The sequence below is a fragment of the Nelumbo lutea genome, chromosome 1, assembly GCF_056320005.1.
Source record: "Nelumbo lutea isolate HS-2025 chromosome 1, American lotus-T2T, whole genome shotgun sequence".
NCBI classification, from domain to species: Eukaryota; Viridiplantae; Streptophyta; class Magnoliopsida; order Proteales; family Nelumbonaceae; genus Nelumbo; species Nelumbo lutea.
In genome coordinates this window covers 206,077,991-206,220,860 of record NC_142684.1, presented here as the reverse complement: position 1 = coordinate 206,220,860, position 142,870 = coordinate 206,077,991, and the positions used below count along the sequence as shown (strand labels likewise).

The window sequence follows — 142,870 nt, the reverse complement described above, 5'->3', positions numbered from 1 at the left end:
AATCGGACCAGACTAATAGCCTCTTCCGTTCATGCAGGCAAGATGTTAATTCAAAAAATGGGTAATTTAGTCCTTTAAATAGAATAGAAAAGGGCAAGAGCTATCCATTCCATCCATTTTCATTTCACTGAGATCAATAGAATAGAATTAATGGCGAGGGTCCTTTTTCACACTATAGCCACCTTTTTTTTTAGTTATCTGAAAAGGGACATCTATACCTATCTACCACTGACAGCTCTCTTGGAGCTTCTCCTAGAATTTTATTTGGAGCATCTTTGCACAATTGCAAATGGTTTACAGGCTACCCAAAGAAATATGTTTGGATGCTAAAATCATTTCATTTTAGCTTTAATTAAATGGCATTTCAGCCAAAAATGCTTTCATTTTAACAGATTAAAGCGTGTCCTCAAAAACCCACAATGAAATAATTTAATTTGATTATGGAATAGCATCCAAACATAGGAAAGCTGTAGGTAGGACTCTTTTGTGTATTGACCAAAAGCACTTTTTTGTTGGGGTTGCTTTTTGCCTTTTAACTGGATGCTGAAGGAATTTTCTTTTGGAGCTTTCTATAGACATATGGCTCGAATGTTTATAGGGAAGAGGTGAAGAATAGAGGCTTCTGCATCTCCTCGATCAAGCTCAATAAGAAAGTGATAGGTTAGTTGTTTGGTTCGGTGCCTTTGGATTATTTCCTGAACTTATTGTGTTGTCTTGAATTCCAGTTTCCATGAATCCAATTATTGTTAACTGTTAAGGTGGCTTTACATAATTGTTCTTTTTCCTATTTTATATTTTTTTTTCTTAAAACTTCACCAATAGACGAAAAAAATAAAATCGGAAAGGGATTTCTTTGGTGCTGGGATCCCTACCCACAAACTCTTCTCACACTCTTACCCACAGGACATAACAGCTGCACATTGAGAATATCTCCCTTGTCATTGATGGGGAGTTGTTTCAAATACATGGCGTAGGAGATCTAGAGTGATTCTCTTTCCCTCTTTTCTCAGAGTCTGGATCTCCTGCCCACACAAACTCTGTCCACATCTACCCAAATATTATTGCAGTCATGCATGGAGAACATCTCATCTTCCTACATATTATTATGCAGGGGGAGATATTCCCAATTCATGGGGATAGTGTATTGTGGGTAAACGTGGGCAGAAGATCCAAAGTCTTTTCCTCAGCCCTCATTTTATCAATATTCCACTATAAAAACGGAAAAGAAAAGAAAAAAGAAAGAAGTTGAAGAAGTTTGATAGGAATATCATGAAATAAAGCATAATTATTAATTTTGAATATGTTTGTTATATTTTTTGACTTGGCAGTCAATCAACCTTGGTTTGCATCCCTTGTCTTTACATTTGTAGGGGAATTAAAATCTTTTTTTTTTTTAGTTTTTATTTTAATTTAGAAATCTTTAAATCTATGATTTTCCAATTTAAAATCCAAGATATTCTTCAGACATGAAAATAAATAAATATGAAATTTGAAAAAGTGAAAATATAACGAAATCTAAATTAAAAATACAAACATACTACAACCGGTTCATTTTCTTTTCTTTTATTTTAAGAGATGGGAATAATAAATAATTTTGATTCAGCTTTTGTCTTATATTGTTTGTTTAAATTGCACATGAAGTAAAAAATAAAAATAAAACTTGAAATAAAGTAAAACCCAAAACAAAAGTAAACAAGAATTTGTATTCTTATACATATTTGTACTGGTACGAATGAAATTTTACTGGAAACGAATATAATCAATTGTGACATCATATTTTGAACAATCAGTTTAAGATCGTGTTTATCTTCTAGGTAGCAAAAGAATTGATGAAAGATGCTTGTTTAAGGTGATCGATGGTAATTTCTAAATTCCTAGAAATTTGGCTCATCTTATTTATAAAGATAATTTGGATATGCCTGTTTTTTTGTCAGGTCTTTTTATGCTTGGGTTAAGGGGTAACTGGGTAAGGTTGCCAAGTCCTCTCCTATTGTTTCTTGCTTTCCTTTGGAAAATGGTTAATAAAATTTAAGGTGACCGTCCCTCTAAATGAAATAAAATTTGGGGATAAATTCAAAAAAATAAAACAAAAATAAAAATAAAAATGATTGATTTTAATGCGAGGAGCATGTGAGATTCCCATAAGAGCCAGGTGGATCGACATAATTAAAGCAAAACAAAAAACATACAAAATGGCTAAAATACAAATATACATACATATATATATATATATACCCCTTTTGTATATATTAGTGATGCAGCTTTTATCCCCATAAGAGCCAGGTGGATCGACATAATTAATAGATTAGTGAGTTAGTGGCAGAGTGCACAAGGGGCCCATTGAAACAGAATATGAATAATAATTTTTCTATTTTTGTGATTTAAATTTATACCTCCTTGAGGAATACCTAATGACCAATTTAACATCAATCCTAATAGATACATACACATACATACATACATACATAACTGAATACCTACTTAAATGGGACTTCCATGAATTCCATGTATAAAGCCGAACAGGTGAAATTTTGATTCAACAGGGCTGCAAGAGCATGTGAGATTCCCACCTTTTTAGTCACACCACAATCCACCTCAAACCAACATCCCATCTGTTCATTCTCATGAATCATTCATGGAACTAATAAAGATATATTGAACCAAAATGCAAAGCATGCATGTGGCAGCACTCTTATTGGGCGGAAACTCACCCACTTGTAAACTAATGCCCCAATGTTGGTATATAAAGAAAATGGAGTTAAAAGAAGTGACCAATTCCATTTAGAGCTGTTAATGGGCCAGGTTAACCCGATTGAACCAATTATATCCGTTCTGTTTATGAGTTTATGCCTCGATTATATATAATTGGGTCAAACCAGGTTTTGCTATTCCAAACTGATTAAGACCTGAATTGATTATATATTTAATAAAATCAAGGTTTTTAAAACTGTTCCGGAGAATAAATCGGTCAAGGGTTCGGTTTTGGGTCAAATAGTCCAACTGTTTGAACTGAATAGTTGGCTCGTTCTAACAAAAAACTAAAAGAAATTAAAAAGTATAAAACGGTCAAAACCGTTCAAGTGATTCAAACAGTTAACAGCCTGGATCAATAGTTTGTTGACTAAAATCAATAATTTTTGGGAAAAATCCAATTTTGGAGAAAAATGGAACCAGTCACCCGATCTGATCGTCCAGTCCGATTCAATTTTGAAAATCATGAATAAAATATAAAAGTCAAATTTGATAAAACAGTATAGATGATAACTTTAGCTAAAAACACACTTGTATTTATTATTATATTACAGAATCGAGTCTAATCACACCAGACCTGATGACTAGCTAGCCCGAATAGTAATCACTTGGGTTCTGGGTCTGGTTTTATAAAACCAATGTGTTATGGTTTGGGAGTGGACCGGGTCGACCCAGTTTTGGACCAATAGTTCCATTTCGACCTCTCAGAATCCCACTCGATCGATCTTCTCAGTTGCACTCTGAATCGGGAAGCTTTACTTCACCCTGAGTAGGTGACATGCAACTGACAAGGACCACCACTCAGTCCCAAAGGAAAAAGAAAAGGCGAAAAATAAAAATATGCGGAGAGGAATATTGTAAATACAAAAAATACACGTGGCGCTTTTGACACGTGGTGGACTATGACTATGATAGCCAAATGGTGTTGTCATAACTCATAAGCAGGTGGGAAGTACTGTAGTGTAGTGTAGTGATGTGGGGTACACACCACTTCACAATAGTTTCTCTCTTTCTACTACACGAGAGAGCTTTCACTTTCAAGGAAGCAGAGAGGCCACATACAATTCATAGGCTACCATTACACCATCCCCATCTCTGCCCCATTCACCACATGATCTTTTAGCTGCGAGGTGGACAATCACCTTAGTTGACCCTACACCTTTTTCTTCCTTTCCTTTGAAATTTAAAATATATAAAATAATGATTATGAATAAAAAAATTTGCAATGTATCGACCAATATATATCGTATTGATAGGGCCATGATATATTAATTAATATGAAATTTTTGGGATTTTGATCATTTCGGAAAGTAAACAGATCTTAGATTAATCCTTATGATCAAGGATCAAAGTATCGATATTGAGTATTATATAGGACAGCTCATATTAATAGTAACATTTTTGGATTTTTTACACATTTCAGAGGATAAACAGACCTTAGACCAATCCTCATAAGTCATGACCATTTAAAAAAAAAACTAAAAAAAAAATGGTCGAAATTCTTAGATATACCCCATATGACATATTGAAGTATATCAATACTTTGAACCATGATAATGACCAATGTGAAATTTCTTTGACGTTTAGATTGGTATCGGCAAATCAATCTACAAATTCTAGATACCTTGAATTGGCATCAAATGCACCCGTTTTCAGGTATAATCGGGTTGAATCCGGGTTTGATAATTGATAGAAGTGATCCCAACCTCCGGCCAGTCTAGATAAATGGATTAGAACCGTAGTTGTGTTGGTAGAAATTGACAAAACCTTTTGAGTAAATACTAGTATATTTTAATGTAATATATATTTATTGCACGAATATAATATAAATACTTAATTAGAGATAAAAGGAAATGGGGAATTAATGAATTATTAATTTCCTTTATATAAATTTCAAAATTCGTATAATTAGATGTTGGTGACAAGGTATTTAAAACCGGACACAGAGCTATTCTGGGTCCGGTTCTCAGGTCAAATGGTCCAATCATCCAATTCAAATGGATAGCCCATTCTGACAAAAAATTAAAAAAAAAATTAAGAAAACAAAAAAATGGCAAAAAATCGTAATTCAAGTTGTTTAATTACCCGAGTCAGCGGTTTACTGACCAAATTAATGCTTTTTGGCCAAAAAACGATTTTGGAGTAAAACAAACCACGGGTTCCCAATTTTTTCTGATCCGACTGTACGGTCTGGTCCGATTTTAAAGACACTGGTTGATAATGTTCCTGATAACCGGGTCAGTGTTGAACCACATTTGTGTGATCCGGAATATGTTAATTGGGGATGTGATATCGGGTACTCGGGTAACCGGGTATTCTGATAATTATCCAGTCACATTTCACATGGTTACTTGGGTTATAGTTTGTAGTTTAATGATGTTCCCAATCCCAGGCTTCACTCAGTACATTAGAAATTTAGAATGGACCCCACCCCACCTCAGAAATTGCCTCACTAAAGATCAACATGATCAGATGGCTGTCAAAGTAGACCTATCAAGTTGATTAAAATATTAGAAAAATGAATTTGTAATCCTATAATGATCTCCTTTCTAATTTATCAAACCAGAACGGTTTGCTTTTGCCATGCTGTGGCAGCTCATAATTCACCCCATGCATCACAAAATATTATTCTCTAAAGATGAAAACAAGAAATCCAGATTAGGGCTAATCATAAAAACAGAAAAAACCGAAAATTTGAATTTATTCAATGAAATCAAACTAAAAAATTCGGTTAATCGAATTGGTCGATATAAAAAATTGGCCGTTAATTGAACATATATAGGGTAAACACACAAAAATCTCCCCTGAAGTTTCTGACAATCATAAAAATCTCCCTTATCGTTTCATTTTGACAATTATCTCCCATGAATTTTTGAGAAATTCAACAAAAACCTCCCTTTTGTCATTGCCCCATGCAGAAAACATTAGATTGATGCACTGGTTTTTTTCAAATATCCATTCTACCCTTTTATAAATTATTTTACATACAAAATTATTTAAATAACCCCGTTTTAACTCAACAAAAACCTCCTTTAATGATCATCTCAATAATTTTACATACAAAATTATTGAAATATGTATTTTTTGTTGAGTTAAAATGAGATTATTTCAGTAATTTTGTATGTAAAATAATTTATAGAATGGTAGAATGGGTATTTGGAAAAAAATGATGCATCAATCTAACGTTTTCTGTGAAGGGAAGTTTTTGTTGAGTTTCTGAAAAGTTCTGAGGAGGTATTTATGATTGTTCGAAACTTCAGGGAAGGTTTTTGTATTTTACCCCATAATATAGTATTTATTATTTACAGGGAAAATTCCCGATTAGTACCCTATACTTTGGGCCTAGTGCCACTTTGGTCCCCAAACTTTAAAATGCGACAATTCAGTACCCAAACTTTTAAAACGTGATAATCCAGTACTTGTCGTTAACTAGCTATTAACCAACTATTAAGTGCCATTTGGAAAAGACACAAATGCCCTTCAAGTGCTATTTAATTTTCTTTATCAACCATCTAAACGTTGACAAAAATTTAATTATCCCAAATCCTTGCCTTTTCCATTCAAAAAAGCCGGGGTCACGTTTGAGTGGGCATTCTAGCAGCCCCAACTTTCTTGAATAGAAGAGGCAAGGATTTGAGATTGTTAATTTTTTGTCAATGTTTGGATGGTTGATAAAGAAAATTAGATGACACTTGAAGGGTATTTGTTTCTTTTTCAAATGCCACTTAACGTTAACAACTAGTTAACAACAGGTATTGGATTGTCATGTTTTAAAAGTTTAGGTACTGAATTGTTGCATTCTAAAGTTTAGGGACCAAAGTGGCACTAGGCCCAAAGTACATGGTACTAATCGGGAATTTTCCCTTATTTATAATATCTATCTATCTATCTATCTATATCTATCTATCTATCTATCTATCTATCTATCTATCTATCTATCTATCTATCTATTATATATATATATATATATATATATATATATAAAAATATATATATATATATATATATATATATTAAAATTTGTCCTGCCATGTCAGCAGCCCTCTCCTTGCTTCAAACCCCCCTTCCTAATTTTTTGTATTTTTTTAATTCCACATAATTATCCATTAAACCAATACAGAAACCACATTTGCTTAACTATTTCTAACAACCATAAATAAAGAGGAATTTGCTTTTCTAATGTTTAGCCAAGTGGCACCACTTCCCCCCACTTCCTCCTAAATTGTCTCTAACTCCTATTTATCTCCAAAATTATCTATAACTCGTATTTATCTCTTAAATTATCTCTAAATTAGTATAGAGATTCTCTCCTAAACAATCTCTAATTCCTATTTATCCTCTCCCCTACTTTTTATCTATATATATCTAAAGAAAGTTTAAATTAAAAAAATTCAGAACTATTTAAATGTTATAACGAAATTATATTCATATTATTAATAATTCAATATTTTACAAAATTCATCATGAAATTATGTAGTAACAATATAAATTATAGTTTTACAAATTATTCAATTTAAATGTAATTCAAATAATAAAAATTTAAAATTAAAAAATAAAGCATTATTTAAATATTTCAATAACTAAAAATCTTAAATAAAATTATCAAAATATCTAAATAATATAATGGAATACTTAATATTACGTAATAAAATTAAAATAAATAAAATTCAAATAATGAAAAAATTTAACTATTTTACATATTATTTAAATATTTAAATAACAAAATATTTAATATGACAAAATTTTAAATAGTTAAAATAACGAAATTATGTAATAAATTTTAAAAAAATTCTTAAAAGTAGAAAAATAAGTATAATAGAATTCATAATATTCATATTAACAAAAATTTAATATTTTACAAAATTAATAACGATTTACGTAATAATAGTACAATTATAATTTTATGGATTATTAAATTCAATAAATAATTAATATTTAAGAATTTAATAAAAATATTATTTAAATAAATAAATAATATTGTAAATAACTAATTTCACTTATATCAATTAATAATTATAGAAAATAACTTTCAAAAAAATTATATTTATTAGTAATAATTTTACAATAATAGTGTATATTCATTATATATTATATTTATTATAATTAATATTTATTGGTTTTTATAAATATGCTTTCAATAATTATTTATAAATGTATTTTTATTTTTTTTATTTAATAGAAAATTATCAATAATTATTGGATATTAAACAACTTTTATTTAACTTTTGACATTTAATTTATCATATTTATTGTATTTTTGTCATAAATTTATTTTTAGTAGTTATATATTTTTTATAATTTATAGATTAATACTTAGTAGAGATTAAACTATTATTTAAGATTACATTATTTATTGATTAATTTAGTATATTTTTCAGTATTTATTATATTTTTGTAATTATTGTCTTTTTTTTATATACTAGCGGGACCCGTGCGATGCATAGGATTTATTAAGTGAAAGCTAAATAATAAAAAAGGTCATTTGCTAAAATACCCCTTATATTTTCATAGACTTGCTAAAGTCTAACCTATAGTTAGAATTTTACTAAAAAACACTTATAATTTAAAATGGACTTGATCAATCTTCCATTAGATGACAGTGGAAAATGATAGTGTTGACCCTAACATTCATTTAAATAAATTTTATCAAAAGAAAATAAAAATAAAAATATCATTTTTGCCCTTAATAAGACATGAGCAAGCACTCTGTTGGCTATATTTTGTCAATTTTGTTTTCTGTACAAAAAAAAGTGTTAAGGATATTTTCGGCTAATTTAGTATATTTTCAGTATTTATTATATTTTTTTAATTATTGTATTTTTATTATATATCTATTATATTTTCATTATAAACTTATTTTCAATGATCGTGTACGTTTGCTATAAATTTTCAATCATTATTGGAGATTAAATTATTGTTATTTATTAAATATTAGACTATAAATTTAGTTGAAATTAGGAGTGTTCAATGATTGGTTCAGTTCAGTTGCAGGTTGTTACGCCAACCAAATCAACTTGATCAAGTCCACAGTGTGTTACTTGAAACCGATTAACTAATGGTGCATGATCTGGTTGCTCCTAAATAAACGGCAGCTCAGACGTCAATTGCTTAGTTGGCTGGTCAAACTGCAAAGAAGGAATGCTCAGAGAACACGGGGTGGTCACTCCGATGCTTAAGTTAGTATTTAGTGGGTGAGTTGTGAACTTGATAGCGAGAGAGCTAGAATGCAAATAGTCGCACGTACCTAGGTTACAGGGGTTGGTGCCCTTATATAGGTGAGATGCCATGGGTCTCATGAGATACCTCTGAGATCCTTGGCCTACGTTGTTAGGAGTCCATTCCGCACTGGGAGGTGGATATCGTGTCTATCTGATCGGGGTGGGATGATGATAAGACCTACAATCGTGTGGCATGATCCCGAAGAGCTCGGAGACAGCTGGCTGCTTCTAAAAGTTCGCTACGTGTCACCTTGGTAGGTTAGGCCATCCTGAGCTACTTAAACCTCGGTCTTGACCGAGGTGGCCAAGACACCCAAGGTGAACTAGCCTACTGAGGTGGCAGGAAATGTTGAGTCACTGCCTAGTCATCAAGTTGCATCCACATGTCCACTATTTAGTAGGTTAGGCCAAACCACCCCTCATCATTGACTATTAGCAAAAATCCACCAATTCGGGTTGTATCGATTTGGGTCTATTTTTAGTTTATTTTGTTTGTTCAAAAGATTTAAACTTAAAAAATTAACTTTAAATTTCATAAATTACAATGATATTATTAAAAAGTAAATTACAAAAATTATATCTATGATATAAAATATTTTAGACTAACAAATATGGGAGTTTTCCTACTTTCCCGTATTAAAAAATTAAATTTGAAATATAAAATATTAATATATATTTATTAAACCAATGCTGATCTAAAATACTAGACAACCGACCAACTCGGGTTGAGTTTGATCAGATTGTTTATTAAAAAGTTCAAATATAAAAACAATTATATACTCTTATGTATTTCTATTGTTTAACTTTCGCTTAACAAAGCATGGGTCCCTGTCACCATGCCTCTCCTTGCTCCATTATCCCTACCCTGCATTTTTTTTTGACTTTCTCTCTTCTCCCCTTCCCACCACTCCCATTAAACCATGTCACCCAACTACCTAAAAATATTCTTATAATCTCTCTCCTAAGGTATCTCATTTAAACCAATAAGAAAGTATCATGTTGCCCCACTCCCTAATGAATTCCTAAAATGCATTCCCTCCAATCTATATCCACTCTCCCTCATTTAAAATATTCATATTAATTAATAAATTGTTAAATACAGTTAATATTTAATCCCACCTATATTCAATGAGTATTAAATAGTATTATTACCAAAAGTTAATAAATACGATTCGTATATTACCAAAAAATAAATATTCTTATTAGTACGGTTAGTAAATTACCAAAAATTAATAAATATTGTTATTAATTAACTCATTAACAACATTTTATAGAAATTGAAAACTCTTTAACTAATTTCTATAAAATTGAGAATTATATTTAACAATTATCAAAAAGTATAAAAGTTTAGCTATTGTTATTATTATAATTAATAACCAAATACAAATGGGGGAACAAAATATTATAATGTTAAAAAATGAAATTATTAATTAATTTATATTGAAAAATAAAGATAAATCAGTGTAATTTTGTTAGTAAACTATCAAATAAAAACATATATTTAATAACAATTTAAAAAAATTCAATAAATCCCCATGGTTACACAAATGTAATAAATTTTTCAAAAATTTTCATAAAACTACGTTTTTGTAAAATAGCATTTTTGAAATTAAAAGATATAAATTATTTGAAAGTTTATTTAAAATACATTAAATAATTATTGAAAAATATTAGAATATTTTTGAAAATTTTAGGAAAATTTATGACATTTGATAGATTTTGGAAAACCATTGAAAATTATGTAATTTTCATTGCAAATTATTGAAATTTATTAAAGATCAATGACTATGGGAAATGGAGAACTATAATTTGAAGAAATAATTACACAAATTATTAAGATAAATTAGTATAATATTGAAAAAAGGAAATTACTGGTTAGCTTATATTAGAAATTATAAGATAAATTAGTATAATTCTATAAGTAAAACATTTAAAAAGAAAATAAATTATTTAATAAAAATTTGAATAAATTTTCAAAATTACACGAGCACAATAATTTTTCTAAAATTTTCATAAAATTACATTCTTGAATATTAAAGACAATTTAGTGTACTTTTAGAAATTCACCATGTGGTTGATACTCAACATATCCTTGTGATCATTTCTATCATCAAATTGAATATTGGGTCGACGGGACAATGTTTTCAAAACTGGATCAAACCAAATGGTTAGACCAAAAAAAATTGGGAACCAGACACCGTTTCACCTCAAAACCGCTTTTTGTCCAAATACCGTTTATTTGGTTAGCGAACCACTGACCTGAGCAGTCAAACTGTCAACTCGGACAACAGTTTTTTGTCTTTTTATGTTTTTCTAATTTTTATTTTTTTTGTTAGAGTGGGTCATCCGTTCGACAAATAGATCGTTCAACCCATAACAGTTCCCTATCTAGTCCAATTTTAAAAACCTTGGACGGGGAGTGGGTGCCTTGCCTTGAGCTTGGCTTGGTGTGCGGCATGGCCTGGCCCAAGGCCTAACCCATGGACCAACCCGACCCACGACACGGCACGGGGCTCATGCAGGCTTGAGCCGTGGACCATGCCGAACCGACCCCCCAAATTATCCTAGAGAAGGAAGGCATGGCCTGGGACATCTCATGGGCCAACACGACACAACTCGCACTTTGTGTAGGCCGCATGCAGGTTGTGCCGTGCCGACCCAACAAGACCCAATTTACACCTCTACTTGAACCCGCCCAATACAGGGGATGGGGCAGGGAAATTCGATGATTCTCCATCCTTGATGAGGAGTGGGGTGCCTTGCCCCTGAACTCGCCCGACATTGAGGAGTGGTTACCTTGCCTTGAACCCACATAACACTGGGGACGGGGCGGGGATAGGGTAGAGTGTCTTGACAATGGAGCAGGGAAAGGGATGGGGTGCCCTGCCTTGAACCCACCCCGTTGTCATTCCTATATAATTGTTAATTATTAGTGGAATTAATAAAAATGTTAGATTTTATAATTATTTTTATTTATTTTAAAATTAATCAAAATTTCATTTAAAAAAATAAAAAGAATAAAAATTATTAAAATTACTACAAATTATTAATTAAACTAAATTTATTAAAAAAGATTTGTTCATATTCACTTAACAAAAATTATTTTTTATAAATCAACATTAAATAAAAAATAAAATTATTAAGTCTTTTAGATTTTCCCGTGCATCGCATGGGTCCCTACTAGTAATATATTACATGTGTTTTTAATATTTTTATTATATTATATTTATTTACAATATATATTATAAATATCAAAAAGCTTATAGATCGAGCTGATAAAAAACCAAATAAGTCAAAAAGATAATTGATTGGCTTCGGTTTAATTTCAATTCACGATTTTCCAAAAATAACCCCACAATTTGATTAAGCACCCTTAATTCTTATAGTTGTTGCCATATATCTATATCTATACTACCTATAAAAGAGTGAATGCCCCTTCTTTCTGAAATTTTCATTGGAAATTTTCTACTCCTTGTCTAAGCATACAATGGGCATAAAAGAGGGCATATATGTCCTTTACTCTTAGTTCAGAAACTATCCACTTATAACTATTCAAAAACTGTCCACTTATAATTGTTCAAAAACTACACATAGATTATAAATAGTTTTGTAAATGCGGTTCTAAGGAGAGTGACCAAGTGGCACGACTCAACCCTCCTCTCTACAAGTTCTTAGTTTCACAACTTTACAACGCTATTGTGAGTTCTCGGTTTGGAAAGCGATTACCAATAAATTTCATTATGCCTTTTTACTATTTTCCAACAGCCATATGCAAATGCACGTACACATTTACTAGTTTAATAAAAAGTCCCAATGAAATAAATCTCATTATATAGGGAGTGTGGAAATGAAACCAAAATGGGGAATTCTAAACCAAAAGCCAACTGATCATTCCCTGCTCACCACAAGTACACATCAAAGGATGTTGGGTCTCACCACGCAACAGCAACACCCCACGTATGCACCAAAAGTTTTCTTGCCAGATCATCATAGCTAGGGAGGGATTATTGCATTTGTTGCGGAATTGTTGATGTTTCGCTCTCGCTCTCACTCTCGCTCTCTCTCTCAAACTCTGATGCTTCTAAGAAATCTATGATGTGGGGATAAGTCAATGATTTCTACATCCCTCACGGGACTAATCAAATCAACAAGCTATTTTAAAAGCGTGTATAGCACTCTGTTAGGAATTAAGATTCCACCCAGAAACTAAATGCAGCCGCTAGTAGTGCTGGCATCTCGTTGGGTTTCAACATGCCATAACATGATAAAAAATTAAGGAAAAAAGTTTTTATATACATTTATAATGGACTAATCTAAACTATGATGTCCTGTAAAGGAATAATTTTATCTATTAATCGACTAAGTTGCACACTTGATACACAGACATAGACATAAAGAATACCGATTGAGGATCCAAATTCTTTCTTTTTCTTTTTTCTATTTTTTTCTCACTAGAGTAATTGCTTGCCAAATGAGGATAGTGCTGTCAATGTGGGTTGGATTTGGTCTGGGCCAGGGTAGATACGGATTTGACAGGACAAGTAAATAAGAGTGTTTACGGTTCGGTTGGCCTAAATTCTAAATCAAACTAGTTTAGAATGGAAGTCGGTCAGTTCGGTTTATTGAGTTTTTTGGTTTTTATTTTTATAAAATATATTATAAATAAATATATAAATATATAATAAAAAATTAAAAATATACATAAAATATTATATTATAAATAATAAATAATGCATTATATATTATAATATATATATACTAGTGGGGACCCATGCGATGCACGAAATTTATTAAGTGAAAGTTAAATAGTAGAAAGGGTCATTTACTAAAATACCCCTTATAGTTTCATAAATTTACTAAAATCTACTCTATAGTTAGCATTTTACTAAAACACCACTTATAATTTGCAATGGATTTAATCAATTCCATTAGATGACAGTGGAAAATGATAGTATTAGTTTAAATCATTTGAACCGATTGACCAAACTAAAAAAATCAACCCTAACTTATACAACTTGAGTGGGTCAGTTTTCACAAAAGGTTAATCTGTTTCAATTGACCAACTCCCCAACCTGACTAGGTCAGTTTGGTTGGCCAAATAGCATATGACCAAACTGAACCAACTCATGAACACTCATAAATTCTGCTAAATTAATAGTCTTATCTCTGATAAATAACAATAGTTTAATCTCCAATAATTATTGAAAATTTATAGCAAAAATACACAATTGCTGAAAATATATTGATAATGAAAAAAATACAATAACTAAAAAATAAAATAAGTATTAAAAATATATTAACTTATCAATAAATAGTTCAATCTCAAATAATAGTTTAATCTCTAATAAATATTAATCAATAAGTTATAACAAAAATACAATAAATTAAATTAAAAATTTTCAATAAAAGTAGTTTAATCTCTAATAATTATTGAAAGTTTTCTATTAAATAACCAAACAAAATAAATTTATACATAATCATTGAAAATACATTTATCACAAAAAATAATAAATAATTAATGAAATATAATAAATAATAAATTTAGTATATAAAATTATATAATAAATACATATTAAGAGTTTAAAATTATTATTAATAAATATTAAGTTTATTGAAAGCCATTTTCTCGAATTATTACTTGATAGAAGTGAAATTCATTATTTACAACATTATGTAAAAATATTAAATTATTATTAATTTCAATATTATGTTATAATTATTTTTCTACTTTTTAGAATTTTTTTAAATTTATTACGTAATTTCTTTATTTAAAATATTTAAAATCTAGTTATATTAAATATTTTGTTCTTTAAAATATTTAGTTATTCAATTACTTAAATAATTTATACAATATTTAAATTTTAAATATTATTTTTATTGAAATTAATTATCCATAAAATCATAATTTATACTGTTATTACATAATTTCATTTTTAATTTTGTAATATATTAAATTATTCTTAATGTCAATTTTATGTTATAATTATTTTTCTACTTTAATTTTTTTTTTCAATTTATTACATAATTTCTTTATTTTAACTATTTAAAATCTAATCATGATAAATACTTAACTATTTAAATATTTAAATAATCTATAAAATATTTAACATTTTTTCATACTTGAATTTTATTTATTTAAAGCTATTACATATTATTAAATATTTGAAAAACATTTAAATTGGTAGTCTGGGAAAACATAATTTAAATTGTTAGTACAGAATTTCATCAATTATTTTGTAAAAATATAAAATTATTTTTTTTATTTTTTATAAATATTTTAAAGTTATTATATAATTATGTTAGAATATTTAAATAATTCTTAAATTTTTTAATCCGAAATCTTTAGATAGATATAGATAAAAAGTAGGGGAGAGGATAAATTGGAATTAGATATAATTTAGGAGAGAAATTTTCTACTAATTAGAGATAATTTTGGAGATAAATAGGAATTAGAGATAATTTAGAAGATAAACATGAATTAGAGATAATTTTGGAGAAAGTGGGGGAGGAAGTTTAAGAGAATTTTTAAGAGAAGAAATTATTTTGGTTATTAGGAAAGTTTACCTCATTGGTTGTTTAAAAATGACATGGAATTAAATATATATATATATATATATATATATATTAATATTATTTTTTTGAAAGTTATTTTAACTATTAAATATATATATATTAATTAATATTAATTTTTCTATTTTATTGCATAGTTTCGTTATTTTAACTATTTAAAATATAGTTATGTTAAATATTTCGTTATTTCAAATATTTAGTTATTTAAATATTTAAATAATATATAAAATATTTAAAATACTTGTTATTTGAATTTAAGATATTTAGTTATTGAAATATTTAAATAATTAAGTATTTTTCTATGTAATTATTTAGATATTTTTAGTATTTTATTATTTAAGATATTTAGTTATTGAAATATTGAAATAATATTCTATTTTTTAATGTTAAATTTATACTATTTGAATAGCATTTAATTTGAATAATCTAGATAATCATAATTTATATTGTTAGTACATAATTTCGTGATGAATTTTGTAAAAATTAAAAACTGTTAATAATATGAATATTATTAAATCTATTATAATTATTTTTGTGTTTTTAATAAATATTTTAAAGTTATGTGAAATATTTTGTGTTTTTAATAAATCTTATGATCTTTTATCTTAAGATTTTTTTTTAATTTATTGATAATTTTGTTATTTTAACTATTTAAAATATAGTTATGTTAAATATTTTGTTATTTAAAATATTTAGTTATTTAAATATTTAAGTAAAATATAAAATATTTAGAAATACTCATTATTTGAATTTAAGATATTTAGTGATTGAAATATTTAAATAACTAAATATTTATCTATATAATTATTTAGCTATTTTTAATATTTTATTATTTAAAATATTTCGTTATTGAAATAATATTTTATTTTTTAATGTTAAATTTCTATTATTTGAATAACATTTAATTTTATGATGAATTATGTAGAAATATAAAACTATTAATAATATGAATATTATTAAATCTATTAAAATTATTTTTTGTGTTTTTAATAATTATTTTAAAGTTTATTAGAGATAATTTGGAGAGAAATTTTATAATCTCAACTTTCTTTAGATAGATATAGATAAAAAGTGCCAAAGAAGATAAATAGGAATTGGAGATGATTTAGGTGAAAGTGGGGGAAATAGTGTAGGATAAATTTTAGGAGTGGAGATTGTTGGGAACTTGTGGGTAAGAGAGAGAGATTTTAGATAATTTTTCATGAGGAATGAGAGCATCTCATTGGTTCTTTAAAAAATGACATGGAATAAAAAATAAAAAATTCAAAAAAAGGAGAAAATTTCTTGACCGCTTTATTTTAATATATATGTATGTATGTATATTAACTAAAACTAAACCGACTGGTATAGTATATCCGAATTTTTGGTTCGGTTTGGTTTTTCGGTTTTTCTTGCTCACCCCTACAAGTAAATTCATAGAGCCAGCTTTGAACTAGAACCTATGGAATTTGTAGTGGGAACTATTGGCTTTCACTTGATGCCATCCCATTAAAATTAGGGTAAATTGCTGAAATCTCCCCTAAAGTTTGGTAATTTCAATCACCTCCCCTGAACTTTTTGACGTAATTGCATGTGGACCCCCTCAGGTAGAATCTTCTAAAAAGAGGCATGAAAATGTTTAAAATACCCATGCAATTGCTTTTGACAAAATGTTTATTTTTCAAATTTTCTATTCATATGAATCACTACCTAGGGGTGTTCACGGGTCGGGAATGGTCGGTTTATTGGGGTTTTCCCAACTGACCCGACCTGGTCGAGTTACTTGAGGTGGAAACCGAAACCGACCCACTGATAGGCCAAACCGACCTGGTCGGTTTGAGTCGGGTTGGGTCGGTTTTGGTTTTGGTCCTGTACAAAAGGACACCTAATTGAATTCTAATTGTAATTGCCTAATGGGTTGCCTATTTGGTGTAAAAGACTATAGAAAGTTAGAAACTAGGATAGATTGCCTATTCTAATTGTAATTGCCTAATGGGCCTTTTAGTTCTAGTAGAAGACTAGTTATAATTAAGTAGGAAACTACTCAAACTAGGAACTACCGAGACTAGTTCGGTTCAAGTCGGGTTGGTTTTGATTTTCACATAAGAAAACAGAAACCGACCCGATATATCGGTTTATATATTTGCCCAACCCGAAACCGACTGGTACTGATGAAAACCCAGCCGACTCGGATTGGGTCGGTTCGGGTTGGTCGGTTTGGTCAGGTTGGACATTCTTATGAACAGCCCTATCACTACCCTAACCCTTCCGATCTCTTTTATGAAATCAATTTATTTTTCAAATTTGTTCACCATATCAATCACTCAAAGGGATGCAACTTTAAATTCTCTTTGTTTTTATTGTTCATAAAGTTTGTATTGTTTTTTTTGTGTGTGTAGAAACCAGCCTCAATAGTAACAACATGGGTCTTTTGGGCATTTTCATGCATTTTTTTAGAAGTTCTATCAGATGGGGTCTACTTGCAACTATATCAGAAAGTCCAGGGGGCTTTCAGCAATTTACTCTTAAAATTAACAGCCAAACTTTTAACCTAAAATTTGATTATATAATTGTTGAGCAAAAAAAAAAAAAACTATATAATTATTTATTTGTTAAATTGACACATTTGGGCATTATAATATGACAATATTAGATATATAGTATGGGGAAAATAGGTATTAGAATGATGGTATCTTTGTAATATGTAAATATACTTATACATTATTATATATCTTAGCCAGTTCGGAATAGCTAAAACTGATTCTAGCCCAATTATAATAAGAAAACATAATATAGACCTACATCATATTATCGAGTCTATTAACCAGTTGAGTAGTGACTTGGTTGGTACATAAACTGAGTAGTCATAGAATAGATGCGGTTTTGAGCCCTGCTATCAACTCCCACCACAATTTAAAGAAGAGTTATCAAATAGTTGCTGAAAAAGTACTGTACTATGCCAAGGAAAAATTATTTATGGGCCCCTATGGGGGCACAAGGCAAGTGTTTCATACCAAAAGGAAAAGGAAAGTATGTTGGAGCCACAAACTCTTCCCTACACACAGATATTGGTAATATGTTGTGGGTAGGGATGTGGAAAGAGTTTGTGGGTCGGAGATCTAGAGTGCTCATTGACAACCTAATGAAGAATGTAATCCTTATTTATTTTTCTTTAATATTTATGCCATTTAACAAAAAGGTTGCACTAACAACTGCATGTGTGACACATTTGAAAGCATGAAATTAATTAATTCTCAAATCATTCTTGATTTTGCAATAATTTCTTTTTTCTATGAGTAGTTCAATAGCCAATAATAAAAAATGAAAACAATTTAGGAATAGAAAATTCGACTGAATTTTGTGCTTTAAAAATGTAGTAATAAATTTGATAAAGATAGAGATATTACTAATAAATGGGTGTTATGTAGTGATTTATTAGGACAACTTATTTTTACCCAAAACAAGTTGAAAGAAAAATTTGTCTATACATGTTGGTGGTGAGGATATTGTAGTAATTAAAAAAAACTCACGTAATAGTCAACACCTGCTAACTCACCATGTTTTAATAGACTAGTAACCATGCACGTGACAATTCTAGATGATGATAATATAATAATAATGTATCCAAAAAATTTTATAAATATATATTTTTTGTTTTTATTATTAATCGGATGTAAATTGCAAAATCCAAATCTGATTACTTAAACATCTCATCCAAATATGTAATAATCGGATCAAGTTGTAAAGTTTCAAGTATCATTATAGGCCTAGCGAGATTCTTATCTTTGTAATGTTTTATCTTTTTGGTGTATCTTTTTTGTTCATTTATTAAATAAATGGAATATTTAAATAGAGGGAATTGAATGAGGTGAAAAATATTAGTTCAATTTACAAATTAAACCTCATAAATATGGGCTAAATTAAAAAATGAGTATTTTAGTCAAAAGAAAGCCCTACAATATTATTCATATTTTTAATAGCAGTGTAAATATAGAATTATAGAAGTGTTCAATTTTTTTGTAATTGTTGTGTTTCTGTGTAAAAATAATTCTGATATGTCACATTTACTATTTTGTTTAATATGATAATTATATAATATTATATATGTGCATGGATGTTTTTTTTTTTTGCAAAATTTATGTATTTTTATATTTTATTAATTTTTATTATTTATTGATGACATTAAATGTTAACAATTTTGACCCAAAAGTCGAACTATTGATCTTTGCCAAATAGTAAAATAATTTCATTTTTGGTCAGTTCTAAATTATGTATTTCATTTTCATTATCAATAAAAATAATTATCGTTTATTACATTTATTTTTTAATTTGGTTAACAAAAATATCATAAATGTGTTTATTTTTTCTACATTTTTGTAATTTTCTATATTTATTTCTATTTTAAAAATTTTATTAGATAACTATGACTCCATAGGTTAATCAATTTGATTCGGATTAAATGAGGTGGAAAGTAATAATTGAAGTTACATTTTCAACCCTTACAATTATAGATGGACTAAATAGATAAATATGGGCATTTTAGTTGCCATTAAACTTGGCATTAAAGTTGTAATAAAATAACTTTTATACCCTTTCTAAAACAAAGAAATAGAGAGTAATTTTCATCCAAAAATGTTTGGGATAAGTTGCATTAACCAAAACCAATTTGGTTGAGCATCCCCGTTACTAGGGGTGCTCACGGTTCAGTTAACCAAATCGTAGGCTAATTTTTGAAATCAAACCGGGCTTACGTTTTTGGATAATTGGTAACTGAAAACTGAACCAAAGCCAATCGGTTAACCGGTTGACCGGTTCGATTAACTGTTGGTTCAGTTCATCGGTTTTTCAGTTTTTTATAATTTACAATATTTATTATAAAAAAATATAGATATATAATAAAATACTAGAAATATATATAATATTATATTTTAAATAATAAATAATATATTATATATTATAAATAAATAAATATATATATATAAATGCATATTTATTAATTTATAATGTATAAAAAATAAAAAATGTATATAATATATATAAAATATATAAATATATGTATACCGATCAGTACGGTTAATCACCGGTTTTCTATTTTGGTTAACCGAAACCGAATCGGTACCTTTGGTATTTTTGGTTAAATTTTTTACTTTCTCCTTTTGTTTGAGTGAGTAAGATAAATTAAGAATTAGATTGAAATGACTTCATATCTATCTTCTTGAGCTGTAGCAACATGAATGAATGAATGGGCTTCAATTTTGGATTCGGTACTCTTCCGTTTGGATTGATCCATCCAACAATTTCAATGGTGACATCATTTAATATTACGCCTCCTCGATGCTTGTCAAAAGTTCCCAATGACACCGCAAAATTAAGAAAAGGGGAGCATCTAAGGCAAGGGGTGTCATGAATGGCGATTGTCCCACTTGTTATTAGGATTTGGTGAGATTACAAGTGTACTATAGTTAAGTAATTAATTATAAGTGCTCAGGCCAGTATTTGGTATACATGGGGTTCTACGCCAGATGTGGGTCTCATGTAAATCGGATTTGATCCTCACAAGATCGTGTATAGCCATTTGTAGCCATGGATTAAGAATATCTCTCCATAAATAAAAACGTATAAACACGGCTTTATGAGGATTGAGTCTGAGTTCGGCCTAGTGTGGATAAAATACTGACATGTTCACTCATGATTGGTCACTTAGTCAAGTTTTTATATGTGTATTGAGCATCTCCACCCCACAATGTCACACAGCACATCCCTGCCGTATATTGTCATATATTGAGACATAGAACTGATAATGTCATCATCGGGAGGTGTTTCCAATACATGATGGGGATGTACTGTGGGACCTTGTGAGGTGGAGATGTGAACTCGGTTTTAACTCCCATCTGCCACAAACAAGACAATATAAAATGGGCCACTAAACCCACGGAGTCAATGGTCTAGCCTATTTATTGGATGCACCGGCGCAACTAATGTGTTTACTTCTGATTGGATTATGTAGTCCCTCATGCACATCTTATTTGCAGAAGATATGTGAGGCAATCAATATATCTGAGGCACAGTTGCTAGGTCTTCGACTGGTCACGTTTGGTACAATTGGATTGGGATGCTATGGAAATCAGATTTGATGCTCATAAAATTCCATTGATAGCGTTTTCATAGCCGTTTTCAGTCTTGCATTGGGAATATTTCTTAATGAATAAAAAGATACAAGAATAGAGATGTTCTCGACGCACGACTGAAAAGGGTTGTGAGAACGGTGTAAACACAATTTTGCGAGGACTGGATCCACTCTCGATGCTATGGTGTAATGTAGTCTGACTCATCCGGTCTGATCGGCATGTTGACCTGTAGAAGGAGGTGGGAGTGGGATTTTCCTGATCAGTACCCTGTGAATTCAAATCAACAAAAGCACCCTCACTCCCCTGAGAGATATCTATCACTCGCTGTCCAATGAAACACAGAAAAGAAAAAACACTTCAAAATGAACCACGCCACAGAACTGTGGCTGGATAGGGCCGGGCACAAAAATGTAGTGTCACAGCTTGGGCTGGGCTACTTGTTAGGTAGCCCTATTCCATCCATCCTTCCATGTCTTAGTTGTACAACCTATTATTATTTTTGTTATGTTTGGACTGAAAAATTTCGGTCTCAGATGTCAATCTGTTTGATCCATCACACACGCACACATGATCCATTCATTTATCAATGTATCTCCCTTGTGGGGTCTTCTATTGGTACAACTCAAATCCAGAGAAACTTCCACCTGTTGGCTCAAATAATTGGAATAGGGCTGTTGAATGCTTCTCTCAACTCTTCATAATTGAGTTAGACAAAAAAAGTTAATGACCCAAAGGTTTTCTGGGTTGAATATATACTTGCGATTGTGTGATTTCAGTAACAGATTGTGCTGATGTCAAAGACTCAGAGCTTAATATTAGGTAATGATATCAAACCAAAGTTGCACAAGCAAAAGTTAGGCAGCACACAGATTTTTCTGGTTGGATTTTGGTCAGCTAGAAAAGGGGATGGATTGGGTTTGTAACGAAGATGAACTTTAGTCTGACTCTATCCTGCTATCCATAACATGAATATTGGGCGTGGCAGGTGGTGGTATTGGAGATAAAAGAAAACTAAAAGGAAAAGAACAAAGAGCAAACAATGATAGAGAATAAAAAAAGACAGAATCACAAGCACTACTTAATATTGAAATTGAAATCTCATAGGCCATTGGCCATTGCCTCAAATCCACCCCTCCCCTTCTCTTGTGGGTACTCAACCTTGTTCACGAATGTTAAATGTTATTAATTTTATTTGCACAGACAGGTACATCAATTATGGGTTTCTGGGTTTCTTAACCACAGTAAATTGTCAAGTCCTGGTCAATCTTTTGAAGTAGAGGACATTAGCTCCCCCCAAAAAAGATCTTAACAGAGGAAAAAATTGTCATTTAGTAATTGAGCAACTCTGTGTCATGCTACTGTTTCTACAGTGAGATTGGTCTCCCCTTTTACACGACAGAGACTACACAGGGGCATTGCCCAAATTTCTAGAGAATTCGTACTCAAGAGTCAAGAAGAAGAGCATGAGGGGAGAGATCAGGGGCTGTTCCTTGAAAATGACTAAATGACTTTTATGGTCAACATAAGCGCATTTTTGCCCAATTAGGAGACATTTATGAAAATCATGGGGGCACCCTGATGACCAAGCAAAGTATTTATTTGGTCAAGGTCGCCAAAAATCAACCCAATCACTTTCACCTCCAAGCCAAAACCAAAAGAAAGAAGCGAGAAAAGAATGAATCTTAACTTTGTACTCCCTCACAGATTTTCATATTTGATTCCTCTTTTTTTTTTCCCTCTTTTGAGAACAAGCAAATAAATTTCAACTGTTAAATTTTATATGCCTTGTTGGAGCAAAAAATTTTGTGAAATTTTATAACTTGGAAAATGAAAACAGCCCAAAAGGATTTAATTCTCATGGAAAACCATGATATATATAAAGAAATGAAAATGATAATATCAACTTCACGCGGTACTTCTGGACATGTGGCCGAATATGACAGCCGGCCAAATGGACTTGTTAAGGGGAAGGAAGGAAAGGAGAAGTTGAGTACAGAAAAGGTTTGGATGCAAGAGGCTTCAAGGAAGGAGGCTATATAAATATAAATATAAATATGAATATAAATATTTTTCTTGAAACCCCACTATTTGCACTGGACCACCCGCCACATGATCTTCTAGGTGAAGTTTCACCTCAATTGGGCCCTTCTCTCTCTCTGTTGCATTCATAGATGACCTAAATATGCTATGACACAGTTGATAATGTAATGCTGGGCCCTTTTCTCACATCAGATTGGAATCTACTTGATACTAGACCCTACTTTTGTAACATATGCTATAATACTTCCATCGCCACCCTAAAGTCTAAAGATGTTGGAGCAGAATAGAATAGAGTAGAATACCACCAATTCTCTAAACCTGCAACCAAGAAACCACTGGATTGAAATCTCAGTCTCTGCACCTGTTTGACAGAGACTGTATCAATGTAGACCCTTTAAAAATCCATTAGGTTGAAATAATTTACATACTTGCAGTTCCTGAATGTGGAGACTTGTGTGGTATTCTATCAAGTATCAACCTATCCAAATAAAAAAAAAAAACTTTCTAATCCAATTGTATGAATTCCACCAGGTGTACTTTATTAATACTAAAATAATGAAGTTAAAAAAGAATATCTATCAGGTTCGACTATGATATGAGAAAGGTATGATATCTGAAAGACTTCTAATCAATCAATTAGAATAAAAAACCTGATAGCCAATTAGGTATTATTTATCAAAATTCATGGGTAAGTTTTGATTGGTCAAAACTCTTTCCCTACCATATCTTTCCCACATCATAGATTTTTCTATATCTATATATTATTAATTTATTATTAAGAAATACTACTATATGTCTCCACTACTCTGAAACCAGGCTTTTTTAGTCCTTTTCCTTACTAGAGGTATGGCACTATAGGGATATAGGTCTTCTAGAAATTAAAAATAAACCACATGTGACTTTTTCCTTGCCTTTTCTTTTTTCTTATAGTTTAAAAGTAGTGAATCTTTACCCTGATTATGATTATTGTTAGTCAAACTTAATTAATCAAGAGAAAATGGATACAATAATAATTAGGGTTTAAAACAGTTTGGTTAAAAAAATATAAAACTTAACAAATTCAGAAAGAAAAAGAGAAAAAGGAGAATACTTCAGAAGATTAATACCGTTTCTGCAATGAAACGGTGTGCTAATTACTCTTGCTGCCATTCGTCCCATGGATGGAAACCCAGCATTGAATGGTTTGTCTTGACCACATGATTCTCTAAAGAAGACCCTAACTGATCCAATCGGTTCACCTCTTTCTCCATGGACAAAGCATATCAAGAAGGCAATTACCCAATGTTATGTCTCACCTATATGGGGTCTTAGGAGGGGAAAAATCATATCATCAGGTGGCTAAAAATCAAGTGATATCGCTAATCATTTGGGAATGGCATCTCTGGGTGAGTCATTTGATGACATTTTCTGACCTCCGTACATCAGGTTTATAGTTGTTGAAAGCAGGACTCATTAGTATTGGTCCTATCCCACGTGAGAGACGAGTCTGGGTTTCCTATTCACGAAACTCTATCCACATTTACCCACATAACATGGCGATAACACATGAAAACATCTAATCCTCTTATATATTATTATGCACGGAGAAATGTTCCCATGCATTAGAGATAATATTTTGTGGGTAGGCATGAATAGAGTTCTTGTGAGAGAAATCCCAAATCCTAAGAGAGTGCCTCACTGAAGATCAACACCATCAGATGACTGCTATCTAAATTATTTGGACGGTGAAAAAGATTGTCATGGAGTCCAAATATAAACGGTTATACGGGCTATCTCTTAGGTGGGACCCACCTTAGGTTAGCTACCAATTCTCTACAATGAGGAGAGAGCACTATATAGCAGTTGTAACACTGCTAGTGCGGTTCAAACATAATCTAATTTGGCTGTATATACACAGAAAATTATAAGAGGAAAAAGGGGCAATAATCTGGTTGAAGGAAAAATGAAAGGGATGTTCTCTCCTCAAATAATTCAACCTTCTGTCTCTGTCTTCATATCTTCAGAATTCTGTTTCCTAAAGATTAAAAGGTAGCTATTACAGGATGGTGACTGCGAATAGGGTAGGCAGATGAAGTGGGCGACTGTAAACGATTTGAAAAGAAATTTAAATTTTTTATACCATTTGAAAGCACAAGTTTGTAATCTAAAACGGATTTATCAAGTTGATTAAATTAAAATATGAGAAATAATACAGTTCTTTTTTTCCTTTTTTTTTTTGCTACTCACAAGTAATTCAGTTCTTGGAATCTTAAAATGGTCTCCTTTGCAAATTGGGATTCTCAGAAGAACGAACTTAGGTTTTTATGTCCCCCCATAGGTTTCTTTCATTATTATTAATAAAATTTTTAGGTGGCCGCCCCTTCACCAGGAGTAAAGTTTGGGGTTTAAAGAAAAAGGTAATCTTCCCTACATCCAATTGGAATATATTGAAACTTAATGGTTGAGATCACATTTCGACATTAATATTTGGCCTTAAGGCAATCATAATTGGGTTGGGCCCCAATGAATTTTGTGTGAAGATCTTCCATGTGCTTGCAAATTTTTGCAAGTACATGTTTATGCATGAGGACGATGCACAAGAGGACCTAGAATTTTGATAAATCTATCTCCAAAAAAAGTTGAGCATGATTGATATGGGGACAGACACAGAAGTTTCTTAAATCAAGGAGGTTTGAGTTTGACTCGATTCTATGATTCAGTTGTTTTGCAGTCACCTTTGATGAAGCAAGTTTGGTTTGCCATTTATATTCCACTAATCTGATTGTTAGCTTTGCTACCACTTACCAGACGAGCAAAATGTAAGCCTACCATGGGGTCTTTGCATGACTTTCTTTCTGAGGAAGTGTCATGAAGAACACGGTATTCACCACGCCTGAGTTTTGCTTCGACCTTCTCTTTTGATCCAGCAACTCATCAGATGATTGACATAAAAATCCAAGTAATCTGATTTTGAATGTGGTGTAAAAGTAAAAGTACGCCAATGGAGTTTGTACACCAATCGGTTTAAAAGTTATGAACCATTGTAAACTGGAAAGTGTGATTATCAATGTAAATATTTACATCGTTTTTATCAAAATTGTATTTACATCGATTATTGATATAAAACTTGACACAAGTGAAATTTTACATCGATTTTTGATGTTTAACTACTCTTTCCAAACACCAATAAATATGGATTGGAATATGTTTAATTACTCCGATCCGTATTTAAACCACAAACAAATGCAGCCTTAGGATTTCACACATGGTTTTATGGCTTATCTGTGCAAGTAACTACATGGTTTCAGCCTTCAGATGGCATTGGATTATAATATGCAATACAGCCTGGATGTCCCTCTATCTCTTTGAACTCATCCATGAAATTTCACATTCCTTGTCAGTGTCCCACCAATTCAGCTGTTTGATTGTTATTAAAAAATTGTTTTCATGAGCCATGGGGTTTATTTTGAGGGAAAGAAACAACTATTCTTTGCGTGCCTTCAGAGAAAGAAATGTCATAACTTCTTTTGTAATCTTCATGAATTCACTAACTTGAATTCTTGGTCCATGAAAGACGCTTGTGCTGCTTATTAGGAAACCTGAGCATTCATGCATTGGACCCTCTCCACTAAGATTGAAAGGAAATGACAGCAAAATTACAACGGTGAAAACCTCATTGCGAATGCTTTTGGGGTCCTGACAAGAACCACAGACATACTTTGTGGAAATAGATAGGCTTGGGGTACACACTAATTTACTGTATGATGGAACAAGTTAAACCCAGAAAGCCGAGCAGATAGAAATAATATTACTTTATTCAGGTAATCTTTTATATGTGGTCCTTGTTATGCTCGGTTTGGCCTGTTATGACCGAGCTGTTAAATCTTAAATCAGCTCAACAGATGACACCAAAACCAACCTGGCAAAATCCAGCTTTAGAAGCAAAGTTAATTTGGGTGGTATGCATCAGGTATTCAGGTTGAGGGTCAACCAAGGCCCAACTCTAAGATGCAAATCTCAGGTTTGGAACTGGCCCAACCCAAGGTCAAACCAAATTTTATTTATTCAGGTCCAATTCGAACTTAAACCAACTCAGAAGAGTTGAAAATATGTACACATTTTTATTGACAAATGTACACATGCATATTTATACATGTATATAATTAAAAAAGATATTTTCATAAAAATAAAATACATATATGTGTTTGTCTGAGTGGACTCAGGCTACTCAACGCCTCAACACACAAGCCCAGTTAGTAAAAAAAAGCTTAGGATCTTTTTGTTTTTGGTTTGCAAGAATAGGGGAATCAGAATCCTATTCCCATCATATGGCATTCCCGGCTACCATTCCCTCCCCCTCCGGAATGAGAACCCAATCCAGCCAATTCTGATTCCAATTCCTATTCTAGCCTGAGCCAAACAAGCAGGAATAGACCATTCCGATTCTAACTCCAAAGGATTTCTATTCCAATTTTGAGTCCGGCTGCAAATCAAACAGACCCTTAAGTTAGGACGGATTGGGCTCATTCCATCCAAGTTGCAACCCTAAACACAAGCAAGGATGCAACCACCCTAAGAGTGCATAAGACGTATCATACACAATACTAATAATATGCATACACGTTCATCAAAATTATAAGAAAACGTTTACAAACCGCAACATATCCCTCAGACAATAGATACCCAAGTTAAGGCAGAGCAATAATTTAACTAAAAAATTGTGACGAACCATCTACAAATACAGGTTAAACCATAATAGGTACATTCATGATGGATGGATTTCATACCTAGACAAATCTCTCAGCCATATCAAAAGGAATTATTTTCAAATGATGAAGCTCTTCAACAACATCGCTACGCAAGAACCGCCACAGGATACTAGGTTAGCTCTCTATTCTGATGCTGGGGATAACAGTTAGGGATTGAGGTCATTGTATCTTGATAGTGATCTTCTTTGCAACTTTTGGAGCCATCTTTTAATCCCTAGTTGTCTAATACAAATATCAAAATTAAGGACAGTCTACGTAAAGAACTTCTCACCCATCTAACTTCAACTAGAGAGAGAGAGACGTATAAATACATACCTTGCAACCTGGCCATTGCATGTGCATGATGTCTAGGTTTCTCAAGTTTCCATGAATAAATACTTTTGGCTCCTTCAGCTGTGCCCATGACAAAGCAGTCAATTAACTCCTGCTACTTACTTCTAGGAGAGAAAGATCGATCTTTACCAGTAAAAAGGGTGGGAATCCCATATGAAGATGAGCCCTTGAGAACCCGCTTACAGCAAATAAACACTTGAACCCAGGAACATTGGGATGCTCACTGTAACAGAAAGAAATAAATACCCCATGCATGAGATGACTCCCATTTCATATTAAGTGATTGACTGCTAGTATCACTATGGATAAATGTACAAATATGAATAAGTTTATGTATATATTTTCTTGTTTTATGTAATAGAAGAAAACTGGCAAGAAATATTATAAAACTTGGATATAATAAAGTTTTCTAATATAATTGCAGTTGCACTACTCTGATCCCAGTAGTGTCCAAAACCTGGCTGATAATGATTGGTGCCTAACGGTTAATAATACAGTCCTCTAGTATCATCACGAGACAGAAGCACTTTGTTTTCAAATGATAAGTTTCTATGGAGCATAAACCTCAAAATAAATAATAAACAATAAACAGCCAACAATGGCCATACAAAAGAAATGGAAATGTCTTCGGTCCCGGGAGACAGGTTGCATAGTGCAGTATGGAGCCTTCAAAACTTGCACCACATATCAGTAGGTTCACAAGATTGGCACCAACCACTAAACCAGTCCACTTAATAGGCTGTCTACAGAAGAAATTAAATCAGCATGACCAGATGAATATTAATCATCTCATCAGCAAATCAGTGTATTTCTTGATTATAAGAGGACCTTATTCCACCACATATACAAATATGAAGGATCTGATCCCCCGACCATGGAACGCATTGCCTATAATATGGGCCCACAAATTGCACTGCATCCTGTGTCCCAAACCCAAGCTTTGCCTTCATATTTGTACGTGAAGTCTTGACAGATGAATATATTTCATATGAAGTATGCAGAAAAACATATATGCTTATCTCGAAGACACTTTCTACCACCCCTCCCCCCCCCCCCCCCAAAAAAAAAAAAAGGAAACAAACAGATGCAAAAAAAAAAAAAGAAAGGCCAAGGATCCGGTGAATCACTATTATAAGCAAGAAACGTCATTGGGAACTACTCACTTCAAAAGATATGTGAAATTCCTGTTCCCAAGTTCTTCAATGGCAATCCCTTCTTCTTTGGAGTACCTGATTTTGTAAAAGAAGACATCATACAAATTACTAGATAATGTGATGAGTAGACACAGTTTTAGCACATAAACGATCAAATCAGGGTGACGTGGTTTTCACAATGAGCAAAATTTATTTTTATCCCCAGTATAATATAAATATGAAATATTGAATCTCTTAATTATAAGTTTTAAATAATTTCATATATTATTTGTGCGTATATATAATTATATAATATATATTATAAAAATTATCTGGAACTAGATCAGCAGATTTTAATAAGATTGCATTGGAATCAAATCTGCATCTGATCCAATTATTAAACAGATGAAAGTTCTAAAATCCAATTTGATTAAGTAAATGGATCACCCAAATCTGAAATTGTCAGATTCAGATTGGCTGTCGGATAGAGTTCCAGACTTTTAGACTCAACTGAAAGCCCTAAATATTATAGATTTGTGTATTGGAGAATAAGTTGCTAATAATGGCAAAATCTGAAGCTGGCAAGCATGAGAATGTGGGTTCAAGTCTGAGAGTGGCCACTTTTCTGCCAAAAAATAAAAAAAAAAGAAAAGAAAAAAAATGCTGAAGGTAAGGACCGTATCCAGCCTACCCCTTCCAAGACTCCCAATAGCTGGCACCAACACTGGGTAATGGCCTCAGACTGAGTTCCCAATAGGGGATGCTATAGTGTAGTTTATGCCTGTAAGTAGAACTGAACGATCATGATTCATGCAGTAGACCTTGAAAATGTCGGCTTTCATGGTAACAGGTATTTTGGTGCATAGAAGACAATCAACGACACCCATAAAAGAAATGACTTGTTGCAAGTTGAAGAGGTAGAAGGTGATGAGGGCGGATTTGGCCCTCCAATGACATTATGACACCTGGCACCTCATGCCAACTAAGTGCAGCCTCTTGACAACTAGACAGCTCGAGCTCGCCACTTACAGGCAACTCGCCACAGGCAATTCGCCACAGGCAGCTCACCCTCATAGCCTGGCAACTTTGACAACTCGGCACTACACAGGCAGCTCGCCTCCTAGTTGGACCGACCACTGCATGACAACCCCGAGGATCTCACCACCGTACCCCGCATTTTATGGGATTGTGACTTGTAACGGCTATATTAGCTCACCCACTCCCCGAGTCAGGTGGAAATGGGCAACCTTACCGGTTGGTGGCTTTATCCCCACCTAACATGAAAGCAGGTCCCGTCACAACGGGAATCTAGGAACTGCTCCACCAAACCCACGAGGACTCCAATATATAAAGGCCTCACTCCCCATGGGCGAGAAAGGAGAGGTAATCCCTGCTCTCTAGCTCTCTCATTCTCTTATATCATTTTCAACTCTACTAAGTGCTGACTTAGCCATCGGAGTGACCTCGCCGGGTAAACACCCCCGGGTTCTCTGATTCAGTTCTCGCAGGTCCCTCAGTTCCCGCCGTCTACAAAGAGGAGCATATCATCTCCTCTAGGAAGCAGTCGGATTGCACTACACTAGGGAGCTCCACTTTAGCCCATGAGTCACAGGCCACTTGGGAGTAGACCAATTGACGAGGTACTTAGACAAAAAAACTGATATGTGACCAGAAACCATTACATCAGAAGGGTTAGGGGTAGACCAAAAAGGACATGAGTAGAAGTATATAGAAATGATTTAAGTTCCAATAATTTAACAGTGGATATGGCATTAAACAGAACATAATGGAAAAACAAGATTCACGTGATAGTGGGACAAAAAACATGACTCTTGATAGAGCATGATAGTGGGACAATTTTGTGTAGACAACCCCAAATGGTCGGAACTAGTAGAAGTTCAGGACTGTTATCAGTCTTGAACCCTAATTAATTTCAGGTTCGAAAATAAGAAGAAAGGTAAAGAGAAAAGAGAAGGAAGAGGGAGGAGAAGCAGTAGAACACAAGAGTTGAAAAGGAGGAGCTGAAGCTTAATGTTCTGCCGCCGCCACTTTAATTAATATTTATAGGTTATGCTCATTACATGGAAAGGACAGATCTACCCTTAGTCTTTACATAACAAATAGAGCAAAAATAAGACTGAAATAAATAACTGAAACAACTAAATGACCAATAGCTAACCCTAGGAAGACTAAAACACCTTCCACCCAAAGAACACAGTGGGACTGAAGCCGTGGGGCCCACATCAGTGTTCTCTACACTCCCCCTCAAGTTGGGAATAAATGTTTATCATTCCCAACTTGGATAGATCCACCTCTAGCTTCTTCCGTGGTACAGCTTTGGTGAGGATATTTGCCAGCTACATGTTGGAGGTGATGTATGGGAGACACACTTCTTGTGATGAGACCCTCTCTCGTACAAAGTGTCGATCAACTTCGATATGTTTAGTTCTGTAATGCTGCACCGGGTTGTGTGCTATATTAATAGCTGCTTGATTATCACAATACAACATCGGGGGCTTCTCATACTCAATACCCAACTCCTCAAGTAGTGATCTCAGCCAAAGAATTTCAGCCACTCCGTTAGCCATTGACCTTTACTCAGCTTCAGCACTAGATCGGGAGACAACACTCTATTTCTTACTCCTCCAAGAGACCAGGTTACCTCCCACAAGAGCACAATATCCAGAGGTAGACCTTCTGTCGTCAACACTCCCAGCCCAATCGGCATCCGTATAGACTTCCACCTTCATGTGGTCATTGTTCTTGAACAGTATACCTCTACCCGGGCATCTCTTCCAGTATGCTAGTATTCTTTCTGCTGCTAGAAGGTGCGTGGTTCTAGGAGAATGCATGTACTGACTGACAACACTAACTGCATAGCTGATATCTGGCCGAGTGATGCATAGATATAGGAGCTTTCCCACTAACCGCTGGAACATAACTTTGTCTTCAAGCAGCTCCCCACTCTCTACACTAATCCTGTGGTTCTGTTCAATGGGTGTATCTACAGGTTTGACACCCAGCTTTCCAGTTTCAGCCAACAGATCTAGAACATATTTTCTCTGAGAGACAAAGATCCCCTGTTTAGATCTAGCAACCTCAATACCCAAAAAGTACCGTAGTGTACCCAGATCTTTCACCTCAAACTCTTGATGAAGGAGCTGTTTGAGGGACTCAATCTCATGGCTGCCATTTCCTGTCACCACAATATCATCAACATATACTGCAAGTAGTGTCAGTGAGGACTCCACCCTCTTGATGAATAGTGTATGATCTGACTGGGCCTGTACATAACCGAACTTCCCAAGAACTAGTCTGAATCTGTCAAACCAAGCTCTAAGTGACTGCTTCAAACCATATAATGCCTTATTGAGCCGGCATACCTTCTTACTTGCCTCTGTATCATAGAATCCAGGAGGCAACTACATGTAAACCTCTTCCTGCAAGTCCCCATTCAGGAAGGCATTTTTAACATCCATTTGGTACAAAGGCCAAGTGTAGCTTGCTGCAAGAAATAATAGAACCTGAATGGTGGTCATCTTGGCTACCGAGGCAAATGTCTCCAAGTAATCTATACCATAAGTCTGAGTGAACCATTTTGCAACTAGCCGAGCTTTGTACCTCTCAATGGAACCATCCGCATTGTGCTTCACAGTAAATACCCATCTGCATCCAACTGGTTTCTTTCCTTTGGGCAGGTCAACTAGCTCCCAGGTATTATTTCTCAACAGGGCATCCATTTCAAATTGCATTGCACCTCTCCACTCCGGGACTGATAGGGCTTCTTGCACTGTTCTTGGAATAGGGACATTAGCAACAGAAGTGAGATAGAACCTGTAGGAGGGAGATAGGCGATCATAGGACAAAAACTGGGAGATGCAGTGGGCTGTAGATGTAGTGCAATGCCGTTTTCCTTTACGGATGGCAATGGGAAGGTCAAGGTCATCTGCAGGGGGTGAGGTAGCAACAATAGGAGTCTCTGTGGGCCCTAGGACTGTAATATCTGGACTTGGAGCCGCAGAAGAGGTTGGAGCTGGCCAGGACTGCTGATGACCAGGATCAACCTGCCTGCATCGCCTATGATAGACTCTCAACTCCCGATCCCCCTGACCACCTTCGCTACTGCAACCCTCATCACCCACTGGAATAGGTAAGGGAACAACCCCAAAAGTATTCACCCTGTCCTCACTGCACTCCCCCTGAAGAAAATGACCAACCTTGCCCTCACTGCACTCCCCCTGAAGAAAATGACCCAAATCTCCACACTCACTACTCTCCCCCTGAGGAGAGACCCGAGAATAGTAGGGTGTCTCCTCAAAGAAAGTGACATCCATTGATACAAATCTCTTCCCTGAGACAGGATCATAGCAGCAATAACTCTTTTGAGTTTGTGCATAACCAAGAAAGATGCATTTGGAGGCCTTGGTTTCGAACTTGGAGTAATGGAGACCGAGAAGCTGAACAAAACAGGTACAACCAAATGTTTTGAGGGGAGCAGTGAACAACTCCTCATTTGGGTATAGAAGGGAAAAAGGAGATGACATATCAAGAACCCGAGAAGGAACCCGATTAATAAGATATACCGCCGTGAGGATAGCATCACCTCAGAAGCGAATAGGGACATTGGAGGTAAACATAATGCTTCTAGCCACCTCCAAGATGTGCCTATTCTTCCTTTCTGCAACCCCATTCTGTTGAGGTGTATAAGGGCAAGTGCTCTGGTGAGTAACCCCATGGGTAAGAAGGTAAGATGCCAATGGCTTAGCAAAGTATTCCTTTGCATTATCAGATCTAAGAACTCTGATCTTGGCATCAAACTGGGTTAGGATCATTTGGTGAAAGTTTTGGGTCAAGGTGGGAACCTCATTTCATAGATGCATAAGATAAACCCAAGAAAATCAGATATGGCCATCAACAAATGACAGAAAATATCTGTACCCACCCATGGAAGGAATGTGATATGGCCCCCAAACATCCGTATGCACAAGATCAAAAGGACGATTGCTCCTTTTATTGCTCAACGAATAAGAGTGTCTACAATGTTTAGCAAACTCACAGCTTTCACATTGCAACTGGGACAACTCAACAGACTCAAACAAATTAGGAAACAGACTCCTTAAGGACCGAAAAGACAAATGACCCGATCGATTGTGCCAAAGTATAACCGAACTCACTCTAGAAAACAAGTGACTTCTTATCCCCTGGCTCTTTCCGACGAGAACTCTCCCCGAGCAGATAGATCCCATTCGTCTCACGGCCAGTCTCAATCACCTTCTTCGTCTTCAGGTCCGGAAAAACACACCGGTCAGGGAAGAAGGTTACTGAGCAGTTCATGTGTTTGGTAATACTACTGACTGAAAGGAGGTTATATCAAGTTTAGGGACATGTAAGACAGAAGACAAGGAGATGGTATCCGATAGCTTGATGTCACCCTTGCCAGAAATGGGGATAAGAGAGCCATCAACAATAGATACTTTATCCCTACCAGAAGATAAATGATAAGTGGTAAACAATGAAGGCAAGCTAGTCATATGGTCGGATGCACCTGAATCTATTACCCAACAGGGTTTAGTGGTACCTGGAGCTGAGGCATGGCAGGCTGAGGCTCGAGTACCTGAATTTGCGGAAGCAAATGTGGCAGGGGCTAATGGTGACTGTGGTAACTGAGTTGAGTTCCCAACTTCCCCATCCAACTGTATAAGAGCAGCCCGAACTATGGCTAAGGTCTCTAAGAATGTGCCTCTCGTGCCAGACGAGGATGCTGAATTAGTATGCACTGCCACATGAATGTTACCCTTCTTGCTTCTTAACTTTTCCGGGACCAAATAAGGGTGTAGCTTCCAACATGTTTCTTTTGTGTGTTTGGGTTTCTTACAATGCCCACATACCACATAACTACTGTTCCCAATACTGCCTTCTGCCTGATTCTTAAACTCCATTTCGGTCAAGAACCAAAAGTCTCAAAATTAGGGCTACTACAGTCAAAACCAGCACTTGGACTATCAACCACAATCACAAAATCAGTATAGAACCAATCTGTACTCACAGTAGATGTACATGAAACAGGTGTAAAACTGATATGAAATCAGTAACCACACAGAACAGCAACAGTCCAAACTGTTTTCACCCCCTTAGAAGAGTTCGAAACCCCAAAAGAAAATTGAAAAACTGTTTGAAGAACAATCTGATATGCTGAAGCCGAATTGGGGTTTTAATCAGTTCTAAAAGCAAATTCTCAGCTGTACACTCCAGACAGTACCGTACGGATAAGGCTTGTAGTAGGGTTAATATGAAACCCTAAAACTGATCAATGTTGAGGAGAGAACTATTAGGGTTTGCCGCAATATTAGATCACAAGGTTCAGTCCAGTACTAGGGTTTGCTGTAGGATTAAGACAAAACCATAGAGAATAGAAAGATAAACCCTAGAGTGGTTTGGCCGCCCTTGCTAGATAGGTCCAACCTATCTTCTCTGATAATACTTATCTCAGAAAATAAAAAACTTACAATAGGATGTTGTTCGCTGCCTTCTAAGGTTACCCGAACCCTAGCCTTCTCTGATTCTTCCTGATCACCAACTCACTGCAACTGTGGCAATTCTTCAAACAAATGCTAATCCTCTGGAGATCTCTAAGAACCAGTCAATGAACTCTACTTTCTCAGCTTCCAGCCTTAGATGGTTCTCATGGGATCGGCTGGACTAGACTCACATGAGAAACCCTAGCTTTGATACCAAGTAGAAGTTCAGGACTGTTATCAGTCTTGAACCCTAATTGATTTCAGGTTCAAAAATAAGAAGAAAGGTAAAGAGAAAAGAGGAGGAAGAGGGAGGAGAAGCAGTAGAACACAAGAGTTGAAAAGGAGCAGAAGCTTAATGTTCTGCCGCCGCCACTTTAATTAATATTTATAGGTTATGCTTATTACATGGAAAGGACAGATCTGCCCTTAGTCTTTACATAACAAATAGAGCAAAAATAAGACTGAAATAAATAACTGAAACAACTAAATGACCAATAGCTAACCCTAGGAAGACTAGAACACCTTCCATCCTACAAACACAGTGGGACCGTAGCTGTGGGGCCCACATCAGTGTTCTCTACAGAACTAAAACTGAGTTAAGTGTAGCTTGTAAAATAAAGATAGATCCTAAGCAAGGTTTAAAATTTTACAATTTATCAGCTGATACGAGTTGATGAATATCATTCAGGCAAGGACCCGATATGGAAAACACATAGAATTCCATAGTTGGCCCAATACAAACCAATACACTGTGTATATCGATCGATACATTGGGAATTTTGGATTATATTGAAACTTTAATTTGGTTCTCATTTAATAACTCCTATACGGGGTGTATCATATCAGTATCGGTCATAAGAGATACGGGAAACGCTACGAATAGATATGTATCCTCTGAATCGGACTGTATCGGAGCAATACGCATCACTGCGCATGCGCACAGACTTGAACACGTCTGTATGCCACTAAGGCAACCATTAGCCCTTGTTAAAAAGTGAAGCAAAATAATTCTTTATTAATGCCTACATGTAATCCTAACAAATAACATATATTTATGTTCAACAATTCTAAGTAAAGATTAAATAATATTATTTAAATTTAATATTTTATAAACTAATGGAGTAAATAATTTCTCAAATCCGCATTCATATCAAAAAGAGGTTTTTAATCTCAAAAAATTTATACTAATAAAAATATTAATAATAGAATAATAATTTTAGTACTTAAAATTTATAAATTTGAATGTGAAATGTATCTTAAAAGTTTTATATTATTAATTAATATTTTAATTTGCATTAAATAAAAATATATTTATTATTTAAAAAAATGACAATTTATTTCAAAAAATTATAAAAATAATAATATAATAAGTTTAGTAATTAAAAATTACGAATTTGCATACAATATGTATCTTAGAAATTTTAGTATCTCTGAGAGAGTTTAATTTAAGATTATATGTTTATATAAATTATTAATTGATATTTTAATTACATTTTATAATAACATTTTTATTGTTTACCAAACATTTGAGAATTAGTTTTTAGTTGATTATTTAGTTAATGTTAAAATGAAAAAAATATAAAAATAAAAGCAATCGATATAATAATTACATATAATAGTTGCATGTGTTTTGTGACATGAACTTCAATTGAAAATAAATAATGGCTTTGTACATGTATTAATTTATGAAAATTTATATAATATATTTTAGGACTCTAGATTTGATACATTATCAATAAAAATTGCATGATTTCTATGCATCCCGCTATATTAATTGTAATATATTTATTCACAAATACCATTAGAATATACATTTTCTATGCATTTATACATTTATTTTGACTATTTTAGCCTTAAATGTAATGTTATTAATATATTTATGGAATTTATATGCATTTCCTGATGTATCCAAGCGTCTCCATGTTTTTTCATCCGTATCCATGCGTTTCCAAGCATATCCGTATCCAAGTGGTCCGATACGATACCTGATACTGAAACTTTAATCCTTGGTACTCCTATATTTAATGTTAATTTAAATTGAAATTTCAATTTCAAATGTTAACTCCTACATTTAAGTGAACGTTAATTAGGGGTGCAAGTCGAGCGGATTGGGCCGGGTTTATGGTCAACCCGGGCCTGGCCCTAAAATTTGGGCTTAAGGCGCGAGCCTGAGGTCAAGCTCGATTTTCCCAACCTAAGCCCGACTCACACTATAATATGATAAACTTGGGTTGGGCTCATGTTGGTCAATACTGAAATTATACATATATATGTATATTTATGCAAATATTTATGCAAAATATGTATGTGTAAATATGTATGTAAATTTTACATATATACATATATATGAATGTGTATAGTTTGATCAGGCTCGCTCAGGCTGGGCTCAGGCTACATAAGGGCTAGGCCTGAGCCTAGCCTGCAAAATAAAAAAGCCCAACTTCTTGGGCCCAAGCCCAACCAAAGGACCAAAAATCCAAGCCCAGCCCATGTAAAATTTTGGGCTGGACCTGCCCAAGTTGCACCCCTAACGTTAATCACTTCTATCATACATTTAAGACAGCATTAAACATGCCATTAAACACACCCTTTAGGCCTTAGTTATAAAACTACAAATAGGTAATAAGAAGGTTTCAACCCTAATCAATTGTTTGTTATAATCACAAGTTCACCACTATACCATATTTTAATTGTTTGTTATAATTGTATTCATTTCTATCCTTAAGCAAACTTTCTCTTCTTTATGGCCATTTGTCAATTAACGATAAAATTGAATATTAAAAACTACATACTAAAAACTATTTATAAAAATTATATTAATTTTATGAAAATTAATACAAATTTTAGTTCTTTCGTCATTTTTCAATGGTCACCAATTGTGTTTCAATATTTAACACATACAAAGATTTGAAGTATGGTTTTTTATGTTTAAATAACTTATCATATGAAGATTGCACTTATAACTATTAATATATTTTATAGGATTTATTTGGGCTTTCTAGTGTATCCATGTGCACCTTGATTTTTCATCTATATCCATGCATATCAAAACCGTATCCCAATACATCTCTTAAAATTGTCTTACTGAAACATTTTGCATTCCTATCTGAAATATCTTAGGATCCAGCCCCAGCAAATACCAAGAATGCAATCAAAGCTTTTACTGAGAGAATCTAATCCAAATCAAGTGGGTTCCACTTGAGTTAATAACCAACTAATTGGGACTTCTGAGATGGGCATAATTTTGTAGACATTAGGTTAAGTCAACAACCTACTAGGCTTAGGCATGCTAGTGCAATTAGTAGGCCCATGGAATAAAAGCTAGATTCACATTGATTTGTAAAAAAACAATTCTGGCTTAAATTTGTAGGCATTAGCTCGAGTCAACAACTTATTAGACTTAGGCTTTCTACAGCAACTTTGTAATCCCATGGCCCTAAGCCATGGGCACATTGATTTCTTTGAAAGAAAAATCTTAGTCCATCATGTGAGCTATACATCTAGGCTAGCATAAACCTTACGGGTTTGGCTTTCATGCAAACCACCCCACATCATCACTATTTGATAAAAGAAAAAAGAAAATAACTTGTCCTTGAGATATAAAGAGCTTAGAAGATGAAAATTGGTTTGCCACTAGGGGTAGGATAATCCACAATGCTAGAAGTTTCACAAAGTATTCTAGAAACTTAGGTTATAAGACAGATATGTTCTACAAAACTAGGAAAAGTTCTTTAAAATAATCCACTCCTAAAGGAAAATGGCACATCCAATATATTGTTTCTCTGAGTTTTCAGTTTTTTTTCAAATTTAGAACATTTTCATCAATCTTCTTAATTCTATTGGTACATCCAGTGATTTAAAAGGTGTGCCTTGTTGTAATGTGTAGAGGCCTGCGGCCTAGTACAGGTTTTTTTTGTCTTTTCTCATTGTATTAGTTATGAGCTGTCGCCCTAAGTATAAATACTAACTTAGGCGCCGCCAGCTACAGTACTTTGAATAGATTTCTCTCTTCTCTCTTCTCTCCTCTCTGGTCTCTTCTAGTTCTACTGAACTACATGGTATCAGAGCTCTGATCTGGGCACAACCTTCTCAGATCTGGTTTTCTTTTCTTTTCTAAAAAAAGCTATTCTGATTGAAGACTCCATCGTGTGCTTCTTCTGGACACAACTTTCAGCCCTCTTTTTTTTTTCTTTCTTTTCTCTTGGTTGCTGTACCAAGAAGGGTGTGGTGGCAGCTGAATGCAGTAAAAGATATATCTAGATCTGTGGTGGCAACCGAAAGCAGTAAGGTGTTTTTCTGGGTTTGTGGTGGCAGCCAAATGCATTCAAACTTGTCTTTTCTGAGGGTTTTCTATGTGCTGTGGGTTGTGGAAGCCAGGTATGTACTGTTACATTCATAAGTAAATTTTGACCACTGTGGATGTCATGGTTCTGAGGTCGTAGGGACTGGTTGTCTCCTCCTCTTGCAAACCGAAGTGTTTCAGCTAAGAGTTATTGACCTACAGTGCTGTTAAACCTGTGTTTTTGGAGCCTACTTATTTTTCCGAAGAGAAAACCCTCTATATCAGATTGGTTTTTTGAAAAAACAGCAGTAATATTTCTGTGGAAATGGTTACTGAGGATTCTGCAACCTCTGGCATTACTTCACAGCAAGGACACCTAAATGGGGGAATGGACGGCATGAATTTCTCTGCATATTACCCCCTTTGATGGCCTGAACTATCTGGAATGGTCCAAAGGCATCAAACTTTATATCACAGCTAGGGGGAAGGCTGGTTATACAAGTGGAAAAATAAAAGAACCAAATTCTGGTACTGCTGAACATGATCGATGGGATCAAGAGAACAGCATGGTTATGTCATGACTGTTAGGCTCCATGTTGCCTCATGTAAAGAAAAATTTCATATGGGCTTACACAGCTTGTGAAATTTGGAAACAAGCCAAGGCAACCTATTCTGAACAGAGTCATTTTGCCAAGATTTACCAGCTTTAAGTAGAATCATCTACTTGTAAGAAAGGGGACCGTGGCCAATCTACATATTATTCAGCCCTTACAATGGTCTGGAAGGAACTGGACTATTATCAGACTATTGACTGGAAGAATGATGAAGATGCACAGGCCTACAAAAAACTTGTCTCCCAGCAGCAGGTTTTTGCTTTCTTGCATGGGCTGAATTTGGCTTATGAGCCTCTCTGGGTGCAGATTTTGGGAAGTAGAGAACTTCCTTCAGTTCAAAAAGTATATGCCCTAGTCCAATTTGAAGAGAGCAGAAAAAATCTAATGAATGTTTCTGAGGGGGAGCAGGTTGTTGCCCTAGCTACAAGAGGGGGGGGGGGGGTAACACAAGAATGAAAAAGGGAGAACCAAGGAAAGGTGAAGATAAGGATAAATTGTGGTGTACTCACTACCAGAAGCTTAGACACACTCAAGAAACCTATTGAGAGTTAGTGGGTAAGCTCAAGTGGGCAACCAAAAATCAAGACACTTCAAAGGAGCCTCCTCAGAAGAAATTTAGTTCTGCAAATCTGGCCACACAAGACTATCAGCAAAATAATCAAACTACTGTGTTTCCTCAAGAGCATCCTAGTGGTTCTGATCCCAAGGAAGACATCATCAACTCCTTCAGAGATCATTTGGAATTGTATGGTAGGACACTCAAGTAGTTGGATAGGTCGGTTCCTACCCCTTCTACCTCATTCGCTTCTACATCAGGTAAAGGTGCTTCTGCATTTCATGTGTGTACCTCTGCTCCCGAGTCACCTTGGGTCATTGAAAAAGGGGCATCAACCATGACTGCATTTCATCTGTATCCCTTCCTGATGGCCTTGTCTTATCCCATACCCTTCATGTTCCTAAACGTCTTATTAATTTGTTATATATAAACAATATTACTCAGTCTTTAAATTGTCGTATAACCTTTTTTCTTCATTCTTGTGTTTTCCAGGATTTAACCTCGGGGAGGATGATTGGTAAAGGATATATGGTTGATGGCCTCTACATCTTGGAGAATAAAGCCAGCCCTGCGGCATCAGCCTCTGTGAATCTTATGAGTCAGTCTATGAGTCAATCTACAAACAGTCAATTGTGGTTATGGCATAACCACCTTGGTCATTTGTCCTTTGAGTCTTTGAAAGTTATGTTTCTTGAATTGTTCAAGTCAGTGTCTATTACTAGTTTACATTGTGAAACGTGTCGGTTGAATAAGCATTGTAGAACAACTTTTTCATCTATTAGCGTAGGGGTATTTCTGTCTTTATACCTTGATTAATGTTGCTGATCTGTAATGTTGTGTTGGAACATGTACTTTTTAGTTATGTTTTAATAATAATATAAATACTTACTGGCCGACTGGGAGAAGTCAAGTTGACTTTCATTTCGAACAAGAATTCTCTCTCTCTCTCTCTCTCTCTCTCTCTCTCTCTTTATCACCTTTTCTTTTTCTACATAACTGAACTCAGTTAGGCCGAACTCTAAGGCAAACCTGAATTCTATCATGGTATCAGAGCAAGGTTAAATCTGCCTAAATTTCTGCTTGCCTAGGGTTCATTCTCTACGCATCCTATCTAGGGTTTTCCTCTTTTTTTTTTTTTTTTTTTCTGTGTTCGATTGGAGATAAGGTAAAGGGCTGAAAATGAGTGATCGCCCTCTTCCTTTGGAGGTCTCTATGCCTCCAGTCAGGTCGTATGTGGTCGGTTGCTGTGATTTCTGAGGTCGCCCTCTCCTAGTAGAGGAAGAATAGAGGGCCGAACTGTGTGGGCTGTGGCTGTTGTGTGTGGACTGCTTTCCTACTTATATGGGTGTTACTTCAGCAATAAGGTAAGAGATTTCAGTGCATGATATATGTTATGGATTAAATAGGAGGTGTGTTTTAGACCATATGCTAGGGTTTCGGCCAGTAAGTGCTAGGGTTTATGCTGGTTTCTTTGTGCATTTTGAAGGAAGAGATATGATCATATAGTGGTGAGATTTCAGGTAGTTGTAGGAGTAGGGTTTGTGGTGTGAGCACACTTTTCATCAACAAGTGCTGAAATCAGTGTGACAGGTGTGGTCTAGGGTTTGTGGTGTAAAGAGCACACATTCCAGCAACAATTAGTGCTGCATTCAGTGTGACAGGTGTGACCTAGTGGTGTGTAGTGTGCAGATCTCAGTGATAATAGAATTCAGCAAGTATGCAGAATCGGTGATAACATAATGGGAGACAATAATGATTATAAACCTAGTGTGATGGTGCCTACAGACTACCTGAATGTTCAAATGACCTCCATTAAGTTAAATGGAGAGAATTATGTGCTTTGGGCTAAATCCGTTGAAGTCTTTCTGAAGGCAAAGAAGAAGGTAAAACACATCAGAGAGGAGAAACCCTCCTCTGACTCTCACGAGTATGAGGACTGGGAGCAAGAGGATGCTCAAATCGTCACATGGTTGTGGAACAATATGAAACCTAGGATTAGTGTGAACTTCATGTTCCTTGATACTGCTAAAGATGTGTGGGACCATGCGAAGAATTGTATTTGGGGCAGGACAATACAACTAGAGTTTATCAGCTTTATCAAGAGTACTTTAACCTGCAACAAGGCAATCAGAGTCTTGAGGAGTACTATGCCAACATGAGGAACATACGTAATGAGTTGAATGTCTATCATCCTTTCACTTCCGATGTCAAGATTCAGCAACAACAGAGAGAGCAGCTTGATGTGACTAGATTTTTGGTGGGACTAAAGTCTGAATATGAACCAATACGGGCTCAGATATTAGGGGGATCAGCTCTTTCGTCCCTAGAAGAGGTATTTGCTCGACTCTGGAGGATTTCTATCGGATCTACTAAGAACTCTAATATCTCAGATAGATCTGCCTTTGCTGCATCGAGAGGCCGTGGTGTTAGAAGTGGAGCTCGGGGAGCTCAGTCTGGCCGTGGTGGTGGTAGTGGTTCTGCATATGGCCGAAGTGGCAATGGTGGGTCTACTCATAATCGTGGTGGTGGTCGTACTGGGAGCAGAGATTCAGGGGGAGCCCGTGGTAGAGGACGTAGCTCAGGCCCGAGGAAGTGCACTCATTGTGGTATGGATGGACATGCCATCAGCTATTGTTATGATCTACATGGTCCACCCTCAACCTGGGCCAATCGTGCCGCGACCGGTGACTCGAGTTCCAGCTTTAGACAGGAGAACCATTCATCTGACCAGATGCCTCCTACATCCACAGATGGTCCCATGAAGGAGATGGTGAGTGTTCCCCGTGATGAATATGAGAGGTTTATCCAATCACAGCAGAACACGACGATTTTTGCTCACTCAGGTATGACTTGTCTGGCATCTACACCCAATCTTTGGATCATTGACTCTGGAGCCTCCAATCACATGACTGGAACTCTAGGTGTGTTTTCCTCATCTCATTGCTCAACATCACAAACTGACTCTGGAGCCTCCGATCACATGGTGGAGGGCATGAAGCAGGTGGACTGTATTATCTTGACGATGGTGGTGGTAGAACTTTAACAGCTCTCCAGTCATCTCTTTCTCCTCTCTAATGGCACTGCCGATTTGGTCATCCGTCACTAAAAGTCTTGAAGTCCTTGGTTCCGTCCTTGAGTCAGCTTTCTGTTTTGGAATGTGAGTCGTGTCAGTTTGGGAAACACCATCGCATTCCCTTTAGTTCTAGGGTTGATAACCGTGTGTCGAGTCCTTTTTCTTTAGTTCATTCAAATGTTTGGAGTCCTTATAAAGTGATGTCATATAATGGATACAGATATTGTCATTTTTGTGGATGATTTTTCAAGGATGATGTGGCTCTATTTAATGAAAGAAAGTGAATTGTTTACCATTTTTCAAAAATTTTATGCCAAGATTCGTAACCAATTTGGTACCCACATCAAAGTTTCTCGTTTTGATAATGGCCGCGAATATTTATTCTCATCATTTCAGGAATACCTAGACCAACACGGCATTATACATCAGACCTCATCTCATGTACCTACACCCCACAACAAAACGGGGTGGCTGAGAGAAAGAATCGCCATCTCCTTGAAACAGCAAGATCCCTAATGCATCACATGCATGTTCCCAAACCTTTTTGGAGTGATGCAGTGCTTACCTCTTGTTTCTGATGAATCGGATGCCCACGTTCATCCTTGATGGTCATTCTCCGTTTCAGGTCTTGTTTCCCACTTTGTCTCCGTTCCCTCTTACGACGAGAGTTTTTGGGTGTCTGCTTCGTCCATAATCTGGGTCCTGGGAACGACAAGTTCGATGCCCGTTCTCTCAAGTGCATCTTCCTTGGCTATTCTCGGACCCAGAAAGGGTATAGGTGTTACCATCCTGGGTCTCGACGGTCCTTCGTGTGTGCTGATGTCAGTTTCTTTGAGTCTACTCCGTTCTTTTTGGGGTCTGGTGATGCTTCTTCCTCCTCATCACCTCCTCCTCTTCCACTTCCCGTTGTCGATCCTCCTCCCTTTGTTCCAATCGTGACCAAATCCTTGCCTCAGGTGTCACCACCTATTGAACGCCCACCTATCCGTCATGTGTATACACATCGCCCACGTGCACCAGCTACTACTCCTACGGCTACATCTCCGTCGACGGATCCGGCACCAGACCCGCACTTAGCATCTGAAATTGACTTACCCATTGCTTTGCGGAAAGGTAAACGTACTTGCACCCTTCATCCCATTTCTAATTATGTTTCTCTTACTCACTTTCCGCTTCCCATCACTAGTTTGTTACCTTGTTATCATCAGTTATTGTTCCTAAGGATGTCCAGGAAGCCCTTGCCTCTCCAGGGTGGTGCCGTGCCATGGAAGAAGAACTCTCGGCCCTTCATCATAATCATACTTGGGACCTCACTGCTCTTCCTCCTGGGAAGCAAGTTGTTGGTTGTAAATGGGTTTATACAGCTAAGTATCTGCCTGATGGTAGTGTTGAACGCCTGAAAGCGCGATTAGTTGCAAAAGGGTACTCCCAAACCTATGGTATTGACTACACAGAGACTCTCACCGGTTGCTAAGATAGGGTCAGTTCGTGTTGTGATCTCTCTTGCAGCCATGTATGAGTGGCCACTATATCAACTTGATATCAAGAATGCCTTGTTGCATGGTGACTTACTCGAGGAGGTCTACATGGAGCAACCTCTAGGGTTTGTTGCTCAGGGGAGGATGGTAAGGTGTGCAGAATAAGGAAGGCTATATATGGGCTTAAACAATCTCCTCGAGCATGGTTTGGTAGGTTCAGTGAGATGGTAAAGAGGTTTGGTATGAAACAGTGCAAAGTTGACCATTCTGTATTTAATCATGACTCTCCGGGAGGAAAAATACTGTTGGTGGTGTATGTAGATGATATTGTTATTACTGGGAATGATAACATTGGTATTGACAGGTTGAAGACTTATCTGTAGGATCACTTTCAGACAAAGGATCTAGGTAAACTGAAATACTTCTTGGGGATAGATGTAGCGAGATCCAAGTATGGGATTAACCTGTGCCAGAGAAAGTATGTGCTTGATTTGTTGGAAGAAACAAGCCTGTTGGGTGCCAAACCAACTGAAACACCCATGGACACAAATACCAAGCTAAGCAGTGATATGGGTGAAGTGTTTGAAGACCCTGGCAGATACCGACAACTTGTGGGCAAACTGAACTACCTAACCATTACCAGAGCAGACATCTCATTTGCAGTTAGTGTGGTAAGACAGTTCATGCAAAAACCTTTGATTCCTCATTGGAATGCGGTTCTGAGAATTGTGAAGTATCTAAAAGGGGCTCCGGGTCGCGGTCTGATATACAAGAGTGGGGGAAAACTTGAAATAAAAGGGTATTCTGATGCTGATTGGGCCGGTTCTATGTCTGATAGGCGGTCTACTACAGGCTATTGCACGTTTCTGGGAGGCAACCTGGTGACATGGAAAAGTAAGAAGCAGACGACTGTGGCAAGAAGCAGTGCAAAAGCAGAATATAGGGCTATGGCGCACACCGCTTGTGAATTAGTGTGGCTAAGGAACCTTCTACAGGAAGTAGGGTACAACATTAACACTCCAATGAAGCTCTATTGTGATAATCAGGCAGCAGTTCATATCTCCTCTAATCCAGTGTTTCATGAAAGAACCAAGCACATTGAGGTTGACTGTCACTTTGTGAGGGAGAAGGTGCTGAATGGAGAGCTAGACACTGCACATGTTAATACAGGAAATCAGTGGGCTAATTTATTTACAAAAGGCTTGAGTCGGGGAAGAGTGGACTACATATGTAACAAGCTGGGAGTATATGTATATACTCACCAGCTTGAGGGGGAATGTTAGCGTAGGGGTATTTCTATCTTTATACCTTGATTAATGTTGCTGATCTGTAATGTTGTGTTGGAACATGTGCTCTTAAGTAAGGGCACATAGGTCTTTTCAGTTATGTTTTAATAATAATATAAATACTTACTGGCCGACTGGGAGAAGTCAATTTGACTCTTTCAGTTCGAACAAGAATTCTCTCTTCTCTCTCTCTTTATCACCTTTTCTTCTTCTACATAACTGAACTCAGTCAGGCCAAACTCTAAGGCAGACCTGAATTCTATCATCATCAAATAATAAAAGATCTACTTCGCCTTTCCATGTTGTCTTTTCTGATGTTTGGGGCCCTGTAAACATACCTACTGAGGGTGGGTACACGTACTTTATCAGCTTTGTTGGTAGATGTTATTGTATGTATTGTACACAGATTTAGTGCCCATAGGGGTATTTTTGTAATTTCTATACCACTTGTGTTGTACGGCCAGTATAGTATAAATACAAATGCTTCACTCACATGAAGCAAGTTCTTTTGAGGCATTAAATTTGCCGGCCTCTTCTCTCTTCTTCCTTCTTCCTTCTTTTCCTCTTCTTTCTCTTGCTCAACATGGTATTAGAGCGGAACCGTCCAGGCCTGGAAAACAACCAGCTGAGGTCACTATATTCCTGATGTTCGAAGGCAAGGAAGAGAAATTATTCTCCAGTGCTGCGGTTAGTCACCAATGCCGAGTAGAATCAGCTTGACTGTTCAACTTCCTAGCACAGAAAAGGGTTCTGCTACGAAGTTTTTTTTCATCCTCCAGCCCAGGTGCTGGTATCTGTAGTTGCTCCGCTGAGAAGACTGTAGAAAACTATCACCTGATGTACGAAGAAGGGTTCTAGCTTGCAAAGATGATGGTGTCCAAGAGTGTAATGCATATCCACTGTTCGAGTGACCTGGTACTCAACTAAAGTTTTTTTATTGTTCTCTTCTTGCTCTCTTCAATGGACTGTTAATGCCCTAAAATCTTAGTAGGGTGATTGTTCGACTACAATTTTTTTTCTCTTCTCTTGTGTGTTACTGCTATTCAGCTACTCTAAGTAACTATTGATGCCCTAAACACTCAGTGACTATTCGGCTGCCCTGAAATTGGTATCAACCGATTAGGTGTGTGGTGAACTACCACTTTGTATTTCTGTTCCTACTGAGAAGTTGCATGAAAGTTGTAAAACTATAGGTCATTCAGACCTGGTTACACTGCAAGTGCAGTGTTCGTATGTTGTTCTGTGGACTCCTACAAACTGTAGGTCATACAAACTAGTACTGCAGCTACAGTGTTTGTGCTTGGTTCTCTGTGAAACCGAAAATCAGCAAGTGCCTAGTTGTGGACTGTAGCAGCTCTGTAAGGCAGTGTGCCTTGGGTTTTGTGTACTCCTAAACCTGGAATCATGAATAGTGAAGATTCAGCCACATCCGGAATCTCCACAATGCTGAATGGAATGAGTGGGGGCAGTGACCTATCCTTCCCTATGGTTGTTGTTCCTCTTGATGGGTTAAATTACCTAGAGTGGTCAAGAGGGATCAAGTTATACATAACTGCAAGGGGAAAAATAGGCTATATAAATGGAAGAATCAAAGAACCACCTTCTGGAAATGCTGAACATGATAGATGGGATCAGGAGAATAGTATGGTTATGTCGTGGCTCTTGATCTCCATGCAACCACAAATAAGCAGCATCATCTACTTGTCAACAGGGGGAGAGAAGTTTATCAGTTTATTACTCTGACTTGACCTCTGTTTGGAAGGAGTTGGACCATTACCAGAATATTGATAGGAAGTGTGATGATGATGCCAAATTGTATAAGAAACTCGTCTCACAACAAAGAGTGTTTGTCTTTTTGCATGGTCTCAATCCTATCTATGAATCCATCAGAGTACAAATTCTCAGTTCTAGGGATCTTCCATCAATTTAGGAGGTCTATGCTCTTGTCCAGTCTAAAGAGAGCATGAGAAACTTGATGAACAACACCGGAGAGGATGCAATTGTGTTGGCGGCAGAAGGGGGTGCCTCTACTAGTGGTGGATCTTCTTCCAGGAGAGGGATCTCCAGAAGAAAACAGAAGATAAGGAGAAATTGTAGTGCACTAACTGTCAGAAGCCCTAACACACCAAGGATACTTGTTGGGATTTTCATGGGAAACCAAAATGGTCTCAAGATTTACCTAAGAAGCAAGGCTCAGATGTAATTAAAAGGCCCAGGCAACAAGGTACCAAGAAACACTACATGGCCAACATGGTTACTCGGGAGAACCAACCCTTCACTTCTACTGTGACTCAAACACCACATGGACAACATAGCTAATCTGGATCTGACCCAAGGGAGGATATTGTAAACTCCTTCCATGACCATCTGGAGCTTTATGGTAGAACAATTTGCTAGATGGATGCTCCTCCCACAACCTCATTTGCATCCACGTCAGGTAATCCTACCACAGCTTTCCATGTTGCTTCTCACAACCTTGACTCTCCATGGATCATTGATTCTGGAGCATCAAAACACATGACTGGTATGTCCTCTTACTTTCAAACTTATCACCCTCTTTTAGGAAGAGATAAAGTGAGACTAGCTGATGGATCACACTTCCATAGCTGGTCAGGGAACTCTCTCTCTTCCTCTCGGCCTTACACTTTCTGATGTTCTTCATGTTCCAAAATTTCCTATGAATTTGTTATCAGTCAATAGTGTTACAAATTCCTTAAACTATTCTGTGACTTTTTTCCCTTCCTATTGTGTGATTCAGGATCTGGCCGGTGGGAGGACGATTGGTAGGGGACGTATGGTTGATGGACTCTATATGCTGGAGAATACGGCTGGTCTTCATGTTACAGAGTCTATGAGTCAGTTCAGAAAGAGTAAAATGTATTTGTGGCATTGTCGCTTAGGTCATTTGTCTTTTGAGTCATTGAAAGTTGTTTTTCCAAAACTGTGTAAGTCATTGTCGGTTTTTGATTTCTCTTGTCAAACGTGTCAGTTAAGCAAGCATTGTAGAACTCATTTCCTTCAAAAAAATAGTAAATCAGAGTTTCCTTTTCACATTGTGCATTCTGATGTGTGTGGGCCCTATTACTTTACCTTCTGAGAGTGGCTACAAGTATTTCATTACTTTCATTGACGATTATTCCAGATACACTTGGGTATACCCAATGCGAACCTGTGAGGAAGTACTAAAAATTATTCAAGATTTTCAGCGGATGATCTTCACCCAATTTCAGACGGAGATACAAATATTTTAGTCAGACAATGCAAAAGAGTTTTTTCATAGTAACCTCACGGAGTTCTTTGCTTCACATGGCTCACTTCATTGGAGCTCTTGTGCCCGCACGCCACAACAAAATGGTGTGGCTGAACAGAAGAACCGACACCTTCTTGAAGTGGCACAGGGTTTACTACTTCATATGAATGTTCCCAAACGATTTTGGCTTGAGGTTGTTCTTTGTTCTACATTCCTCATTAACCGAATGCCCTCTCGTTGGTTAGAGTGCAAAGCCCCACATCAGCTTCTCTTCCCTAAGGCCCCTCTTCTTTCTATCTCTCCTCGTGTTTTTGGTTGTCGGTGCTTTGTCCAAAACCTATCTCCCACCCGGGGGAAATTGGACTCTCGTGCTATCCCGTGCATATTTCTTGGCTACTCATTCTCTCAGAAAGGGTATCATTGCTTTGATCCTGTTTCTCAGAGATTCTATGTCTCCATGGATGTTACCTTCTTTGAAGATGAGCCCTTCTTTCCTGTTTCTCCTCAGGGGGAGTGTAGGCATGAGGAGAAACTGGTTCAACTTCCTCCTCTTCCTAATCCTTCTCCTTCTCCCCCTTCTCTTCCTGATCCTCCACCTTTCCGTGTTTTTTCTCGTCGTCGTAAAGGCCAACCAAGTTCAAGAACTGTGGAGAATCCTGAAGCTGTACCTCAAGTGCCATCAAACTACTCGGGGGAAGATGATACTCACTCAGGTAACTTGACTCCCAATGATGGTCCTGACCTTCTTGTCGCTAATGATCTTGACTTTCCTATTGCCCACAAGAAAGGTGTTAGGTTTTGCACCACTAAACACCCCATTTCCAACTTTGTTTCCTATGAGAACATGTCACCATCATTTCGTGCCTTCCTTACCTCCATCGACGGTATCCCTATTCCAAGAATGTGGCAGAAGCTCTCTCAATACCAGAATGGACAAATGCCATGAAGGAAGAAATTGATGCTCTTCATAAGAATGGCACGTGGGAACTTGTTGATCTCCCTAAGGGAAAGGATCCAGTTGGATGTAAATGGGTGTTCACTGTTAAGCATGGGGCTGATGGAACCGTGGAGAGGTATAAAGCTCGTTTAGTGGCAAAGGGGTTTACTCAAGTATATGGAATTGATTATGCAGAAACCTTTGCCCCTGTTGCCAAAATGAACTCTATTAGAGTACTTTTCTCTCTTGCTGCTAACCCAATACTACATGATAGAACAAAGCACATTGAAGTTGAGAAGCACTTTATCAAAGAGAAAGTCATCAAAGGCGAAGTATGCACTCCATATATCAGCTCTGAAGACCAACTAGCAGACATCTTTACAAAAGGGCTAAACCATTCCAGACATCAAGATCTCTGTGACAAGTTGGGCATGATTGATATCTATGCTCCAACTTGTGTTGTACGACCAGTATAGTATAAATACAAATACTTCACTCGTATGAAGCAAGTTCTTTTGAGGCATTAAGTCCGCCAGCCTCTTCTCTCTTCTTCCTTCTTCTCTTCCTCTTCTTTCTCTTGCTCAACAAGCTTTATTGATGACTATTCGAGACACACTTGGCTATATCCTATGCATTAGAGAGAAGAGGTACCCAAGTTTGTGCAAAATTTCCATCACATTGTTTTCACTCAATTTCATGTTGAAGTCCAAATTTTCCAATCGGATAATGCGAAGGAGTATTTCCATCATGCCTTAGCCGAATTTTCCTCCTCACATGGATCTCTTCATAGAAGCTCATGTGCCAAAACACCACAACAGAATGGAGTTGATGAAAGGAAGAACCGCCATCTCCTCGAAGTTGCATGTAGTATGATGCTTCACATGCATGTTCCGAAACGATTTTGGGTTGATGCTGTGATGGCTGCAACTTATGTTATTAATCACATGCCATCACGCCTCCTACAATACAAGGGCCCACATCAACTTCTTTTCCCTCAATCCCCTTTATTTTCCATTCCTCTATGGGTGTTTGGGTGTAAGTGCTTTATTCATAATTTATCTCCTAACCGGGGTAAATTGGATCCTAAATCTGTTCCGTGTGTTTTCTTGGGTTATCCCTCTTCCCAGAAGGGTTACAAATGCATTAATCCGGTCACACATAAGTACTTTGTATCGATGGATGTATCCTTTTCTGAGTCTGAACCCTTCTTTCAAGCCTCCTCAGGGGGAGAATAGTGTAAAGGAGGAGAGGCAAGCTCCAGTTCCTCAAATCCCTCTTCCCTTTATTCCTGACTCCTCTCCATTCCGTGTCTTCTTGAGGTGTCGTAAGGGACTGTTGAATTCAAAGGCTGTGGAGCAACTTGAGACTATACATCCAGCACCTTTTGACTTCTTGAAGGAAAATCCAAGTACCCTTGTTCCCTTTGATATTACTGAACCTATTGCTATTGATGATCCTACTAATGAGCTTGATGTCCCAATTGCTCACAGAAAAGGGGTTCGATCACTACTAAGCATCCTATTGCTCAGTTCTTATTCTATGAAAACGTTGCTCCCAAAAGTATTGCAGAAGCCTTATCTATACCTAAATGGACAAAGGCAATGAAGGAAGAAATTAATGCTCTTCACAAAAACAACACCTGGGAGTTGGTGAATCTTCCTGAAGGCAAGGTGCTAGTGGGATGCAAGTGGGTATTCACAGTAAAGCATAGAGAAGATGGGTTTGTTGAGGTATAAAGCCAGGTTAGTTGTAGAAGGGTATACTCAGGTATATGGGGTTGATTATGCAAAGACTTTTGCCCTGGTTGCTATAATGAACACTATCCGAATTATATTATCCTTGGCTGTTAACTTTGATTGGGAGCTCCACCAACTAGACATAAAAAATGCTTTCTTAAATGGGAATCTAGACAAAGAAGTTTACATGATTCAACCTCTTATGTTTGTAGCAAAAGGGTGTGAAGGGAAAGTTTGCAAACTAAAAAAATCTTTATACGGTTTGAAGCAATCCCCAAGGGCCTAGTTCAATAGATTTCACTTGGCTCTACAGCAAATTGGGTTCAAGCAGTGCCAATCTAAACATACTTTATTTGTTAAAACAAACCAAAAGAATGTTGTGGTATTAATTGTCTACGTTAATGACATTGTGATTACGAGGAGTTGGGACTCTGAGATTAAAAAGGTCAAAGAATCCCTTGCTATGCAGTTTGAGGTGAAAGATCTGAAACAGCTATGCTATTTCCTTGGTATTGAGGTTGCCCGCTCTAAGAAGGGCATCTTCATTTCCCAAAGGAAGTATGTCCTAGATCTTTTGTAGGTCACAGGAAGTTAGGAGCAAAGCCTGTAGATTCTCCTATTAAAGATTGGTGATTGTATTGGAGAACCAGTGATAGATGTTAAGAAATTTCAGAGGTTGGTAGGAAGACTTCTCTACCTATCAATGACTCAGCCAGATATAGCTTATGCTGTTGGTGTTCTTAGTCAGTTTATACATGCACTAACATCCTCCCATCTAGAGGCAGCTGAGAGGGTACTCAGATATCTAAAGAAGTATCCAGGAACTGGGTTACTTTTCAAGAAACATGATCATACGAAAGTGGAAGTCTACACAAATGTAGATTGGGCTGGAGCAGTTGATGATAGGAAATCAACTAGTTGATATTGTACCTTTGTGGGTGGAAACTTGGTCACTTGGAGAAGAAAAAAGCAAAGTGTAGTGGCCAGATCTAGTGTTGAGGCCAAGTATAGGGCCATGGTACACAGAGTTGCTGAAGTACTATGGGTGAAGAATTTGATTGGAGAGTTAGGCCTCTCGGTTGATGGCCCAATGTCTCTCTATTGTGACAAGGTAACCATTAATATTGCAACCAATCCAGTTCTTCATGATAGGACCAAGCATATGGAAATCGACAAGCACTTCATAAGGGAGAAACTTGAAAAGGGGAAAGTTTGTACTCCTTACATTAGATCCAAGGAACAACTAGCTGATGTCCTTACAAAGGGTCTTCACTATTTGCAACATAATGAACTGTGTGACAAGTTGGGCATGATTGATATATATGCTCCAACTTGAGGTGGAGTGTTGTAATGTGTAGTGTAGAGGCTTGTGGCCTAGTAAAGGTTTTTTTCTGTCTTTTCTCATTGTATTAGTTATGAGTTGTCGCCCCAAGTATAAATACTAACTCAGGCACCGCCAACTATAGTAATTTGAACATATTTCTCTTTTCTCTCTTCTCTCTCTCTCTTCTAGTTCTATCGAACTACATGTCTGATGCACAGGTGAGGCACATTTTATGGGTTTGCACCTCACCTGGGCCCAGGCCCACCCTTTAAAAAGGCATGCCCCTAGTGTGCCTTTCGCCTCAGCTAATGCATGCACCTGATTTAACTTTTGCACTTTCTGTGTTTCTTAAGCATGGTGATTTGGTAGGAGGCTTCACCCCCAGACCCCAACTGAGCCCCTTGGGGCCAGCCCACAAGCCCATGTTAGGATATTAAATTCTTAACCCCTACATAAAAGCTGGTTTTATAATTTTAATTATGTTTCTTTATCTCTTAAAATTGTTTATATTAAGAAGAATGAATGAACAATAATAGCAAAAAAAGACTTGTTTGGATTTGTTTGGGCTAATTTTGAACTTATAATTAAAATTATAAAACCATTTTTTATGTATGGGTTAAGAATTTAAGATCCTAACATGGACTTGTTTGGGGTTGCCTCAAGGGGCTCAGTACAAAGCGGTCCATAGAATTACAGGAATGCGATTAGGAAAGAAATAAAGAAACTGTAAATTTCATGTGCTTGTATTGTTAAATGCTTGAATATGTTTTATATGTTATGTTTATGTATTTTATTCGAGGCAAGGATCAAAATTTCGATACAATATGCCCCGTATCGGGCATATCGTATTATATCTTTTGGTTCCCCGAGAACCCAATTTTTTAATAATATATAAGGCCTATTTATAGTTCAGTCCTGGTGAATTGTGATAAATTCCCCCCTTGACACTGTTCCAAATTGTATGAATGCATTAGGATTTCTGAGGGGGACTGAAGTCACTGAACAATAAAACCCTATATATAAATATCTTTAAAACTGAAATCAAAAAAAAACGAAAAGAAATAGGGGGGGTATCGTTCAAAGTACCGATACACCTCTGCTGATACAGAGGTGTATCAATACTTTGAACCATGATTTGAGGTAATAGATTTTTTAAAACATTTAGTTTTAAATTTAAGTATGCATTTTTTAATTAATATTATTCTCAATACTATTTTTTTTAATTTTGCACAGTTTTTTTTTTCTTTTTTGCATATTTGTACATTTTTTTGAAACATTGCGTGTATCTTCACTATGTTCATCAGCACTGGCATCTTGATCTAGAGCCTCAATTACAATTTGAAATTTAGTTTCTCCACCCTACTTCATTATGCCGTCTTTTGGAAAATCAACCATAGGCCAACCCAAGAACTAGGAAACACTCCTGCACAATTCCAGACCATTCATGCAGTACATTACAACATTAAAAGTTTTGGATTGCTCAATAAGAGGTTGAACCACCCTGCTTTTTTGTACAACCACAATCTCTTCAATGCATGGGAGATTTTCAGTTGTATTATCCCTACCATTAGATTTTTGAACAATGGCTGCAAGTGCTTGAGAAAATGTCTTCTCCTTCAAATCCAATTTATTTACACAATCATTCAAATTATTTAGCTTTTCAGCATGTCATTGAAGAATATGATCTTTTTGATTATTAGTGAACCTATAGGCATATATGTTTGATGGTTAGCAATGATCCTTGGCCCAAGAATTGGTCACTTTTTTAGAACACAATGACACCATAAGATTTGAAACCAAAAATGATACTGAAACAGAAAATAAATGGATAAAAATCTTCCCTAGAAATTAAATATGAGGATTTTTTAACATCTGAGAGAAAACAAGGGAATCAGATTTCATGTTAATTCCACAAAATATACTTCTTAAATTTGGAATACACCATTGATCCAGCAGGAAGAAATAAGATTCACTAAAAATTGATGGCCTCAAGCATTGATCATTGAATTTTGATTAATATTGTCAAGAAATAAATGCTTTAATGAAAACCATCAGAAATATGACCATTATGAATGGGCTTGAACAAAAAAAGTGCAAAGGGCATAGATGAGTGGCCAGACGCAAAATAAGAAACCAGAGAAGTACAAAAAAAGTGCAAAGGGATAGCATGAATATTGTTCCTCAATTCTACTCTATCTTGCCTCTGTAGAAAAATAGCTAAAGAATTTCCCCATAACATGAACTCAGGTTATGTTTCACCTTCAACTTGCAGAAACCACTCCTAAATGATGCATTCATTTATCTTTACATCACACGGCTGAAACATCACCGTCTGCCTTATCTTTTCTTGTCACCCATTGTCCTGGCTGACAGACCCATTTGAAATATCATTCCTCCTAGCTTTAACATTTCAATATCCCCCACTTCATTTATCTTATATATGTGCTGTCTGGATTGAAAAAAAAAAAAAAAAAAAACAAATTTCTCTGCAAAACATGGTCATTGTTAAAGCAGTCCTATTCAGATTTCCATTCGGTTTTTAGCAATATTCCCTGCTCCCATAACAATCAAGAAGATCAATTCATCTACCCAACTCTAATTTATGGGAAACATCCCATTCTGAAGCTATGGGCCATGGAAAGGGAAAATGGTATATAAGTAACCTTATGAGGATACAAGTAGAATGTAATGTAGTTAAGTTCCTTCACGCCCACCTCATCTCATGTAATTGTTCCTTCACAACCACTATTGTCCCATCTCAGAATTATGCTCATGCTTGCCCGTTCAAATTGGATTCCCTTCTAAGACTGAAAGCACCACCCTCCCAACTATGGGCCCTCAATTGTAGACAATAAATACATCATGCATCCTCTTTGGTTCTCTTCCAATTGCTGTCTGCATAACAACCTGTTTTGATATAAAAACTGTAAAAGAAAAGAAAGAGAAGAAAAGGTTTCAGCTGAGAAAGAATGAGAAAAGAGATAGAAGAGAATGGAAGAAGCTCAGAATTAGGTCCGACCACCCCTTTACTTAGATTATATACTCATAAATAAAAGAGAGTACAAAGACAAGTATTCCCTTAGTAAGCCGGCAACTTGTGAGAATTTAAAAACGCTCTTAACTTAAAACAAAAACTAATGGGCCTAAGGCCCAATAACTCCCTAACTATGCAATGTAAATAAAAAACATGTTATATCAGCCCAAAACTCAACACTCCCCCTCAAGTTGGGAATAAATGTCACACATTCCCAACTTGCGTGGATCATACTCCAGCTTGTTTCTTGCAACTCCTTTTATAAGAACATCAGCAAGCTACAAGTCAGATGCAACATATGGCAAGAAAACTTCTCCGGATGTCACCCTTTCCCTTATAAAGTGTCTAAGTGTCTATCCACTTCTATATGCTTCATCCTATCATGCTGAATTGGGTTGTGGGCAATGTTAATTGCCACCAGATTGTCACAATATAGCATCATAGATTCTTCAGCCTCAACTCCAATCTCCCCTAACAAGGAGTGGATCCAGAGGAGCTCTGAAATACCATGTGCCATGGCTCTGTATTCAGCTTTTGCACTTGACCTTGCCACGATTGTCTATTTCTTACTCTTCCAATAAACTAAATTACCTCCAACAAGAGTACAAACTCCTAATGTAGATCTCCTATTATCTAGGCACCCTGCCCAATCAACATCTGTGTAAGCCTCTAACTTCAACTGTCCATGATCAGCAAGCAATATGCCTCTACTTGGGTGTCCCTTCAAATAGGAAAGTATCCTGTAAATAACCTCCCAATGCTGAACTCATGGAGCATGCATGCATTGACTCACCACACTCATTGCATAAGAGATGTTTGGTCGTATCATACAAAAGTATAGCAACCACCACACTAACCTTTGATATCTTGCAACAACCTTCACTAGTTCACCCTCTGAAGAATTTATCTTGTGGTTCTGACCAATCGGTGTATCAACTGCCCTTGCCCCAAGCTTTCTTGTCTCTTGTGGTAGATCTAAAACATACTTCCTCAGTGAGATGAAGATCACATGCTTGAACCTTGCCACTTCAGTGCCCAGAAAGTACTTCTGCTCCCCAAGGTCCATAATCTCAAACTCTTTGTGCATATTCTTCTTCAAGGTATCAATCTCACTCAAATCATTTCCTATAACTACAATGTCATCCACATACACTATCAAAACTGACACCAGTGACCCCCTCCTCTTCACAAAAAGAGTATGATCAGATTGAGTTTGAGTATAGCTAAATACAACAAATGCACTTCTAACTTGTCAAACCAAACTCTGGGTGATTGCTTTAAACCATATAGGGACTTCTTCAACCTGCATAACTTTCCTTTTTTCACATTATTGTAAAAGCCAGCTAGAAGGTCCATATACACCTCCTCCTACAAGTCCCCATTGAGAAAGACATTCTTCACATCAAGTTGGAAGAGTGGCCAAGAGTATGTAGCTGCTAGTGATAGAAGAATCCAAATTGAACTCAACTTTGCCACTAGTGCAAAAGTTTCTAAGTAATCTATGCCATAAGTTTGAGTATACCCTTTTGCAACCAGCCTCACCTTGTACCTTTCTATACTCCCATCAGCCTTGTACTTTACTGTATAAACCCATCTGCATCCAACAGTCTCCTCACCATAAAGCAAATTCACAATCTCTCATGTTTGATTTTTATTCAATGCTTTCATTTTCTCCTACATATCTGTCTTCCACTCAGGTTTGGAGAGAGCCTCACTAACACTTGGGTATAGACACTGAGTCAAGGGTACCTTGTACCTTTCTATACTCCCATCAGCCTTGTACTTTACCATATAAACCCATCTGCATCCAACAGTCTCCTCGCCATAAAGCAAATTCACAACCTCTCATGTTTGATTTTTAATCAATGCTTTCATTTTCTCCTGCATAGTTGTCTTCCACTCAGGTTTGGAGAGAGCCTCACTAACACTTGGGTATAGACACAAAGTTAAGGTAGGAAAGGAAGGCCCAGTAGGAAGGGGATAATCCACTGTAGGAAAGATAGTGTGAACTGCAATGAGTAGTACACTTCCTCTTCCCTTTTTTGAGGGAAATAGAGAAATCAAGGTCATTTGCAATGGTGTTAGGAGCAAGGGTAGTAGTACCAAATAGGAACTAAACTATCAAGGGGAACAAGAGGCATACCTGGGTCTGTGTCAGTCAAACCTGGAATCTCTGATGAGCCAATAGGTAGTGACATGGGTTCCTCTACTATGGAATCAACCTCCCTGTGCTGTCGTGTAAAACACTGAGAGACAAGACGCAATGGAGGTGGCAAAGTGGGTGAGATGGTAGGTCAGACACTAGAGTAGACAAAGGAGCTGTATCAGGAAATGGTATAGATTGCTCACTTCCTTCTCCAAAACACTCCCCCTGAAAAAAAAGGTGTAAACTCAAAAAAGGTGACATCTATAGTAAAATACCAGCTACCGGAGACTGGATCATAACAACATTACCCCTTCTGATTACTTGCATACCCAAGGAGGACACACTTCTTCGCCTTAGGATCTAGCTTTGAGCGATGAGGACCAAGAACATGGACAAGGCATACACATCCAAACACACTTAGAGGAATATGGATTATCTCCCCCTCAGGAAAAAGAAGGCTGAACAGAGTGCTATATCCAAGAACACGAGAAGGCACCCGATTAATCGAGAACACTGCTGTAAGAATTGTGTCACCCCAAAAATGAATTGCAACTGTAAAGCTCAACATAATGCTTCTTGTTACTTCTACAATATGTTTGTTCTTCCTTTCTGCTACACCATTTTGTTGTGGAGTGTATGTACAATTGCTCTGATGGATAACTCCATGCTCCAATAGGCATGATGCCAGGTCTTTTTCAAAGTATTCCCTGACATTGTCAAATCTAAACACTTTCACTCATACCCCAAACCGTGTTAGCACCATCTGATGGAATTATTGAACCAAAGATGGTACCTCATAACGAGACCTCATCAAATATATCCAAGAGTACAGAGAATAATCATTCACAAACAAGAGAAAATACCAATAGCCACCCATAGAGTACGAGACCTCACTCATACTTACTTTAAAGGAATGTCTACAATGCTTTCCAAGTTGATAGCCCTCATACACCAAACTAGATAAATTGATAGACTCAAACAATTTGGGAAACAAAAAATGCAAAGAAACAAAAGACAAATATCCTAACCGATTATGCCAAAGCATAATCTGACCCACCGACTCTGACTTAATACTCCTGCTAGCACGATTGATGATTGAGAAGCGCATCAAGAAGATATCCATTCACCTCACAACCACTCCCAATCATCATCTTTGATTCCAGATCCTACAAAACACAATGACCAAGGAAAAAAATCACAGAACAATTCAAATTCTTTGTCAAGCTACTAACAAATAAAAGATCAATACTCAGTCTAGGAGCATGAAGGACAAAAGGTAGGGTAATAGTATCAGCTATCCTGACAGACCCTTTCCCAAAAATGGGAATATGTGATCCATTAGCGTGAAAACCCTATCTCTACTAGAGCAGAGGTGGTATGTGGTGAAAATGGTGGAAATGTTGGTCATATGTTCTAAGGCTCTTGAGTTTATAATCCAGGGAGGTCCCCCTTACCTGTAGTGGATACATAATTTGCAATGGCATGTGAACAACCTGTGTGCACAAATGAGGTAGAATGACTACCTCTTGATCAACCTGCACCTTGTTGTCCCCACCTAATAATGAGTTGGAACTGGCTGTATTTTTTCGATTTAGGAACTACCCATATCTCTCCAATTCGGCCCTCACTACAGCTACTACAACAAATTCTAGAGAGGTTGTAGTAGGTGGCCCTGATAAATCACTAGTCACTGCCATATTCTAGAGAGGTGTGGGTAAAGCTTCCAACAAGTATCTCCGGTATGTTTGAGTTTCTTACAGTAGTTACATATCAGATCCCTTTTGTCCACCTTATCGATTCGTTTCCATCTTTGTCCCCACTCGGCTTAGGCTTCACTATGCTAACCATAGCTGATTGCTCAAGGTCTAGGTTCCTCATCATCAAATTCCTCCTACTCTCGTCTCCAAACACAAAGGCATATGCCTGAAAGAGAGTTACACTGTCTCAAGAAAGAATATGTTGTTGTGCAATATCATACGCAGGGTTAAGTCCAACTAAAAACTTAAAAACCCTATTCTTTTCTGCCAGCTTCTGATTAGTTGTTGCATCTTTGTTACTTTCCCAAACCATAGTCTCCAAATGATTTATCTCCTACCATAAGGTTTTGAGGGCTGAAAAATAAATAGCAATATTTTCTCCTTGCCTAGTAGCAATCACCTAGTTTCTCAACTGATAAGCTCTATCAACATTCTCATTCTATGAATAGGTTTTTGCTACTCCATCCCAAATCTCCTTAGTTGTGTTAGCCCATAAAAAGTTCGTACTTATATGGGGCAACATGGAATTACACAGCCAAGTCATCACCATGTAGTTCTCCTATACCCATCGGGAATGATTAGTTTCAAGTTTCTTTTCCTCACCGGTGATATATCCCAAATTCCCACGAGCACCAATGGCCATCTTTTAAGATTGTGACCATTCTAAGCAGTTTGTACCATCAAACTTAACTGTAGTGATGGTTCCGGCCTCGAAGAGGTCTCCAACACCTCCTCTCCCAAATCCCATTTCTCCTGTAAATTTGTTTTCAACTCCACAACCCTCCATAACTCCCAGAATAGATTAGGAAATCAATTTGAGATGAAAAGAAAAGTATTTATGTCCTTTAGAAACCTCAAACACCCTCCTGGAACCCTAGAAGCCCCTCCCTCCAAAGATTCCTTTTTCCGTGAGAGCGGGGAAGAGAGAAGAGGTTGCCACTCCCTCTAGAGACCTCCAAAAAGGCTGGGACTTGAACCACCCCCATCAAAGAACCCTAGACAACTAGAGCGCCACCTCCTAGGTCAAAATTGAAGAGTCCTACTAAAATAGGACTCTTCCCCTTTCTCTAGTTCTTCCTGATTTTGGTGTAAAACCCTAGACCAGCTACAAGGGATTGCAATTCCACCAAAAAATCCAAAAGCTAGGCTTACCTAAAGTCTTTGATCAGCCCTTTACCTTATCATGCAATCGACCGATCTAGGGCTGCATGATGGAGCAACTCAAGAAATCTTTAACCTTGCTCTGATACCAAGTGGAAATGTTTGGACAACCTGTTTTGATATAAAAATTGTAAAAGAAAGAAGAAAAGAAAGAGAAGAAAACGTTTCAGCTAAGGAGAGAGAAGAGAGAAGAGAATGGGAGAAGCACAGAATTAGGTCTGGCCACCCCTTTCATTAGATTATATACTCATAAATAAAAGAGAGTACAAAGACAAGTATGCCTAAGGCCCAATAACTCCCTAACTATGCTACGTAAATAAAAAACATGTTATATTATCCAAAAACTCAACAACTAAGTTCAACCCTGTCACCAAAATTGCCAATGCCTAGGAAGTAGAAATTGAAGGAGATTTGAGAACAATCATTGTGTGGCTAAAAGATGAACAGAAGGTAACTTGGAGCTATAGACATGTCATCAGAGAGCTACAAAGATTAATAGAAGACCTGCATGCATAAGTGAGGGATCAATTGCATTATGGCCAAACTGGCTAGGGATTGATGTTTTCTCTTCATTTGGAGGTCAGCTGAGGCTAGCCTCCCTATTTGGCTTCTAATGCTTTGATATACTCACATTTTACTTCTGATTAATCAAATTCAGTGGTGTCATTCATGAAAAAAGGAAAAAAAAAGTTATGATGCTGCAGTCCCAATTTGAAAATTTTGCAGTTCAGAATTAACCTTTATGCATTAATTTTTAGCATGTCAGCCACAAAGGTGCTAGGTGCCCAAAACATTTGATATTGCATTGAACTGATATCAGGTATGAACTTGGAGAAAGTGGTAACTTCCAGACCAGGCAAGAATTAAAAAGATGAAAAGACTTCAATAGAATCTATCCACCATCATATGTATCAACAAAATTCCACTCTACTGATCAAAAGAGGGAAAAGTAGGGAACAAGAGGAAAATAATAGTAAGCTGTAAGCATTGGATATATAAGTGGTTGAAAACTTGTTAAGAGGATGCGGGATTTCATATTTTCCAAAGAAAAATTGCATTGACAAGTGAAGCTAGAACCAAAACAATAGAAGAAGCATACCTCCATGATAAATTATTTTCACAAAACCGCGAGATCCCATTCATTGCTGAAAAGGAATCAATGTGAACCCACTGGTCTTTACTAGTGTTAGTGTGGTGACCTATTTAAACAAACATCAATCAGTTATCAACACCAAACTAAATCCATGAGTTGATGAAAACTTGCCATGATAACACCTAGTAAATAGTAATAATAACAATGTACCAATTATAGTTGCAATATAAGATTCCCCAACCATAATTTATAACCCACCACACCTGTCTTGACAAAACATAGGTATGCATCGGATTATCTGAGAAAAGCCAAATGCTAACATATGAATACAGCCCAAGAAAAAGGATTCTGGAAGCTTTGTTAAGTTTGTAATGATGGGATTGTTCGAATGTCATGTTCATATGGAATGCTTCATTAATCCCCCTTTTTTTTTTATTAGTAAAAAAAGTCAATTTACATAAAACTAGAAAAGAAGCCTGCTAAACAAACAGCTGGATAAGAAACCCGAAAAAAAAGTCAATACCCAATATCGTTTCCAGTTATCTGGGGTCTTAGGAGGGTAGACTGGGGACCGAGGACAGTCCAAACCTTTGGCATTTTTTAGCACCAAGTGGCTGCCTTCAGAGTCAAATCCACCCTTTCATGCATGCCAGCCTGAGATTTTACCTTCAAACCAAGTAATGGTCCCTGGATAGCAGACAAGACAAGTCATACCTCCATGGAGCCAATGTTACATATTTTAAAATTCTATTCCTGGTCCCAGTTCTCCCCACAATAACATGTCCCTTGTAGCCATAGCTTTTGCCAGAGGACTGGAAAACATGAGAACAAGGGTTCAAGTCTCAGGGCAGCCATTTTGTGCAAAAAAAAGCCAAAGCCTAGGACCATATCCAGTCTACTGTTCCCAAGACCGCAAATAGCAAGGACCAACATTGGGTAACAGTCCTTTCATATTCAAGATCATGTCCTTGTCGTATCTTGTAACATAGATTGCATGTTTACATACATACATACACACACATACATACATATACATATAGATAGATAGATAGACAGACAGGCAGACAGATTATATATATATATACAGAGAGAGAGAGAGTACCCATTTTATGCAAAGCTTTAAGAGCATATCCAGCAGGATAATTCTCATATGATGCCATGAACATAATGATGGAGAATCCTAGACTAAAAAAAAAAGCAAACTTGAGCATGTTGGATCTACACAAAGATTATATTAGAATTTAGAAACTGAGAATAATAATGCCATTCACCCAACCTGACCAGAAGGGATCCAAGCATAACTAAATAAAGCCACTTCCAGAGACTCTTCTTCCTATTGTTGTAGCTGAAAGGTTGAGATGATAGATTAAGAGGTGTAAAATCAATTAAACAACCAAGTGCAGATATCTCAATACATGTTGTATAGAAGAATAGCAGAGTAACATTAAACCCAATTAAGTTTTGTCAGCCCTGGTAAAATGCAGTGAGTAAAAATGGAAGAAGATTCTCTAAAGTAGTATTTGGATGGGTGCGAAATGAAGGGGGAGGGTGTGGCTTTTCCAGGATGAACCCTATTCAGATGGGTTAGAAAATTAATAAAATCCCTTGTTCTCTAGTTAAGAGGAATGAATTCCAGGTATCTCCCCTACTGGGGTAGATTCATTTAGATTTAGCCATTTCTTGGGGTGAGCTAGTTGTTTTAAAATCAGCCCATCCACCACAGGAAGGCGATTTTTGTATTTTTGTTTTGTATTTTTCATCTTCATAAAAACACTGTTGCTGATTAGTTACTGACCCCCCTCCTTTCTTTCTCTCCTTAACTGCCAACTCTTCCATCCTTACCTGTGATAATAAAGCTAGTGATACTTCACTTTTAAGCTCATCCCTGCTTGTAAGAGATTCAAGTTTATGATCCCCCCCTGAATAGTAGATCTCTGTTGATGATCCTGCATATCTATTGACTCCAACATGTGAAAATATTCTTTTTCTCTAGTGTTTCTCTAATGTTTACCAAGGTCCCCCCGCTGCACAAAAGATAGCCCCTCAGTCTTCTTCAAGAACAAAATTAGAATAGCCTGCATCCGAAGGAGGGCCTCTGTTTCTGGTGTACATCAATGTGGCACCAAAATCCTACCTCTACCAGTTCCCCTCACAAATCTTGTGAAAGAAAATTAAAATTTTATGCCTGCAACTTTTTTGATAGATAACAATCAGAAGTTAATTGATTTAATAAAGAGTATGATGTTCAATGTGGATTCCAATTAGGCTGGCCTTGCCACCTGTCCCTTTCAATTCTTTAAAGACAATACAGTCTTTGGCCTCTGAACCTTTTATTACTTAGAGCCCAATCAAAGTAAGGTTTTTTATGAGTGCAAGACCAAAATGAAGCTCCAACCCCATTTATGATGTGTGTCATTACCATCGCATGGAAGTCAGGCCTCTCCTATTCTGTTGTCTTACAAACATATTCCCCACCCCTTAACTAGATTATAGTTCCTAGTGTTTAGTGGAACTGTAAAAAGAGTATATCCTTGTACCGATAAATAATGTTGAGAACTATCAAAATGAGAACAAGGTAGACATTATACTACATACATTCTGCTAGCTGCAATTGCTGCTGCCAAGTTGAAGATAGGAATTGAAGAAATAATGAATCGCAGTTCCTGTTGATCAGAGATAACAATAAATAATGTCTGAATAAACAATTATGCCCATTACATTTCAGGGATAACAATCATAGTTTTCAAGGCGTATAGGCGATTCTGGGCGACACTGGAGCACCTAGTTGTCTAGTTACCTAGGCGTTTATAATATAAAGAACTAACTTTTGGTTAGTTCCTTAGTTTTGTATACCATTCAGCATGTATATTAATTGAAAAAATAGCAATCTACTTTATTAAGAACATTAAATTCTTCTAAAAATGTGGCAAATCATCACATATAAAAGATAAAAATCTTGTACATATATTAATTTCATTATTTTCAAAAATAAATAAGTATTTCATAGAGCAATTTCATATCAATTAGCAGCTAAAGAAAGTAACTTTATATGATAAAAATTCAAGAAGGAAAATAAAATAGAAAAAGAAAACAAGGATGGAAGTCATAGTTTTCAAGGTGCCAAGGCGAGGCTAGGCGATAGGGGGGCGCCTTATCGCCTAGTCGCCTAGGTGGTGCCTAGGCGATGGATATTTTTAAGTGAAACCATATATCCTAGGGTAGTTCCCTAGGTTCCATAACCATCTTTCCTTAATAAATATTCATAATTTCCATAAGAGAAGTATAAATTTCATGTTTAAGTCTAGAAAATCAACATTTTATGAGAAGAAAAAGAACAAGGGAAAGAAATTTCAAAAAATATAGGGGCTGAACCCCTACTTTTGTTATAGGAAAGAAGAAAAGAAAAGGTGGAAATTTCGATACGATACGCCCTGTATTGGGTGTATTGTTTTGTATCTTTGGGATCCCGATACCTGTTTGCAGGTGTTTTCGGGGACCCATTTTTAGAAACAATATAGAGATTTAATAATAAAATTGAAAAACAAAGAAATAAAAAAAATAGGGGGAGTATCGTTATAAGTACTGATACACCTTTGCCAATACACAGAGGTGTATTGATACTTTGAACCATGGGTTCAATACAGCAGTTAGCAATGTTTGCGTTGATTAAACCCTAACAAAATAAGAAAATAATAAAAAGAAATTAGTATATAAAAACATAAAATGAATGTTCTAGCTTAATAATGTCTTTTATAATTATAATGTCAAAAAATAAAAAATATAAAAGTATTTTATAACCCAATGCACAAAACTGCTTGGCGACTAGGCAAGGCGAGCCTCTAAGGGCGCATTGTCGCCTAGGCACCCGCCTAGGCGTCGCCTTGACAACTATAATGGAAGTTCTTTCTTTCTTAATTGTTCTCTCTCCTCAAAACCCTTTGATCTTTTAAATTTCAATAATAAAACATTAAAAACAAAGTATAAATGATATATGTAGCATATAATAAAATGTATTAAAACGCACATTAATAAGATACAACAATATAAATGGCATTATATAAGGCATCCGCCTTGTCATTTTTTACGTCTAGGCAGGCGCCGTGACAACTGTAGTTATAATAATCACCTTGTGTGGAAGCTTTGAGTAAAGTAAAACAAATGAGAAAACTGGAATAATGTACACAAGGATCCTCCTGTCAAGAAACATGCCAATCTGCAATAGGAGAAAACAATGTCATGTAACATATAGGTTTCCTTTCATTCAATTGGTAATAACCATGGTTTAAACAAGTACAACAATATATTCCTATTAAAGCCCTTGGATGACAAATTTAGACTCCATAACAAGGAAATAACTTTCAAAGCAATGTAATCTTCATTTGATATGCTATTCACTTTTGTTTTACGATTACTCTCTGTAATCTACATTTGATATGCTATGTGTCACTTTATCTTGTTGTAGTATGGTTCTTTGCACATAAAACTAGAGATATGGTCAAACTTGATGGATATGCATTAATCTTTAACAAATCCATACCAAATCTAATATTGAAACATATCCACTTTTGCATAGATATCTTAGACACCACTTGAGTCAACCTTCCCACTATTTCCAGGTAATGTCCGGGCCTCATTTTACTGGAATTACCCATGTGAAACATAACACAACATGGTACTTAACTCTAGGTGTAAATCATTAACCGATTGTCAAAAAAAAAAAAAACAGATAGCAATTAGAAGTTGAAACTTCAAACATATGCAATATCCAATCAATAATTCCCCTTGTAACAGCATAAAATGTGGATTTTCAATGAAGAATTATGTCTTATATTGTATTTATTTTTGTTACAAGTTTATTTCCTGCATTATTTTGTTTTACATAATTCCTCATTTGAACAAAAATTAAGGGAATACACCTAAATATTAAATACTAAAAAATATCAATCTCATTCATCAAAGAAAATAATATCTTTCTTGAATGATTGGATAAAAATGTACTGCACAACATAGTATGTGCCCATATATCCATACTGATTGGCAGAAAAATCTTCAAGGCTGGATACCTCAAATAACTTGTAAAATGACTCAAATACCATTGTCTAGGAACACAAAAGTATATAAGAAATTAAGAAAAAAAAACAAATCCCAGATTTAACCACTTGACTTCGCATCAATAGCAGAAAAAGGAAAGAACCAAAGAGAAATAAATTAGTTTTTCAATTCCTACATAAATTACAGATTTTATTGATGATTAGTATATTGCTATCTTTTGACTTTTTAAATTTATTTTCTAGGTATTCTAAGTAGTATTTGTAAGTCTTCTAGAAATTTGTTGTTATTAGTAAAAATCAAAATTATTATTTATGATAACTTTTCAGACCTAATAATTGTGATCATTTTTTGAGTCAAAAAAATGGTTCCCACATTAGTCTTTTCTCATGCTACTTTTTATAAATAGGCCAAGGATCAAGTGCACATTTTTTTCATGATTTAGTACATTAATGATTCAGTATAATTATGTGGAGATGTGCTAGAGGAGCCCTGCTATGGACAATCTAGGAAGAAAGGAATGCCAAAATCTTCCAAGACAAGGAGAGGAGCAGCCAAGATTTGAAGGATTGTGTGTTGAATAGGACAATCTTTTTTTTTTTTTTTGATAAATGAATAGGGCAATCCATTGACTGAAGACTTTAGAACTTTTCATCATTTTTCCTTTTTAGAATTTAGACTTGTGGAGAAACAAGTCAGCAGTAGCAAGGTGCTCTTTTAGGAAGACCGAGGCAGTTACAAGATGGATTCCACCGCCTCACAGCTCAATGAAGCTGAATTTGGATGAGAGCAGTCAGGGCAATCTAAGGTGCTCTAGAATGGGGGGGGGGGGTTCTTGACAAATGAGGTTGGAGAGATTGTACTTCTCTATTCAGGTCCCTTGGGATTTGGGGATTCAATCAGAGCAGAACTATTAGCAGCCCTACAAGGAGTGCAATTTGCAAATCAACTGGGTGTTGGGCAGATTATTATTGAAGGGGATTCCAAGGTGGTGGTGGGATGGTTAAAGAACCTTGAGGATACTATATGGTGCTACAGGAATGAAGTAAAAAAATTTAAGTGGCTGACAAGGAATATGTCTGTTGCTACACAATGGGTGGGGAGATCAGCAAATGCTTTGGCTGATGGTTTAGCTAAGCAAGGGGTAAATAAGGAAGTCTTATTTTCAACTCAGCTGTAATGCTTGTTTTTTCCCTTTAGTTTCCTTGCAATCAGTTGAGAAAGGCCGCAGCTTGCACCTCTCCACGGGTTGTTGTATGAGCTCAAATTCTCCATTATCTTTTGAAGAGAAAAAAATCAGACCACTTCATTGGACCCCACAAAAAATGTAAAATATAAAAAATGCCCATGTCCAAAATACAGATATACATAGAAGATCTCATTCTGTGTTTCTTTTTCTTTCCCGTCCCTTATTTTTCCTTTCCTCTAGTAGACGTTCAAGACTGCTATCAGCCTTGAACCCTAATAGATTTCAGGTTCGAAAATAGAAGAAAAAGTATAGAGAAGAGAGGAGAAACAGAAGAGAGCAGTAGAACACAAGGGTTGAAAGGAGGGACAGAATCTTAATGTTCTGCCGCCGCCACTTCTATTTAGTATTTATAGGTTATGCTAATTACATGGAAAGGATAGATCTGCCCTTAGTATTTACATAATAAAAACTGAAATAAATAACAACTAAAATAACAGATTGACCACCAGCTAACCCTAGGATGACTAGAACACATTCTACCTTATGAACACAGTGGGACCATAGCTGTGGGGCCCACATCAGTGTTCTCTACACTCCCCCTCAAGTTGGGAATAAATGTTTATCATTCCCAACTTGGATGTGATGTACGGGAGACACACTTCTTGTGATGAGACCCTCTCTCGTACAAAATGTCGATCAACTTCTATATGTTTAGTTTTGTCATGCTGCACCGGATTGTGTGCTATATTAATAGCCGCTTGATTATCACAATACAACATCAGCGCCTTTTCATACTCAATACCCAACTCCTCAAGTGTTGATGACAGAAGGTCTACCTCGGGATATTGTGCCCTTGTGGGAGGTAACCTTGTCTCTTGGAGGAGTAAAAAACAAAGTGTTGTCTCCCGATCTAGTGCTGAAGTTGAATACAAGTCAATGGCTAATGGGGCAAAGGTCTCCAAGTAATCTACACCATAAGTCTGGGTGAACCCTTTTGCAACTAGCCGAGCTTTATACCTCTCAATGGAGCCATCCGCATTGTGCTTCACAGTAAATACCCATCTGCATCCAACTGGTTTCTTTCCTTTGGGCAGATCAACTAACTCCCAGGTGTTATTTTTCAACAGGGCATCCATTTCAACTTGCATTGCATCTTTCCACTCCGGGACGGATAGGGCTTCTTGCACTGTTCTTGGAAAAGGGACATTGGCAACGGAAGTATGATAGGACCTGTAGGTGGGAGATAGGCAACCATAGGATAAAAACTGGGAAATACAGTGAGTCGTAGATGTGGTACTATGTCGTTTCCCCTTACGGACGACAATGGGAAGGTCAAGGTCATCTGTAGGAGGTGAAGTGGCAACAGTGGAAGAAGTCTCTATGAGCCTTGGGACTGTAATACCTGGACTTGGAGCCGCAAAAGAGATTGGAGCTGGCCTGTCCTGCTGATGACCGGGATCAACCTGCCTGCATCGCCTGTGATAGACCCTCAACTCCCGATTCCTCTGACCACCCTCACTATTGTAGCCCTCATCACCCAATGGAATAGGTAAGGGAACAGCCCCAAAAGTATTAACCCTACCCTCACTACGCTCCCCCTGAAGAAAAGAACCCAAATCCCCACTCGCACTGCTCTCCCCCTGAGGAGAAACCCGAGAATAATAGGGTGTCGCCTCAAAGAAAGTGACATCCATGGAGACAAATCTCTTCCCCGAGACAGGATCATAGCAGCAATAACCCTTTTGAGTTTGTGCATAACCAAGAAAAATGTGATTTGAGGCCTTTGGTTCGAACTTGGAGTGATGGGGTCTGAGAAGCTGAACAAAACAGGTACAACCAAATGTTTTAAGGGGAACAGTAAACAACTCCTCATTTGGGTATAGAAGGGAAAAAGGAGATTTCATATCAAGAACCCGGGAAGGAACCAGATTAATAAGATATACCGCCGTGAGGATAGCATCACCCCAGAAGCGAATAGGGACATTGGAGGTAAACATAATACTTTTAGCCACCTCCAAGATGTGCCTATTCTTCCTTTCTACAACTCCATTCTGTTGAGGTGTATGAGAGCAAGTGCTCTGGTGGATAACCCCATGATTAAGAAGGTAAGATGACAATGGCTTATCAAAGTATTCATTTGCATTATCAGATCTAAGAACTTTGATCCTGGCATCAAATTAGGTCAGGACCATTTGGTGAAAGTTTTGGGTTAGGGCGGGAACCTCATCTCGTGAACGCATAAGATAAACCCAAGAAAACCAAGTATGGTCATCAACAAATAACAAAAAATATCTGTACACACAAATAGAAGGGATCTGATATGGCCCCCAAACATCAATATGCACAATATCAAAAGAACTATTACTCCTTTTATTACTCAATGAATAAGATTTTCTACAATGTTTAGCAAACTCACAACTTTCACATTTCAACTGGGACAACTCAACAGACTCAAACAAAGTAGAAAACTGACTCTTTAAGGACCGAAAAGACAAATGACCCAATCGGTTATGCCAAAGCATAACCGGACTCAGACTTTGAGAAACAAGTGACTTCTTATCCACTGACTCTTCCCGACGAGAACTCTTTCCGAGCAGATAGATGCCATTCGTCTCACGGCCAGTCCCAATCACCGTCTTCGTCTCCAGGTCCTAAAAAATACATCGGTCAAGGAAGAAAGTTACTGAGCAGTTCATATGTTTGGTAATACTACTGACTGAAAGAAGGTTAGTATCAAGCTTAGGAACATGTAAGACAGAAGACAAGGAGATAGTATCCGATAGCTTGATGTCACCCTTGCCAGAAATGGGGACAAGAGAGCCATCAGCAATAGATACTTTATCCCTACCAGAAGATAAATGATAAGTGGTAAACAATGAAGGCAAGCTAGTCATATGGTCGGATGCACCTGAATCTATTACCCAACAGGGTTCAATAGTACCTGGAGCTGAGGCATGGTAGGTTGAGGCTCGAGTACCTGAATGTGCGAAAGTAGATGTGGCAGGGGCTGATGGTGACTGCGGTGGCTGAGCTGAGTTCCCAACTTCCTTTTCCAATTGTATTAGAGCAGCCCGAACTACAGCTAAGGTCTCTATGGGGGTGCCTCTAGTGCCAGACGAGGATGTTGAATCAGCATTCACGGCCACATGAGCATTACCCTTTTCGCTTCTCAACTTTGTCGGGACCAAATGAGGATGTAGCTTCCAACATGTTTCTTTTGTGTGTTTGGGTTTCTTACAATGCTCACATACCACATCCCTTTTATCTTCCTTCTTCCTGTCCCTTTATGAATCACCCCCTGATTTGGGTTTAACAACTACAAGGGCCGGTGTAAGAGGCTGAGGTTGCATCATGACTTTCCTCCTGGTCTCTTCACCATGCACTAAGGAGTATGCCTGGGAGAGGGTCACACTATCTCTGGTCAAAATCCATTGCCACACAATATCATACTCTGAATTCAAACCTGCCAGAAACTCAAACACCCTGTTTGTCTCGACTTGCTTTCTATGGGTCTGTGCATCTTTGGGACTCTCCCACTCAAGAGTCTCTAAGTGATCAATCTCATGCCACAGGGACTTCAAGGTAGAGAAGTAGACCGAAACCGGTTTCTCTCCTTGCTTAAGAGTATTCACTTCACATTTCAATTCATATGCTCTAGCAACATTAAGGGGTTGGGAATAAGTTTCTTTCATAACATCCCATATCTCCTTGGCTGTCTTTGCCCACAAGCAATTTCGGTTGATATGAGGCTGCATAGAATTACACAGCGATGTCATAACCAAGTAGTTTTCTTGGACCCACTTGGTATACATGGGGTCTCCCTTGGAGGGTTCTTTCACATCTCCCAAGAGATACCCTAATTTACCCCTTCCCCCAATAGCCATCATGGCTGATTGGGCCCATTCCAAATAGTTTGATCCATCAAATCTTACAGTTGTAATCTGAAAACCACCATAACTGTTGTTCCCAAAACTGCCTTCTGCCTGATTTTTAAACTCCATTTCGGTCAAGAACCAGTAGTCTCAAAAATTAGGGTTACTACAGTCAAAAACAACACTTGGACTATCAATCACAATCAAAAATCAGTATAGAACCAATCTGTATTCACGGTATATGTGCATGAAATAGGTATAAGTCTGATCTGAAACCAATTAGCAAACACAACAGCAACAGTCCATATAGTTTTCACCCCTTAAAAGAGTTCGAAACCTCAAAAAAAATTGAAAAACAGCTTGGAGAATAATCTAATATGCTGAAGTAGAATTAGGGTTTTAATCAGTCCTTAAAAAAATTCTCAACCGCACATTCCAGGAAATACCGTACAGATAATACTTGTAGTAGGGTTAATATAAAACCCTAAAACTGATCAATGCTGAGGAGAACTTAAGAAGAGTATCATAGGTAGATCACAAGGCTCGGCCCAAAATTAGGGTTTGCCGCAGGGTTAAGACAAAACCCTAGAGAATAGAAAGAGGAAAACCCTAGAGTGGTTCGGCCGCCCTTTCTAGATAGGTCCAACCTATCTTCTCTGATAGTACTTCTCTTAGAAAATAAAATAACTTACAAGAGAATGTTGTCCGCTGCCTTCCAAGGTTACCCGAACCCTAGCCTTCTTTGATTCTTCCTGATCACCAACACTCTGCAACCGTGGCAAGTTTTCAACAGCTGCTAAACCCTCTGGCGACCTCCAAGAATCAGTCAACGAACTCTACTTTCTCAGCTTCCAGCCCTAGATGGTTCTCATGTGGTCGGCTGGACTAGACTCACATGAGAAACCCTAGCTCTGATACCAAGTAGACGTTCAAGACTGCTATCAGCCTTGAACCCTAATAGATTTCAGATTCAAAAATAGAAGAAAAAGTATAGAGAAGAGAGGAGAAAGAGAAGAGAGAGCAGTAGAACACAAGGGTTGAAAGGAGGGACAGAATCTTAATGTTCTACTGCCGCCACTTCTATTTAGTATTTATAGGTTATGCTAATTACATGGAAAGGACAGATCTGCCCTTAGTATTTACATAATATAAACTAAAATAAATAACAACTGAAATAACAAATTGACCACTAGCTAACCCTAGGATGACTAGAACACGTTCTACCCTACAAACACAATGGGACCATAGCTGTGGGGCCCACATCAGTGTTCTCTACACCTCTCATTACCTTTCTTTCCTTTCTTTTATTTCTTTCTTTTTTACATAAGGTGTAAGCCTCTATCACACCTCATGCAAAAGGCGTTTTATGCCTCAAAGGCTGGCAACATCTCTAGCATATGCCTCAAGGAATTTGGAGATGTGTTTGGGCATACGCCTCCCACACCTATTAAAACAATGGCTATGGTAGGTGTAGAACTAGAAAAAAAAAAAAAAAAAGAATTCTTTATTCAGCTCTTAGTAGGAAAAAAAATACAATTCAATAGACACAAAGTAGAAACTTCCAACTATTTGTATTCAATCTTTAAACCAAAAAAAAATAAAAAGAAACTTCCCTTTCAAACTAGGACACAAAACTCTCTAGTTCTACTAAATATAAGAAACCAAAAGTTACTAAAAATGGTACATTGTCTTTTACCATAAAAAGTAATGATGATAACTGCTATAAATAGCAATGACAGGTAGAGGTGTAAAGTGGGTTGTGTCAATATGACCCACACCAACACACATTTTATTCCAATTTTATTGTATTTTTTCAATTCCATTTTATTATTTCATATATAAACAATTATATACATCAAAATTCATATGGAATAAAATTTTATGATTTTTTTCAATTTGCTGTTGGTCTTGTTAATTTATTTGAATTTTTCATTATCTTTTCAATTTTTCTTAAAAATCATGTCGAGCTCAGCACAGCACGGGCCTACTAGGGCTCAGGCCACACTAGGCTCCCCTCGAGGGAAATTCATGCCAAGCAGGCATGGCCTAACAAGGCCCCGCGTGCCATCACGACATAGCCCGCTACAGCCCACATTACACCTCTAGTGACATGAATTCCAATAAATGCTGGTCAAATTGTTGACTAGGACTTTGAACATGAATTTCTGAACCCAAAAATCAGCCAACTTAAAATTTTAGTTAGGGCATTTCCACATGTTGGATTGAACTAATATTCTACAGTATTAGAGTACTACAAGTGTACTTTAATGCCACCAAATTTCAGCCAAATCAAACAAGGTTTGACCGGTTAAACAGTCACTTCAATTTCATTCTTTGCTTCCGTATTAGCATCACAATCACTGTAAATGGCAAGAACAAATCTAGACACTTGACCCAATAAATCCCATTGATTGTTATATTCTCTATTATTTCCTCTGCTAGTATCTCCTTCTCATTAAATAATTCTGTGTTTCTTTCTTCCCAAATACACCAAAGAATAGCAGCTCTTGTGTATCTGAGAAGGACTTTACCCCTCTTCTTAGGGGGTAAAAAGAAGGATTCAAGAAACAAACTCTTCATGTCGAAGGGAGGATTCCATCTCTACCTACAGCAATTGTTCTCCCTTTTAATATCAGAATCTTGCCATCTTCAAATTGAATTTAACAGCAAAGAAGGTATAAAAAACCTTACTGATCAAAAAAGGGAGGATTGCACCTTCCAAAAACAGAGAAACGAAAAAAAATCCAAATAATAAATGTAAATTTACAGAACATCAGTAATGGAATGTGTTCTCACCACCTGATCTACAGAGAAGACAAACATGGGTGATGGAAACCAGAAAGGTTTTCTCCTTTGATGGTTCTCAGATGTATTAATTTTGTTATGAAACACCTCCTGAGAAAAGCTCTTATTTTGGGTGGAACTAGACATCTACAAATGGCTTTCACAGGGAAAGAAATGGCAGGGCTAACGATCTTTTCCAACAGTAGAAAAGATCAAAAGAAAGAAGCACAAGAAAAGGAACCAAATGCAGATGGGAACCAATGTCCAAAGGAACAAGAAGAGAGACAATGTCCAAAGATTCACAATCCCTATCCCTCCGCAAAGACCCAAATTCCAATTCAGACCACAGTCACAGCACAGTAAGACACCAAACACTCTTTGTTAAAGGAAAGAGAAAAAAATAGTAGGAAATTTATCCTTGAATGTTTGACCCAAATCCCAATCTTTGTTCTAGCAGAACAGAATAGATTGGGGATACCCATAAAAGTAATGGTTCTTAATATTGAGGTTCATAAACTATGGGAACCATGACTTTTGAAGTGATGAAAAAATAAATGCAGAAAAACAATTATTGTGTGATCAAATAAAAAATATCAAAATACAAACTAAAGCAACAATAAATGCACTTTGGTATTTCTACAATTACAAACTCAGCTTCTTAACTGTATGTGTTACAATATGATCTGGTCAAAGTCATTGTTTGTTCAAACCTATTACTCGATGTACTTTTACTCACTGTACTTCATCATCATGAACAGCAGCAGCAGAAGCAGCAACTATATGGGGTCAGCTGCATGAATCCTGTTTCACCATTGCATTCTGTTGAGTGCTATATTCATCATCAAATTAAGGGTGCTTAAATCATTTCCTACTAATTCCATTCAAGTCATTTTTGGTCTGCTGCTCCCAACTCTTCTAGCTTCTTCAACTTGCAACAGATAGCTTCTTATAATGGATGTTATAGATGGTCTTCAACTTGCAACAGATAGCTTCCTTCATATGACTTCATGTCTGAACCTATCCTTTCTATTTTTTATCACTTATCTAAGCATAAACATTTCCACCATATTTATTTTTTGGACATGCTGTTTCTCAACAACCCAACACTCTGATGCATACAACATAGTTGTCCCTAGAAGTGTTTATTAGAATTTTTCCTTTTAGCCAAAGTGGTTTGCACCTATCACATAAGACTCCAGATGCACCCCTCAATTTTGCCCATCCTGCTCTAATTCTATGAGAGACATCCTCCTCAATCTCCCCTTTATTATGAAACAAGGCAATGGACTAATGGAAGAGGCCAGATTGAATTATTTCTTGGCCTTGAATCCTAAGTGTATCCTGGTTTGCACTCCTATTATTATTAAATTTACATTGCATACATTTGGTTTTAGTCCTGCTTATTTTAAAACCTCTTGTTTCTAATGTACTTGTCCCTAAACCTAATTTTACATTTAATCCTTCATTAATTTCATCAATAAATAATGTCATCAATAAACATCATGTACCACGAGACCTCCTCTTGAGTATGTTTAGTCAACTCACTCACTGTACTTGATAAATAAACAAAACCATGGCCTAATACACTTTACAAAAATATTCTATTTAACTGGATAAACTAATGGGTATGTACAATATGCTTACTTGCTCAGCATTCCTTATACAGCTCCCTATTTACAATGGGACCTCCTCTTGCTCAGCAATCCTATGTACGAAAAATTCTATTTTGGCTAAGGTATTACATGCCCAAGTACATTATTGTTGATTAATTTTCTAAGTGCTTGTTAACTAATTCTTCCCCTTTTTGGAAGTTTCACGCTTTTATTTTATTTTTCCTGAAGTAGATAGCTATTTTCTCTTTTGGGTTCACATAGTTGTACTTATAAATGGACCTTAAATAATACTAGCATTTCAGTGGCTACCCCAGTTGTTCAGGACACAAAATGGAACAACTGACCAGGGCTCATGAGTTACTAATTTATGAAGTTATCATCCCACACCAGTAATCTCTATTTGGGGCAGCAACAAGAAAGATGAATTCAACAAAAGCCACAAGCTCATCTTCATTGATTGGAGTTGGAAAACTGTGCTAGAAGCAAAAGATGTGTCAAGAAAAGCCACTTGGATAACAATAATTGTAGCTACATCACATTCCTAAGCTCACCAAAAGGAGAGGATATGCTGCAAGAAGAGAGCGAGGAAGAGCTGATGTGAAGTACCAATGAAATGCATATGTCTGAGGAACCCATGTTAAAGACACAAATAAAATCATTTTATCAAATAAAAAAAAAAAACTAAACTTGAAGGAAATTATCTTAGTCCTGACATATGCAGATAAATTTTCTGAAAATTGTAATTGTATCACAAATGTCATACAAGTGCTTGAATTGAATCAACACATGAGTCTTATCATAATATAAAATTTCTGTTCTTCAGAAATCTGCCCAAAAAATAAAAAATGTGTACAAGTGATTTTATCCCACTGTTAATCCATATCTACCATTTATATGCTAAACGGGATAAATCTCGCCACTTGTAAACTAGAAGCATAAGATGATGCAATCAAGTTCCCTTGAAAAAATCTAAATAAATAAAGGAATGTCAAAGTAGAGAACTAAGCCCCAATCAAGTTGGTTTATATCTGCACGAAGCATATAAACTGTAAGAATCGTGAATTGAATTGTAAGATTCAAACAGTAATCAATTTTTTTTTCAGAAAAAGGATTCAGACATAAGATTTGAAGGTGAACCATTGAGATTCACCATTTGAATTTTGAATTCAAATGTACTATACTGCATTTCAAATGTCAACTATACTAAATTCATAGTAATGAAGAAAATGGACAGTGACCATGTTATGAATTAATTATTGCAAATAGCTATATAAGTTTATCAAATCCATTCATGTAATGTATCTGTCATTCTCTTCTTTCAAGAAAGAAATCGCTACAATCAAGTTTGCATACCATGCTCCTGACAAAGATCATGAAGAATACATTGGGTGAAATCAGGAGTAGAGGCAGAAATCAGAGAACAAGGGGGCAGTTTTGGGCTTCGAATTCTCAGCAGGCTGATTGGGGCAGGAGGATGGCGGATTGCAGTTCGGAGTTGAGTGAAGAACTCAAAGGTTTCACCAATTGTATAGGGTGTATAGGTGATTTTTTTCCCTGCATGGAGATTGGGGGTTTATTGTGCATATTTATTGGGGCCGTTTTTTTCTTTGAGCCACAAAGCTGCCCTTGCAGCACTATACCCCCATACCCTGCTTCACATAAAGATTAGCTTGTAAAAACAAGGAACTATAACCTATCTTTTAAACATGTTATGTCTAACCAGCCAAGAAAACATTTTTCCCAAAACCTTTTGAAACATTGAGTCCACTGGACTGCTCTTATTTTTAAATATCCTTGTATTTCTTTCCTGGCAAATGCACCAAAAAGCTACAGCCAGAAGCCTGGAACAGGCCAGCTTCCCGTTTTTTTACTTAAACCATCTACCTCCAACCCTTTACTGTCAGAGTCAGTTCGAAAGTCAGAAAAGAAAGAGAGAGATAGACAGAGAGAGAACAGCCGAATGGTGGATGTGACACCTTGTGTCAGTCGGCACCCTAAAAATATATTTATATTAAGTTGTAAAAGGACAGATCTGCCCTTAATGTACAGGAGAGAGATAATACAAAGAATAGGTATACAGTAAAGAAAAGTAAAAGTACAAAAGTAGCCCTATGGCTAGATTTCACTGTCTCTACACTCCCTCTCAAACTGATGCCTAGGAATAAGCATCAGTTTGTCCATGAGAAATAGATGCCAAGCCCGTGTCATTGCTTTAGTCAACAAGTCTGCTAGTTGGAGCCCCGAAGAGACATGAGGAAGAGATATGGTACCCTCAAGAAGGAGATCGCAAATGAAGTGGCAATCAACTTCTATGTGTTTAGTGCGCTCATGGAAGATGGGGTTGGATGCAAATTTTATTGCACTGATATTGTCTACATAAAGAGGAACAGACAATGATGGATCATTTAGTATTTCAAATAGAAGAGCCCGAAACCATATGATCTCACTACGCACGAAAGACATAGCCTTGTATTCAGCTTCAGTGGAAGATTTGGACATAGTAGCTTGTTTCTTGCACTTCCATGAGACAAGGGAGTAGCCAGTGGTGGACCATCGAGTGTCAGGGCATTGAGCCCAATCAACATCCGCATAAGCCATAAGATAAATGGGAGATGATGAGGAGAAGAATATCCCATGTGACAGTGTGCCTCGCACATATCTTATAATCCGATGAACTACAAATAAATGTAGTTGTCTCAAAGAAGACACAAACTGACTTACTATCTGAACTGCATAAGATATGTCTGGCATAGATTAAACTGCCCACTAGCTGACGATAAAGGGTAGGATCTTCACGGGGAGACCCATCATCTTTGCTGAGTTTCAGGTTCAGTTCTAGTGGAGTGTCCACAATCTTAGATTCACTAAGATTTGCCAGTTTAACCAGGTCAGCCGCATACTTCTGTTGATTAACAAAGTAGCCTCGAGAATTTCTACTCACTTCAAGGCCCAAAAATTATGTCAAAGGCCCCAAGTCCTTCATCTTTAAGGATTCATTGAGTAATAGTTGTAGCCTAGAAACTCCTTCTGTGTCATCCCCTATAATGAGTGTATCATCAACATAGAGGAGTAACATTGTTACTACCTACTTCCTCCTTAAGATGAATAAGGAATAATCGGAAGGACTCTGGGTAAAGCTAGCATCAGTGATGACAGATTTGAACTTTTCAAACCATGCCCTAGGGGCTTGCTTCAAGCCATAAAGTGACTTCTTCAGACGACAAACAAGTTGTGGATCTATACAGTATCCTGGAGGGGGCTTCATATAGACCGTCTCTTTTAACTCCCCAAGTCCCCATGAAGAAAAGCATTATTGACATCCATTTGATGGATTGTCCATTGTTTGGCTACAGATATGGCCATTAGAAGACGTATAGTAGTCATTTAAGCTACAGGAGCAAAAGTCTCCTCATAGTCTATCCTGTATTCTTGTTTATATCCCTGTGTAACAAGTCTAACTTATTATCTGTCTAGGCTCCCATCAGATTTCAGTTTCACAGAATAGACCCATTGACTTCCTATGAGAGAGGCTTCAGGTGGAGCTTGAACCAGGTCCCAGGTGTCATTCTCAAGAAGGGTTCAAATCTCAGAACCCATGGCATCTTTCCAATGTGGTTCTGCTACGGCCTACTAGTAAGATCTGGGAATGTTTGTGGTAGACAAGGAGCTATGTTCTGGTGAATAACCATAACGGTTAGGTGGTTGAGAGATTCTAGTAACACGGCGTAAAGTGGGTTCAAGAGGAAGGTCAAGTACACTTACTGAGGGAGTTGGAGTGACTGGATCAGCAACTGAAGGCGGAGCAGAGGGGGGGATGGAGACTGAAGAAGGTCGCTACTTCCTGAAGTATGTCTGAAATTGCTGCGGAGGTGACAATGGAATATTTGAAGTGCCTGTAGAATCAAAACTGTGCAACAAGGAAATAGAAGGAGCTGGAAATTTCACAATATGTTCAAAAGAGAACACACTTTCAAGAAAGACTACATTACGAGAGATTCAAAGGCAACAAACCAAGGGATCATAGCAAAGGAACCCCTTATGTTCAGAGTTGTATCCCATGAAGGCACACAAAGTTGCTTGTGTAGTTAACTTTGTGCATTCATGGGGTGGAACGTGGACAAAACAAGCACAACCAAAAACCCTGAGCAATGATATGTCTGGGGGTTTGTGAAAAAGAGATTGAAAAGGAGAGGAATTATTCAAAACAGATGACGGAAGACGATTTATGAGATGCACATCAATGTTGGCCGCCTCAACCAAAAACCAAGAGAGTACATGGGAATCCTATAAAAGGGTTCTGACTACACTCAAGATGTGCTCGTTCTTCCTTTCTGCTACCCTGTTTTGTTGTGGGGTGCCTGGATAGGATTTTTGGGGTTGAATTCCATGTTGTTTCATGTAATTCTGGAAATCCCCATCAATATACTCTCCCCCTGAATCCGATCTTAGCACACAGATTCGAGCATCAAATTGGGTAATTACATAGGTGTGAAAGTGTTTAAAAACAGTGTCCAGTGAAGGGATGAGATATCCATCGTATGGACGCCTGAATCTTACGGAATAAAATGGGCGAATTTCAAAAATTTCTCTCCATCCTACTGGGAATCGTATTCCCTATTTTAGAAAAATCATATTTTTCAATGATCAATCTTGAACTAAGAACTGAACTAAATATGAACAAAAGCAGTAGGAGAGGGATATACCTGATACAGAGAAATAATATCTCCCAATGAAGGCGTTCAAGCCCAAGGAAAGATCCAAAGACTGCTCCCACTGAAGATGGCGTAGTGCAGGATGGAGCAGAATCAGCAGTGTTCTTCCCAAGAACCTAATCCTTCGCAAGAATTAGCTGGACGGCACGTAAGCACAGCTTCCTATCAGTCCCTTCACAAGGAACTGATATCAAGATCCAATCTTGATTTCTCCCACTGAACTGGAGATCGAACTAGCAGGTGAGGCGGCAGTAGGAAGGAGGCGGCAAGAAAGAATTTCGCAGGGTTGCTTAATTCTTCCTTCTGTGATTTTTGCTCTGAAGAGGATGTGAATGTATATCTTCTAAAGGTTGTCGCCCCCTCCTCCTTTTATAACTTTAAAGGGATCAACTCCTAATCCCATTAGGAGTTGCTGATCCAAATCATATTTGGATCAGAATTCCCTTTAAGTGATACCCTTATCTTATCTGCAGATTAGATCAGCCTTCTCCTAATCTCATTAAGAGGTTTCTAGATCTGAATCACATTTAGATTTGGATTCTCTGAGTGGATAGGGTTAAGACCCTATCCTATCTGCTAATCCAATCTCAGAATTCGCCCCTTATTTAACTGATCAAATCAGCCCAGTTCGAAATGGGCTTTAGGCCCATTAAGGTTATGTGCTCACTTAGCCTTCCAAACTGCTGCCCAATTGGGCTTCCTTGTATGGCGTGGGACCCAAACATTGATCTACGCATCAGCCACATGGGTTCAGCCCAGCCTTTGTTACAAGACCTAACCGAATACACTATTATGGACAGTGCACCCTGTGAAACCCATTACATGGGCTCTATGGGCCCAACACTTACCCTAAGTGGTCCTTGGGCCAAGCCACCTTGTAACACACAGGGACTGTGGGCAGATGCAAGATTAGCCCATCAAGTATTATCCTCAATGGTCTTACACTTAACCTCTCAGCCCATAATGATCAAACACTACCCGACAAGAGAGGACATCTCCCTCGGCTGCAAGGAACAGTGTTGCACTCTCTACTCACATGGATGTCGGGAATTAAAACATTTTGCAAACGTTTGGAAACTATAATATATATATTTTTATATCTCATATAAAATATATTTTGCAAAACAATTCTCAACGATTGAAATTTGCTACCGGCAGTCTTGGTTTCCATCAGAGAGAGTGCATCCCCGATCATTACCTTTGTCCGACAAAGGGGCTGATCCTGTCACTATGATCACCCACTTAGATGAATTCTCAGACTGTCCCAGCATACCTAGGTTTTGACCCCCTCTAAGGATCTCACTGATTGGCATATCAAAGACAGCCCAATCCGATACCTAGTGTAGTATCATAATCGAGTTTAGGGGTCAGGTGCAACTTTCCAGTTTTGCCCATCAATCTCCAAGGTCCAGGGCAATACTAGAAATCTGGTCCAGTTCAAAGATTCAATTAATTTTACACTGCATGTGCCTTGGGTCTCACCCTGGCGGCTGAGAAAGGCCACCTCAACATTTGGCAACATACTAGTGTCAGCCTTGGCAGGATAGATCTCCCCAGACTTATCCAACAGCTGTGAACATTCTAAACTAACACGAGTCTCATAAGTGTCCAGTTTAAGGGTATTACACAGAAACACACCACAAGAACATGAATCAAATATGTACTTTATTCATTTACAATAAATTCGTAATGTACATCATTCTGATTGGAGATAAGGGCATACAACTGTCTAACATACACTTCAAATTTCTTTCAAAGAAAATAAGCCCAAGTAAAATGAGTGCAGTCATCAATGAAGATTACAAAATACTTATATCCCAATTGTAAAACAATTGAAGACGACCAGACATCACTATGTATTAAATGAAAGAGAACGGTTGCATGCTCAAAATAAGAAGGAAAGGGTAAAATATGACTCTTACATAAACCACAAGTAATGCAATCTTTATTCACATTCTTAAAAGAAACAGTAAAAACAGGTAAACCACCAGAAGCAAATAATTGATCAAGTTTCTTAGAAAAAAGATGGCCAAGGCGTCTAGGCCACAAATGCCAATCACTATTACAATTAAAAGATCCAGAACTAGAAGTAGTAGAAAGCAAACAAGAAGTAGAAGCGGAATTAGTTTTTTTCTTCTCAAAAGGTTTGTCCCTTGTAAAGATTGTATATAAGTAGGTAGTTCATACAAAAAATGCTATTTGTGGGAACAAGAAACCAAATAATGTTAACAGGGACTGATTTCTCATCCAATCTGGCCAAGGCATTATAACAAGATTTCATAGTGAAATTTCCTGTACTCTCCCCTACCATATTCTTCAATCAAAGCTTCCAACTTCCACTTGAGTGTTGTACAACAAATTAATTTAATTTCTTCTTGGGGGGGGGGGGGGGGGATCAAATCACATTACCATCATGTAACTGCATGCAATCCACTACTCTAGCTTCATTATCCACTGCCAATTCATATAGAGGAAAAGCTTCAAACAGGGGCCTTTCTCCGCATCAAGCATCCTCCAAAATATCACACACATCCTGTTGTCAATCTTATACTTCACACTCCCTTTGCAAAATAATTATATGCTTTTTCCATTCATTTCCAAACTGAGCATCCAAACTCCTATCTCCATATTTAGTTTGTATCACCCTTCACACTCCACAGCCCTCCCTGATTCTCCCCAAATCTCCAAAACCCTTTCCCTAACAAAGAAACATTTACATTCTTCACCCTCCTTACCCCTAATCCCTCTTGAGGTTTAGGCATGCTTACTTTTATTCCAACTAACTAAATGAAAGTTCTTTTCTTCTTTCCACCTTCTCCACCAAAAAAGAAAAAAGAACCCTCATTTTCTTATCAATGATGGCTGCCATATCCTTCAGGATTAGATACAATGATAGAAGATACATGGGGAACAAGGACAACACACTTTTCACTAGATAGCTTGTCTCCATAAGAAAAGTATTTGTCTTTCCATGAGGCCAGTCTCCTATAAATTCTTGTTGCACATTAGGCTAACTCCAGTACCTCACTCATGACAACAAGCTCACTCTTATGCAGATTCACTTTTGAGCAAAAGCCAACTTCAAACCATATCAGCACCGCCATATCATATTGCAGCTGCTCCTAAGAAAGCATCACAGAAAAGAAGGGTGCCATCCACATATTGAGGCAATGATACCTCCACCCAGACCTTTTCACCATTGTTCTTAAAGCTTCCATTACGGGGAAAGTGGGACCCTTTGTCTTAAACCTCTTGAACTTTTGAAACTCCAACAAGATGTTCCATTCACCAAAGTCAAAAATAGAAGGGTTAGTAATGCAAACCTTCATCCAATTACTCCACTTAGAGCCAAAATTCATCCATTTAATGCATAATCTAAAAATATTCCAGTTGACATGATCATAGGCCTTCTCCAAGTCCACAACTTACATGATAAATCAGCCCTTCAACTTCTCAACCTAGAAACAACCAGTTCATTTGCTACTAACACCCCATCCACCATTAGCCTTTGAAAAAAGCACCTTGGCTCTCCAAAATGATACTTCCAAAAACAGGTTTCAGCCCCTTTGCTAGAACCTTGGCAATGATTTTATATAAACTCCCAATCATGTTGATTGGTCAGTAATCATTTAGCTCTTCTGCTTCTTTTTCCTTTGGAATTAGAGTGATGAAGGTTGACTTAAAACTCCTTACAAGTTACAAAGGCTGCTAAAGCATGAAATTCATCTAACACCTTCATGGTATCCACCTTTAGGAAGTCCCAACAATTTTTATAAAACACCATGATGAATCCATCCGACCCCAGTGTCTCAACCACTTTCATTTCCTTTATTGCTTCTCTTGATTCCTCTTCCTTGAACTCCCTCTCCAACTCCTTGGCTTGCTTCTCTGAGATGCAATCAAAATCTATCAAATCAACCTTGGGCTTATATTTTCACTCTTCCTTGTATAAATTTCCATAACACTCCACTATGCAACTTTTAATATTACTCTCTTCATCTCTTCTTCCACCATTTCTCCATTCACACCACCAGCCTCTTAATAGGATTTTCCCTCCTAACAGATGCTATTGTATGAAAACATATGATATTAGTGCCCCCTCTTTTAACACATTTTTATTTTTATCACAAAAAAAAAAATCAGAGTACATACATCAAAAAGCAGCACCGTGAAAATTTGAAGCATACCAATTGATGCAAGCAACCTGGTAATATACACTAAATGGTACAAATTCTAGAAGCAGTAATTGAACCTACTAAACTCAAAAGAAGGGCATGAAATTTTATCCATGGAGTCTCCCTCTCCATTTATATCACAATTAAAAGAAGGGCATTAAAAGAGCAATTAGGAAGCGGAATCCAGAAGTAGTGTTACTTCAAGAGTCCAAGAGGACTGAATTAGACATTAGATGGGCAAGAAGTGTTTGGAAGGCTAGGGAAATTAAGTTGGCAATTACGCCCTCATTGGGGTCCTCTGGAGGCTTAGTAACTCTGTGGAATAGTGAAGTGGAAGTGGGCTTGAAAGAACTTATAGGTAAATTCTCAATCTCTATGAAATTTAGACAAGTGGAGGATGGGTTTGAGTGGGTATTGACAATCTGTATGGCCCCAATGGTTACAGGGAAAGGAAAGAAATGTAGGAGGAATTGGGGGACATTAGAGGCTTGTGGGAGGATCCTTGGTGTAATGTAATGAAATTCAGAGGAAACCAACAATTCTAGGCAAGGGTTACTACGAGTATGAGGAAATTCAATCAGTTTGTGGATATTTTTTAGTTTAAGGAACTTCCACTTTTTCATGGTAAATTTACTTGGTCTAATTTCCAATCGAACCCGATCTCTTCTAAACTGGATAGGCTTCTCTTTACATTAGACCAGGAAGAGCATTGGGGAGGATTGAACTCTAGAACCCTTCCATGTTCCAAGAGTTACTTCTGATCATTGGCCCATTGTGATTTGTAAAGAAGTACTGAGAAGGTTAAAGGTTGGTGGGGTGGAAAGAATTTGATCCTGGAGTGAATTGGAAAGGAATGAGGTCCACAAGAAACTTCAATACCTGAAAACTAAAATAAAAGATTGGAATGAACTGGAATTTAGTAGGTTGAAGAAAGGAAGCAAGTTTTTGTTGACCAAATTGAAGAGCTAGACCTTAAGTAAGAAAGAGGAATTCTTGGGGAGAGTGAAAAGGAACTTAGGTGGACTTTGAGGAAACAATTGGATTGTATAAGGAGGAGATGAGTTGAAGGCAGAAATTGAGGCATAAGTGGTTAAAAGGAGATAGAAATACAAAATTCTCCCATGTGATAGAAAACAAGGAAGAACAAGGAAAAATTACATCTCCAAATTAGTGGTTGAGAGTTCGATTATCACTCAAGAAGATGAGATAGTTGGGACCTTTGTGGATCATTTTAAATCTTTATTTAGAAGGCCCCTGAACGGTATGGTGTGGGTAGATGGATTGGAGTGGCAAGGTTGGAGAGTGGGCTTAGGGATTAGTTGAAGAGAAAATTTGAGTTGGAAGAACTGAAAGTAGTAGTGTTTTTGACAGACAGATCAAAAGCACCTAGGCTAGATGGTTTTACAATGGCTTTCTACCAAGACTATTGGGACATAGTGAAGGAGGATCTTTTGTTAGTTTTTGATAAGTTCTAATGTTCTATAGGAGAGGAGTTATTAGTCCAAGTTTGAATTCCATATTCATAGCTTTGGCCCCTAAGAAATCTGATGCCTCCTGTTCGAAAGACTTTAGGCCAATCAGCTTGGTGAATAGCCTTCAAGGTTATGGCCAAGGTGTTGTCCCTGCGGATTAGGCAAGTCTTCCCCACTATAATAGCACCTAACCAAGGGGACTTTGTGCAAGGCAGATAGATGGTTGACCAAATATTAATAGCAAATGAATGTTTGGAGGATCTAAAAAATTAGGGAAGAAAGAGGTGGTGTGCAAGTTCAATCTTGACAAAGCATGACTTGGTGGACTGGTCTTTTTTATTCGAAGTAATGTATAACTTTGAGTTTGAAAAAAGATGGTGTAAGTGGGTGATGGGATGTATCAGGACATGTCATTATTCCATTATGGTAAATGGGGTAGTGGTGGATTTTTTCCCAACTTTGACGGGTATTAGACAAGAAGGTCCTCTCTCTCTTTTTTTGTTCACCTTAGTAGGAGATGTCTTGGGAAGGTTGATTCCTACAGCAGATTCAAGGGACTTAATTAGAGTCTGGAGAATTGGTAGGGGAAAGTATCAATACTGCATTGCTGGGGAAGTGGTTTTGGAGATTTGGGGAAATTCAAGGAGGGCTGTGGAAAAGGGTGGTGCAGGCCAAGTCTGGAGATAGAAATTTTGGTTGGGTTCCAGGAGCTTCAAATAAGTCCTATGGTTGCTCAGTTTGGAAAGGTATTGAAAAGACTTATCCTTGTTTGCAAAAGGTGTGAAATTCAAGGTAGGACATGGGGAGAGGGTCAAATTTTGGAAGGATCTTTGGTGTGGGGCGAGGCCTTTGTTCGAGAGGGTCCTTGCCATGTTTGAAGTTGCAGTAAACAAAGAAGCTAAAGTTGCTGAAAGCTTGCAAATCCAAGAAGGTAGCTTGGTTTGGACCCCACAATTCAGGAGGAATCTAAACGATTGGGAGGTGGATGAGTGGATGGATCTACTGCAATTCCTTTAACAGTACACAGTTGCAGTCAGCAAGAGCTGACAGTTGAATATGGAAGTGGGAGAGGTCTGGAAAATTCACAATTAAATATTTTTGCAAGGCTTTGGACAGTACAGAAGGACATTAAGTCCCAACCCACATCTGGTGTAAAAATGTGCCTTCAAAAATTTCTTTTTTGACTGGACAGCATACCACAACAGGGTACTTCTTACAAGGGATAACCTCTCTTGGAAAGGTGTTGTACTGAATTCAACTATGTCCTATGTGAAGGACAACTGGAAACTGTGAACCACCTTTTACTGCACTGCAATTTCTCTTCAGAGATCTGGAACAGAATCTCACACTTGACCCCAGCAGTGGTATTTTGGTGCCTGTGGCAAGAAAGAAACGCTCAGGTCTTCAAAAGCAAGACAAGCTCTGCTGATTCCATTTTTCAGAAAATTGTGGGGAAGATGTTTTCTTGGTTGTCTGGTCACAGGCTGTTTAGGGGTGTGGGTTTTAAATCCTTTTTTGTACATGATAAGCTTTTTGTAAAGCAGGGTGGGGATTAAGTTTAGAGGGAACAGTTTTTTCTTGTTTCCTAAGTACATCATCATGCTGTACATTTTTTGTTCATATTTAATACAATGATATTTTACCTTTTCTTCAAAAATTATTCACTTACAATTGGCAAATGATACGATAATCTTTTGTGAAGGATGTGATCGGAAGTGGACTAGAAACTATAAACTTTCCATACAACTGTTTAAATAGATGTCTAATTTGAAGGTGAACTTTAAGAAAAGATGTATTGCAGGAATAAATCTGGAGGGGGAGAAGTTAGAATGTACAGCTATTCTAGGTTGTGTGGTGTCTGATTGGCCTCTAAGTTATTTGGAACTACCTCTAAGAGATAACCCTAGGAAAGAAAGCTTCTGGAATTCGATTGTTAAAAGATTTGAAAAAAGGCTTGTAGCTTGGAAAAGAAATTACCTCTCACTAGGAGGAAAATCACTCTAATCAGATCCATCCTAGCTAATTTGCATGTTTATAATTTGTCGCTATTTAAAATTCTAGAACGGGTAGCAAGGAAGCTGGAGAAATTAATGAACTTTCTTTGGGAGCCAGGGGAGGAAGAAAAGGATCATAGGGTTAGATGAAAAATAGTGTGCACAAGCAAGAAGCTTGGAGGTCTTGGTACTAGGAAAGTTCAGAAGAGAAATATGGCTCTTTTACGTAAGTAGTTGTGGAGATTGTCTATGGAGAAAGAAAACTATTGGTTAAGGTAGTGGTTAGTATTCATGGGCTTGTCGCAAATGGATGAAATACTGGAACTCTAGCTAGGCCTTCTAGAGCTTCCCCATGGAAAGTCATTCAAGCTATGCTCTCCTTGTTCTTGCCTTGGATCACGTATGTCTTGCATTCAGATAGCCGTATTATGTTTTGGGAAGAGGTTTGGTGTGGGGAATCCCCACTAAGGAATCAATTTCCTTCTTTGTATGCTATCTCTAACCATAAAAACCAGCCTATTTCTATGTTTTTGGTACCTTCAAACACGAGCACTGATTTTGGTTGGAATTTGGGATTCAGAAGGATTATTAGGGACACTGAGTTAAATAGTACTATAACATTATTGGGCATCCTTGATTGGGTTTTCTTGGATCCTACTAAGGTTGATAATAGGACTTGCACCCCTACTCCCTCCGGTTTGTTCACCTGTGCATCCTTTTCCAAAGTTCTGACCCAACCTAACACTAGAGGAGTATCCTTTCCTACAAAAGAGGTTTGGGGTAAACCTATTCCACCAAGGGTTGGGAGTTTTTATTGGGAAGCACTCCTGAAAGGAAACAACACATGTGATTTTCTTCAAAGAAAGAGACCTAAAAGTTGCTTATCCCCCCTCATTGGTGCATTCATTGTAAGGCTGATGGTGAGAATTGCTACCACTTATTAATCTCCTGTCACTTTGTTAAAGGTATTTGGGTTTGCTTTCTATTTTTGTTTGGGTGCAGGTGGACTCCGCCGCCGAATGTGCAAAGCTTGTTGCCTCTACTTTCTTCAATTGGCCAAAGAAGAGGGGAAAATTAATGTAGAGACATGTAAGGGAAGCCATTAGCTGGACTGTTTGAGAAGAAAGGAACTTAAGAATCTTTACAGAAAAGGAGAGGAGTATAGAACTGATGCTGGAGATTATTTTCTCCAGGGTGGTACACTGGTTCAAGTCTTTGGAACCTTTTAAAGACTTCTCCTTGGATATACTGCTAAGAAATTGGAAAGGTGTTGCCAATTCATCTCCGGCTAGGGAGGTCTCTCTTTTGTCTTGGACTCCTCCCAGTGGTTCCTTCAAGCTGAACTTCGACGGAAGCAATGCTGGCAATCCAGCAATGTGAAAGGGAGAATATTAGCCGTCTAGTTAGGTCCAATAGAAGTACGTGACTCTCTTAGGGATGAGATTTTGGTGGCCTTGGAAGGTGTACAAAGAGACAAGGACTTGAACATTAGAAAACTGATAATACAAGGAGATTCCAAATTGGTAGTGAGTTGGTTGAAGGGGGACAATAGTGGACCATGGGCTTACAGTAATGAAAAGAACAAATTCAGGTGGTTAGCTCAGGACATTGATGTGAAAGTGGCTTGGGTCAAAAGAAGCACTAATTCCTTTGCTGATGGGTTACCTAAACAAGGGGTCAATAGTGTATCTTTGTTTTGGCCTCATTTGTAATTTTCTGAGTGCTTTCTGTTCGGGAAATTTAACAAAGGTTACCTCTCCCTTTGTATCTTTCTTCTCTTTTTCATGAAATCTACCTGTAATTGACCAAAAAAAAAGGTCATGAAACTTTATCCCTGAAAGGAAAAAATATTCATATCACAACTAAAATCACCACATATAAATTCCTCCAAAAATCTACTAAAACTCAAAAGAAACATGTGAAACAAATGGAGAATCAGATAAAACAAACTCTAGTGGTCGCGTAACTCAAATTCCAAAATTAATCCCAAAATCTGAATTTCATAATGTTAAAAACTAACCAAAAGCACTGAAAAAATTTTACCACAAAACCCAACTAAAATTAAAGAAAACCAGTAGACCACCAATGAACATCATAAATTTGGGCAACATACCCTGGAGAAATCAATTAACCAAAAACACAAAATAATGCTCTACTGCTTTTCCAATTGACCTGAGAATTAAAACATAACTAGTAGATCCATAGAACCACTATTTATATCACATCTAAGCTGATTTAACATTGGTTATGAGACACAAATTCCAAAATATTTAATTCAGATATTTGCTTATTAGAAAAAAACTATTGAGAACTCAGTTAACCACCTTCATCTTTCAATTATGCTTCTTTGACTTGAGAATAATCTTCTGGAATGAATTTCAATCACTCACATCAGAGTACAAAAAACAATGATTTGTGTCCTCAAACTAGCATGCTGATATCCACAAAATGGTTCTATTTCACAAACTCGTCAAAAACACCAGGATGATACCTACATATCTTCATGGTTCTATTTTACAAATTCATTAAAAACACACAGAGCACAAGATCAATAAACATGATTTCTGTACTTGCCCCATCCATATAATTATCGCATGATGATTCCTCTGACAAAATTCCAAAAGTTCATGTATACATTTGAACAGTAGCACTTTTCCCGTCCAAAAAGGATACACCCCACTCAGAACTCCGGTTCATTACAGAATTAAACCAGAACACTTCAAATTCTGGCCATACTAATCTCTGCCACATAACTGTATCAACCATTACTGTAAGACCTGTAACAAGGATGATATCAGTTGATTTTAGTATAACAAGTAACATTCTAACCTTTTTTTCCAATAAGCAACATCTTAACCCTGTTTACTGTTCAAGCATAACTCAAATGTAAATTAGAAGTCCTCATTATTAAATTGATAACATTTCACCACTAACCTATGCAAAATAGAGCAGTAGAAATGCAACACTTCAATGCTTCCCAGACTGTAATCTTCCTTGTCTGCCACAGATGAACTTAAAGATTTAAATATGGAAATTTACCTTAATCAAGCAGAAAATATATATATATATATATGAAGATTGACAAATTTGTTTATTCCAAACAATTGGAAATAAATCCAAAATATCATTATTTGATGTGTAATCACTTTACTTATCAAAAGGAAAACCATGTTGACGACAGAGTAATATAGATTGTGTAAGGGGTGCAAATGGATCAGATCATGATCCGATCTGAATCCGAATTTGATTCTATTTTTGTCAGATTCAGATAACCCTCTGTTGGATTTTCGGGTTGAATTGGATTGGATAATCAGGTCTGATTAAAAACGGACCGGATTTGGATCAGCCCCCTATCCAATCCAATATTTATAATGCACTTTTTGTAAATTTTTTATAAAAAGACATGTATATACTAATATGATGAAAATAGATGAAAAAATACTTGTATTTTTGTTTTTCTTTATATAAACTTACTTGCTTTTCTTTTAATACTTTATTAAATTTTTCATAATTCGAATCAGATTGGATCAGATTCAGATATCCGACATCCTTAACGGATCCAGATTCAAATCACCATTGTGAGTATACCTGTTCATGGGCCGGGAAGCCCGACGGGCTGGCCCGGCCCAGCCAGATATAAGTCGGGTTTAGTCATAATTTTAGGCCCACGGGCTCGGGCCTAAAGCACTAGGACTGACTTTTTTCGGGCCGGGCCCGGGCTTTCTCAAAAATGTTTGGCACGATCCCAAGCCCGACTTGATACTATATATTATATAATAAAAAAATATTTTATTTAATAAAAATACACATACAATATTTTTTCTTTGTTTTTCTTCTCTTTTTTTCCAATTAATAGTGAAATGTTTATTATTTTTGAGTTTTGAAGGTTTTTAATATAAATACAACACTTTTTATTGAATAAAAAAAGAAAAAAATTCTCTTTTCAGATTTCTGGCTGGGCTTGGGCTCAAGATCTAGGCCCGATGGTCAAGCCAGGCTCGGGCTCAGGCCTGAGTGTATTCTGTTGATACATATACAAAGCCTGGCCCGGCCCATGAACAGGTCTAATTATGAGATCCGATCGGATAATGGGTATGTGTTACCGAATCAGATTCAGATATACCATTTATTATCTACTGTCCCTTCTTCAGTATGCAAGACTAGGATGGCACCACACGATACACCTACAAGAATGTTCAAACACTACCAAATTTATCAAGGCATCACCAAGGCAACAAGGAGCTTTTAGTGGGGCACTAGGCCAAAATCCATGAATTAGGGACGGAACCAGGATTTTTCCCTTGGGGGCAAAAGCTAATAAATATGGACTAGGGGACCAAAAGTTAATAAACATAGATGGGGGCCAAAATATAAATGGGACATAAATGGGGATTTTCAAGGCATGGGAGGAGGGGAGGGGATGACTCCCCTCCACCACCCCCAGGCTCTGCAACTCCACTTCTACCTATTAGGTGCTTACCTAGGAAATAAAAATTCTAAGGCAGGCTCCTAATTATAAGATTGTTACTATGCTTGCATCTTATTATTGTGGTTTGGAACCCTATCATATGTTATATATCATTCATGTTTCATTTCATGGTTGTATTGTTGAAACATAAAAGGTTTAAAGGGTTTTTTAGAGAAAAAAGGATAATAAAGAAGATCCCCTTTGTTTCTTCTTTTTTCTTTGTCTAATTACTCTCCCAGACATATACAAACATACAATAAATACTCTCTGACATATACAAATAATAGGGACCCCATCCCCTAATATTTTTTAACATGTAATTACTCTATTAAATATTTATTGAGTATAATAATCCATTCAAATTATTGGATTAATGGGTCTAACATCCTATTTTCTTTTGAATATGATGATTTACAATATTTTGATATGAAATTTGTTGCTATTTAGTAAAATCGCTAATTTTCAATTTATAAGCTTGCTGATTGAAATAAAAAACTGAGAAATTAACCTAAGAGGTTAAGATCCAGGTTTTTTATTTGTCCAATTCTAATGCCCAAGTTCTTGCCTAGGCAACTACACACTCTATTGTCACCTAGAATAACTTGTACACCTTGACAAGTATGGATATTGGTCCATATAAGATAAAAACATTACAGCATTTAGGGTGCACTTTGTTCAAGCATGCAAGTGATTCAGTTCTTAGAGTCTGTTATATACAGTGGGAAAGACATGATGGGTGGATGCATCCTCTGCCTCTTTCTAAAACAACATTTACAAAAGAAGTGCAGATGGTATCAAGCAAGTTACGTACCAGCAAAAGCTCTAGCCCTACGGGGCCAAGAAGTAGCAGCATATCACATCTAATGATTATGGTAGCAAAAACCTAGCATTTGGGAAAAAGAAGACTCATGAATAGCTTTTTTTTTTATCAGCAAAGGAGAATTTTGTTTGAAATTAGAGTTAAAAACGTTTTACAACTTTGTGCATGAATAGCTTCAAGGAATGAAAAGGGAAAAAGAAGAATTTTACATATTCATTATTTATCATCTATCCCCTACATAATTACATAGGGGGAATGAGGAACACCAAACACTATCTGAAACATTGATTGCCATATCAAAAGAAAATACCACTAATGGAATATCTTAATCAAAAGAATTAGAAACTTCAAAATGTTTTTCCATGGATCTCCTAAATTTTCTAAAACATAGATCTTTATATATATATATAATTTATCATAATATTCAAATATTTGAAATAGTTCTTCTAAATAAGTTTTTATGCTTACTATAAAAAAAAAAAAACTTCTAAATAAGTTAGAAATCATGAATCTAGTCAAGTGAATCCCCATGGACCCAAATTGGCATCTATCATCCAATGGAAATCCTTGAATCCCCTTCAATGATGATACTCACAAATCCCAACAAAGATTAGGGGTGCTCACGGTTAACCGAACCGTGGGCTAATTTTTGAAACCGAACCGGGGTTACTGGTTTTCCAAAAACCGGTAACCGAAACAGAACTGAAGCCAATCGGTTAACCGGTTCGGTTCATCAGTTTTTCAGTTTTTTATTATTTACAATATTTATTATAGAAAAATATATAAATATATAATAAAATACTAGAAATACATATAATATTATATTTTAAATAATAAAAAAATATATTATGTAGTATAAATATATATTTATATATAAGCAAATTTATTCATTTATAATGTATAGAAAATAAAAAAAATATATATATAAATTTATGTATACCAGTCGGTTCAGTTAACCGCCGGTTTTCTATTTTGGTTACCAAAACTGAACCAATACCTTCGGTTTTTTAAAATACTGAACCAAAACCGAACCAACCGGTTTGGTTAACCAAATTTTCAGTACGGTTTCAGTCAGTTCTTTTTTTTTTTTTTTGCTCACCCCTAACAAAGATGATACAAAGCCTCAAAATCACCAACTATCCTTGAACCCACATTGTAAAGAAAGAAAAGATTGAAGAAAATCATCCTATTGTATTAAAATGGTCCAGAAAACCATGAATAACAATTAGTCTTGTCATCCACTATAGTTCCTATATTTTATGGCAACTAAGAAGCATGTGTTTTGACTAACCATATGTAATAGATATGTATAAAAAAAGATGGGCATACAGATTATTGTTCTGTTATGTTTATGTATTTGCAAGTCGCAACTAAAACGCATGCAACTTAATTAATCATAATTAGAAAGGCATACAGAAAAAGAGAAACAACAACCTTTATGGCTAAAATAACTGAATTGAATGACAATGTTTTTTCTTTTAGTGGATCAAATAATTAAATAATAAAATATCCAAGGATACAATAATAAACCCATCTTCAGCTCCAGACATTAAAGAGCTTGTAACCTCCTGAATGACTAATTCACTAAATGACAAAGCAATGTCATTCAGTTCAGACAGTTAAGCTGTTATCTTATGAGCCCTGAGTTTCCCTCTGATGGCAGATAAATCAACTTCCATGACACCACTGTTTCTACCCTTTCAATGACCAGGTCGTAGATAGAGCTAGCATAGCATCTGGGCCCCAACCAGATATTTGATAGGGAAATAATAGACTGAATTCTGACTCAGGACATCATAAAGAGTTGTGGATTTCAATTTCCAAGCAGGTAAGCCCTATGCTTATCTTGAGAAGAAAACGTTATGCATTTGTTCTACAGGTGCAGCTTCATTTCCCCAATATGGTTCTACTTTTTCAAGCTGTTTACAGTGGAACAGTGGTCAATCTCAGACCAGTCTGAAATCATTGGACCTTGGCCAAAGAGTTCAGGGTGGTTCTAAGGTCAAGCTGATGTGGAGCTGCATTCCATTTGTGGTGTGTTGGGAAGTTTGGAAGGAAAGAAATAGAAGAATCTTTGAGAATAGGAAGAAAAGTTGGAAAGAGGTGGTGGCTCGGATCAGTTCATCAGTCATTGGTTGGGTGTTAACTCTGCCAGATTTTCAAGGATTAAAGAAAGAAGATTTGGGGGCAGACTTCTGGAGCTCTTTGAATGCTTAACTTTCTGGGTTTCTGATGTGTTTTGCATTTAAGTCTGTTTTGTTGCTTTTTTCTGGTTGTTACCGGGGTGACCTCTTGACACCTTTTGAGCTGTAAACTCTTTTTAGTAATAATTTTTTTCTTTATTTATCTTCAAAAAAAATAATAGACTGAACAGCCTGGCATATCAACCATTCAGTAATGTTACCCACCTGACCAATTGGGAAAATGGAATTTTCCTGATAGTAGTAACATGCAGTCCAGACACAACTTCAAACCATCTAATTATTCCCATTAGGTGGTGTAGTTAAGAACTGAAGGTTGAAGCATCCAATTAGAAAATGATATCATCAGATAGTGAGTTGGTTCTACTCAACCCTTCTCTTTCCCCAAAATCCACTGCTTTTTGTGTGAATCTAGCTTAGGCATCCATCACACAAATGAAGAGGGGAGATATTGAGCCTCTCTACCCGAGGCCAATGTGGCCTTTAAGAAACCAATAGACACACTGTAAGGCCAGAACTGTAATGATGGTCTTAGCTCTGGGGGAAAGAGTTGGGAAAGGTAACTTTAAGGATTGGGAAAAGGAATTATATCAGAGCTCTACAGGAATAATCGGAGCACAGATATGTCTAGCTATAGATGGATACATCTCTCCTTTATCACATCAGGGACCATCCTATTTATAGGAAAAAGAGAGAGTTGGTTTTGCATATGCATTTATCAAGAATTCCAAAATGATCACTGGTCAATTATGGGTCGAATCCTTTAGCATTAATATGGTGACATATGTCAGGCTGTGATTCATGAAGCAGATTCACTTTTACTCCATGCTCGCAAACTCCTACCACGCGTCAATTCTAAGGGGACATGCTCTGTCGTATTTAACAGCTTTTGCAGTTCTTTGTTCCCTATGTTTTGTCTTTAGCAAGTACAATTCGCGAACCCACTTTTTGTACTTAGCATTTAGTTTGCCTGTTCCCTATGTTTTGTCTTTAACAAGTGCGTCCTCAAACTCGCTTTTTTGGGTACTTTCTGTGGCGATTGTCTTTAGTCGATGCTTTATTCCCTTTTGAAAGGTCCGTCGAACTGGTTGGTCTTGTAGCAGTCATCAGTCCACGATGCTACTTAAGTCGATCCCCTTACACACCATTAAACAGGATGGAGAAATGAGGGGTTGTTATAAACCTTAATCCAATTCATCTATTTCAGGCCAAAATTCATTCTTACAAGCACAAGTCCATAAAATTCCAATTCACATGGTCATAGACTTTTTCCTAATCAACTTTACAACTAATCCCTATGGGCCAGTGCTTGGTGTAATGGTAAAAATCCCAGGCTTACAAGTGTGAGAACACAGAATTGATTTTGAGAGCAGCTACTTTGTGGGGAAAAATTGCAAAAGGTTACGTATAATTTCCTGTCTATGGCTACATGCCTCCCAAGACCCCAAATAGCTAAGACAAACATTGGGTAATGGCCTTTCTTTTAATTTTACAATCTCTCACCCGCCCTCTTTGATCTTGAATCTATAAGTTTGTTTGCAACAAGAAACCCATCCAATGTATGTCTTCCTAGCACAAGCGCTCCTTGTAAATCTTATATAAGTTAAGGGAGAATCTTCTTCATTCTTTTAGCTAACACCTTTGCCATAATTTTACAAAAGCTACCAAATAGATCTGAAATTTTTAAAACTTACTACTTTTTTTGTACCATGGTGGAAAAAGTGGAATTCATCTATAACAAAATACAAAATGAAACATTAAAAAAACATTTTTTTTGCTTTTCAATCGTCCCTCCAAAAGGGAACTGGTGAAAGGAATAGGGGAGATGGAGATCGAAGGCTTCTCACTGGCCAGAAAATGGAGAACAGTGATTACAGCAGAGAGAAAAGAGTTCCTGTTGGAAGAAATTGTCTACCAGAAGAAGTTTGTGATAAAGATAAGGGAAGGAAGAAGAGGAACGAGCAGTGCATGTAAGTTGGTGCAGGGCCTGGAATAGAACCTTTAGACAGTCAAGGAGGGAATACATTGCTGAGAGAAGGAGAAACTCCAATGGATGGTTCATTTCTTTGGAAGAAAGATTTGAAAAAAAAAAAAAAAAGAAAAAAAAAAAACAAAGGATTATAGTACCTGAAGGCAACAAGCTGCAAGGCTGGACCATGGTTGCAAACGAGCTACACCAGACACTGGTTGAGAGAGAGACTGAGGTAGCAAGGGTACCAGAAAAAATGGTAGCAGTACTGGGAAAGGAGGAAATGACAGAAAGAAGGAAAAGAACTAGAAAGGTTGGGCTTGGAAGAAAATGATGAAAATCCAGACTCAGTGGTGGTGTCCCTTACAGTACCAGAACCAAGGATCTCACTGGAGTGGAAGAAAGGAATTTGGAAGTGGAGATTAATCCTGTCAGCAAAAAAAGAGGTAAATGACTGGAAAGGATTACTAGAGGAGGTAGCGTCCAAACTTGGGATTCTTCAAACTGTTATATTAATCCCTTTTAACGACCAAAAAGCTGTAATGGATGTGGGGGGGAGGGAGATGATGGACTTCACCACTGTAGAAACGAAAGTGGGTACCATAACAATAGAGCACTGGTGCCCATCGGCTAATACATAACAACTGGTGACGGGAGTTTCAAGTTGAAGCTACTGGGTTTGCCTTTCCACTTATGGAAAAAATCCATCCTTCAAAAAAATAGCGACAGCCATGGATGGTGCTCTCTTATTGTTCAAGACGATAGACTTGCAAGCAGTGAACATGAAGATTGCCGGTGTGAAACTTGAAGCAGTACCAAGAACTCTCAACCTCTGTGCTGATGGCTACTGGTACAAAATCTGGATCGTCTCAGAAGTGGAAGCGTTGTTCTGGTGCGGAAGGTCGAAGCTTGAAGATGATGGTGACGTGGCTAGGTGGGTAACACTTGGCGAAGAACAGGACCTGAAAGATGGACACGTGATCAGACACGAGAAGGAAAACATACTTGGGAAGGAAGACTTGCCATCTTTGGAAGTTGAATGGACAGAACTCATCAGTCGCATATTTAAAGAAAAAAAATCGAATTTGTTTAAATTGAAAGTTATAGACGGTCCATCTTTCACTGAAGTAGTCAAAAGGACAACCCAGTTGGACCAAGGTATGGGCCCACCTAGTGGATTGAAAAATAACTGCAGTTCTCGCTCCAACCCAACTGGTCTCCTAGTGGGTCAAACAAGGTCCAACCTAAAGGATGGCCCACATGTTTCAGTCGACTCATGTGACACTTTAAAAGGTCACTTGAGTCGGGCCCCTTTGGTTGCGACAGGAGACCGTAGTGGAGATCTATCTTCTTCTCCACAAAAACTGCAACAGTTTGAACCCCCAAACTGCCTTACAGAAGCTCGTTGAAAATAAATATGCAGTGGGTTCCAGTCTCCAAATCCAAAGTAGGGGACCAGGGTAAATCAGGAGAAGATTGTCCAAACCCCAAGTATTCCAGAGGTTGGAGAGAGGAGCTCGAAGAGGAAGACATTGGTTGGATTAACTGCGACTCTTCAAATGATGACTACAAACCAGGCTCAGAGACAGAGAGCGACAGTTTTGGGGAAGATACGAAGGAGAAAGAGAAAATGGAGGATTTGCTTAGGGCAGCAGCCGAGCTATTTGTTGGGGAACAGGAAGATGTAACCTCTGTTCTAAGACCTTCTAACGGTGGTGAAATGCTGAGAGAAGAAAAGTACATTTTGGAGGGTAACGGGGAAAATCATGCAATGGAAAGAGGATCACCAAGTCAGAAATTGAGCAATGGGAAGGGAACATGTAAGATGATAGCAGTCACTTATCAAACTTCAGATAAAGGTATCACAGGTGGGGATAAACGACAGAGCGATGGAAGTAACTGTGGGTGTGAATCAGGCTCAGGAAGGTCCTTGCCAAACTCTATTCTGGGAGTGAATTGTGAAACCCAGACTCTTGCCGAACCTAACTCAAATTCAGTGTCAGGTATGTCTGTGCTTTCGAGATTTGTTACTAATTCTAGCTCTGGCCTTGATGTTTGTATTCCAGGTCCCAGATCTGCTTCCATGCCAATTGCCCATGATGTAGTTGGGACACAAGAGGAAGAGCAGAGAGGGGAGAAAATATGGAACAATATAGTGGAAGAGCTTAATGAATTGACAAGGGAAGCCTTAGAGAAGGAGAAGGAAAATGAGAGTAAGGACAGTGGGAATAAAGTAGCCGGAGATGAGATGGAATATAGAAAGAGTGAGGGGACTGGATAGAAGGAACGAGAGAAGATTGAAAAAGAAGAAACAAACGAAGATTCGTTGGCTGAATTTGTGGGAAAACTGGGTTGTAAAATAAAAAATCCTAATGAGCTGAAAGCATACCTGAAGAAGAGAAAAGGAGAAGGGAAGGTGAAAAAAAAGAAAGATGAGTGAAGCTGAAAGGTTGAAGCTGGATTTGGAAGGGCATAAAAAATTCAATGAAAGAAAGGGAAGGGGAAGGAATGGAGGTAGATAGGAAAAAAATATATTAGGGGCAGATTAAGAAGGCAGATTGTGAGCTGGAATGTGAGAGGTTTGGGAATGAAAGAAAAGAGATATTAATAAAGGAGCTATTAAGAAAGGAAAACCTAGATATACTCCTAATTCAGGAGTCTACTTTCATGACATTTGATAGTAGGTGGGCCAGAAGTGTGTGGAGAGCAAATGGTATTAGTTGGGCAATGAGCCCCTCTTGGGGACCTTCTGGAGGAATAGTGACATCGTGGAAGAATGAAGTTGTGGAAGGAGTTGAAGAAAGTTGGAAGATTTTCAGTTTCTGTCAAATTCAAACAGGTGGTTGATGGTTTTGAATGGGCCTTAACTAACGTATATGTTCCCAATGGGTACAGGCAGAGGAATGAGTTATGGGAAGAACTAGGAGATATTAGAGGGTTATGGGAAGGTCCTTGGTATCTAGGAGGGGATTTTAATGTAATTAGATTCACTGAGGAGTGTAACAATGTGAGGCAAAGAAATACTACAAGTATGAGGAAATTCAATGAGTTTATCCATATGTTTGAGCTCAAAGAACTGAATCTTTCGCATAACTGTTTCACATGGTCCAATCTCCAAGCTGAAGCAATTTGTTCAGAATTTGACAGATTTCTCTTCACTACTGATTGGAAGAACATTGGGGAGGCATGATGTCAAGGAAATTGCCTAGAGTCACCTCTGATCACTGGCCAGTTTTGATAAGTAAGCTCGAGCCTAGGAATAGAGGACCTACCCCATTCAGATTTGAGAATATGTGGCAGTCCCATCCAGGTTTTAAGGAGAAAGTAAAGGAGTGGTAGGTAGGAGGGTAAGGTGGGAAGGTATGAAATTTCAATGGAAGCTGAAAGAATTGAGAAGCAAAATCAAAGAATGGAATATTCTTCATTTTGGGAGGCTAGAGGAAAGAAAACAACAGTTGGTTAATCAGATTGAGGAGTTAGATGCAAAAGAAAAACTAGGTTCATTTGGGGAAAGGGACAAAGAGCTTAGATGGGAGCTGAGGAATATTTTGGAAGATGTCCTCTTTAAAGAAGAAATTAGCTGGGGGCAAAAGTCCAGACACAAGTGGGTAAAGGAAGGTGATAGGAACACAAAATTCTTTCATGATATAGCCAATGGTAGGAGAAAGAAGAACCTTATCTCCAAGATAGTGATTAATGGTGTAACCTTAACCCAGAAGAATGAGATTGAAGGGGCTTTTGTGGACCATTTCAAGTCCATCTAAAGAAGGCCTATGTCTAACAGATTACAGATAGAAGGTTTGGAGTGGCCTAGGCTTCCAGAAGAATCAAGGGTGTGGTTGGAGAGAAGTTTTGAATTAGAAGAAATATGGGTAGAAGTGGTGCAGTTGGGTAAAAGGATGTATTAGGACATGCCACTATTCCATTTTGATGAATGGTAAGGTGGTAGATCACTTTCCGGCTACTAGGGGCATTAGGCAAGGAGACCCCCTCTCTCCTTTCCTTTTTACCCTAATTGCTAAAGTCCTAAAGAAGCCCATTGAGAGGGCAGATTCTAGAAACTTGGTGAAAGGCTGGAGAGTAGGGAGGGATAGGGTCCCAGAACACATCTACAATTTACTGACAACACAATTCTTTTCTGTGGTGGGGATGAGGTAAGTTGGGTTAGTAATTTAAAGCAAGTGATCAATGTGTTCAAACAGGTGACTAATCTCAAAGTGAATTTAGATAAGAGTTGTGTGATTGGCATTAATTTGAATGAAAGTGAGGTGGAGGATAGAACACGAATTTTGGGTTGCGAGATTGCCCAATGGCCATTGATCTGGGGCTGCCACTAAGGGATAACCCAAGCAAAAAGTGTTTCTGGAATCCGATGATTGATAGGTTCAATAAGAGGTTAGCATCTTGGAAGAAAAATTACCTTTCCATGAGAGGCAGGCTAACTTTGATTAAGTCAACATTGGCCAACCAGCCTATTTACTTTCTGTCAGTGTTTAAAATGATTGAGGGAGTATGTGGGATTTTCGAAAAGTTAATGAGAAATTTCTTATGGGAACCAGGAGAGGAGAAAAGGGACCATAGAGTAAGGTGGGATATAGTTACCAAAACCAAAAGTGATGGTGGGCTTGCTTTAGGTAATTTGCAGAAAAAGAATGAAGCTTTGTTGGGGAAATGGCTTTGGAGATAGTAGTCGATCAAAACTACAATCAGTCTTGAATTCGAAAAAAAAAAGGAGAAATTTCAAAAGAGAAGAAGAAGAGAGGGAGAAAAGAAGAAGCACACGAAGGGATTTTGAAAAGAGAGAGAGGGTTGATCTATTGATCTGTCGACCAACTCTTAATATTTATATATGTTGACTAATTGTAAAAGGGCTGAATTGCCCTTATTGCTTACATGGCAAATAAACTAATAATAAAGCTGAAATAACAAGTTGTAACAACAAACTGAAATAACTACCAATAACTACCAATTAACACCGACATAACTAACAAAAAATATGCTATACTGCCATACGAACATAGTGGGGACCACAGCAGTGGGGTCCACATCAGTGTTCTCTACACTCCCCCTCAAGTTGGGAATAGATATTTGTCATTCCCAACTTGCATAGGTCTACCTCTAACTTCTTCCTTGGAACAGCCTTGGTGAGAAGATCTACAAGCTGCATGCTGGAGGTGATATACGGGAGACACACTTCTTGAGACAAAACCCTTTCTCTGACAAAATGTCGGTCGACTTCGATATGCTTAGTTCTGTCATATTATACCGGATTATGAGCTATATTAATAGCAACCTGATTATCACAATACAACATTAAGGGCTTCTCATAAGCAATACCCAACTCCTCAAATAATGACTTCAACCATAGGATTTCAGCCACACCATTAGCCATAGATCTATATTCAGCTTCAGCACTAGAATGAGAAACAACACTTTGTTTCTTACTCCTCCAAGAGACAAGGTTACCTCCTACAAAGGCACAATATCCAGAGGTAGACCTTCTGTCATCAACACTCCCAGCCCAATCAGCATCTGTATAAACCTCTATCTTCTTGTGATCATTATTCTTGAATAATATACCTCTACCTGGACATCTCTTCAAGTATGCTAATATTCTCATAAGCAATACCCAACTCTGCATGTAGACTTCTTCCTGTAAGTCTCCATTGAGGAAGGCATTTTTAACATCCATTTGGAACAAGGGCCAAGAATAACTGGCTGCAAGGGATAGAAAAACTCGAATAGTGGTCATCTTTGCTACTAGAGCAAAAGTCTCCAAATAGTCCATACCATAAGTCTGAGTAAATCCCTTTGCAACTAACCGGGCTTTATACCTTTTAATGGAACCATTAGCATTATGTTTCACAGTAAATACCCATCTACATCCAACCAGTTTTTTTCCTTTAGGCTGGTCAACTAGCTCCCAAGTATTATTCCTCAGAAGGGCATCCATTTCAACCTTCATTGCATCTTTCCACTCAGGAACTGACAAGGCTTCCTGCACTATTCTAGGAATAGGAATATCAGCAATGGATGTGAGAAAGGACCTATAAGAGGGGGACAGACGATCATAAGACAAAACTGGGAAATGCAATGAGATGTGGATGTGGTGCAATGCCGTTTGCCTTTACGGACTACAATGGGGAGGTCAAGGTCATCCAAAGAAGGTAAAGTAGGAACAGTGGAAGGTATCTCGAGGGGACCTGGATCTGATAAAGGGGTTGTGGTACTAGGATCTGGATCCGCAGAAGGAATCGGGGCTGGCCTGAACTGCTGATGACCGAAATCAACTTGCCTCCACCGCCTATGATAGATTCTCAAATCCTAACACCTCTGACAACCCTCCCCATTACATCCCTCATCACTCAATGGAACTGGTAAAAGAACTGATGAGTTAACCCCACTCTCACTACTCTCCCCCTGAGGAGAAACCCTAGGGTAATAGGGTACCTCCTCAAAGAAAGTAACATCCATCGAGACAAATCTCCTCCCAGAAGTAGGTTCATAGTAGCAATAACCCTTTTGAGTTTGTGCATAACTGAGAAAAATGCATTTGGAGGCCTTAGGATCAAATTAGGAACGATGAGGTCCAAGAATCTAAACAAAGCAAGTGCAACCAAAGGTTTTAAGGGAAACAGTAAACAATTCTTTATCGGAGTATAGAAGGGTTAAGGGAGGCTTCATGTCAAGAACCCGTGAAGGAACTCGATTAATGAGATACACTGCTATAAGAATAGCATCACCCCAGAAACGGATAGGCACATTGGAGTTAAACATAACGCTTCTAGCTACCTCCAATATGTGCCTATTCTTCCTCTTAGCAACACCATTTTGTTGTGGTGTATAAGGACAAGTACTCTGGTGAATAATCCCATGATCAAGCAAATAAGAGGCTAATGGCTTGGTAAAGTATTCTTTCGCATTATCAGATCTGGAGATTTTGATTTTGACCCCAAATTAGGTTAAAATCATCTGATGAAAGATTTGGGTCAGAGCAAGAACCTCATCTCGAGAACGCATAAGGTAAACCCAAGAAAAATGGGTATAGTCATCAACAAACAACAAGAAATATCCGTATCCCCCCATATAAGGGATGTGATACGGGCCCCAAACATCGGTGTGCACAACATCAAAAGAATTATTACTTCTTTTATTACTTAAGGAATAAGATGTTCTACAATGCTTTGCAAACTCACAACTCTCACATCACAAATTTGACATCTAAACAGACTCGAACAAATTTGGAAACAAACTCTTCAAAGACCGAAAGGATAAATGACCCAACCGATTATGCCAAAGCATAACCTGACTAACATACTGAGAAAAAAAAGATTTCCTATCTTCACGATCTTCCCAATGAGAATTCTCTCCAAGCATATAGATCCCATTCATCTCACGGCCATTCCCAATCACCTTCCTTGTCTCCAAGTCCTGAAAAATACATCGGTCAAGGAAAAAAGTTACTGAACAATTCTGATGTTTTGTAATACTACTAACTGAAAGCAAGTTAGTATCAAGCTTAGGAACATGCAGAACTGAAGATAAGAAAATGGTATTAGACAACTTGATGTCTCCCTTGCCAGAAGAGGGAACAAGGGAACCATCAGCAATGGACACTTTATCTCTACTAGAAGATAAGTGATAGGTAGTGAACAGTGATGGCAAGCTAGTCATATGGTCAGATGCACCTGAGTCTATTACCCAACAATGTTCAGTGTTACCTAGAGCGGAAGCATGGTAAGCTGAGACCCAAGTACTAGAATGAGCAAAGGCTGATGTGGGAGGAGCTGATGATGGCTAAGATGATTGAGCTGAATTCCCAACTTCCTTTTCCAACTGAGTTAGGGCAGCCCGGACAGCAACTAAGGTGTCTAGAGGCATGCCTTTTGTGCCCGATGAGGATGCAGAATCGGTATTAACAGCCATATGAGCATTACCCCTTTTGTTCCTCAGTTTTGCTGGAACTAGATGAGGGTGCAACTTCAAACATGTGTCTTTAGTATGCTTAGGTTTCTTGCAATGTTCACACACTAGATCCCACTTATCTTCCTTCTTTATATCCCTCTCCGTATCACCCCTAGACTTAGGTTTAACTGTTGTCAAGGCTGGTGGGAAGGGCTGATGCTGCATCATAACCTTTCTCCTAGTCTCTTCACTATGCACCAAGGAGTAAGCTTGAGATAAGGTCACACTGTCCCTTGTTAGTATTTGTTGTCTCACAATATCATAGTCAGGATTCAGACCAGCTAGGAATTCAAAAACCCTATTAGTTTCAAATTGCTTTCTATGAGTCTTTGCATCCTTCTGACTTTCCCACTCAAGTGTTTCTAGGTGGTCAATTTCATGCCACAAAGATTTCAAAGTAGAGAAGTAAAACAAGACCGGTTTCTCTCCTTGCTTAAGGTTATTAACCTCACACTTCAATTCATAGGCCCTAGCAACATTAAGGGGTTGGGAGTAAGTCTCTTTCATGACATCCCAGATTTCCATGGCTATCTTTGCTCACAAATGGTTCTGAATGATATGTGGCTGCATAGAGTTGCACAACGATGTCATAACCAAATAGTTCTCCTGAACCCATTTGGTATACGTTTGGTCCTCCTTAGTTGGTTCTTTCACATCTCCCAACAAGTAGCTGAGTTTTCCTCTACCCCCAATGGCCATCATGGCCGATTGAGCCCATTCTAAGTAGTTGGATCCATCAAACTTCACTGTTGTAATCTGAAAGGCATTCTCAGACATGTTACCAGAATTGCTAGTCCCAAAAACACCTTCCCCATGATTCTTGAACTCCATTCTTGGTCAAGAATTAACAATAAAAAAAAAACTTTTGAAGTTACTGTAATAGAAAACAGCACCCAAACAATTGATAACAGCCGGCTTAGGTCTTCCAAAGAATAAAGAAGGAGTCTTGTCATCACTTACTGGTTTCTTGCCCATTTGTTTCAGAGATCTGGTGTTGGTTTTTCTCCCTTTTTGGTGGACCCCCCCCCATCAAATGTACAAAGCCTATTCCATTCTACTTCTGTTAGGGAGCTGAAGAAGAGAGGGAAAATTATGTGGAGATGTGTAAGAGCAGCTATATGTTGGACAATCTGGGAGGAAAGGAATCAAAGGACCTTTCATGGGAAAGAAAGAAATAAGGGTGTCATCATTGAATTAATCTCTATAAGGGTGGTCCATTGGGCTAAGACTTTGCAGCTCTTTGAAAACTATTCAGAAGAAGACATCATTAGGAGGTGGAAAGAAGTGGCTTGGTCAGCTCCAAGGAAGATTTCAGCTAACCCAGTTTGGCCTCCTCCAGCTTCGGGGTTCACTAAACTAAATTTTGATGGTAGTAGCAAAGGAAATCCAAGCCCGTAGGGTATAGGGGGTTTTCAGGGATGGAGAAGGTCGAATTATTGCTTTGTATTCTGGTTCTATTGGATGGGAGGATTCTCTTACAGCTGAAATGTTAGCTGTTTTGGAAGAGTTAAAAAGAGCCCAAGAGTTAAATATCAGAAAACTGATGGTGGAAGGTGATTCTAAGTTGGCTATCAATTGGCCGATTAAGGATGATTCTAGTTTGTGGAAATTTCTAAAAGAGAAAAAGAAAGTTAGATAGCTCATTCAAAACCTGGAAGTCAAGTTTCAATGGACAATGAGGAATGCTAATTCCTGGGAAGATTCATTGACCAAACAAAGGGTGGGAAGAGTCAATTTTTTCTGGGCATTATTGTAAACTGAATTGTACTTATTGGGAGGGTTAAGAATTTTTACCCCTCCTCTTGTACCTTTCTCTACTAATACCTATTAATAAAAGTGTTGTTATTTATCAAAAATAACATTAAAAAAATATTGGATTAAAATTATAAGCAATATCATCATCATCATCCATGCCTTATCCCAACAATATGGGTTGGTTACATGAATCCCAGTTCGCCAATCCATTCTATTTAAATCCATATCCATTGTAAAATTATTAGTGCTTAAATAATTTCTTAATACTGCTACCCATGTCCTTTTTCTTCTACCCTTAGCTCTTTTATCCCCTTCCACTTGTAACAAATCACTTCTAACTGAAGTTGTTGGCAGTCTTCTACTCGCATAGTCAAACCACCTTAATCTGCTCTCTCATTTTATCACTTATTGGAGCTACGCCTAGGTTTCTACAGATGGTTTCATTCCTAATCTTATCCTCTCCAGTATTTTCACTCATCCATCTTAGCATTTGTATCTCTGCCACACATTTTCTAAATATTTTGTTTCTTGACTGCCCAACACTTAGCTCCAAACAACATAGCTGGCCTTACAACTGCTTTATAGAATTTTTCTTTTAATATAAGCAGTATTCTCCTATCACACAAAAGTCCAGATGCACACCTCCATTTTGCCCAACCTGCTCTAATTCTTTAGGTACCATCCTCATCAACCTCTTCCTTGTTATGAACTATTGAACCAAGGTCCGGAAATGGTCACATTGAGTTATATCTTGGTCTCCAATCCTAAGTGTATCCTGATTTATACTCCTATAATTACTAAATTATAAAGAATATATACACATAAAAAATAAGTAAATATATAAATTGGCTAAGGAATAAATCATATCTCAAAATGCATAAAGAAATAACAAATAAAATTAGTTTGTTATTAAAAAAAAAAAAAACTTTTAGAGGCAAAGACTTGATGCCTATGCCTCGCCTTCACCTTTCAACTTTTAAAACCATGCTACTAATCCTACCAAAGAACAAATCAAACAATTTTAACATGAACCCCAACAAATAGAAAAACATAAAACCCACCATAGACTAACAATCTAACAGTAAAATGATCATAACTCCCTCAAAACATGTCAGATTTACAAGGTCTTGGTCTGTCCATTAACTTGATTACCTATCTAATAACACCAAAACTATGCCAAATAGACAAGTTTTCAGTTCAAAAAGTAGGCAGAAAGAAAATTGATAATGATAGCATTTTCATATTTTCAAAACCAAAATGCTCTAATACGAATCCATAAACTACCATTAATCTTTAAGAAAATTAGACCTATCTTTAAGATACCAACAGTAGAGAAGATGGAGGAGTAGTTCTGTAATTTTACCTTTTCTTTATTGTAAACTAGTAGGCGTGTACATTAGAGTACAGCACCGTACCTTTATTTCCTTTGTAAGGACAATCTTGTCCATTCACTTGTTTAATATGAATTCTTTCTTTCTGGGATGGTTCGATCATACTGATCAATCCTAACAGATCTAAGCTCTCTCTCTCTCTCTCTCTCTCTCTCTCTCTCTCTCTCTCAGAGATTAATATGGTATCAGAGCGGGTTGTTCTCTGATTCATCTACTTTTTCTTTTGGATTATTTGAGGTTTCCTCTCTCTCTCTCTCTCACAAATTAATATGGTATCAGAGCGGGTTGTTCTCTGATTCATCTCCTTTTTCTTTTGGATTGTTTGAGGTCTCTTCTCTTCTACGATTGGTTCTAGACTGTTTTGATCAACCCAACAACCAGTCTTCTATATTGTGTTCAACCAGCAAGAGAAATCTAATTGGATCTCTCTTCAAAGGCCCCTGTTTGTGGTAAAACTTGAAAGGAAGTATTGCCTGGCCCTGTTCTGCATATTCTAAAAGTTTCATCATCCACCAAATCTATCCATGCTTCGTGTCTTTGGTTGTGTTTGCTTTGTCCACCTTCCTCCTCCCGAATGCACAAACCACCAAATTGAGATTGAGGGAGACTCTAAATTGTTGATCGAGTGGCTGCAATCTGGTAAGTTGGGAGCCTGGATTTATAGACAGCCCATAAGGGAAATCCACAATACAACAAGGGAGATCGGTGCATGCTTCAAATGGACAAGGAGATCAGCTAATGGTTTAGCTGACACGTTGGCTAAACAAGGGACTGTGAGGGAGAGTAAGTTCTGGGAAGTTTTGTAAGAAAGATATCTGGGGCTCAACACCTACTTAGGGGTTGACAGTTGTACTTAAATCTGGAAAGTTATTTTAAAGTTATTTAATGAAGTTACCGTTTCCAATCAAAAAAAAAAAGTGCACAAAGCTAACAGCTCAATCAGCTATGTGTGCATTCATGGGATATAGTGTGGAGCACAAGGGATTTCTTTGTTATGATCCCAAAGTTTGTAGGTTGTGCATATCTCATAATGTCATTTTTCTTGAGAACCTTTCCTTCTTTGAACATATTAGTAAATTCCTTGCACCATCCTTTCCTATTCTGCATCAATTTGGATCTACAGGTGATCCTCCTCCTATGTCTCAGCAACTTCAGGTTTATTTCAAGAAGCATCCAGCTTACTCATTTCCTATGCTTCCTCTACCTCCAGCACCAGTGACTAGTCATTCTTCTCCACCCATCACTACTGTAAGTTCCACTTCTCATCTTGTTGATATGCCTTCACCCATTCCTTTGCGTCGTTCATCTCATATTTCTCGCCCACCTAACCGCAATGGCTTCTTTTCCAATCATAGCTCTTTTTCTGTTGTAACATTCCTAAGTATTACAACTAGGCTGTAGCAGTTGAACATTGGAAGGATGCCATGGGCTCAGAGGTTCAGGCCTTATTGGAGAATGATACTTGGGACCTTCTCTCTCCTCCCCCAAATGCCTCCATCATTGGTAGCCGATGGGTTTACTCAGTGAAACTCAAATTAGGTGGTACTCTAGACAGATATAAAGCCCGCTTAGTTGCTCAAGGCTACAAGCAAGAATATGGGATGACTATGATAAAACTTTTGCTCCTGTGGCTAAAATGACAACTATTCCCCTACTTTTGGCCATCACTGCTCTTAGACAATGAACAGTTCATTAAATGGATGTCAAGAATTCCTTCCTCCATGGGCATTTACAAGAAACAATCTATATGAAACCACCTCCTAGATACTATGATAATCCTCTTTTGGTGTGTAAACTAAAGAAATCATTATACGATCTTAAACTAGCTCCACGAACTTGGTTTGACTGCTTCCATACATTGGTGTTGGAGGCTGGTTTTCAGCAAAGTGCTTCCGATTAATCTCTTTTTACCCTCAAGCAAACACAAGGGTTGACTCTCCTCTTGGTCTATGTTGATGATATCCTTATCACCGCAGATGATGTGGATGGTATTAATAAATTGAAGCTCTTTCTCAGCAACTCCAAAATGAAAGATCTTGGACCGGTCACCTATTTTTTTGGCCTTGAGATTCAGCGATGTCCTCAAGGGTATTTTGTCAACCAATAGAAATATGCCTCTGATTTAGTTGCACTAGCTCACTTGATTGATTCCAAACAAGTGGATATAGCTCTGCAGCTTAACCGTAAGCTGAGTAAGGATGAGGTGAGTTTCTTCCTAATGCTACTTTATATCAACAGCTTGTAGGTAGTCTTATCTACCTGACTATGACTAGACTAAATATTTCTTCTACTGTCCAGCTCGTGAGTCAATTTGTATTTGCTCCACGTCAGCCCCATTTTTCTGCAGTCATCTAGATCATTCGTTATGTCAAAGGCATGATGTCTCATGGCTTATTTTTCTCATCTTCTTCATCAACTCAGCACCAAGCTTATGTAGATGTTGATTGGGCAGGCTGCCCTGTCACTCATCGTTCGACTACTGGTTGGTGTATATTCCTTTGTGATTCTCTAGTTTCTTGGAAATGCAAGAAACAACAAACAGTTTCCAAGTCATCCACTAAAGTAGTGTATAGAGCAATGTCCTCTGTTTGTAGTGAAATAGTTTTGGCTTAAGGCTCTACTTCATGATACAAACACCGATCACTCATCTGCCATCCCTCTGTTTGCTGACAACATGAGTGCTATCAAGATTGCATCCAACCCGGTATTTCATGAGCGTGCTAAACATATTGAGGTGGATTGTCACTTCATTCGTGACTTTCTTCTTGCAGGTCACATCTCTCTCCCACGTGTCTCTTCGGGCTTGCAGCTTGCAAATCTCTTCACCAAAGCTATGACCAAAGCCCGGAATAATTTTCTTATGGACAAACTGATGGTGCTTGTTCCCCAACATTAGTTTGAGGGGGAGTGTAGAGAAGCAGGAGGGGTAGTTTTGTAATTTTACCTTTTCTTTATTGTAAACTAGTAGGCATGTACAATAGTATACAGCACTATACCTTTATTTCCTTTGTAAGGACAATCTTGTCCATTCACTTGTTTAATATAAATTCTTTCTTTCTAGGTTGGTTCGATCATACTAATCAACCCTAACAAATCTGAACTCTTGGCTTTCTCTTTGTCTTCTCTCTCTGCCTCACAAATAAACACCAACAAACTAAAAAATAACTTTGAAAAAAAAAAAAAACTCGAAACTATCAAACTCTACCTTTTTCTCAAAAAAAAAAAAAAAGGAAAATAAAACTATCAAACTCTAAATCAACTATAAATTATAAAATTGCAACTGGTTCGAGGAGGACTCTTGGCTTCTTCTTCCATGAATTATATACTTGCTTTTATGATAGCATAACATAAGCAGTTCTTAAAGCACATCCATATCCATGCAACAATAATTGTTCTAGTATAACAATCAGGACAAATAATGAACAACTTATTATCAACAAAAAAAGGTACCACAGACAGAACCTCAATTTTCAAAAGTTTGAGAATCAATACCAGATACTTCAAAGTAGCAGGAAAGTTCCCCCTCAACCAAAAGCCATAAGCCAAGTTGACTGCATATGAATGTGAAAGTTTAAGTCTCTGTTGTGGAAAGACTACAGATTTTTGAAGTAGACATTATCAACAAAAAATGACTTTATTTAAAGAAGTTAAAGATTCCCATCTAAAACTAAAACATATAGCTAGATTTCTCTTTTTTAGGGGAAGTTACCACCAATTATCAACACAAAATGACTTGCAACTGCCTCATTTTTATCTTTTTATTAATAAAAGCAACAAACACCATGAATTAATAACGACAGGAGGAAAGCTAAGGAGTTGAACATCAAGAAACTCATAATTGAAGGGGATTCAGAGGTGGTGATAGGGTGGCTGACTAAAGATCAAAATGGTTTATGGAAGTACAATAACGAGAGGAGGAAATTCAAGTGGCTGGTGCGGGAGATGGAAGTTAAGACATGTTGGGTTAAAAGATCGGCTAATTCCCAAGCTGACGGTTTAGCTAAACAAGGGGCAGAAAGGGATTCACTGTTTTGGGCTAAGCTATAACTTTAGTGTCCTATTTTCTTTTTTCCTTTCATGAGGCTCTTTGTGGCTCTTGGAAGATAAGTGTGTTTGTCTTCCTCTTGTAAATTCTTTACTGATGATTTAATGAAAGTGTTATTGATCAAAAAAAAAAAAGCAACAAACACCATTATTTCTTGCAGGATTATAACAAAGATGGTAATGATTTTCAAAACAATAGGAACTAATCTAATAACCAAAGCCAAAATGGCTAAAAGCAAGGGTTAGGCTTGTAAAAAAATCCTAATCCAAGTATCCAACACCACTCTAACAATGTTCCGAATATTGTATATATACCATAAATCATAGAGAAAGTTGAATTGAATTGAATCATAAACCAATTGTAAGATTATTTATGTTTTTTACAAACTTGTCGGAAGGGCACTGAACAGAACGTAATGGCGAAATAGGATTCATGTTTCTGTATCATCATCTATGCATTACGCATTGTCTCAACTATAGGGTTGCCTACATGAGTCCTATTTCACCATTCATTAATCAAAAAATCCTATTTCACCATTCCATTCTGTTAAGCATCATATCCACTGTCAAATTATGAATCCTTAAATCATTTCTTACTACCTCAATCCATTTCTTCTTGTGGTCTGCCCCTAGCTCCTCTAGCCCCTTCCACTTGTGACAGATCACTTCTTACAGGTGTTGTAGATGGTCTTCTATGCATATGACCAAACTATCTTAGTCTACTTTCCCTCACTTTATCACCTATTTGAGCCAGTCCTAGGTTCTTTCAAATGAGTTCATTTCTGACCTTATTCTTTATAGTTTTTTCATTCACCCATCTCAATACTCACATTTCTATCACAAAAATTTTTTGGACTTATTTCTTTACTACACAATGCTCTGCTCCAAGCAACATTCTTGGGTCTTATTTTAGTCCATACCTACCAATATATGTGCCAAAAACAAGAGACTTTGCCACTTGCACACGAGAAGCCTAAGATGATATAATCAAGTTTAACTCGAATATAAAATAATCAACATACAATGGCTCTTAAATCAAAATATGATGGAAATGAACTCTATCATTTCTAAATATGTGCCAAAAACAAGAGACTTTGCCACTTGCACACGAGAAGCCTAAGATGATATAATCAAGTTTAACTCGAATATAAAATAATCAACATACAATGGCTCTTAAACCAAAATATGATGGAAATGAACTCTATCATTTCTAAAATGTCACAAATAAAAGAACAAATTTCTGAATGCCCTGTGCAACTACACAAGCTTTATATCTATCAACACACAATGACTTCACATTTACTAGGCAATAGTACAAAATGGATTCCAAATTTCTGAAAACCAAAATAGTACTTTTATAAGAAAAACAGCAGTAAAATGGAATGTATAGTTATGCTGCAAGAAGTGATCACCTAAGCCCAATGCTAATATGTTTGGAAGAGGGCGTGTGCAATAGAACAGCATGTGGAACTGAAAAGCTGTCAAAATTACAAAGAAGGCTTCAACTTGGCCACCAAATTTCCATCTAACCTGCTCAGACATAAGAGTAGTTCCAGATCAGTGCATTGGTGTATATTTTATAATTCAATATTCAAAATACCTCATCTCACACAACGATCTTTGAATTATCATGGAAGTGAGTAAATGGACAAATAAATGTCAAATAATTGCTTTTCAATTCTTTTAAACCAACGTTTGACTAATTATAAAAAAGTAATGAAGTAATACAAGCTCTCACTCTCAAAATCAGGTGCAGAGGCAAAACCTTACTAGCACAAGCCATCAATGGCTAGCAAAGGGGGGAAAACTACTATTCCAACAGGTCAGGCCCCAAAGCTACTGCTTTTCAGTTATAGGAGTTTAATATATGAATTGTTATGTATGCTAAAGAAGAGCCATTACCCAATATCAGTACCAGCTATCTGGGGTATTGAGAGAGTGGACTGTATATGGACCTAACCTTCAGCATTTTTAGTACCAAGTAGCAGCTCTAAGACTTGAACCTGCTTTCTCACTTGTCTTGTCAGTCCAAGATCTTACCATTACTGCAAGCAATGGCCCCTAATCTATATTATAATTGTAAAAGGATAGACGCCATGTGCCACATCAACAGATCCTCTCTACTCTCCCTGACCCCCACCCCACATATTTTCTACTAATTTTGAATTAAAAAGAAAAAACCAATATGATTTCTAACAATGAATGTGATATCTTCGAAGTGTTGTAGTTCATTGGAATGCCAGAAGGCATTTCTCTTCTACTTTGCAAAACAACTTGCCAGCAGTGGTGATAACAGTGGCTTACGGCCTATTGAAACCTCCTTGAAGTATGTTTTTTTGGAATGAGTTGAGTGCAATAAGGAGTAAATGGGAAAGGTCGTGGGCTATATAGGCAGTGATTTCAATGCTATAGTAAGGCTTGAGGATAAGAAGGGCTGTAGCAGATTAGACAGAGGCATGAGAATATTCTTAAAGTTCATTCAAAGGTGGGAACTACAAAATCTCCCACTCAATGGAGTGAAGTGCACTTGGTCTAATAATGAGGTCCCCATCTGGTTTCATTGTTTGGAAGAATGGGAGGATCTTTTTTCTAATACTTCTCAGGAAGCACCGAAGCATTGCTAAGGGTAGTTTTTGATCATGTTCCGGTGTAGTTGGATACAGAGGGTCTGTCGAAGATGTCACATCCTTACCAATTAGACCACTGTTTACTAGGCTTAGATGGGTTTGATGCAAATATCAAAAAACGATAGTCCAAAGCATCGTTTGAAGGGGCAGTAATCCATATCATGAGCAAAAATTACAATGGTTAAAGAGCAAGACCAAGAACTGGCAGCAGGATAGATCCTTAAATGATCAGAAAAGAAGGGCTGAACGTTTAAGAATCATTGCTAACATCGACCCTGGGGAGGAAAGTGGGAAGCCAAGGGAAGAGCAGAGGAAAGAAAGGATAATGGAAATAGAAAAAAAGAAGAGTATGACTCTTTGACCAACCAGGAAGAAAGGGGGGACAACAACACTCTAGGGCTTTATGGTTGAAATCATGTGACAATAATACAGCTTTCTTTCACATAATTGCCAACACAAGGAGGGTGAACTCCATTAAGAAGCTGCAAATTAAAGGAAATTTGCTGGAATAGGAAAAGGGGATAGAGAAGGCAATTGTGAACTTCTATAAGCAGCTGTATAGTGAGCCTTGCAATCAAAGACCGAGGCTGGATGGATTACACTTTAAGATGCTTACTGAGTTTCAGGTGTCAATTTCAGTCAAAAAGGTGAGGAAACAAGAAAAAGGCACAAACTGGAGGGGTTTGTTCTGTGTGTCAGACACCAAGAAATAATAGCAGGACAGTTCTGTTTCAGTATCTACCTTGCACATCACTTCTTCACTTTCCCCTACCAATTTAATAGTTCATTTGCAGTGTCGATCTTATTGATATTTTAAGAAGAAATTGCATAAAATAAAGGAAAATTGAATCTCTTCATGACCAATTATTTTCTCTCAAGTGATTATTACAGTAGTATGCTGTGAGCCTGCGACTACAACATATTTTCATCCAAGCCTTGTCCCAACCATATGAATTTGGCTATATGAATCCTGCTACGCCATTCTGTTCCGTTCAGTACCATATCCGTTGTTAAATTATAAGCCTCTAAATCATTTCTTGCTACTTCAACCTATGTCCATTTTGGCCTGCTCCTAGCTCTTCTAGCCCCTCAACTTGTAACAGATGACTTCTGCTTACTGGTGCTGCAGATGATTTCCTTTCTCTAATAAAATAATTTTTTTATTGTAAAAAGACTAGTAGCAATCTCACTAGGTGGGTAACCTTTCGGGATGGAACGAGAGCAGAGAAACTTCCGGCCGGTGGGGAAGTGGAGGTTGGAGCTGGGCACTGAAGCTAAACACTTCCTGTTCGAACAGGGAGGGACAAGAGGCAAGGCTTATCTGAAAATCAGGGAAGGTAGTAGGGCTACGTTACTATTACCAGAGGAGGCTTGCTACTGGCTGAAAGGCTTTGTTGATGGAACAGTAAACACTATCAAGGAAGAAGGGTGGAAAAATGCAGTGGTGTGTTGTGGGAAAAGGTTTGAAACGGTTCTGAGAAGGAATGGGAGAGGATGGTTTATCATGGTAACAGAATACTTTGGTACTAACAAGAAACAAATATTATGCATACCGGAAGGACTGAGGGGTCAAGGATGGACTTCTTTCGCCAATAATATACAGGCCTTTCTCTTGGAAATTGAAAGGAAGGCGGTAGAAAGATTGGATAACAAAACGGTTGAAGATGCTCCAACAAGCTGTGGCATCCCGTAGCAGAGCAAGAAGCAAAGCCCCTGCTGTCAAGAGACTATGATAGCAAGTTCATTTAGAATCTGAAAGTTAGCACTTGAAGAAGGGAGAGGCAAATAGGAACACAGAATGGTGTTAATGGCTGATAGGGCTGTAAGGGATTGGACGAAAGTTTGAGATGCAGTTGCTGAAAGACTGGGCTTAGAAGGTGATACAGTAGTTCTGCCTTTTGATGAGAAGAAAGCCATCCTCAATACAGGTGATGAAAAACTGAGTTTCAATACAGTCCAAGTAGACGGAGGACTGATACAAATACAAAACTGGGTTCCGTTATGCAACGAAGTTGTGCTAAAGGACTGCAGCTTCTGGATCAAACTCCTCGGACTACCTCTTAATCTCTGGAATGAACAGACCTTGGGAAGAATCGTTAGACGCCCTAAGGGGTGTCCTTCTGGAGCTGAACTTGAGAAGTTTGCGTGCAGCGGAGATCAGAGTTGCAGGGCTGAAGCCTGAGAACTTGCCTCGTGCTCTCGAAATTCTTTCAGAGGGAGCCTGGTATAAGGTTTGGCTGGCAACGGAAGTTGAGGTGTCTCTTTGGGAGAGACGACAAGAGGTAGGGGATGATGGTGTGGCAGTTGGCTGGAGCACACGTGGCACCCAAGGATTAGAGAAGCAACCTGCTGCGCGTGACAGAGTAAATGGAGAAATGAACAGTCGCAGGGTTTTTCCACCTCTCGAAGCCTTCCTTTAAAAGCAATTAATTCAATTTTTTTTAAATTAAATTCAAGAGCTTTAGGTGGCCATTCCTACGCTAATGTGGCCAAAAGAGTTTGCAACTCGGCGCGTCTTAACAGGGCCACCACTTCCGAACCAGGTGTTAGAATGGCCGAACCAATTTTTGGTCCACTCACCACCGTTAGTGGGCCACGTGACGACTTAAGTCATCACGTGGGGCGGGACAAGCTAAAAACGTTTGTAGACGGAAATGTCCGTCTATCTTCTTCCAGAAAAGACGAGGCTGATCAATTTGATTCTCATGGCTATCAGAAAACGCGAACAGGTGGAGGAAAGCGTCCCCTGAGCTGGAACATTCATCCGGACTGTGGCGAGCAGATTTCCAGTGTTGATGATCGCCGAAACCCGCATTACTGTAGGGGTAAATTAGAAGAGAGAGAGGAGGAAGACAAAGGATGGATAAGTTGCAGCACGGAGAGTGATGAAGAGGGGAGTTCAGAAGACTGCAAGTTTGGATGGCTCCGCAGGAGGTCCCCAGGCAGGACAGATCAGAGAGGAGTTAAATCTAGAGCAGCTCTTTCTTGAAAATCCGATGGGCGTACAGAAGACAGATTTGGAGACTCCAGTAAACTTGAACAGGGTACACCAAAGCTCAATTTCGGACAAACCTTTACCAAGCTTTAGCCCCTTGCAAATAGCCGTTAAGGTGTTTGATCACGCTAACCCAGATCTGAACAAGGGTACATCGGTGGACAACCGGGTAAAGAAAAAGGCATTTGTGTAAACCATGTGACGGGGAATATTTCCTTCCAACCCGAGGAGACAGAAAGCTCCAATTGTTCTTTTCCTACAACCCTCAGTTGAAACCAGATAACTCTGGCAACCCTGTCAATTCAGTTTTTGCTACTGATGAGTGTTCTGTGTCCATTGTTCCAGATTCCTTTTCCAACCTGGAGTCAAAGGCCCATGGACAGGAAGCCACAATGAGATTACAAGGGGAGGAGGGGGAGACACTAGTGGGAATACATGGCAGGGATAAAAGGATCTGGGGGATAATTGAGAGGATAATGGGTGAAGTGGAGAGGAATGAACTGCAAAGGGAGGGTATAAATGGGACAGAAAGAGTGCCTAGTGGAGTGAAAGAGAAAAGGAATGAGGAGAAGGTTAGTTGTGGAGAAGTTGGAAAGCTAGACAAAAAGGAGATTTGTAGGGAAGATTCAGTGGCAGAATTTGTGGGAAAGTTGGGGTGTAAACTGAAGAACCCAAATGATTTAAAAGCATTTCTACAAAAAAAGGAGGATAGAAAGGTCAAGAAAAGAAAATTGAACGAGGTTGAGAGATTAAAAAGAGATATGAGGGGGATAAGAAGTTTGGGGTCAGAGGGAACAGAAGGGAAGGGCCCAAGTAGATTTTGGTGATAGGATTGGAGGAGTTGATAGGTGATCATTCTGTTTCTTTGAAGTTCAGGCAAGTGGAAGATGGTTTCGAATGGGTACTAACAAATGTTTATGGCCCCAATGACTATAGGCAGAGAAAGAAACTATGGGAAGAGTTGAGTGATATTAGGGGCCTTTGGGAAGGACCGTGGTGTCTAGGAGGGGATTTTAATGTAGTGAGATTCATAGAGGAAACCAACAACCCTAGACAGAGAGTGACAACAAGTATGAGGAGCTTCAATCAGTTTGTGGATACGTTTGAGCTCAAAGAACTTCAAATGCTTAACAATACCTTCACCTGGTCCAACCTCCAATCAAGCCCAATTTGCTCTAAGCTGGACAGGTTTCTCTTTTCAATGGATTGGGAGGAACATTGCTCTAGGGTGCTTTCGAGGCTTACCTCAGACCACTGGCCTATAGTAATGTGTAAGGAGGAATTGGGAGGCGATGGTCCTGCCCCGTTCAGGTTTGAAAACATGTGGTTGATCCACCCAGGATTCATTGAGAAAGTCAAGGAATGGTGGCAGCATTATAATCCGCTAGTAAAGTGGGAAGGAATGAGGTTCCATAAAAACCTTCAGTTCTTAAAATCCCAAATAAAGGAGTGGAACAGGTTGGAGTTTGGGAGAGTAGAGGAAAGGAAACAGGTGTTGGTAGAGCAGATAGAATAGTTGGATATGAAGGAAGGAAGGGGTTTTGTTGGAGAAAGAAGACAGAGAAAGGAGATGGAGCTTAAGGAAGCAATTGGAGGATCTTTTGATTAAGGAAGAAATAAGTTGGAGGCAGAAATCTAGGTGCAAGTGGTTGAAGGAGGGGGATAGAAACACCAGGTTCTTTCACTCAGTGGCAAATGGTAGAAGAAAGAAGAATTTCATTTCAAAATTGGAAGTTGAAGGAACAATCATTTCCACCTGGTAGAAATAGCAGAAGCCTTCGTTAGCCATTTCAAATCTATTTTCAGAAGACCTTTAAATGAAAGGATCTGGTTGGAGGGTTTGGATTGGCCGACTCTAAGTCCAGAAAACAGAGAGTAGTTAGAAAGGAGATTTGAATTGGAGGAGATAAAGGAAGCAATATTTTCAATGGATTGAACAAAAGCTCCAGGTCTGGACAGATTCACAATGGCTTTTTATCAAGATTGTTGGGGTATTGTGGAGAAAGATATTGGGTCAGTGTTTGAGGAGTTCCACAGGAGGGGAATAATCAACCCGGGCTTGAACTCCACTTTCATTGCTCTGGTTCCTAAGAAGAAAGAGGCATCACAACCAAGGGACTTCAAACCTATTAGTTTAGTAAACAGTTTGTACAAGATAATCGCAAAAGTGTTGTCTCTAAGATTAAAGAAGGTTCTTCCTTCCATAATTGCACCTAACCAAGGTGCTTTTGTGATGGGAAGACAAATCACCGATCAAATCTTGATTGCTAATGAGAGTCTAGAGAGCTTTAGGAAATCCAAGAAGGGAGTGATGTGTAAACTGGACTTGGAGAAGGCTTATGACATGGTTGATTGGTCTTTTTGATTGGAGGTGTTGAAAAGTTTTGGCTTTGGAGACAGTTGGTGTAAGTGGATTTGGGGTTGTATTAGAAGCTGCCACTACTCTATCTTGGTGAATGGAACTGTGGTGGATTTCTTCCCCGCCTCAAAAGGAATAAGACAAGGTGATCCACTATCCCCTTTCCTCTTCACTCTGATTGTTGTTGTACTTGGGAGATTGATTCAGAGAGCAGATTCAAGGAATTTAATAAAAGGATGGAGAGTAGGAAGGGAGGAGATACGTCTTACTCATCTGCAGTTCGCAGATGACACAATCCTTTTTCGCGAAGGTGGGGACATTGAGTGGATCTGGAACCTAAAATTGGCAATACAACTCTTTGAGCGGGTATCTAATCTCAAGGTGAATTTGGATAAGAGTAGTTTGGCGGGTGTGAATTTGGAGGAGAGGGAGCTTAGAGAGCATGCAGATGTGTTAGGGTGTGCAACCTCGGATTGGCCGATGGCTTACCTAGGCCTCCCCCTGGGTGATAACCCTAAGAAGGTAAGCTTTTGGAACCCGGTAGTGGAGAGATTTGGGAAAAGGCTTGCTTCTTTGAGGAAAAATTATCTTTCCTTGGGGGGTAGAATCACTTTGATTAGATCAACCCTAGCTAATCTTCCTATGTATTTCCTATCAGTGTTTAAGATCCCCACAAAGGTCTCTAACACTTTGGAAAAGCTTATGAGGGATTTCTTGTGGAAGCCTGGAGAGGAGAAGCGGGACCATAGGGTGAGTTGAGAGGTGGTAACTAGAGGTAAAAAGCTAGGAGGTCTAGGGATTGGGAATGTTAGGAAGAGGAACAGGGCTTTGTTGGGGAAATGGTTATGGAGATTTCCGTTGGAAAGAGACAAGTTGTGGACAAAGATTTTGGCTAGCATACATGGGTTGGAAAACAATGGTTGGGAACCTGGAATCTTGGCAATGACTACAACCGCCTCTCCTTGGTCAGCCATACACAATCTGCTTCCAGTTTTTCCCCTTGTATCAAGTATGGTCTTAACTCCAATAATAAAATAAAATTTTGGGAACAACTTTGGGTCGAGGACTCACCTCCGATGGGCCAATTTCCCTCTTTGTATGCTCTTTCTGATTTGAAAAATGAACCCATTTCTTCCTTCTTAAGCCCTTAGACTCTCCTTCAGGGTTTGGGTGGAACCTAGGTCTAAGAAGGGCAATTAGGGATGCAGACTTGGACCACCTTTTGTCTTTGTTAGCTATCCTTGAAAATGTTTTCTTGGATCCCAATAAGGAGGACACCAGAGTTTGGGTTCCCTCCTTTTCAAGTGTTTTCTCTTGTACCTCATTTTTTTGAGATTTTAACTCAGCCTTCTGATCCCATTGGGTTGTCTTTCCCGGTTAAAGAAATTTGGAGTAGACCCATTCCTCCTCGGGTTGGTAGTTTTTGCTGGGAAACTTTTCTGGAAAGAATTAACACAAATGACCTACTTCAAAAGAAGAGACCCAACTCTTGTCTACTTCCTAATAGATGTACTCTCTGTAAAGTTGATGGAAACTGGTTACCACCTTATGATTACTTGTTCGGTTGCTAAATCAGTTTGGGAGTGGGTCTTTTCCCTTTTTGGGTGTGTTTGGATACCCCTTGGGAGTGTCCAAAGCTTGTTCTCTCCCTCCTTTTTCAGATGGCCAAAGAAGAGAGGGAAGACTATGTGGAGAAGCATCAGGGCTGCAGTGTGTTGGACTCTGTGGGAAGAAAGAAACTCACGAATATTTTCAGACAAGGAAAGAACCATCGGAAACTTATTAGATTTAATTCTATTAAGGGTGGCACATTGGTTGAAAACTATGGAACTATTCTCAGATTATTCTGTGGCTGATTTTGTGAGAAATTTGAAGGAGATAGCTTCCTCTACCCTCTGTAAGAGGAGTTGTGGTCCTTTGTGCTTCCCTCCTCTTTCTGGATTCATAAAACTGAATTTTGATGGCAGTTGTTTAAGGAACCCAGGGCCTTCTGGGATTGGGGGAGTATTCATGAATGAGGTGGGGGCTATTATTGCAACGTTTTCAGGCCCAATTGGGGAAGGAGACTCTCTTAGGGCTGAGATCCTCACAGCCCTAGAAGGCATCAAAAGAGCAAGGGAGCTGAACATCAGATGTTTGGTCCTTGAAGATGACTCGGAGGTGATGATTAGGTGGCTAAAAGGGGGAGACGGTAGCTTATGGAATTATGACAATGAGAAGAATAAATTTATATTACTGAGTAGGGATATGGTGGTTAATTACAATTGGGTGAAGAGGACTGCTAATTCCTTTGCTGATGGGTTAGCAAAGCAAGGGGTGAATAGGGATTCGATTTTTTGGGCTAATTTTTTATTTTTTCCTTGTACTCTTTGATGGGGAGTTAAGTCTTTTTACCTCCCTTTGTACCTAAGCTTCACATAGTTTCATATCTTTAATAAAGTTTATTGTTATTGATCAAAAAAAAAAAAAAAGACTAGTAGCGATCATAATTTTTTTTTTAAAAAGGCCTGTACAAAATATAGGTGTTAAGCTAATAGCTAAAACATGGCTATCAAGATGATTTCTAAGTAATAAATCAATTTCTTGGGACCACCTTGCCCCTCACCTTGGTGTTTGCATATAGGAAGTGTAATGCTTTTATGTAAAAGATAATCAAGAAAGAACAAGTTTCAACTTAGAGAACCATATAATGGGTTTTTCCTGTTATTTGGTTTCTTTTAAATCCTTTATGATCAATCCTCTCTATCTTTATAACTGTTACCAGAATAAGAGTCTGCCTCTACATTTTGTTCCCTTTTACAATTAACACTCTTTCATATTCTCTATATCTTTGTTGCATTCAAAATAATGCCCTCATCCCTTTGACTAACACAAATTTTCCTTCATATGTTTGTTTTTTCCTATTCTTCGACGCACGCACACACACACACATATATATATCGTCCTGGTATCTCCCTCTCACATTAACAAAATAAAGATCCATCCCTTAGTTTTTCATAGGCTATGAAATTTTGTTTTAGTGTTTGGTTCTTTCATGTCAATTCACTTTCAATGTCTTCCACTTGTTACACCACCTAGAGTAAAAAAGATAATTCATAAAATAATAGAGAAAACTAAAATCAACCGATTTTTTTATATAATAAAATTCATCGCCTAGGCAAGAAGGTGCTCCTTTGTTTCCCAGCCTCGACTTGGTACCTTAAAAACTATGACCTCAAACATAAGCTCCAGGATAAACTTTTGAAACTATGTATTTTGTAGTTGTTTGTTGCATCCCCCCGCCCCGGTATAATAAAATAAAAATAAAAGTTTATTGATAAAGAAAAACACTGGTAAATACACAGGTCTAGCTAACACAAAAACATAAGCCCTATAAAAGAAAAAACAAATTACTAAGACAAATCTTCCAGATTTTCTTCCCACTCCCCCAGAATAAAAATCTTCTGGGCAACCTTGACATTGGTGGAGACTGACCATTAAGAGCATTTCATCTGATAAAACCAAAACTTCTAATAAGGGTGAAATCCTCTCTCGTTTTAAATAAATTCCTGAGTAAGCAATCAAAAAGATTAACATGTGAACACAGGAAAAAAAATTAAAACCATACCTGATTGCGTAAAAAGTGCAATGTTGACAAGACAATGCAGCCTAACACCAAACGAACTGGACAAAAGCAGTAGAATCTAAAACATGAGTTTGAAGAAATTCATAAAACCAAATATATATGCATATAAACACGGAATAAAATATGGTCAACAAAATGAAGCATATAAAGGTGACAACTGGATGAGTTGGTAGGGTCCTTGGATGGTTCTGGAAGAGAGACAGATACGTCGGGTTGAATCCCACCTTCAATAGGGTCAAAGAGTTATGGGTATGGGGTGTAGAGAGAGATAATGAGTGCTGAATTGTAATTTTTTTCATTCTTGCTGTACCATTCTTTTTCTATTCCTTTTACTTTGTACATTACTTTCTTTTTTTTTATCAGCATCAAAATAAAATTTTATTACTTAGAGAAAGAGGAAAGTACAAATCAAAGGCAGCCTCGGCTACCTCCAAGAAAATACAAAGACAATTTAATATTCAGTCTTACAACTGAGCCCAAAAACACAGTGCCCTATTTACCCCTTGCTTTGCTAGTTGGTCAGCTAGACCATTTGCCAACCTAGGAGTCCATTGAATTATCAGCTGGCATGTCCCTTGAGAACCCCCTGAATTATTTGATTTTGTTTCTAAAAAACCAAGGAATCTTCTCATTCTGTTTCAACCAACTTATTACTGTATTAGAGTTACCTTCAACTATTAGCTTTCTCACCCCCATCTCCATAGTTTTCTGCATTCAGTTCTGCTGTTACAGAATCACACAATCCAATGGGGCCTGAGTACATGCCCACAATCACTCCACTTTCATTTCTTAAAACCCCTCCAATTCCAGACAGACCCGGATCCCCAAAGCTGCTTCCGTCAAAGTTTAATTTCAGGGATCCTAACTCTGGGGGATCCCAAACCTTTAGTGCCTTCCTCTTGGCTGAAGTTGAGGCTGCAATTGTTCTCCAGTTCCTTTTTTTCTGATAAATGAGTGATATTTTATTCAAAAAAGAACAATATGATAATACAATACAGACTGCCCAAGGAGAGGCACGAGCCGGTACCTCTCCTAAACAACAACATTGTATTACATCAGACTAGGAAACAGAAATTTACAGAGCTGCCCAGAATAAATGTTCCTTTGATGCCCCTTGCTTAGCTAACCCATCCGCTATGGTATTAGCTATTCTACCCACCCACTGAGAATTAACAGTCATGTTCCTTGAAAACCAATTAACTTTCCTCAGAAGGTCCCTGTAGCACCAAACAACTGAATCTGGATTTTTCAACCAACCCACAACAAATTTGGAATCTCCTTCAATCAGCAGATTATGAACTCCTAACTGGTCTGCAATCTGAATACCTTGTACCGCCACTAGAAGCTAGCTCTAATAGAATCTCCTATACCCACGGAGCCTGAGAATAAGGCTAAAATATTGCTGTCTTTATCTCTCAGCACCCCTCCTATCCCTGAGGGACCTGGGTTGCCTTGGCTGCTACCATCAAAATTCAACTTTGTCCAACCTTCAGAAGGAGGCACCCACATAGCTGGTACCCTGTCCTTCCTGGTATTACTACTAGCCACAACTATCCAATTCCTCCAAATGTCATCAAAAGAGAATGTGTGAAAGGAGTCCAAAGATCTCAGCCAGTGGATTGCCCTAGTCAAAATACAATCCTTTACAGTCTGAATATTTCTCTCCTCTTGGAAAAGCCTCGCATTTCTTTCTTCCAAATTGTCCACAAAGCAACAGCTCTAATGCACCTCCACATTGTTTTACCAGTTTTTGTGGGCCACAAAGAAGGAAGGGTCAAAGAGCTGATCTACGGCTGTAGTCAAATTCCACCTGCACCCAAACAAGGCAAAGATCCAACCCCAAATAGCAGTAGGAAAAAAAAAAAAAAAAACAGGTTAAAAGTAAGTGGGAGCAATCACCACCATTATCCCTGCAAAGTACACACCAATTAGGAAACAAACACATGGAAGGCCTTCTCTTCTGCAAGTAGTCTACAGTGTTGATTTTCCTATAGAACACCTCCCAACAGAAAATAATAATTTTAGGAGGTGAAGGTCTAGACCAGATCTCCTTAGTTGGAAAACCCAACTATCTTGGGAAAGAGCTAAGGGACTTAAAGAAAGAGGCACACGTGAAGTAACCTTTTGGATGAGGGGACCATAGTCTCACATCAAATCTGAGGGGGTCCAGAAAAACGCTTTTAAGTAGTGACAAAAGGTCTGAAACACAAGAGAGTCATGATCCCTCAAGCCCCTACGAAACCCAAAGTCCCAATTCAGAGAGGATGGAGAAACAGGTGGAGGAAAGTTAGAGATTGCTTTATCCTTGTAGAGAGAAAGGGAATAGAGAGAAGGGAAAATGTCCTTAAGAGCAGAATTGCCCACCCAGATGTCTTCCCAAAACAAAACAGAAGTACCAGAGCTGACATCATACCTGATAAAATTGAGGAATTGAGGGAGGATGCTCAGAATTGCTTTCCAAGGAGTTGCCAACGTGGCTCGACGCGATACCCCAGCATCCCATCCATTTTCCAAACTGCCATGTATACTATCTATCATCTCATGCCACAGCCTCTCCCGTTCTATGGGCCACCTCCACAGCCATTTTCCTAAGAGAGCTTTATTCTTTAAAACTAAATTCCCTAGACCCAACCCACCCTCCTCCTTCCTCCTACAAACTATTCCCCAATTTATTATTTGATCCTTTTTTTTCCTCCCTTGGCTCCCAAAGAAAATTTCTCATTAATCTTTCCAACTTCTTGGCCTCCCTAACAGGAATCCTGAAAACAGAGAAGTAATAAATCGGCAGATTTGCTAGGGAAGCTCTCAGTAATGTTACTCTACCCCCTAAAGAAATATAGTTCCTCTTCCACAAAGCTAATCTTTTCTCAAACTTTTCCAAAATTGGGGCCCAAAAGGTGCTCTCCTTAGGGTTGGATCCTAGAGGTAGACCTAAATACTGTAAGGGTCAGGAGGAAATGGGACAACCTAGACACTCAACCACAGACTCAATAACCCTCTCATCCATATTCACACCCACCACGCAACTCTTATCCATGTTTATTCTTAGATTGGAGACTCTCTCAAAGTGCTTTATTAGAGATTTGAGGTTCCTTACTGTTCTCCTATCACCCCCTTCACAAAAGATTATTAGGTCATCACCAAACTGTAGGTGAGTCACCTTAATACCGTTACTTCCTATCTTCCAACCTCTCACTTCTCCCTTCATGTCCACCATAATTTGTTCTCTAGTTCCTTATTATGTCATCAACAAAAAAAACTGAAAACAACTCCAATGTCTAAACCCAGAAAGCCACTTTTGCCGTAATCCCTTCGATTAATGCTTCCTTGTTCCTTTTCTTTTCGTCAAAGATATGTTTATTTATTTCCTCCCATAAAGTCCAGATTATTGCTTCCCTTGTACACCTCCACATTAGTCTTCCCCTCCTTTTTGGCCAACTGAAAGCAAAAACATCAAACAACCTGTCTAATCTGTGTAGAGTATTCCACATGCACCTAAAGAGAAAAAAACCAATCCCATATACCACAAGCAAACAAACAGGAAAGGAAAATGTGATGAGCAGATTCACCTTTAGATTCACACAAGTAGCACCAACTTGGAGAAAGGCACCATTCAGGTCTCTTTCTCTGTACTCTGTAGTATATCACAAGTGTTGGTTGCACCATGGAAGACCTCCCAACAGATTTGTCAACTAGACACACACCTTAATTCCCTTGCCCACACCTCAATCTCCTCCTACCCCATATTAACCCTAGCCACTACACTTTTATTGAGATTAACCTTCAAATTCATCAACTTCTCAAACAAGCTCAATAACATCCTCAGATTCCTAGCCTCTTCCTCACCCTCCCCCTCACAAAATATAATGATGTCTTCTACAAACTGAGGATGGGATACCACCAATCTATCTCTCCCCGCTCTTCACCCGCTTAAGAGACCCACTTCATCCACTTTTGTAATCAATCTTCTAAACACCTCCACAACAGTAGTGAATAGAAAAGGTGATAGTGGATCCCCTTGTCTCACACCTCTCACATCACCAAAAAAATCTTTGACTACCCCATTTGCCAAGACTGAAAAGTAGCAAGATTTTAAGCATCCTCTGATCCACTTGCACCATCTTGCACCAAAGCCACATTTGCTCAAAGCTTCAATCAAGAAACCCCAGTCCATAAGATCGTAAGTTTTTTCTAGATCCAATTTGCAAACAATATCTTTCTTTCCAGCCTTCTTGAACTCCTCTACACATTCATTTGTAATGAGCAATTGATTTGAAATCTGTCTCTCTTGAATAAAGGCTCCTTGATACTATGACAAAATTGATGGAGGACCTTTTTTAGGCGGATGAAGAGAACCTTGGCTATGATTTTGTATTAACTTGTCACTAGGCTAATGGGTCTAAAGTCCTTGGGGTGACAGGCTCCCGATTTCTTAGGAATCAAAGCAATAAAAGCAAGGTTAAAAACATCAATACGCCCGATATGCCGATAGAGACATATTGGGTTGTATCGGTAGTTTTTTTTCAAATACTGTTTAGAGGTGTATAAGGAAGCTCCCGATACGTATCAATACTTTGAACCTTGGATAAAAGTAGCATTAACTCCCTGTTGATAATCCCTCTATGATAAAATTCCTCAAAGACTTTCATTAAATCCTCCTTTAGCCACACCCCACAATCTTGGTAAAAGGCCATGGTGAAGCCATCAAGTCCTACTGCCTTGGACCTATCCATGGAGAAGATAGCTTCCTTCACTTCCTCCATCTCAAACCTTTTTTCTAGTTCTCTAGTCGATGTGCTTTCCAAAACTGGCCATGTCATACCCTCTAAGATCCATGTCCTCACCACTAGCCTTCTATAGATTAATTTGAAGTGGTCCACTAAAGCCTTTACAGTGTCATCTTGTTGTGTGATGGTGGCTCCACCTTCCAATTCTAGCATGGAAATAAATTTTTTTTCTTCTCCTTCCATTTGCAACCACATGAAAAAAAATCTAGTGTTCCCATCACCTTCGTTTATCCACCTTTCTCTTGACTTTTGTTTCCATGACAGCTCCTCTCTCATTAGTGGCTTCCAACTCTTTTTTCAAGTTTGCCCTCTCCTCCTCTCCCATGCCCATTTGTCCTGCCTCTTCTTTTCTATAATTATATTAATCTCTTCAATCCAACTAATCAAGCTGGATTTTCTTTCTTTAATCCTCCCAAACTTATTGGAATTCCACTCCTTTATTTTTTTTTTCTTTCAAATTATTAAGCTTTCTATGAAACCTAACCCCTTCTCATCTAGTCTCAGAGGTGTCCTCCTCCCACCAGTTTCTAATCTTTTGCACAAAGCCCAGAGCTATAAGCCACATATTTTCAAACCGAAAGGGCTTTGGCCCACCCCCATTACCTATTGATCAAGACAAATTGGCCAGTGGTCCGATGTGAGTCTAGGTAATATCCTACCTAACAAATTCCCCCAATGCTCCTCCTAGTCTTGTGACACTAGGAATCTGTCTAATTTAGATAGAATAGGACTTTCCTAACAATTGGTCCATGTAAATTTATTCTGCCTTGTCATAATTTCTTTCAGTTCCAAGGCTTCCATAAGGCTGTTAAACCTCCTCATGCTAGTGGTCACCCTTTGTTGTGCATTATTTGATTCATTTGTGTGTCTAATCACATTGAAATCACCTCCCACGCACCATAGTCCTTGCCACAAACCTCTAACAGCTGCCAATTCTTCCCACATTTCATTCCTTTCCCTATAAGAATTCATCCCATAAACATTTGTTATCACCCAAGTAAAATTATCAGTCACATTCCTCAGCTTTACCGACATCGAAAATCTGCCTATCAGCTCCTCTAAGAATTCCATCAACTCCTCACTCCGAAACGTGATTATCCCCCCAAAAGCTCCTCATGATGGAGCCTAAGCCTGAGCCCAACCAATACCCCTTCCTCCCCAAACACTCCTCACCCATCTCTTGTCAATTTCCTGCACTTTTGACTCTTGTAGCAATACCACCTCCCACTTTTCTCTTTTAATCACTTCCCAATCCCCTAATATTCCAACTCAAAACCTTCATCTTCACTCCAGATTATTAGTCGCCCTCTGTCTTATCCTTTCTATCTTCTACCTTTCCTCCTATTACACTTCTCTCCCATCTTCATACCCTTCCCTCTGTTATCTTTGAGTTTTCCACCTCACTCCTATTTAGCCTTTTCAACCCCATATGCTAGAGCTAGAAACTCTGCCCTTGCCACAACACCCTGCTCCACAGGACCGGAGTACAGAGCAATAATGTTTCCATCTTCATCTCCAATGGCCCCTCTAATGCATAAGGGTCCTGGATTACCCACACAACTCCCATCAAAGTTCAGCTTCTTTCAGCCATCTGTTGGAGAAGACCATGCCTCAAAAAACTGTTGTCTTGTAGATGAAGAAGCAGCAATAAGTCCCCAAACCCTAAAAAAGTTTTCGACCTTAAAAACTGAAAACAACTTCAAGCTTTTTGCCCAATGTGCCACCCTCAATGTTATTGTTTCGACCAACGCTTCCTTACATTTTTTTTCTTTTCCTTTAAATATTCTTGCATTTCTTTCCTCCCAAATAGTGCAAAGTAGTGCTGCTCTAGTACACCTCCATAGGATCCTAGGGCTGAACAAACCCTCCAATCTGTTAGGAGAAGACAACCTGCACCCAAAAAGGGAAGTAAACCAATTCTAGATAAAACTGACAAAAGGACAAGATATGAGAAGGTGAAAAGCATTCTCACCATTCAACTTACATCAGTCTCACCAAAAAGGGAAGTAAACCCTCCAATCGGGCCCGGCATTCCTTTCTAATGCACATACTGATGGTAGTGCCCCTACATCAGTTTGAGGGGGAGTGTAGAGACAGAGATACTAAGGGCTGAATTATAATTTTTCTTTCTTGTTGTACCATTCTTTCTTCTATTCTTTTTACTTAGTACATTATTCATAGTATTATAAGGACAGAAGTGTCCTTTTACATTCATTAATATAAATAGCTTCTTCTTGGTGTGGTCAACACATTAAACACACCCCACATCTGTTGTGTTCTCTCTAGTATGAACTGCACTGACGTGGGGAACAGGCTACCACCATTGTGTAGCCCCATGAAGCCAAAATGAAGCATGTTAGTTACTCCCTACTCCCTAGCATAGCATAAATTGATAACTGGGAAATCAATAGTGGAGTATAGAGAATAAAAGGCCATTACCAAATATCAATCCCGGCTAATATGGGGTCTTGGGATGGGTAAATTGGATACAGACCTAAACTTGGCATTTTTTTCTGCACAAAGCAGCCACACCCAGACTTGAACCCACAAAAACTTTAGGTAACACATAATTTTAAATCATACTATGTTTCAACAAACAGAAAAGTAGTGGGTATACACCATAAAAAAGGGCAGCCCAGTGCATGAGGTTCCCACCAATGTGGGAAACGAGAATACACCATAATCTACCTAAAGGCTACACAACTATGCATCATCCAAATTCCAAACATTATCCACAGAAAGTAAAGCTGGGGTTAGGAGGAACCCATTATGCACAGAAAGTGTTGTTAGACTTGTTTTAAGGAATTAGACTCCTCATCACCCTTTCCATATCATGTAAGATTTGTTTTATTTTAATAAAATTTTCTTTGCACTTACTATCAAAAAAATAAATACCAGCAGCAAGCAAAAGTTTAGTGATGTTTTCATGGACATCTATTGTTCATAAGAGACTGGAAGAAACATGCAAAGGGTCTACGCGACAAACCTGTGATAAGACCATAAAGCTTCGGCAAGTGTAACAAATTAACTACCGATGTGACTGGAGATGACAAAATTGATACAAGAAAGGCACCTACAGATTAGACATTAGTCACTAATGAGTGATTTCCACATTGTTAAACAATGCAGTCATAATTAGTAGAGATTACAAATAGCTCCTATAGAAGCAATCCAACACAGTTTTTCTCATAATGGCACAATGAAAGATAGCTGCTGATTAAACTATAATTGGAAAGAATGGATAGCCAAAATGAATTAAAATACTGATCAAAAAAGCATCAATAGACTAAAAATTCTTTGCTAATTCATCAATTAGAGCTTTACTGATTTACTCTTTATCAAGGTGCCCCACAACTCGGAACAAATTTTGGGATTGAGAGAGAAGGTATGCAATATAAATTTCATGAGACCAAAAGGAAAAAATGTAGTAATTGGGAAGAAGCATTGTATAATGGAAACAAATTAGTAAACTTTGCATAAAGTCTGCCCCAATTTGAAGAAGAAATGCCATATAGGATCCACTAGAATTCTCCATTGACTAAGCAACTAACAAATTTTAGTATACAAATGTTCATAGGAGATAATATATAATATATTTTTTTGATCGGTAGATAATATATAATATATGATTAACAAGTTAGAAGCTTCTTAAAAAAAAGTTACACTTCTCATGTAGAGCACGTCATACTCATGCTCAACCAACATAATTGACACCTTAATCTGTGATAATACATCATCTCAAAAATCAGTCACAATAAACTGAAGCATTTCATATCAATATTTCACAGGACTTTCGAATTGCAAAGGATACCACTTAAAGATCCATCCAACCATATATGGATCATATTGATTGATCATGAACCATATTGTGGTTGGAAAACGGTACATCACTTGGATGGCACAGACCAATAGTTTTTTTTTTTAATGAGTAGGCCCACCAATAGTTGAACCTGTGCATACCACTTGAATGAAATAAAAGCAATGGTTGAAAATTAGGAGTTCACTTGGTCAATTCAGACAAATGGTTAAATCTTGGGACATCAACCGAATGGCCCAGATCAAAGGTTCACTCTTGGCACACCATGTAGTGACTTGGAAATAAGAGAGAAAGACCAACCAAATTAGTTACTCTTTTGCTGGAGGTGTACCCCAACGAGCTGGCTGTCTTCTTCCAAGGTCCAACCAAATAAAAAATCACACTTGAACATCAGGTTCAGCTCCTTTCCATGACCAAAATCTCTTGGTCCACTACCTTGCACAATGGTGCATAAAGATTACTACATTCTAGAGTGGATGGCTGATTCAAATGAATCCCCAGATCAATTAATTCTATAGCAGACAACTTCACAGAAGCAGTGCTAGAAGATCTTCATAATGAGCTTATGTCCATGTGGGAGTTACGTTTTCTCCGCTCCCCCCCCCCCCAATATTTATTGGGGCTGGAGTATATGTATAGGGTTTAAAGATCTCTTCTCTCTTTTTTCCTTCATCTTCTTCAATATCTCCATGGCTAAAACTGCCACTGTTTTCCAAATAATTTCTCTCTCAGTCTAATGGTATTTCTTGGAGCTTTGAGTTTGTGCAAGATTTCAGATGTCGATGTCAATTAAGTTGCTCCCTTGAGTTAATTATCTATAAATCCCATATTCCTATATTCACTACCTAAAAAAATTCATTCTCAATTACTCCCAATGAGGTTCTTTCTTTGAGAGGTGTAGTGGGGCAAGATAAACCCTTACAATATGCAAAAATAATAATAACGATGGGATCTTCTATAAGTGGTGATCATATGCAACCATGCAAATCCCAATGTTTTAAAAGTGCAAGGTGCAAAACAAGCACAAGGGGAAATTTACGCCTGAGGCACACACCTTTTAAAGCAAGGCACAAAATACAAAAAAGTGTCAAAATTTTAAAAATAATAATAATAATTAAAAAATATATTAAACATAATATTAATAAAAAACTTAAATTTTAAAATAAATGTTTCAAGAAACCTATTATCTAAAATTAAAATACATAAACATAACATGTAAAGCATATTCAAATTAAAATCAAACATATAAAACATTTTCAAGCATGTAAAACCAACAATCTCTTTTATTCTTCAATTGCATTACTTCAAATGGTTAATGTGATGTATAGAAAGTGCCAATTCCACGAAGTAGCAGGCGTGGCCCTTCCTGTTTGCCTTGGAAGAGCTATTACATTAAGATCCTCATCTCTAGTAGCTGAGGGCGTTTTGGCTAATGCTATTAGAATGATAGGTCATTGGTGGTTAAAATATGTTCTTAATTGGATGGCACACTTTCTGCGTTCACGAGCAAATGAACTTAGCAAGCAGATAAAATAAAATAATAACTTTTTCTGGAAGTTAAGTTGGACCAAACTAGCGAAATAAAGGTTCAGAACAACTCCATCCAATTTCGTTGCTAAGTCAAACTTTAGTTCATCGAGCATAAAGAGATAAAAAAACATAAAAGACTGATTAAATAGAATGAATACCAAGAACAAATATGAAAGTAATAGAACAAACACACTATTTAAAAAAATAAAAGGTCATAGAACAAAAACAGACTGAACGCTATCCATGAAAATACACAAAGCCTACCTATGAAGGTACGAGGAACAACTCCAGGAAACTCCAAATGGTCATACTGCCAAATTCAACAATCATCACCAACCCCACTCGATCAAGTCTAACCCTAATTTCATTGGAAACAAATCGGCTTTTAGAACGAATCAGAGACTGAGGCGACCAAATAACTTACCTTATCCAGGTGATGTCGATGATAAAGTATATCGTGCATTGCCTTCATGAATAGCAAGAAGAAGAATTAGTTGGGGAAAAACTATTTCTAAAAACGATTAGGGAACTAGAAAACCAACGTAATGTAACAAGTCAAACTAATAAGTATAAACTTCCTAATCAATCCAATAACAAGGGTTGAATTTTCGATTATGGATGTTTTAGTGTCAACTATAGCAATGGCAACTCAGCTGTCGTCTTTTTGAGTCTGAACTTAACAATTGCAACTCTCTGATGGTTCATGGACAGAGAAACATAAAAATCGTTTTAATGGTTTTTGGTGTAGTACCTGAACGTTGAAACTTTCTTCAACCTTTGTGTAAGGAACCATGAAAACGTAAAACGCAGCGATCGATCCCAACAGCAAATCCCAACCTACCAGAAGCCATTGAAACGAATGTGAGTTCAAGATGCGTTCTGAGCGAACTCAGACACTGAAACTTAGAAAGTCACCATAGCGCTGGAAAATTTTCGAAGATTTGATATCCATGGCTTCTAGTTCTTGGTTTTCCCGCTGTTATTGTGGAGAAGAGAGTAGAGAGAGAGTTTAGAGGGTCTACTGATTGACTCTTCTCTACTGGAGTCGACGGGCTATTACTATTAACAGGACTACAAACGGATCGGATGGACTCGTATTGTTCCAGATTTGATCCGTTAATTTTGAGTTTCGGATCGAACCTGAAACGAACTCAGATGGAAGTCCAGATCTCCGCCCGACAAAACGAGATAGGAGGATGTTCCCAATGTGAGGCTGCAGTAGCTGTTGGGACACTATTGGAAGCGCCTGTTGGCACTAGATAGTAGATACCCGCCCCAATGAAACATCATTTCAAGTTTTAACATGTGCTCGCACACCTTATGCATGGTAGGTCTCTCTGTCTTCGGTTCACTCATGTACATGTACTACCAATTAAATGCTCCCAACAGGCCATTGAAGAGGCATATATGGAACATATCCCCTCATCAATAATGACATGGGATATGTACCAAATGTGCAGCTGCATTAGCTTGTATGGAAGCATTTTGTTGGTAGTAGATGCCTACTCCCGGTTTTATGGTGTGGTGAGATGTGCAAGCAAAGATTATGTTGAACATGTGTTTGGGATAATTTTGTATTGGGTATTAAAGGAAATTTTTGGTGAGAATGATTTTTAAGCCCACCTCAAAATTCTTAGCCCCATCGTACAGGTGGGATGAATCCTAACCGTGGATTGATGCCAAATCTATCTATTAGACAGTTTTGTATGTCCTTAGCTTCAATCAGAACGATGTACTTTATGAGTTTATTGTAAATGAATAAAAGTGCATATTTGATTCATGTTCCATTGGTATGTTTCTATATAATACTCTTAAACTAGACACTTAATGAGACTCGTGTTAGTTTAGAATGTTCACAGCCAGTGAGTCTGTCTAGGGAGACCTATCCTAATAAGGCTGACACTATGGTACCACCAAGTCGGTTGGGGTGGCCTGTCTCAGCTGCCAGGGTGAGACCCTAGGCACATACAGTGTAGGATAAATTGAATCTATGAACTAGACCAAATTTTTAGTATTGCCCTATACCTTGGAGATTAATGGGCAAAACTAGAATGTTACACCCGACCCCTAGACTCGATTATGATACTGCATTGGGTGTCGGATTGAAATGTCTTTGATGTACAAACTAGTGAGATCCTTACAGGGGGTCAAAACCTGGGTATGTTGGGACAGTCTGAGAATTCATCTGAGTGGGTGATCATAGTGACAGGATCAGCCCCTTTGCCGAACAAAGGTAATGATTGATGATGCACTCTCACTGATGGAAACCAAGACTGCCAGCAGCCAATTTCAATCGTTGAGATTTGTTTTACAAAGTATATTTTATATAAGATATAAAAGTATATATATTATGGTTTCTAAAAGGTTTGCAAAAGGTTTTAATTCTTGAGATCCATATAAGTAGAGAGTGCAACACTATTCCTTGTAGCCGAGGGAGAGGTCTTCTCTTGTCGGGCAATGTATGATCATTACAGGTTGAGAGGTTATGTGTAAGACCATTGAGGGTAATATCTGATGGGCTAATCTTGCATCTGCCCACAGTCCCTAGGTGTTACAAGGTGGCTTGGCCCAGGGATCGCTTAAGGTAAGTGTTGGGCCCATAAAGCCCATTTGATGGGTTTTAGGGGGTGCATTGTCCATAACAGTGTATTTGGCCAGGCCTTGTAACAAAGGTTGGGCCGAACCCATGTGGCTGATGTGTAGATCAATGCTTGGGTCCCACGCCATACAAGGAAGCCCAACTGGGCAACAGTTAGGAAGGTTAAGTGAGCACATAAGCTTAATGAGCCTAAAGCCTATTTCGAACTGGGTTATTTAATTAGTTAATTATGGGGCGAATTCTTAGATGGATTAGCAGATAGGATAGGGTCAAGACCCTATCCACTCAGAGAGTTTAGATCTGAATGTGATTCAAATCTAAAAACCTCCTAATGAGATTAGGAGAAAGCTAATCTAATCTGCAAATAAGATAAGGGTTTATCCTTATCACTTAAAGAGAGGTATGATCCAAATATGATTTGGATAAGCAGGTCCTAATTGGATTAGGAGTTGATCATTTAGGTTCACAAAAGAAGGAAGGGGCGGCAACCTTTAGTAGAATGAGATATTAACATCCTCTTTAGTGCTAAAAAACACAGAAGAAATAATTAAGCAACCCTACAAAGATCTTTCTTGCCGCCTCCTTCCTGTAGCCGCCAGACATCCAGTTCGATCTCCAGTTGTGGGAAAAGTCAAGATTCGATCTTGACATCAGTTCTTTGAGAAAGAATTGATAGAAAGCTATGCTCACGTGCCATCCTGTTGTCTTTTGCGAAGGACAGAGTTCTTGGAGAAAAACACTGTTGATTCTGCTCCATCTTACACTGCGCCATCTTCAGTAGGAGCAGTCTTTGGATCCTTCATTGGGCGTGAACACATTCGTTGGGAGATATTATTTATCCGTATCATGTATAATCCTCTCCTACTCCTTTTGGTTCAGATCTGATTCAATTTATGATTCAAGATTGATCATTGAAAATATGATTTTCTAAATAGAGAATGCGATTTCCAATTGAAGGGAGAGAAAAATTTTTGAAATTCGCCCACCTAACTCCACAAGATTTGGGCGTCCATACGATAGATCTCTCATCCCTTCACTATGGACATGATGTAGTTTATAGGGGAGGGCTACTAATGGACTATGGGAGTTGTAATTTCAAAGTTTTGGAGTGGGCTGCAATGTACTTCTCCGAAATTTTTATGCTATCGAAAAGGAAAAGACATGATACCAAAAGGCTTTAACTAATCAAAACCCCTACGTATTTGATAAAGGGCAAATTTCTTATTGTTTTACATATTGTCTTAAAGTACGCCTCGTAGGTTTTCTAACAATCACATCCTCCTTAAGTACTAATAGAAAAAAAAAAAAGTGAAATGTCAAATTTGCCCCCTATTATTCTTCAAAATTTTAAAATAAAACTCAAATGATGAAAAAGCTATGTCACAATCATTTGATATCAGACATTAGGAATTTTAGGGATTCCCGTAAAACTAACTAAAGGAATAGTTGTTTGTTCCTTTAGGCTGAGTTTGGAAAGAGTATAAATGCAAATATGTAGAGTGCAAAACCATATATTTTATATTATTTTGTATGTATTTACGCTGCTGTACATATTTGCATTTGTACTGCTTCCAAACTGAACCTTAGAGTTTTTGTAACATTTTTGTATCATCCTTCGTTTTCCACTACAGGTCGAGGGATTTGTCAATTGAAGTTGGTCTTAGTGACAGGGGTAGTAACTCGTACGAGTGAGGTTCGGCCTAAGCTTTTGCCATGGTTTTTAAAAACGATTCGGAGACCAAATCGATCAGGGGTCCAGTTATCAGGTTGAACCAACTGTTTGAACTGAACAGTAAGCCCGTTCTGACAAAAAAATTAAAAAAATAAAAAACAATCAAAACCATTCAAACGGTTCTAACGATTAACCATCTGGGTCAGGGATTTGCTGACCAAAATCAACAGTTTTGGACAAATTTTCAATTTTGGGGAAAACCAAAGCCGGTGGTCACCTGACCGGTTCCCGGTTTTTCCAGTCCGACCGTCCGGTTTTGAAAACCATGGCTTTTGCAAGGGGCATTCAAATGCCTGGGTTGCGAATATAGGAAGCAGAGATGGCCATGCTGCTTTGCGTTTGCGGCACGTTCTTCTTGTTTCGTGCAGCCTTAATGCTTTGTGCCTATTCCCACGTTAAGCCGAGCCTTAATGCATCGCTCAACGATTTCGGTTTCTAGGGAACAGTCCAACCGTGGAAATCTTCTCTCAGCCTATCAATGAATATCCCTCGAAATAACGCTGCTTTCAGGAATTGAGTTCAAGGGGGAAGTAGATTCATCAATAACGCTACTTTCAGTAACCAACTCAAGCTCAAATTGATTGAAGGTAGAAGTTTGTGTTCATCAGTAGTTCATTGGTCAAGTTTTATTCGTTTATCAACATGGAATCACGAACGCAGAAGCCTATGCGGTCTTGCCATAATAAACAATTGGGCTTCTGGTACTATAGGATATCATCAATTTATGATTCTGAAAAGAGTGGCATGTGGACAGAGTTGATGTGGGACGAAGCTCTAGAGGAGCAGAAAGTAGTTCGATCTCAGTTTTCGTCTTAGGCTCGAGCTCAAGCTTGAACTCTGTTCGAGCTAAAGACTTGAGTTCGAGCTCGACAACAAAATAAGAATTATAAAAATTATTTATTAATATATATAAAAATAAAAAATATACATATTATTATAAATAATAATAATTAAGAAATACAAAAATTATTTACTATTATACATAAAAATAAAAAATATTATTATAAATAATAAAAATCATATTTATTATTATACATAAAAATAAAATATGATTATAAATAATAAAAATCAGTTATTTTATATATATTTATATTTATATGCATGCATGTATGTATGCATGCATGCATGTATGTATGTATGTATGTATGTATGTATGTATGTATGTATGTGTGTGTGTGTGT

At 37.6% G+C, this 142,870-nt stretch overlaps 1 protein-coding gene across 3 annotated transcripts; it reads right to left on the bottom strand.

Annotated features, from left to right (window-relative positions):
* Window positions 1–28,260: 28,260 nt before the first annotated feature.
* On the bottom strand, window positions 28,261–138,590 carry ALG12 (homolog of asparagine-linked glycosylation 12). Of its 3 annotated transcripts, none has more exons than XM_088962527.1 (21): window positions 138,274–138,590; window positions 138,110–138,195; window positions 137,783–137,824; window positions 137,623–137,668; window positions 134,998–135,084; window positions 127,207–127,262; window positions 117,031–117,148; window positions 115,067–115,125; window positions 96,285–96,356; window positions 93,940–94,003; window positions 93,679–93,782; window positions 79,204–79,275; window positions 68,272–68,358; window positions 66,741–66,808; window positions 65,422–65,490; window positions 65,248–65,330; window positions 64,152–64,251; window positions 29,931–29,996; window positions 28,897–28,990; window positions 28,750–28,827; window positions 28,261–28,656 (listed from the first exon to the last, which is right to left on the bottom strand). In XM_088962527.1, the coding sequence occupies exons 1-21, from the start codon at window positions 138,308–138,310 to the stop codon at window positions 28,642–28,644; spliced, it is 1,503 nt and encodes a 500-aa protein (XP_088818653.1). In that variant the 5' UTR covers window positions 138,311–138,590; the 3' UTR covers window positions 28,261–28,641. The 3 variants fall into 3 exon arrangements, with proteins under 3 accessions (XP_088818653.1, XP_088818654.1, XP_088818655.1); XM_088962528.1 differs by having other exon boundaries at window positions 134,998–135,051; window positions 138,274–138,423; XM_088962529.1 differs by lacking the exon at window positions 29,931–29,996.
* Window positions 138,591–142,870: the final 4,280 nt, after the last annotated feature.

Bases quoted from the DNA above. Each gene is read 5' to 3' on its own strand.
- ALG12 (XM_088962527.1), bottom strand. From the start codon at position 138,310: ATGGATATCAAATCTTCGAAAATTTTCCAGCGCTATG. The intron at 93,783-93,939 runs GTTAGTGGTGAA...TCCTTGTTACAG, and splicing joins TACTGCTCTATTTTGCATAG to GTCTTACAGTAATGGTTGAT. The intron at 79,276-93,678 runs GTATCCTTTTTG...TGGGTTCCTCAG, and splicing joins ACCGGAGTTCTGAGTGGGGT to ACATATGCATTTCATTGGTA.